The sequence below is a fragment of the Pituophis catenifer genome, unplaced genomic scaffold (genome assembly GCF_029215685.1).
Source record: "Pituophis catenifer annectens isolate HBS135680 unplaced genomic scaffold, rPitCat1.0.hap2 SCAF_4, whole genome shotgun sequence".
NCBI lineage: Eukaryota > Metazoa > Chordata > Lepidosauria > Squamata > Colubridae > Pituophis > Pituophis catenifer.
In genome coordinates, this window is record NW_027256884.1 from 74,107,416 (window position 1) to 74,236,780 (window position 129,365).

Consider the following 129,365-nt stretch of genomic DNA (forward strand, 5'->3'; position numbering starts at 1 on the left):
TTTCCAGCACGACTGAATCCAAAAAGATGAAGCTGAAGAGGCAACACCGATGTTCTTAAAACGTACATCTTTGGATAAGTATGTCAATGGCAAAACATTCAAAATAGCACCCAATTATTAAACTATTTCAGCAACAAGGTATTAGCTCAGTAACTTGGTTTGGATTGATTCTGCTAACAGACTGGAGCAATGTGCCATTCACAAGGTGTCTTTTAAAAGAAACTAACCATGAAGTAGCCAATTATTATATTAATCTTTCACAGCAGTGTTTAAAAATGGGAATTGTGAGCAGCATACTTGCTCACTTGTCAAAGGTTTAAGTGAGGAGACACTTTTTCTGTATTTATAAAGTTCTGCATCTTTATAAAAATAGGGCTCCAATGTTCTTTTTGTGATACACATGATGCTGGCTTCCATAGTGGTAGCTAAAAAAATCATTTGCCATACATTGTTAATATGGGATAACCAGGAGTTTTGTCTTTTGACAGCGAAATGCCGATGTGACGTTGATCCCCACAAACGATCCAACTGTGGACCTCCTGGGATCACTCCCCAGAAATGCGAAAATTCAGGATGTTGCTTCAATTCAACAGTCCCAGGAGTCCCTTGGTGCTTCAAACCAACTCCTCCAAAATGTAATCTATCTCTGTGATAAAAAAAAGACTTTTCCAGTTCTTAAATGATATCCAAATTAATGGAATAGATAAGGCCTCTCATCAGGAAGAACTAGGTAACAGATATCTTGCTGGCGGTAGTAGTGAGACAATATCACAGGTTCTTTTTTTTAATTGTACCCAATTAGAGTAACCCAGACTCAAGAGAAACAGAGAAGTACTGGACTCTGGAGAGATGGTTTCTTTATATCTTATAACCATTTTATAACTATAAGAGTTGGAGACATGTTTCATTTTTATCAAAACAAACATAGAAAGTTTCTCTCAATGTGGCCCAAACCCCCAAATTCATGTTTTATATCTATAGAAAGGTATTATCTCAAAATAATATCTATTTTCAATGATAGTAGAGGCAAATTTGAAAGTTAGTTGGAGTACTGAAAGGTTATCCAAATTATACAGTATATAAATCAATATTCCAATCTACTCTTAATTGGTAGTTTATCAAGAAGTGAGGTCACAAATAGAGACAGCTGAAGTTCAGAAAGGTAAATAGATCTAAATAGATCTATATAAAGTATCTAAGCAAATTTGTGATAATTAAAGATGGCTGCTTGAACAAAAACTCTTAAGCAAAAAATGTGATCTGTGTAGTACTTTTGATTTAACTCCAGGAGTTTCAGTGGAAGACTACAAATGTAACACCTGGTTATAACTTTTTAATGTAGCCATATCTTTTCTTGGATGGTACAGTTGTGGCTGCCACATATCTGCTTTAAAGAGTTACAGACAGGTGTTACATTCCCACACTTTCATTTTCAAAGCTCTCATTTGGAATAAATCTCAACCACTGTTCAGGACAATAAAATTTAGTTAAAATTGAATTGTTACAATCAAGATCCATCAAGAGAACTCTTAAAAGCTATACATTACATTTTGAATGCTACTGAAACATGCACAGCTGGTTTTACCTTTTGAAAGAGAAATGAAGCAGGAGGCCATGGGCAGTTCTACTACTTAAATCTGAGTCAGCATCTTAAAAGTGTTGTAATGCATTTTGAACTATTGGCATTCTTTATTATGTCAGGCCACTGTAATTTTCATTACAATTTTCATTATTAGAACACATTGATTACTAGGTTTTGTCTGAATATAGTATTTGTTCTTACCCTATTATTTCATGTACGTTAGAGGTTATAGTCTGCTAAATAAATAATTTTCTTGGCTGTTAGTAATTTCTGGATAAGAGGTATTTTTTTGGAACATTGCTTAAAAGTAACACAGCTATATGATAAAGTTTTTTTTTTGGGAAGTAACAGAACCCAACTGCTTTTGACAATCATTACAATACAAGCCCAGTTAGATGAGTTATTAATCAGTGGTTCCTTAAGGTGGGACATTTAAATACTTCAACACATTTCTGAAATGATCTCCTAAACAACACAGCATAGTTTGCAACACATGTTATGAAGAATATAAAGTTTTGTTTTGAATTTCTCAGTGATTTGTTACATATTTCATTAAACTTATTACTTCTAACTGCCACAATATTTTTAGTTCTTATTCCTTCTGCTCAGATGAGTTGAGAATTACTGTGATGGAACATAATAAAATATAAGTTTCATGATGCTCTCTTTAATGGATTTTGAATGCAGCAGACAAAAATTCCATCCAGGCAATAGTCCATTATATCTGAATAATCTAAACAAGGTATTCACATTTATAAACATTTTGTTAAATTTTTACATCATTTCTGTTAATCTGCATCATTTTATTTTTTTATTATTATTATTTTATTTTGATTAAAAGACAAAACAAAAACAACATACACAAATACGACAATACAACATACACAACAAATAAACATATATTAAGTCTTACGACTTGTATTTTAGATATTCACATCAGTAAACTATATTCCTCTCTATATATCTCTACACCTTTACCTATATAATGATATCTTAATTTCCCTTTCTGATTTATTGTTTTCTTATTTGGTACTTAATTCCTTTCTATCTTTTTCCTTTCTTGCTTGCTTTTTTTTTTTTTATGTTCTTGGTTCTATTTTATTTTCCTTTTCTCCAGCCAGTCGTACCATCTTTGCCATACTAGGTAATATTCAGTATCTTCTTTCTCCTGCATTCCTTTCGTAAGTTTATCCATCTCTGCGCACTCCATCACTTTTAAAATTATTTTATCTTCTGAGCAAAAACGATTCTTGCTGCTGTTAAAATATGAGTAATTAAATATTGCATTTCTTTTTCATATTGGGTTGTAAATATTGCTAATAAATAGGTTTCTGGTTTCATTGGTACTCTCCGACTTGTGATTTCTTCTATTTGGTTTTTAACCATTTTCCAGAACTGTTTCGCTTTGTGGCAGGACCACCACATGTGGTAATATGTTCCTTTTTCTATTTTACATTTCCAGCAGTCTGGGGAGGTGTTGGGAAATATTCTTGCTAGGCGCGCTGGAGGGAGGTGCCACCTGTAAAACATTTTGTAAATGTTTTCTTTATAGGGTACAGACATTGTTAGTTTACTATTTACTTTCCATAATTTTTCCCATTTATCCAATTCGATATTATAACCAAAAAAATTTGCCCATGTAATCATATTTTTCTTGACTACCTCCTCTTCTAATTTATAATTTAATAAATAATTATAAATTTTGGTTATTAATTTGTCATTTGTTCCCAATAGAATTTTATCTAAATCATTCGGTTCTTTTTGAAATCCAAATTGTGTCAAGTCCATTTTATATCTAGATTTTATTTGTAAATACGGCCATCAATCAATGCCTGTAACCTGTTCTTTCAATTCTTCTTACGATCTTAGTTCTCCTTTATTGTTCAATAATTCTTTATAGGTTCTCATTTTATTTATGTCCATTGCATTGGGGTATATTTGCGCTTCCATCGTTCAGAGCGATTCTGGAATTTTGTCGTAATGTTTTTTTCTTATCTCTGACCAAGTCTTTAAGAGCGCTTCTCTAATGATGTGTCTCCAAAAGTATTCATGCTGTTTATCTCTCTCCTCCCATAAAAATGTGTGCCACCCTTTCAGTAAGTCAAACCCTTCTATTGTCAATATCCGTCTGTTTTTAAGTTCTATCCAGTCTTTTATCAGATGAGTGACGTTGCTTTATGGTATAATTGCCAGTCTGGTAATCCTAGTCCGCCTTTTTCTCGTGTGTCCTGGAGAATTTAATTCTTGCCCTTTTCCCTTGCCAAATATAGTCCACGATCATTTTATTAAAATCCTTGAAAAAGGCTCTCCCTGGGTTTATCGGTATTACTTGAAATAAGTATAATATTCTTGGTAATATATTCATCTTGATGGATGCGATCCTTCCTAAAAGTGATAATTGCAGTTTACTCCATATTTCTAGGTCTTTTTTTTTATCTGTTTTGCCAGTTTGTTGTAATTGTCTTCCTTAACTGTTGATCCTTTGTTGGTGAGCCAGATTTCTAAATATTTTACTTTTTTGACTATTTGTATTCCCAATTTCTCCTCTAATTCTTTTCCTTGTGTATTTGTGAGATTCTTCGTTAGTATTTTTGTTTGTTGATTTTAAGTCCGGCTATTTTCCCATATTGTTCTATTTTTGCCAAAAATTTCATTCCTGGATGTTCTAAAATAAATACAATATCGTCGGCAAATGCTTGTAGTTTGTATTCCTCATTCTTGATTTTTAGTCCTTTTATTTCTTTATCTTTCCTAACTTCATTTAATAATATTTCTAATGACAATATAAACAGTAGAGGGGATAGGGGGCATCCCTGTCTCACTCCTTTGGATATTTCAAATTGGTTTGTCATCTCTCCATTCATCCATACTTTCGCCGTTTGGGTAGAATAAATCCTCTTAACCATGTTTAAAAATTTGTCACCAAATCCCATTGCTTCTAAATGTAATATAAAAAATTGCCAATTTAGATTGTCGAATGCTTTTTGCCCATCTAGAAAGATCAGTGCCAGTTGTCTGTCTGATTTTTGTTCATAATATTCGAGGACATCAATTATTAATCTCGTGTTGTTTTTGATTTGTCTTCTTGGAATAAAACCATTCTGATCCGGGTGAATGTATTCTTTGATAATTTTTTTTAATCTCTGTGTAATGATTAGTGTGAATAATTTATAATCTACGTTTAGGAGTGATATTGGCCTGTAGTTTTTGATTTGTGAGGGATCTGATTCTTCCTTGGGTATATGTGTGATGGTTGCTTCGGTCCATGATTGGGGAATTTTGGCTTCTAAAAGTGCATCATTGAACACCTGTAATAAAATTTCATCCATTGACTGTTGGCATATTTTATAAAATTCTGATGGTATACCATCTGGTCCCAGGGTTTTATTGTTTTTCTGTTTTTTTCTTGCTTCTGTCAATTCAAACATAGTAATTGGACTATTCAATAATTCTCTCTGTGTCTCTTTTAATTCTTGGATGTTAATTTTACTTAAATATCTTTTAATATCTTCTTCTCGTATTTCTTCTTGTTTATATAGACTCTGAAAAAAGTTTTTTGCTATTTGCCTTTTGTCTTTGTTCCTATGGTATATTTGCCCTTCCTCATCTTGTAACTGATGTATTGTTCTCTTCTCCTTTTCTTTTTTCAGTTTGTAAGCCAGCCAACGCCTGTTTTGTTTGCATGTTCAAATTGATTTTGTTTTGCCAGTTTGATCTTCCTTGCTATTTCTGTTGTTGTAGTTAGATTTATTTTATGTTTTGTAAGCTTTATTCCTTCTTTAATCGTTTTACTATGGGGCTCTTTTTGTAGGTCCAATTCATATTTTTTGAGTTGTGATAATAGATTGTCCTTCCTTTGTTGTTTATCTTTATTTTTCTTTGCTTTATAGGCAATTGTTAGGCCTCTTATATATGCTTTAGTTGTATCCCATAAATTTTGAAGTGAAGTTTGTTCTTTCATATTAATTTGGAAAAATATATTCATTTCTTTCTCAATCATATCTACATAATCCTTATCTTTTATGATTTCTTTGTCCATCATCCACCTCTTTTGTCTCCTGTGTCCCTTCCATGTTACTATTATTGGGTTATGATCTGCCCATGTATTTGCTGCTATTTCAATTTCTTTTATATCTTTCCTGAGTTCTGTGGTCATCCAGGCCATATCTATTCTAGACCACAAAAGATGCGGGTTAGAATAGAATGTATATTGTTTTTTGTTTTTGTTCATTTCCCTCCATACATTTTGTAGTTGCAGTTCCTGGGCCATATCTTTGAATGTGTCTGGGAGTGTTTTTTTTCTAGTTTTATTCTTTTTACTGCTCTTGTAGTCCTTTTCCGTATCTGTGATTGCATTGTAGTCTCCTATAATACATATATTTTTGTACTCTAGATCTTTGATTGTATTATGTATTCTTTTAAAGTATTCATTTTGATTTCCATTTGGTGCGTATATCGATATTAGTAGTATATTTTTTGTTTCCGTCTTAATTTCTATCATCAAGATCCTTCCACCTTGGTCCGTGTATATTTGTTTAGCTTGTAAGTGTTTTTAATGTATATTGCGATCCCTCTCCTTTTTTGTTCTGCTAATGCAGTGTATAATGTTCCTAATCTTTTGTTTTCTAATAATTTTTGATGTTGCTTTTTAATGTGGACTTCTTGCAGGTTTATAATATCTATATCTAATTTTTGTAATTTTTTGAATGTATGTGTTCTTTTAGTTGGTATGTTTAGTCCATTGTTTCAAATATCCCAGTATCCAAGAGTCAAAATATCCACAGGTAGGAAAAATAATTTTTTTATAGTTAAACCAAAGGTTTTGTCTGTGAGTCTCTCATTTTAACTCCCACTTCCCAATCACCGATGTTAATTAGTCCTCCGTTTCCTGTCTCCGATGTTCTTGACTATCGTCGATCACGCCGATTCCTTTTCCTAGATTCTGTCCTCCTTCTCAGTCACTTTAAAGTTTATTTAAGATTTTACGGTTTGGCTCTCTTTCAAATCCGAATTCTAGTTGTAAAAAAATCAAATACACTAATTGCAAATACCGCTTCCGCTACCGCTGCCTGTTCGTCTTCTTCACCCCTTCTCGGCACTCAGCGATCTCCTGTTCTCCGGTTTCACTCTCGTTGCTCACCCCTCTGGAACCCATCGTTTCTTCTATATAGTCCATTTATTTTTTATTTTATGATTCTTTTGCCGGTATGTCTTCTGAAATCTCTCCTTTTCCACTGCCTTCTTTTTCTGCACTGTCACTGTGTATTCGAGTTACTTCCTGCTCCTCACACTGATCGCTCGGCGCTCGTCTGGCTGTCATTTGCCACTTGTTTGGAGTCACACTTTCTCCGCTCACTGTTTCCACACTATAGCTGTACCTCTTTCAGATCTTTTGTTCTCTCGTTCAATCCTTTACCAATGTGTTCTCATATTTCAATTTTTGCTTCCCACTCTTCGGTGTATCAGTGTTTCAGGCCAGCCAAAATGGCTGGTTTTTTCCTGATCAGAATTAAGAGGTTCTCCTGAATCTTCGGAGAGATTGCTTTGCTCTCCAAGGTCCTTGAAGACTCCTCTTTTTTCTATTGATCTCTTCAGGATCAATAGTGCCTTAATCGGCTTCCAGATCAGGACTTTTAGAACTTCAAGAATGGAGTTCCATTTTCATCATTCCAAGCACAATGACATCACTGCCAGAAGTCAATCTATGTCATTTTAGTTATGTCATAATAGGTAAATAATATACATTGACACAAAAGATATAATTTTCATTTGCAAAATGATTCTAATACACAAATAATGTAAATTATTTATTTTTCAGATTTAATGGTCATTCAGAACAAATGAAGATTTCCTCTTCTGAATGGTACATTAAATTGAGTTTTTAAATCAGTCTCTTTATAGTCAGAGAAATCCATGGTAAATATGTTCATGGAATCCGAATTTTAATAAAATAGGGGGCAACATTTATCTGTCTATGGAAAACACAGCACCTCCAGATGGTTTCACCCAACACTCTGATGGCTTCATCCCAATTGTTGTTAACAAGATAGACAGTATGTACAGCTATAGCATGTAGTATCTACTATATATAGCATATTCAGAACCAATTTACAGCTAGCCTTGTCCTACTAATCCTGACTTAATTTACTTTCAAAACAGATAGAAAGATGTGTCCTGCAGATGTGGAATTCCAGAAGGATTGTGGCTACCCAGAAATCTCTGCCAATGAATGTGCAATGAGAAAGTGCTGTTTTAAGAGCAAACCACCTGGTGTCCCATGGTGCTTTTTTCGTATCAGTGTGGAAGAGGGTAAGAACAAGTATTGGTTTTGTCCTTTTGATGAATGCAACAATTCATCAAAAGGAGACACATGCTAAGACACTTTCTGGCATAGAGTAGCTTTCCATTGTGAGTAGAATTCCTCATTTAATTGCATTTGCTTACAGTAGCTTAGAATTAAAATGATGCATGTACATTTATTTTTTAGATCAATGCTTTTCCCTTTTTTCCTAGTTTATGATTTGTTAGGAATTTTTTTGGGGGGGTGTTTTGTCTTACTATTGGGGGAAGGAAATTATTTTTATTATTTATTATCATTTTTATACTATCTTAAGTCTGTTTTAGAGCTTATGCTACAGTTTGGATAGAGATTCCCATCTCAAAACGACAGGACACAATGTCACCAATTTTAATCATTATAGCCTGGGAATTGCACATAACAAAACAACAAAACAAAATAAAAACAGAGTCTACATGGGATTCCCAGGCATTTTATCGTCTCAAAACACAGGTTTCAGATTATTCTAGAAGGAAAAAAAAGAGGAAAAATATTTTCTTTCATTTTCATTTTATTCAAAAACTGCTATGTAGTCCGCAATATATGATCCATTTCCTTAAAACATGGTAGACCAGGAATCTCCAAACTTGACAACTTCGAGATTTGTAGACTTCAACTCCCAGAATTCCTCAGCCAGCTGGCTGGGGAATTCTAGGAACTGAAGTCTAGAAGTCTTAAAGTTGCCAAGTTTGGAGACCCCTGACATACCACAGGTTGCTTTCATTAAAAAGCAATGGTTGATGATTCTGAATGCAGCTAGATTCACTTAAGAGCATCAATTTTATGCCTACATTTGAGAACAGCCGCAGAATTGCAGGCAGTGATATATGTCTTACTACAGTGGAATTATGGGTGGGATTGAATGGGGAAACTGATCCTGGGCTAGGAATCGTAGGGGTAAAATATCAATGAGACCACTATCTCTGATTATACTTTTGGTGTTCCAAATGCTGCGGGTCATTACAAATGAGTGGCATGTGTGTCTGGGACAAATTTTGATGACAAAATGTAATTCAAGGTGTACTGCAATGGTAGGTTCTGAACCCCAAACATTTGTATTTGCATCTTAACTTTGTAGGCTACTATGTACAGGTTGTCCTCAATTTACAACCACAATTAAGTCCAAAATTTCCATTCAAGTTCCAAGGCACGTTAAGTGATTTCCCCCATTTTATGACTTTTTTGCCACAGTTGTTAAGTGAATCATGTGATCCTTAAGTGAATGTGGCTTCCCCCATTGATTTTGTTGGTCGGAAGCAAATGGTGATCACAGGATCCTGAGAAAGTGCAACTCTCTGGGGTCATGTAATCACCATTTTCTAAATACATGTGATCACCATGTGCTAAATAGATGCTGCAATGATTGCAAGTGTGAAAAGTCACTTTTTTCACTGCCATTGTGTTGCGTAATTTTAAGGATCAGACTCAATAATGGATTCAAGAATGAAATATTCAAACATTAACACTATTTATTTACAGTAGGCATTCTATATTCTCTGAGTGATAGTAGATAGAAGCAAGGAGGAGGTGCATACAACTCCTTTTATATTAACAAGGCGGAGTAAAGGATGGGAGTGGTTACATATGAATAAATTAGGAGAGGAAGAATAAATTAACCCCTAATACCCCATGTATATACAATTCCCCTATTAGAGAATAAGGCATTTACTTGTGACAAATCCCCCTCTAAATGCCGATTCGATATACAACAATAATTACATTCAGATTCAGAACAATACAGAACTTGCAATTTAGAAGTCAAATATTTGTGTTGCTTAGATGGTAAAGGCTTAGTTAAAATGTCAGCTATTTGTTCTGATGTTTCGCAGTGAACTGCTTTAATAAATCCATCTTGAGATAATTGTCTCACGTGCTTGAATTTTATATCTATATGTCTGGATCTTTGTCCAATAGCATCAGATCTAGATATCTCAATAGCAGCTTTATTATCTTCATGTATGACAAATGGTAATGAAGGATTTTTCCAAATATTTGATAACAAATCATTAAACCATACAAGATTGTTGGAGGCTTTAGATAAACAAACATATTCTGCCTCGGTTGTTGATGTAGCTACTAAATCCTGTTTTCCAGTATACCAGTAAACTGGACAGTCGTTAAGAAAAAATATATAACCTGATGTGCTTTTTCTACATATGGTATCACCTGCCCAATCCGCATCAGCGTAACAAGTGAGGACGGGCTCTTTAACATTATTAGGTTCCAGTAGTAAACAGAAGTCTAAGCTGTGCTTTAAGTATCTTAATATTCTTTTAACAGCTTCCCAATGATACATCAAGGGTTTGCTAACGTACCTAGATAATAGATTAAGGGGCAAAGCAATATCAGGTCTGGTCCAATTAGAAATATACAAAAGGGAGCCAATAACTGATCTGTAAAGTGTATTATCCTTAAATTCAGGGGATGACTCATCTATTTTCCTTAAGAAATCTGTTTGCATAGGGGTGTCACAAGACTTAGCATCATGCAAATTACACTTTTTTAGGAGTTCTATAATTTTGTCTTTCTGAGAAAGTTTGAATCCTTTTTTAGTTTTACTGATTTGAACTCCAAGATATTTATTTACCTTCCCCAATGATTTTAAAGAAAAATGTTCATTTAGTTTTGTTACAAATGTATCTCTTTTTTCTTTATGTTTACAGATATACAAAATATCATCCACATAAATTAACACAAATTCTAAGGAATCACCCTCCTTTTTGACAAAGAAACAGTTGTCTGCAGTGGTGGCATCGAAATTCATAGTTTTGAGTACTTTGACTAAACATTCATACCAACGTTTGCCAGATTGTTTCAATCCGTACAAACTTTTATTCAATAACCAAGTTTCATTTTTGTTTGTGTATTGACTATGAGGTGCCCTTACATATATCTCTTTATCAAGTTTTGCATGTAGATACGCAGTCTGTATGTCATATTGAAATACATCAAGGTTAAGTGCAGATGCTATAACTAAAGCTGTCTTGACACTCTCAGTTCTCACTGTGGGAGAATACGTGTCTGTGTAATCCTCAGGATATTTTTGAGCATAACCTTGTGCAACTAATCTAGCTTTGTATAATGTGTTGCCTTCTTCCAGATTTTTAATTTTGTATATCCACCTGGTGCCTATAATAGTTTTATCCTTAGGTGCAGGTGTAGGTGTGAATACATTTAATTCTCGTAAGCTGTCCATCTCCTTGGTCATGGCTAATTCCCATTTTCTTCTTTCTTCATTGGGAAGCTTTAATACTTCCTCGTATGTGTTTGGCGTTGATGTTTCACTATCCATGTACATTACGTAATCTTTGTATTTGCTTGGTACTTGATTTCTGTTACATCTGATCGTTTTTTCTGGTTTACTATCGTTATCATGTAAGTATCTTGCCTCCTTTTTTGTTAATGAATCTGTCTTTATTCTGTATTGACTGTTTGTCCATGTTTTATTTTTGTTTCTATGTGTGTTGTGATTGCATTCTTCTCTATCTATTTTATCTTGATGCTCAGTGTCTGAATTTGTGATTGGGAATATTTCATTAAGATGTATTTTAGACCAATTGGCCTGTTCATGAAATACAGCTGTTCTAGAAATTATAAATTTGTTATTATTATCAATAAATCTGTACCCTTTTGTGCCTGTTTCGTATCCCATGAATCTAAGTCTTCTGGACACGTTCTCTCCTTTACGCCTCAATTGTTTTGGTATGTGTACATCCGCTGTGACTCCAAATATGTGCATGTGTGCTATTTTGGGTTTTCTACTGTACATTAATTCATATGGTGTCTTGTTTATAATGCTGGACCAAGTTCTATTTTGTGTATAATTGGAATATTGTAATGCTTCTGACCAGAATTGTTTTCCTAAGCCAGCATCTTCTAATGTGCATCTAATCATGGTTTGCAATGTCGAGTTCTTTCTCTCTACTACTCCATTTTGAAATGCAGAGAAAGGGCTAGACGTGAAATGTAGCATCCCTTTGTTTTTTAGCCATTGGGAGAATTCTTTTGACATGAATTCAGATCCCCTATCTGTCATGATTTGTTTTATCTTAATATTATGTTGTGTTTCTACACGTTTGTAAAACTCTTTAAATTTCTGAAAGGTTTCATCTTTGTGTTTTAAAGTGTAGACAAATCCGTAGCGACTATAGTCATCTACAATAGTCAGAAAATATCGTTTCCTATATGTGATTGATGGTGTTAATGGACCAACCAAATCCATATGTACCAAATCAAAAATTTGATTGGTTGATCTTGTTGCCTTTCTTGGTTTGGGACTAGTTTTGAGTTTAGTGGACTTACATACTGAGCATTCCAAATAGTTCTTACAATTTTTTATTTTAACACCTTCAGCATGTTCTATCATTTTTTGTACTACAGGAAAACTAGCATGCCCTAGTTTCCTATGTAAAACATGCACACATTCATCGTGAATTGGTTTTTCAATTGTGGGTTTTTTGTTATTAGATGTGTCTTTGTGGCTATGAATTGTTTCATGTTCCTCATTATCACTATTGCTATTGTTTTCATTTTCTAAGTTATTGTCATCTTCCATGTTTAAATCAGTGTTGTGTAACCATTTTTCTTCTGTGATTAAATATGGTAGGCCTTTTTTGATAACTACATTACCCATATTTGTTTTGTTTTTCTCTAGATTTGCTTTTCCTTTAGAGAACACTATATTTATGTTAGAATCTCTGCTCAGTTTTATTACACTAAGGATGTTATGAGGTACTTCGGGTACTAATAAAACCCCCTCTATTTTCCCTAGACTGGGTAAACTTACATTTCCCTTACCAATAACTTGGACTTCTTTTTGATTGGCTAGCTTAATTACAAATTTATCTTCTATGAAGGAAGATAATATATTCTTATCATGTGTTGAGTGATCAGTTGCCCCAGAATCAATGAGCCAGGCATTATCCTTTGACTTTTGTATGTTAGTTACATTATGTTTATCTATTCCATTTAATGATCCAGACTTTCTATCTCTCGAATTATCTCTGCCCCCTCTATGTTCTCTATAATTAGGTGAGCTTCTATATCTAAGTCTATCAATGGATGATTGTCTGTTATGGTATCTACTTCTATAATCATGTTTTTGCCTATCTCTAAGGAATTTAGGACAATCTCTTCTACAATGTTCTTTGGATCCATAGTTGTGACATTCAATTGATTCTCGATATTTTTCTTGGAATGCTACTCTCTTATTTTGTCTATGTTCTATGTGATTGTTATAGCGACTCCTTCTTGAATTATCTTCAGCTATTAGCTTATTTGATAAATTCTGTATGGATAAATATCCTAAATTAATTGTGTCTAAATGTGATATATAGTTATCCCACGATGGGTCTAAAGAATTAATGATAACACTTTTCATTGTTTGATCTGAAATTATCTCTCCCCTTAAATGCAGCTCTGCTCTGATTTTGTTTAGAGAAATCAAATGTTCACTTATAGTAACCCCTGGCTTTATCCTAGCAGAGAAGAAATCTTTAGACATTCTTGTAGTAGTTGCTACACTTTCACTATGAAACAATTTAAACATGCATTGAATAATTTCTGAGACAGTCAAATTATGCTTAATACTATGGTACATAGCAGGAGATATACTAGATATTAATAAGTAGAATGCTCTGTGGTGCAGGCAGTCCAATTTTAGAGTCCAAGGTCTTTTGGGGGGGGGTTAGTTATAAAGAATAATAAGTTCTCTTTTAGAAAAACAACCTGAAGTTGTTGACACCATTCCTGCAAATTAGTACCATCTATTCTCAGTTTTGGGAAATCATTGGGCAAGTTCCCAATATTATTTGTTCCATTACTTACAACTGGAGGTAGTCCGTGATCTTGCAAGTGTTGATAGTTGCAGAATGGTGTGGGTATGCTTGCAATGAGTCTGAATGGCTCTCGCTGCTCTTCATGTCTTCCATAGTTGTCTGCGTGTGTTTGCGCATGTGCGTTGCTCATTTCGCTTCTGAAGCTGTCGGAAGAGGTTCTCACTGCTGCAGCTCCCTCGTAGTGTTCCTCCTCTGATGATTCAGTCTCTGGTTCGATCTTGGGTGTCCAGGTGACGGCAGGCGCTTGTTTCTTTTCATTGAAGTAGTTCTTGTTGAGATCTCTGGTTCCTGGAGTCGTCTGTGGTGTGGGGGAGTATTTGCAGGGTTCTCTGGGTTCAGGCGTAGGTGTTCTCGTCATCTGGATAGAAGCGGGTAGATTCTGAGATGTTTGCTTGCTTGCTTGTCTTTTCTTTATTTCTCGATTGCTAGCTTTTGTTGATTCTTTTGTAATTCTTAATTTTGGACCGAATGTTGCAAAAAGAGTTTTCATTGCTGATTCTATTTGCGTTTCGATTGAAGTTTCTTCGATGTCTGTGTCAGATTCTTCTGAAGAGTAGATTTTTTTCTTTTTTGCCTTTTGCATTATGTAGGGCTTTTCGCGCCAGACATTTTGAATTCTGTTTTCTGATTGGCTCTGCTTCGCTCATCTTAGTGGTCTGTTGAAACCAAGATGGCTGCCATTCAAAATTTTGTGTGGGACCGTTAGTCTTCTTTTTCGTTATATTCTTATCTACGGGTAATTCGCTCACCATTTTTGATTCTTTAGATTCATCTGTTACGATGTGTTTTTCTCTCGCTGCTCCGCTGTTTTTTATGATGTCTCGGAGGTTCGCAATGAGATTTTCGTCATCCTTTTGGCTTTTCAAAAGTCTCAGTATCTCTGACCTGAGTTCGTTGTTTTCTATCTCGTTCTCTTCTTGGTCATCAGTTTCATCAATTATTTCCTCGTTGTCTGTAGTGCAGTCTTCAGATTCTTTTGATATTATAGTTGTGGATTCATCGATCATTTCTTGATCTGTTTCCATTTCTTTACTGTGTGCCCTGGTGTTGGGTCTTTCTCTTTTGCTTGTGGAGTTTTCTCTCTTAGGCATATTTGATTTTTATTGAGTCAATTCAACCATCCTCTGCTACCAGATTGTTGCGTAATTTTAAGGATCAGACTCAATAAATGATTCAAGAATGAAATATTCAAACATTAACACTATTTATTTACAGTAGGCATTCTATATTCTCTGAGTGATAGTAGATAGAAGCAAGGAGGAGGTGCATACAACTCCTTTTATATTAACAAGGCGGAGTAAAGGATGGGAGTGGTTACATATGAATAAATTAGGAGAGGAAGAATAAATTAACCCCTAATACCCCGTGTATATACAATTCCCCTATTAGAGAATAAGGCATTTACTTGTGACACATTGCCATTTTGAACAGTCACTACACAAATGGTTGTATGTTGAGGACTATCAGTAAATCATGGGGTTTGTGTTATGATGTCAGGATTCATATTTGACTTTTGAACATATATACATGACTTCCAGTGGTGGGTTTCAAATTTTTTTACTACTGGTTCTGTGGGTGTGGCTTGGGCGTGGCATGGCTTGGTGGGCGTGGCAGGGAAAGGATACTGTAAAATCTCCTTTCCCTCCCCACTCCAGGGGAAGGTTACTGCAAAATCCCCATTTCCTCCCAATCAGCTGGGACTTGGGAGGCAGAGAATAGATGGGGGAGGGGTCAGACAGAATTTTTACTACTGGTTCTCCGAACTACTGAAAATTTCCACTACCAGTTCTCCAGACCTGGTCAGAATCTGCTGAAACTCACCTCTGATGACTTTCCATGTAAGTGCCTGACACAATACTGGAAAACACTGAGTAATGTAAAGCCAATTGGAAGGCACCATCATTAAGTTGTGATGTTAATAAATTTGATATAAGCCAATTCTGAATATTGCAGACAAAAGAGGGTCTAACTTACTAAGGCTGAAACCAGCATCAGAGTAAGAAGGAAATTAGTGTGATAAATAATTCAGACAAAAACTTGCAATAGTTGTTATTTTGGGGGAAGTTGATAAAAATAGAAAAAAGAGAAAAGCTGATTTTTTAAAAACTTTTTTCTTTTTCTTTCTTTTCAGAGTGTTAAAATGATGCGTCAAGAAGGAACTTTCACAAAGAGCATGCTTTTGACAGAACTATTCAAGCACAATGTTATCCCATGTGGTGTAGTAATTTCGGCTTCCATGATACATTAATGCATCTTTATAGTAAACAGTTAATTACATATTTTGACACTTCTTTACATCTGCTAAAGGCAATTGTGATGATAAAAAAGCAATGTATTTATGTTTATGAATGCATTATAAATTTGCCTCTTGTACTGATATCCAGATATAGTCTACACATGAGATATTAGCTTTTTGTAACTGAAAATTTCATTTGTGAGGTGAAATATACCATCTGAAAAATATGCTATTAAATCATGCAAAATAAATTGAACATAACTGCTTGTGCTAATAGAACATCTAGTTTGCTTTATAAGCTTTAGTATAAATCCTTGTCAATGATAAAAGGCTTCTGACATCTTTTTTAAAATTTATGTTCATCAAGCATATATTAGATAACAGATATAAGTATAAACATAATTATGAATACATGAAATGGATACGAATAAAAGAGAACATTAGGACAGGGATGGTAGGCACACTGGTTATATCTTACATAACAGAATGAATGAATGAATGAATGAATGAATGAATGAATGAATGAATGAATGAATGAATGAATGGATTTCAGAACTCTCTCTGCTCTGGGGTGGCAGTTCCACACAATCTGGAAATCAAGAGGCAAGGAGGAAGTTTCTCCTGTACTTCTTCAATTACCCAACCTGCAACTTCTTTTCCACCTGCCAAGTTCCTCTTTTTCTCAGTGTTTTCAGTTACCATCTGCAGAAGACTTATTGGGCAACCATATAAGCAGTGTGGGTTTGTGCGGATGCTGAAAGGAGAAATGGGAAAGAAGTCATCTGAATATATCAGGCACTGAGTAGCAGACCCATACTTATATACAGACAACCATTCACAAGCAACAAAAAAGAACATGACCATGATGCCAAGATATGTGATATCTGTCATCAGCTGCCAGCAATGCCATTCTGTATTCTACACAGAACAAAAGAGTAACATTTGCACAAAATAATTAATGAAAATAAGTTTGACATCAGGACTCAAATATAAACAAAATAATTTCAGAGGTCTCTAATCTCCCAGAATATTCTATAGCAAACCTCCAAGTTACTGCTTTAGAAAGCAGGGCTTTAAGCACAGACTGTGAAATTGTTGAACTCACATGCATCACTACAGTTCAGACAATCTCAGAAGGTCCCAACATGATTTTTTAAACATGCTATGAATGTTAATTGATGCATACTAACAACCTGTCTCACAGGTAAATGGCATTTACAAAATCAACTTATCTTCCCATTTCTTCTCCTCCATCCCACCCAATTTAAATCCCACAGCAGTCCAGCCCCTTTATGAAGTAGGTTGCCTCTAATAAAAGCATCCATATTTTAATAAAAGTTATTAGAAAAGGTACTACCAGGCTCCTGAGTTTTTTGCCTGGAATCTTTGGTGTGTGAATAGCTTTTCCAAAGAAGAAATTCTCAAGCTAATTCCTCCAGGACTGAGAGTCCAAATGCGAGTTCATAAAACCTGAGGAGATGATTAAGGACCGAATAATTTTAAGAATGAAGGACCTAAGCTTTCAGAAAAAATTGCTACTCAAAGATGTAGTCGAAGAAGCCTGGGCTGCAGAATCATCCGATAACTCTGCAGCCAACATCCGAAAGTCAGGCAGCATCCCTCACACCCAAGGGACAACCGAGAAGCAACTGGAGGACCCAGAATCAGAGAGAGAGTCTGATGGAGAAGACGAAGTGCACCGCATCCAGACTGAGAAAAGGGTAAGCTACAAAGAGGCTGACCCTAAGCAGTCCAGGTGTGCTGAGTGTATGGGTTTCCATGCCAGAGCAGTCTGTAGCTTAAAGGAGCCATTTGTCATTAATGCCAGTGGAAGGAACATGTAGCAGAGGCTTGCAGGGCTACACAACCGATTCCCTACTAACTCAGGCATCTGGCTACTCAAGGGAAGCAAAGCAACCAAAGACCAGGATTTCAAAGAAATAAACGGCAGGAATAGCAATAACCAGAAGCGAGAGAAATAAATCAAATGACAGTGGAACACTCAGATGTGTCTGAGGTACTTGTCTGCACCCTCAACATCGAGAGATCACCATGCAGCATGGAGTTGGACATGGGATCATTCTTCAGCATCGTGTCCTGGCAAACTCTACAAGAGTTCATCCCCACAATGGAGAAAAAACAACTCCAACCACAGAGGATCACTTTGAATGACTTTCAGGGACAAAACATCCCAGTGCTGGGAAGAGCAGCAGTGCAAGTTGCATTCAACAACTTTTGTGGACAATTGCCATTGACCGTAGTCAAAAACAACAGACCTAGTCTACTGGGTATCGAATGGTTTAAACTCCTGGGCTTAGGGGTAACTGGCATCCACAAGGTCCAAGGAAATAAGTTTGAGAGACTGCTCGTAGAATTTGGGGACATCTTTGACGGAAGCCTAGACAAGTATACAGGGAAACCTAAATCTTTTAACCTAGGTCCCAATGTTACCCTCATCAGGCTCAAGCCCTGAAGGGTTCCTTTTGCTCTCCGGCCAAAAATAGATGAGCAATTAGAGAAACTAATTGCCCAAGGTATACTGGAACCAGTTGACCACGCCAAATGGGAGACTCCAATAGTAACCCCAATTAAATCGGACGGGTCAATCCGCATCTGTGCGGACTACAAATGTACCCTGAAAAAAGCATTGCAACAGAGCGCTTACCCAGTACCAGTCGTACAGCATCTGCTGCACTCACTAGGCAATGGAAAGATATTTGCTAAATTAGATTTAGCACAGGCATACCAGCAACTGCCAGTAGATGCCACCATCATGGAAGCACAAACCATTATGATGCACTGTGGGACATTTAAATGCCACTGTCTGCAATTTGGGGTAAACATGGCACCAGGGTTATTCCAGAGCATGATGGAACGCCTCCTACAAAACATTCTGGGGGTGATACTGTATTTTGATGATGTCCTCATGTTTGGAGACAACAAAGAACAACTGATCAGCCAGCTAAAAGAAACTTTGGGATGGTTCCAAAAAAGGGGCCTCAAAGTCAAAAAAAGAGAAATTCAAAATAGGCATGCCACGAGTTGAATTCTTGGGTTATTTAATTGATGGTTCAGGGGCACCCCCCTCCAACAGTAAAGTCAAAGCAATCAAAGAAGCCCCCATCCCCAAGAACAAAACTGAATTCCAGGCATTCCTCGGGCTATTAAACTTTTATAGTATTTCTTAAAAACAGAAGGCCACCATTGCTGAAACTTTACATAGGCTGGTAGGCAAGATGGCCACATGGACTTGGGGACACAAGGAAGCTCATGCGTTTGCAGATGTTAAGGACCTGTTATCACCAGATAGCATCCTCATTCAATATAACAAGACTCTTCCCCTCTTGCTGACATGTGATGCTTCACCTTTTGGAGTTGGGGCTGTCTTCAGCCACTGGCTGCTGAATGGAACTGAGGCCCCCGTTGCATTCTACTCTAATACACTGTCACCCGCAGAGAAGAACTACAGCTATTTGGACAGGGAAGCATTGGCTGCTGTGGCGGGAATAAAGCGTTTCCATGAATATCTATATGGGAGGCCTTTTGAACTCATTACTGATCACAAGCTACTCCTAGGTATCATTGTTGAGGATCAACAAACATCAAACTTTATGTCCCTGAGAATTGCTAGCTAGTCAATTGTCCTGACAGCATATGACTATAGACTCTTGCATCAGCCCGGGAAAAGCATCACCAATGCAGACGCACTCAGCAGGTGTCCACTTTCTGAGTTCGTCAAAGACCCTGCCCCCATCACACACATTCTGCTCATAGATATCAGTGCAGCCAGCCCAGTCACCACAAACGAGATAGCAGAATATACGACGAAAGACAAAACATTGTCCCAAGTTTTGAACTGGGTGTTGAGAGGGTGCCACAAGGAAAAATGGGGGGATAGGGTGATTGTACCTCACTGCTTAAGGAAACAAATATTGGAAACATTGCATGTGGGGCACCCAGGCATTGTCCGAATGACAATGTCCATTAGCCTGGAGCTATATATGGTGGCCAGATATGGACAAGGATATGGCTACCTGCACACCATGCCAAGACTCCAGGCCAGCACCACCCAGGGCACTCATCAGGGAGTGGAAGAATCCAAAGGGAACATGGTCAAGAATACATATCGATTTCGCAAACCTGATGCGGATGGACAAACTTTAATTGTTGTGGATGCATACTCCAAGTGGCTGGAGGTAGTTACAATGCTCACCTCAACCTCAGAAGCAACCATCAGAGCCCTGTGAAGGATTTTCACCACCCATGGGTTACCATACATCCTGGTCTCAGACAATAGGGCTCAGTTTACAGCAAAACCATTTGAATCATTTCTAGTGGGACAAGGGATCAGGCATGCATTAGTCATAGCATTCAATCCGGCGAGTAATGGTCAAGCAGAACAAATGGTGCGATCAACCAAAGAAGCCCTAACCAAAATGGGCCCCGGGAATTGGCAAGAAAAAATAGACCAATTTCTCTTAGCACAGCACATAACAAATTGAAGTCCAGCAGAGTTACTGATGGGATGGAAACTGAGGTCACAGTTAGATCGATTACACCCTCACTATCACCCAGATACTCCTTTAGAGTCAACCATACAGACCAGAGCATTCGGGGTGGGAGACTTGGTATATGCCCATAACTATGCAGGCTACTCTACTTGGCTTCGGGCAAAGATAGTTACAATTACCAGCACCAAGTCATAGCAAGTTGAACTTGAGGATGGAAGGATATAGAGGAGGCACATAGACCAACTCTGGAGTAGAGTAAAAGAGTCGAGGCTAAGGCAGTTAGATGATCCCTTGTCCCAAATAGACCCCAGCCCAGTCAGAGAACTAAGCGATACTCCACCCCGAGAAGCATACAAAGCAACACCAAACAACAGTCAAAACGAACAACCGGCCCTATCTTCAATCAACACCAAGACTCTATTCTTACCACTGAGGGAGGCGCGCGCACACTTATCTGAGGAAGCAAGAGTCCAGCGATGAGATCTGGGAACTAGAGAAGAATTGGCTGGGGCAGAGTCCACCTTGCCCATGGAGAAGTTCCAGGAGGTTCCTTTTGAGGACTCATGAGAAGCAGCGGACCTGACTGCACAAGCCGCCGCAGCTGGAGCAGGTGAACCACGCAGGTCTGGGCATACCCTCAAGCGCCCCGCCTACCTGCGTGACTAAGTGGCTTAGAGCAACGCTGATTGGGTAAAAAGTTTCTAGGAGGGGAGGGGTGTTACGAAGTACAGTATTTGCATACCCGCCACTGATTGGTCTAACTAGTGGTGGGAAAAATAAACTGCTGTCAGTGACAGGCAAGGCTGATGGAGCTCTTTAAAAAGGGAGCCCCAGCAGCCTGCTGGCGAGTCTGTTCTGATCGCGAGTACCAAATAAAGGTGCTGAAAGACTGTTCACATCCTGCCTCTTCATTGTGCCCCCTATCTAACATGCTCTACCTCAAAAATTTTCCCACCTTGTACCAAGAAGGGAGGATAGGGTAGGGGGACTGGATAATGTTCTTGCAGTAGGAAGGAATGAACTAGTGCCTCTTCAGTATGACCAGAAGTTACAGTTTAAAAGATAAAGGACTGATTTTGCTGTCACGAGAATGGTCCAAAAAATCCCCTTCAATTTCAGTTCTTACAGGGCCATATAAAAGAGAGAAACCTGGTAGAAAGCTAGATATGATCTCCAAAAGTGATTGGGTGGCCTTTCCTTTTTTAAAAAAACCTTTTATTTATACATTTTTTCTTCTTTAAAATACATAAATGCTTAATAAACAGTGTATTGTCTGGATCAATTTGTTTATACAAAGTATTAATAAAGTAGTAGTAAGAGTTACTTATTGTAAATATTCATTTTGTAAATGAAATACTTAGAATATATGTGATTGTGGAAAATAATTACCACAAGAAGAACCTGAAAGGTGAAATGGTGATAGACACATCCAGAGCTACAGAAAGACAATGGATGAATGATAAAATGACAATTTATGCAACATGTTTGAATATTTTGAAGTTATGCAAGAATGAAGTACAGAATTTCTAGAAACCCGCCTCTTGCTGTCAAGACAGAGCATTGCTTTAAAAGATGAGATAAATAAAGACCGGGGTGAAATCTACTTATCTTCCCTACTGGCTCGGAAGTGCACATGCCCCGCGCACGCCTGCACGTCATGTGTGTGAGCGGACCCTCTGCATATGCACAAACCCTTCTGCACATGCACAGAGGGTAAAAAGGTTACTTCCTGGTTAAAACCAGGAAGTAATGATGACTGGACGGATGGGCAGAGCCTCGCCTTGCCATCACTACCAGTTCTCCAAACCTCCCGCCGCCATCGCTACAGGTATAGCCGAACTGGTCCGAACTGGTAGCATTTTAGCAGTCCTTCTCAAGAAGCACTCAAAATATTTGTCATGTAAACTAAAACAAGCAAAGCTAATAAGAGAAAGCAATTCCAAACATATTTCTTCAGCTAGTTCTTCCTCACCTGAGGAACCTGCAAGTGAAGAGCAGTTTTCAGGCATTGTTCAGGGGGAAACAAAATAAGGGGAACAATGGGTTCTTGTGACCACAAACATATTGGAAATTATGTAAGATATCAACAGAAACGTTGCTGCAATAAACTGTTACATATGATTTTCTTTTTGGTAATCTATGTCTCTTTTTTGGGGCCAATTTGTGGAACTAGAACAGGAAGAAGGAGGGCTTTCTGAACCATATAAAGGAGCATGTCTACCTTCCTTCTGGGGTTATGAAGCTCTCCCTGAATTTCTGAATACCCACATCAAGAGAGGTAAGTTATATACAATCCAACAATGAATTAGGTGAGCATTTTATAACACATTTGATTGATTTGCATTGGCAGAATCAAATTAATCCAACTCAATCAGTTTTATATCAAGAAATAAGTTATCATGGGTATCTTAAATAGGCTAGGACATTTGTGAGGACCTGATGTTATTGTTCAAATATTTAATGTATGCGTGTCATAATTTTTCATATATTTGTAACACAAATTGGTTCTTCCTTTCAGATATATTTTTGTCTTGAATTCCTAAAAGACTATATATTTGTGAACTTTATTCTATTTCCAGTTTTTATTCTTGCCATTAAGAAAGCTCAAGTGATAGAAATTGAGATTGGAAAGATTGAGAGAAGATCATGGAGATTAAATGAAAATCTGTTTAGATATGAAAAAAATATAATAGAACTTAAAAAGCAGATGAAAGAATTTTTTGAAATGAATTTGAATAAGGGTACCCCAATTGAAATTGTGTGGGATGCGAGTAAAGCGTATATGAGAGGGGTACAGTATAATCAACTTCAATTGAGATGGAAAGAGGACCAAAAAATTGGTATAATGTTGCATGAGGAAGAATTGGTTAGACATATAAAAGAGAAAGGTCCAATGCATATTAAAAGGCTTTATAATGTTTTGTTAGAAAGGGATTCAGAAACTGAATTGGTTAAAGATTGTATGATTAAGTGGGCACAAAATTTTGCAGAGCCAGTGATGTTGGAAACATGGGAAAAAATTTGGGTTCAGAATGTTAAATTTACACAATCGCAGAATTTGAGGGAAAATTTTTATAAAATGTTTTATAGATGGCATTTAGATCCTAAGAAATTGTCGTGTATGTACCCTAATGTTCAACCAAAATGTTGGAGATGTGACTGCTTAGATGCTACATATTATCATGTTTGGTGGACTTGTAAGAAAGTTAAGGCTTTTTGGATAAAAATTTGGTGGGTTATGCAGAATGTTTTGAAGAAAAAATTGTATATTCTTTGGCCTTGCTGAATACTTTTGTATACTTTTACTTACTAGTATTTTTGTGCTAGTAATTTTCTTGGGTATAATTCAGAAATTGGTTTGTTCTGGTGCTTCTGCAGTCATCCTATGTTCTTCTTGTTCATCGTCTCCCTAATGAATTAGGAGGTCCATTGTTTAACTCTGATCTCTGCACTGACAATCATCTCTTAGTTCTTCCATCAACCATACAGAGAATAACATAACTGAGTTTTTAAATAGAAATCTTACAAGGGTTATAGTTAGGAGAGTATGAAGCACTGCAAAATTAATACTTTATAAAGACAGCTGAACTTAGATCAACATTTACTTTGCAAATTTTTATCTGCAATTACTATGTTTGGTATTTAAATCATAGAAGATGCACCCCTCAACTCTTCCCTCCCTCTCTTTTCCTTCATTGCAATCGCACTACGTACCACAACTTCCACATTATCCCAAAGCCCATTTATATGCACATTTTCATATGGTTTCCTTTGTGTATTTAGAGGACACATAGAGGAATCTTTTAACTCTAAGGTGTTTAAGTGTTGTTGAGAGTAACTACTGTACTTGGGCATTAGACCACTTCTCTCCCTCTGGAGTTCCAGTAGTAGAAAAGTGCTTGAATATTTTGCAACTTTCTTTGCAGGAATCGGATCACACACAGAGAGACCAATACTCTTGAATTCTTCAATAAACTTGATTCTTAGTGAAGACTGACATTCAAAATGAACTGCAAATGGCTCTGGTTCCTGGCCATTGTTCTGATATTCGGATTCAGCTCTCTGACAGATGCTAGAATACCCTTTAGACCTAGACCACCACCAAGTAGACCATCACATACAGGTAAAGGAGTCCTTGCAGATTTTACCCCATTAGTTGTTGCTGACTCTAGGGGTGGGGCTCATCAAGAGCCAATGAGCCAGCACTGTCCGAAGATGTTTCTGCAGTTATGTGGCGAGCATGACATCACAGAGCGCTGCTACCTCCCCACTGAAGTGGTACCTATTTATCTGCTTGCATTTACACGCTTTCAAATGGCTAGATTGGTAGGAGCTAGAGCAAGGTTGGAAACTCACCCCATTGCATGACACTTGGATCTCAAACCAGTATCTTAACCACTGAGCCATTGCACAGTCCTAGACCAGCACATAAGCCAGCCAGCAATTCTAGATGTTTTTATAGCTTTGAGACTATTAAGGTGACCTCAATAGCTCATTCTGCAATTATGTTCCTCTTTCATAACATTTGAAAGCCATATGCCTATATGAATTGTCCAGTGGTGGGATTCAATTTTTTTAACAACCGGTCCTGTGGGCGTTGCTTAGTTGGGGGTGTGGCTTGTGGTCATGTGACTGGGTGAGCGTGGCTAGCTGGTCATGTGACCGGGTGGGCGTGGCTATGTGCATAGGGACTACTCAGAGGGCTGAAAAAAGTCATTTCTGACTGGTCCTCGCACTTATGACCATCCTCACATTTATGCCCGTTGCGGCATTCTTAACAAATGTGTCAATCATTTCACCACTACTTCTCTTCACCACGGTGACAAGATTGGGCATAAAACGTAAAATGTGAGGACAGTCGTAAGTTCAAGGACTGGTCAAAAGTGTGAGGACCAGTCAAAAATAACTTTTTCAGCCTTCTGACTTGTCCATATGCACATAGGGACTATTCAGAGGGCTGAAAAAAGTCATTTCTGACTAGTCCTCACATTTTTGACCGGTCCTCGCACTTATGACTGGTCATTATTTATGCCCATTGTAGCATTCTTAACAACCGTATCACTCATTTCACAACTGCTTCTCTTCACCATGGTGACAAGATAGGGCGAAAAACGTAAAATGTGAGGACAGTCGTAAGTTCGAGGAGTGGTCAAAAGTGCAAGGACCAGTCAAAAATAACTTTTTCAGCCCTCTGAGTAATCCATATGCACAAAAGAATACAGCAATAGAGAGGGATGAAGGAAGGAGAAGAGAGATGGAAGAAAGAAAGAGAGAGGGGGAAGGAAGAGAAGGGAGGAAGGAAGGGAAGGGAAATTAGAGTAGGAGTGAGGGTAAGAGAGGGAGGAAGAGAGGAGGAGAAGGAGAAAGGAAGAGGAAGTAGGGAGGAGAAGAAGCGGGGGGGAGAAAGTAAGAAGGAAAGAAAAGATTGCTGTACAATAAAAAGATGAAATGGAAGAAAGGCAACCCCAAACAAATATAAAGATATTAAGATAAAGAATGAATTGTTAAACTTTGAAGAATAAAAGAGAACAAATATGAATAAATAACAATAATTAGAAACACACATACAAACATACAATGTATTTTCTTTGAACAGATTATTTGGCCGGTTCACAAATTTAAACAGTGTTTAGTCATTTCAATTAAATTTACAATTTCTATATTTCCTTTTTGCCATATTTATTCCTTATCTATTTTTTAAAAAAACCAATATTACTCTTCATCCTCATCTCTAATCTTAATCAAATTCAATTTTTCCCTTCTATTCTATAGTATACCCCTTCCCATTGTCATATATTTTTATATCCATCCTCACATTGGTTAATTATGTAATATTACAGTTGTTTAATACAAATTCAACATTTTAATATAAATCAATTAGTTATATAACTATCTTTTTTGTATATCAATCAATATGAACATGAACATTGCAGCAACAGCAAAGCCAACAGCCTGCTTTACTTTCAGTTTCGCTTTTCAGCATAGCTAGGGGAAAAAAATATTCTCCAGCACTCTTTGCAAGCAAGCAGCAAAGCCCTGAGCAAAACAGCTGAGAGCAAATCAGCTGAGAGTTGGGAGGCCGATCTAATCAATCGGCTAATTAGCTTATGCTGAAGCTCCGCGGCCCAATGAAATTACAAAAAAACACTGAACCGTTTGTTAAATTGCTGGCTTGCCCACCCCTCGCCCACCACTATTTACTGGCAATTAATAGTGGTGTGGAGGGGTGGGGCAAGGGGCAGGCCTAGAACCAGCAGAATCCCACCACTGTAATTGTCTCTATATTGTCTCTTATAGTCAGAGAAAAAATATTTATTTATTTATTTATTTATTTTATTAGATTTCTATACCGCCCTTCTCCCGAAGGACTCAGGGTGGTGAACAGCCAAAAGTTAAAACACAGAAATACAAAATTTAAAATAGATTAAAACAAATTAAACAATTTGGCTAAATTTTAAAAATATCCCATAATTAAACAAATTAAAATTAGTGTTTAAAATTTGAATTTAAAAAATTTTAAAAGGGAGAAGATTTAGGCGAGGCCAGCTTGATGAAATAAAAACATTTTAAGCGCGCGGCGGAAGGTGCGCAGATCCGGGATCCTCCGTATCTCCGGGGGGAGCTTGTTCCAGATCGTAGGTGCCCCCACAGAGAAGGCTCTCCCCCTAGGGGCCGCCAGTCGACATTGTTTGGCCAACGGCACCCGGAGGAGCCCCTCTCTATGGGAGTGTACTGGCCGGTGGGAGGCTATTGGTGGTAGCAGGCGGTCCCGTAGATAACCAGGTCCTAAGCCATGGAACGCTTTAAAGGTGGTAACCAGAACCTTGAAGCGTACTTGGAAGACCACCGGGAGCCAGTGCAGCTCGCGCAGGAGAGGTGTTACATGGGAGCTCCACATTGCTCCCATAACCACCCGCGCGGCCGCACTCTGCGCCAGTTGGAGCCTCCGAGTGCACCTCAAGGGGAGCCCCATGTAGAGAGCGTTACAATAGTCCAGACGAGAGGTGACGAGGGCATGAGTGACCGTGTGTAGGGAGTCCCGATCTAGAAAGGGACGCAACTGGCGGATCAGGCGAACCTGATGAAAAATCCTCCCGGTCACGGCTGTCAAGTGCTCTTCTAGAGACAGCCGTGAATCCAGGAGGATGCCCAAGTTGCGAGCCCTTTCCGTGGGGGCCAATGATTCACCCCCAATAGTCAGCGATGGCACCAGCTGACTCTATCGGGATGTCGGAAACCACAGCCACTCAGTCTTGGATGGGTTGAGCCTGAGCCTGTTCCTCCCCATCCTGATCCGTACGGCCTTCAGGCACTGGGACATCACTTCAAGGGCATCGTTGGGGTGGTCCGGGGTGGAGATGTACAGCTGGGTGTCGTCAGCGTACTGGTGGTACTTCACCCCGAAACCACGGATGATCTCGCCCAGCGGCTTTACATAAATGTTGAACAAAAGGGGCGAGAGGACCGATCCCTGCGGCACCCCACATATGAGGGGCCTCAGGGTCGACCTCTGCCCCCCTGTCAACACAGACTGTGACCGGTCGGAGAGAAAGGAGGAGAACCACCGTAATACGGTGCCTCCCACCCCCAACTCTTCCAACCGGTGCAGCATGATACCATGGTCGATGGTATCAAAAGCCGCTGAGAGCTCTAACAGGACCAAGACAGAGGAGCAACCCCTGTCCCGAGCCCTCCAGAGATCATCAATCAACGCGACCAATGCCATTTCCGTGCTGTACCCAGGCCTGAAACCCGACTGGAACGGATCTAGATACGACGTTTCATCCAGGTACTGGGGAAGCTGTCGTGCAACCACACTCTCAACAACCTTCACAACGACGTGAAGGTTGGAGACTGGACGATAATTAGCCAATACTGCTGGGTCCAGGGAAAGCTTCTTGAGGAGAGGCCTCACCACCGCCTCCTTCAAGGCGGCGGGGAAGGCACCCTCACCCAATGAAGCATTTATAATCCCCTGGAGCCAGCTTCGCGTCACCTCCCGGGAAGCCAGTACTAACCAGGAGGGACACGGGTCCAACAAACATGTGGTCGCATTCAGTCTACCCAGAATCCTGTCCACATCATCTGGGGTCACAGGATCAAACTCGTCCCAGATAACATTCTCAAGACCTGCCCCCCGTCACCCTTGCTGGACCTACCCAGTCGGAATCCAGACCTTCCCGAATCTGAGTGATTTTGTCATGCAGATATTGAACAAAGTCCTCAGCTCTTCCCTCCAAGGGGTCCTCCCGCGCTTCCTGGTGGAGCAGGGAGCGGGTCACCCTAAACAGGGCGGCCAGGCGATTATCTGATCACGCAATAAGAGCAGCACAATGAGTACATTTTGCTGCTTTTATCACCACTAGGTAATTCTTAATATGAGATCTTACCAGTGTCCAGTCCAATTCAGAAAGACTAGCCCTCCAACTACTCTCTAGGCATCTTTTCCGGCGCTTCATCTCCCTCAGCTCCTCAGTGAACCAAGGAGCCAGGTGAGAACGGCGCCGGGTCAGAGGCCGCAAAGGCACGACTCGATCCAGAGCTCCAGCGGCCGCTCTATCCCAAGCGGCCACTAGGTCTCCAGTCGAGGCGTGTGCAAGATCCTCGGGGATTGGCCCAAGCTCCCTTTGGAACCTATCAGGTTCCATCAGGCGCCTGGGGCGGTACCATCTTACCGGTTCCGCCTCCCTGCGGCGGGGTACCACGGTTCGAAGGTCAAGGTGAAGGAGAGAGTGATCCGACCATGACAAGGGCTCAATGACTATGTCCCCTATCTCAAGATCACTCAACCACTGTCCAGAGACAAAAACCAGGTCCAGTGTGTTTCCCCCCCTGTGCGTAGGGCCAAGAATTAACTGGGTCAGGTCCATGGCCGTCATGGAAGCCATGAACTCCCGAGCCACCTCAGATGCCGCGCCCGCGGACGGCAGGTTGAAATCCCCCATGACCATAAGTCTGGGGGTATCAACCGCCACCGCGGCGATAACATTGAGTAGCTCGGGCAGGGCTGCAGCCACGTGGCAGGGAGCCAGGTACGTGATCAACAAGCCCATCTGAACCCCATGACCCCAATTCACAAGGAGGGACTTACAACCGGCTGTCTGAGGAACAGTGGTCTCCCTCAGCCTAAGGCCTTCTCTAATAATAACCGCTACTCCCCGCCCCTCCCCTGAGGCCTCAGCTGATGGAATGCGTGGAAGCCTGGTGGGCACATTTCTACCAGAGGGACCCCTCCCTCCGGGCCCAACCAGGTCTCCGTAATACCCGCCAGGTCCGCTCCCCCCTCCTGAATAAGATCACAAATGAGGGGGGCTTTATTTACTACAGACCTGGCGTTGCACAACATCAGTCGAAGGCCCGGGCCCTGAGGGTCTGTGCAACCTGGAGAACGAGTGGAGCTATGGGGGCCGGAGCGCCCTACCGCTTGAAGACAGCGGGTGCGTGCTCCCTTAACATGATATGGCCCCCTACTCACGCCATAACTACCCCTCCCACTTACAGTACCAATGATGGAAACACAGTCTGGACAAGCTTGACCCCCCCTATTACCCCCGGATCCTTCCCACCCCCCGCCGCACATCCTAGCCCGGTCCGACCCTCCCCTAAGTGGGTTATTCCCCAAACCCACAACCCTAGTCCCTGTCCAACCCCCCTCCCCCCTCCCCGAACCCCTTAAAAGTTTGGACAAAGACAGTTTTAAAAAATCCCGCAGCCCCCTCTTTGTGGCATGCCACCTCTCGGGGTTCCAAAGCCCGTCATCGAGGTAGGCCCTCGATAGAGTGGAGGGCCAAGCCTGCGAGAGGGGGGAGTCTCGCAGACCAAGAAGTTCCGCCGCTGAGTACATCTTAGCCAAACGGGTAGCACGACCATATCCTAAGGGTCTATAAAAGGACCGGGGGAGAAGACAAAGAAATGGGGGATCTAGGAACATATTTACAGGACCAAGTCCACTGTCCCCTCACAACAGGGGACAAAGTCCAGAACCAAGATGACCACAATCCAAGGGGGGCAATAGATCCTACCACCCTCTCACGGTGGTTAGGTCAGCTGGTCGGCCCCCTCTTGTGGTGAGATGGCAGCAATGGACCAATAAAACAGACAGCGTCCGGGGGTCAGGTCCAAAAACCGCCCTCTCACGGCGGTTGGTCCGGTGATCAAGTCCCCTCCGCTGACAGAGTACATATATGTAAAATCATCCCGGTTCAGCCCCCAGGGGCCCCGACATCCAGGCCACCCTCTCACTGTGGTCAACTGATGTCCAGCCCCCTCAGCCGACGGGATGCTGCAATGTACCGTCCTTCCATTTCAGATGGAATAGCCCTCTCATAGACAGGGGGGTTTAGATGGTATGAGCAAAGCCAGGTGAGTCCTACGGGCTAACAGCTGGTGTAATTGGGCCCGGTCGTTAAAGGGGACGCTGGAAGAGAGGAGAGAGAAATGGGGCAAGAAGTGGGGCAGTTGTTTCAAGCCCCCAGCCCTCGTGCAATCACAGTTTAAGGCCTCCTAGGCCTGGGAAAAGATCTCCCACCAGGTCCTGGCCCCAGCCCTGGTTGCAAGTCTCCCACTCTTGATGTTTCATTTCGTTTTGTTACGTTGTCCCCCCCACTCCAGTTCCAAAAGGGGGGGTCGCCAGCATCCTCCTGTAATTCCATTGCCACCCCCGTCTCCAACTCCGGGGGGGGTTGCCAGCGCCCTTGATGTTTCGTTTTCTGCCCCCCGCTCCAACTCCGGGGGGGTTGCCAGCGCCCTTGATGTTTTGTTTCCGTTTTCTCCACCCCCCCACTCCAAGGGGGCGGGTGCCAGCACCCTCCGCAACATCGTTGCCGGCGCCGAACAAGCCTGGGGCGTCTCAAAGATCTTCGGGGGTGCCGTAACGCTCTTCAGGCAACCCCCGTCGCCGTTCAAACATCCAGGCGGCCTCCAGCTGCGGAAAACGCCACCGCCGCCCAGCTGAGCTGCCCGCCGCTCCCGACATTGCTCTCCCTTGCTGCTGAGTCATGGAGAGGGAAAAAACCCTCTCCGTGCTGCCAGGGAGCTCCCCTAACCGGTCCTGGGGTCTCAGATCTCCGAAACGACCCCCAAAGGACCCAAAAGATAGGTCAGCGCCCCGTCCTCAGATCGCGATCTCAGCGGGCGCTGCCATCTTGGACATGCGTATAGAGTTTGCCTAGAAAGCAGCAGTGACAGGATTGAATGTCATTCTTTATAGAGCACCAATCATTATCCAAAAGACTAAAAAACCTTTCTATTGAAGCTACACAGCAAGTACAAACCTCTTTACAAAAGGACCCAATTTTTTTTTCTTTTCTTCACCCAAACACCGAAAGAACAGAACCACGCTTACAACAACCTTGCTTCGATCTCAATTCTACTCCACCTCATGACTATCATCAAGGACTTCAACCTTCAGAATCTCTTATATGTTCCAAACCTATAACTTCAGACCAATTTTTATTTTCTCAAGCTTCTCCAAAACAGCATTTATATCAGGTTTTACATGCGACAGGACTGCTTAATGCAGGCTGGACTCCTCAAAGAACTCTTGAACTGTTAAATACCCTTTCAACCTCACCAGACCTGGTAAGTGACAATTTTTTGCTTCAACCCATAGATTCCCAGACTGACATTTTAAACACTCATTTTATTAAAAATCCTCCCTCCCCACCTATTGACTTTATTGCTTCCAAAATGGCTTCCACCTTCCCCGAAAGCATGGCTTCAAAATGGCCAACAAAATGGCCACCCACATACCCCACCATGCAGTCCACAAAATGGCCGACAATTTATATGACGTCTACCACTTCAGACCACAAGGTCCCAACCAACCCCCTTACCCCCATACATCCTACTGCCCACCCCACAACTGGAGATATTCAGACTGATTCCCTACCTTCTTCATCCAGAGCACCGAGTTCGAATCCTCCCAATTTTTTTTCAATTTTCAGAACTTTTCTATTTTTGCTGCCGCTGCAGACCTCCCCATCTATACTGCTGCAGCTGCAGCAGCTGCTAATATTCCTACTGATACCAATATTGTTTCCAATGTAAAAAGATCCTTTTCAGTCTTTGCAGCCGCCGCCTCGCTCCCCCCACTTATCACCAAAGATGCCGCCACTGCCGCTGCTGCTGCCGCCTCCAACACTACAGATGCCCCGTCCAAACAACAAATTCACACAATTTTTGCAGCCTTTGCATCAAAAGCCAATCTACCTTCTGCTGCAGCCGACGCCATCGCAGTAGCTCTTCAGAATCAAACTACAACCACCACCTCCATTATTCCTCCTATCGTTGAATCACCTACGACATCTTCTCTCACACCAAATGACTCCAATCAACAATCCGACGTTCAATTACCTATCTCTGCTAACAGTAACTCATTTCAGCCTTCTATTACTGTAAACTGTAATGATTTAAATATTAAAACTAATAATTCCTTGTCTTTATCTACTAATGTAAATTTATCTTTAGAAATTGAAACTGTTTTGCAACATTTTAAACAACATGGCCCATTACCTTTATCACCAAACTTCAAAAAATTACAAACCTCAGGTAATAATTTCCCTACTTGGGAACAAGAAACTCATTTACATCTTTTAAGAGAAGGCACGTTTCTTATAATTGAATCTCCCCCTAACAAACCTTGGTCATCTGACTTAAATTTTCTTCACAATAGTGTTTATGCCACTCTTATATCAACTTTAGAAAGTGATATTGTTCATTCTGTACCTACAGGTTTTACTGCACAAGAAGTATGGCAATACTTACAAAAACATTACAACAAACCCTCGCATACAACTATCGCTACTCTTGCTGGTGACTTTTATAGCACCATATATAAACCTGGCACATCTATGGCCAAACATCTTTTCCAACTCAAATCCATGCGAAAACAACTGATTCAACGCAATCATCCTGTACCTGAAACTGCCATGATTGGTATCATTTTTAATTCTATTAAACACATCCCTGGTTGGTCAGGATTCATTAATAATCTCCACTCCTTACTCCCCCCCCCACATGTACACTGTCCTGAAATCAAATCCAAATTAATAGATGAAGATAGAAGAGGATCTAATACTTATAAACATACATCTGAACCTCTCTATGATAGAAGACTCTATCATACTGATAGATACCCTACTTCTTTTGACCACCCCTTTTACCCTAAACATGATTCCCATCCTTCACATTCTTCACACAAACCCTTCTACCAAAACTGGCAGAAACACCCCTCTCAATATCAAAATAATTTTAATTATTGTAACTATAGAGGACATTATCATACCTACAACTCCAATCCTCCACACAGTGACAACACCACCCACGCTCATGATACAAGGGGATACACCCCTACAGACAAGACTAACAAAAGAAATCATACTATCAAAGAACATACTGAACCTAAAAGATCCATGCACACTGAATTTTACATTAGAAAGGGTCCCACACACAAAGATTATAAAGACAGAAGGGGACAGAAGGGGAATCTATATATTCTAACTCCGAATCCCAAACATTTGGCATCTTTCCCAACACCCAACAATACCTGCGTGACACCACGCACCTATGGGTCATCGATTCTGGAAGCATACACCATACCACCAATGACAAATCCATATTATATGATATTCACCCAACCAATATTTCTATTACAGCAGCTAATGGTACTTCCAATACTGTTGAATATGAAGGATCTATCTTTATGCCCGGTATAGGGGAAATTAGACAAGTGCTCTATACACCTAACTTTGGCCACAATATTTTGAGTACTTCAAAATTAGGTAAAATCGGTTTTAAAATATCTCTTGATGATCAACATGGTTTTATAAAATCCAAACATGATAACACTATTATTGCCAATATTTCTGTCATTAATGATTTACCTTTTCTTATTCCAGATTCCTTTACATCATCCTCACCCACAACTCAACTACCTCAATCCTCATCGAGACCTGACCCTGACAATCATTCCGACCGTACCCCTGACACCCACCACGAAGGTAACACACCTCACCATACCAATACACATGACACTTCCGACTCACATAACGACCAACACACCACACCTCTCTCCAACTTCACCCACATCACAAAACCAACGAACCTCAAAAACAAAAATTCAAACTCATATCGGTTAACCTTTACACGATAATTGTGCCCATTTATTACACAGACATTTAGCACATGCCAATACTGTTGCTGTAGACAATACTCAAAACTTTTCCCAAGGAATATGCACTAAGGATTGCCCTGTCCAACTTGACTGTGAGATTTGTAAAGCTGCAAAATCAAAGGCAGCCCCAATTCCCCACACCAGCACCAGACGAGCACAACACATATACGAATTGGTACACGTTGACATTGTAGGCCCTTTTCCACTTTCTTTGGGCAAATGCAAACAGTGACATTGGTACTTCTGGAACTCAGAGGACTCGGGGTTTGGCCCATTGAATATCCTAACTGCTGACTAGTTATTTCAACATTCATGACGGTACAACCTAAAGCCAACTTGGGAATTAGTTCCTTTGAGTTTAAAAGGTAGAACAGCATAACTTCATTTGACCGAGAGCTGTTTCAGAGAGTAGATGTCGAGGACCACACTCCAAAAATGTGTAGAATCGGGACTGGGTGTGTGATTCTTTTTGAGTGTTTTTGTGTGGAATTTGTGCTTTAAGCTTCTTATAGCAGTGAAAAAACTAAATTTTTTACTTCGCCCACTCTGGAGGCAGCAAACCAGATCTATTTTGCATTTAACATTGAGGTTTCAAGAAGAAAAGTCAAACCAGTCACTTAGATGTCTTAGGTTTAGGGTTTTTTTTTTTTGTTTTTTGTTTTGCTTAATTTGGTAAAAACTAAGAGTGATAAGATTGAACATTAGAATTTGGTAGCATTAGCTGTATTATTGTTTAATTTGAAATTTAAGTCTAAATATTCCTAAATATTCCTTCTCCAGCCTGATGCCCTTGAGGCGTGTCAATTCAGATGAGGCATTAGGTTCGAGGAGACTGCTCTAGGCTTGGGATGCACAAGTTCTAGAATACGCCTATAAAGTATTTTCACCTGGAAGATTTTAGTGGTATGACTGCCTGCCCATGCTTTTTTTAACTCATAGTTCCACATCGGTTTGTACTAAATACAAATTAAACCATCTCTATATACTTGAATTCTATACTTTTCTTAGGTGGGAATTGCAATGTACCTCCAAGAAGTAGAATGAATTGTGGATATCCTGGAATAAACAAAGAAGTATGTTTAAGGAGAGGATGTTGTTTCAAAACCAGTCCCCAGAATGCAATATGGTGTTTTTTTCCCAGGTGAGTAATACTTTTCTATGGGACATTTATAGCCTTCTTGCAAAAAAAAAAAAAAAGTATTTGCAAAAAGAGGAGACCAAGAAGGATGAAAATGGGTGCAATTAAAGACTTCGTTAGAGGGATCTCTTGCTACTGCCACCTGGTTTTCACGAGGCTGAGTGAGCTGATGCAGCTCACTAGACATGGATCCTCTTTGTCTGTCTTGAAATGTTTAAGCAGATGGAAGTAGCTTCATTCTTTTTTCAAAGAAACAGCATAAGCTGTAAGCCACCCAGAGCCATTCTGAAATGAGATAGACAACAGATTAGATAGACAGACAGACGAATAGATGATAGATAGATAGATGATTGATAGATAGATAGATAGATAGATAGATAGATAGATAGATAGATAGATGATAGATAAATATGCAACAGCTTAACAGATTTCTTGCTTGTTCCTCTCCTTCAGAGAATTATAACAAAATGGAAACTGGAATCAAAAATAATTTGAATGGAATAGAAATGGAACCAAGATGGACATGTCAACGGCGTGACATATTATCTGCTGTTTATCTAATGTCTTGTAGCTTTTCTTGCAGGAGGTGAGATATAATAGGCATCTCCTATTCAATAAATCATGTATCAGGAAATTCAGTTATCCTGCCAAAATATTTGGATGGGGACATATTGAAGAAGTATGGATACTTTCATATGGCTTCAATAATTTTCCATATTTAAAGTATTTTGAAGACCTATTTGTTTACTGCAGCCTGGCTAAGCATTTCTGATAATCTCAGCTCCACGCCCTTATTGTTAAGCTTTGCTATCACTGTAAAATCTAGAAAAATGTCATACACAGCTCATCTTTTCAGCAATATATGCATGAAACATATATGTGAAAGGTATTAAAACATGATTTTAAAAAGTCATAAGTTGCATTTTTCCATCTTTTTTAGCATACTACTAATTGTTCTTAATTTTCCTCTGGTTTTGCCCCCATTTAGCTTAAAAATTATAAATAACTTTCAAAATGTAATTTAGCTAGCAGGAGATTCATTCAGATCCTGGCCTGTGGGGTAGCAGAATTCCTATGGTCTTGTCCTTCTACTTCCCAATACAGCTCTAGCTGTTATAATAGATATAAGTGGGCAACCTGAGGCTGCGTATCCCCCCAGCACTTCTTTGCTCATTTTCACATTTGGAGTATTTACATTCAATGACAAATGACAAATTTGGCTACTTTGGGATTAAAACCTGAGAGTGTGAATTTGGACTATCTTATAGGGTTTAAGGGAGGGTAATAGTCATAATGGAGGGGCCTCCCACTCCCATCTTGAAGATCCCTCTCAAATATCCCCTCCCTAGCTGCATCCAGGACTGTCACCTGATAGTATGTTGTGGCCCTTTAATAAGATTGAACATTAGAATTTGGTGGCATTAGCTGTATTATTGTTTAATTTGGAAATTTTAGTCTAAATATTCCTTCTCCAGCCTGATGCCCTTGAGGTGTGTCAATTCAGATGTGCCATTAGGTTCGAGGAGAGTGCTCTAGGCTTGGGAAGCACAAGTTCTAGAATACGCCTATAAAGAATTTTCACCCGGAAGTCAAAGAAATATTTTAGCATTTGTTTATTAAATTTGTTTGCCACCATCCCACCACAAGGCAACTCTGAGCAGTTTATAACACTAAAAGCAATAAAACTATGACAATAGGAATACAAAATTATAATGAAAAGAATACATGTTTATACCGATATTTTGATTATTTTGAAATTATATTGCATTGTTAAATTAGTTATACTTTTTCTTCTGTTATGTTTTGGATCAGCTGGAAATTCCCAGATTCTGGGACAATAGAATACATTCTAAGATCACCAACAGTATTTTCCATATGATTGGGACATGATCATTTCTCACAAGTTACCTTGTAGTTTCTGTTTCCTATCTTCACAGTTAAGCTTTGCTATAATTGGTTGCATTTCTCTCTTGTTGATATTCCTAATGCTTGTTCTACTCTTGGTTCTTACTGCCATTTAGGCATCATCCTATATGTTGTTTTAAACATGCAGCTAGCAGGAACTAGCTATATATATTTCATGTATCTGAGTCATAGAATCATAGGCCTGGAAGAGACCTTGGAGGTCTTCTAGTCCAAATCCTGCCATGACATGAGTACTTTTTCAAGGGCCTTTGATTTTTTTCAGGCTTCAAGATCTTTGTAATCAGTACAACTATAAATTGAAGAACTAACTTAAATCAAAACAATTTCTGATTCAGAAATTTACTCACATTCACCTTACCAAAAGATGAAGAAAAGATCAGTTGTGATTGAAGTACTAGTAAATAATATTGTGCAAAAATTGAGTTCAGATTTGAAGAAGATTGAATGAAATCTAAATCAAATGGACTTTCACAATTGGCTCACTATCTTAAATAATGTAATTTAGATCAGAAAATTTGGTGGTGGTGTAGACTTGTACAGATAGCCTATAATCAAATTAAATCAATGATTCAAATTAAATTGATTAGAATAAAGACACAATTCAAATACTAAAGAAGATATTTTGAAACAAATATTAAAATATCACAGAAATTATTCTGGGAAATGAAAGACAGAATTTTGGGCTCTTCCTGAATGACCACTATTGGATATAACATCTGGTTTTGCTGAATTTGATTTGGTTTTAGAAGCTGGAAGTTTGCTATATCTCAAAAATATTGTTGTAACCTGAAACAGACACAAAAGATTCACCAATATTAGTTCATTTAGGATTTGGTTTTTTTATTTAGCATGATTAAATCAAAAGTAAAGTTTTTAAAAAATAAAATATAAAAAAACCAAGAGCCTTTCTAGTAGGGTAAGCTTGAATAAAGGCCGTAATAAACTTGATTTAATTTTTTCTCCTGATTCTTCCTTCTGTTTTTCCATTTATGGCCCTCTATTTGAGAAGCTAATATAGTCCTTCCAAACTACTCCACAATCTCCACATTGTTTTCCATCTGCAATTAGCACTTTTTTGTTGTTATTTTCAGTATGTTTCCTGTTATAATGAAGAATAATAACTTTTTATCTCAGTAATGAAAGATGACTTACATTGGGGGGAGCCCAAAAAGGTATACAGTCCAGATGAGATGCCAATAACTAAATTCAAGACATTGACAAGATCAAAGGAAATAGATAGGGTCAAAAGAAAATAGGTGGGCTATGCAATATTTTGAATGACTAAGTGAAATGTTTAGCCTTTGGCAAAGGTTACCCAGGTCCTTTCAAAAGATCCGAAAAGAGCACAAGCTCAGCTGATGATGATGATGATGATGATGATGATGATGATGATGATGATTAGTTAATCTTTAGTGAGATTCACAGCCTTTTGACCTGCTTGTTTTTTAGCTGACCTTGCCTTAGGTTCTTCAAGTTGCTCAAATCTCCGCGTACTTTTTTGATCTTCAATTCTAACCGAAGTTTCCACTTAGGCTTCCCCTTCTTGCCTCTTTGGTTCTTTTGTATTTTCAACCCCAGTTCTTTGGTGGTTATGACGGCTGCTGCATACATCAGTTGGTTTGTTTCGGCTAATATAGTGGTTCGAATAGTTTGCACAGCCTCATTGGCCTTTTTTAGTACATTTCTCAATTCTTTCCGGTTCACTTGGTTCAGCTTTGGCAAACATGTTCTTTTAGCATCTTCCATTTGGTGCTTTATTTTTCCAGCTAATTGAGCACTATCTGTTGGTGTTTGTTCTTTAGTGCTTCCCTGTTCTTTATCTTCATCCATTTCAGTATCCTCTTCTTCCCTTTCTTCCTCAATTTGCTTTTGAGTCTGGAAATCATTCTTGATGTTACTCTTCTTTGTTGATGTACTCAGACCATTAATTGCTTTCTCTTCTATTGCTGTTAATTCTTCTGTAGTGAAAATTTTTATTTATTATTATTATTATTATTATTATTATTATTATTATTATTATTATTATTTGAATTTATATACCGCCCTACTCCCTAAGGACTCAGGGCGGTGAACAGCCGAATAAAATACATATAATATAAATGTTAAAAAACCATTAAAATACAATTAAATAATTGGCCCGGAAAATGAAATTTAAAACACCCCAAATTCATAAGACAAGTTTAAAATTTAAAAATTTAAAATTTTTTTAAAAACAATTTAAAAGAGAGGTTAGGCCAGGCCGGCCTGCTGAAATAGAAATGTTTTGATGGCACAGCGGAAAGCGCATAGGTCCGGGATCCTCCGTATCTCCGGGGTGAGCTCATTCCAGATGACGGGTGCCTCCACAGAGAAGGCTCTCCCCCTAGGGGCTGCCAGTTGACACTGTTTGGCTGATGGCACCCTGAGGAGCCCCTCTCTATGGGAGCGTACTGGTCAGTGAGAGGCTACTGGTGGCAGAAGGTGGTCTCGTAAATACCCCAGTCCTAAACCGGGATATTTCTTAAGATAAGAAAGAATAGTATTATTTATGCATTTGCCACCAGAAGGGAGGCTGATATCTCTTGCTACATAATCTTCCTACTAATAGTAAATCCATCATTACCACATTTTGATACTATATCTGGGTATACATAGAAACCTTTGTATCAAAACAAAAGTGGAGTTATGAGGACATAAAAAGCCCTCCAAAGACAAACATTACCTAAAAAGATTGAACAAACAAGCTAGTATAAAAATTATTTTCAGCAAATCTTTTGCTTAGACCTTGCATAGTTAATTTCTTGCGGAACACTAAAACTTCCTGACAGCTGTGTATTATAAATATCTACAACTGGAGATGGTTGTACCTCTTAAAGAATTATTTAATAGAATTCAGCTGGGTGAAGGGGTACCACCTTCATGGAAAACAGCTTTTATTTCGTTAATTCCAAAAGAAGATCAAGATTTGACACATCCCAAAAATTATAGACCCATATCCTTATTGAATACAGATTATAAAATATTTGCTAAGATATTGGCAAATAGGTTAATGCTAGTAATGCAAAAAATGATTCATGCTGACCAAACTGGTTTTATACAAGGTAGACAAATGAAAAATAATGTAAGACAAATTGTTGACATATTGGAATATTTGGAAAGGAATAACCAAATCCCTGCGGTGCTTATATTTTTGGATGCGGAAAAAGCTTTTGATCGATTAGATTGGCAATTTTTATTGAGAGTGGTTAATAGGATACAATTTGGGAATTGCTTTATGCAGTCCATAAAAGCAATATATCAGGAACAGACAGCTCAGATAATTACTAATGGCAGTTTGACAGAAACTTTTAAAATTGAAAAGGGTACGAGGCAGGGATGTCCCTTATCGCCATTATTATTTATATTAACTTTGGAATTGTTGTTAAACAAAATACGTAATATAGATGAGATAAAGGGAATCAAAGTTAGAGACTATGAATATAAGATACGGGCATTTGCAGATGATTTGGTTATGACCTTAACTCATCCAGTGGAATCAGCAAAGGTTTTGATTGATATAATAAAACAGTATGGTCAAGTATCTGGGTTTAAGATAAACATTGGAAAAACAAAGATGATAGTTAAAAATATGACAGCTAATCAAAAAGAGGAGTTACAAAGGGTAACGGGATGTGAAATAGTTAAAAAAGTTAAGTACTTAGGAGTTTATATTGCATCTTCTAATGGTAAATTGTATAAGTATAATTATGAACTGATATGGCATAAAATACAAGCTGAAATGGATAAATGGAAAAAATTACAACTGTCCTTGTTGGGTAGAATAGCAGTTATAAAAATGAATGTTTTACCTAGGTTTTTATTCCTCTTTCAAATGATACCAATACTAAAAAAGGATGCCAACCTGGAAGAATGGCAGAAAGGTATTAATAAGTTCGTATGGCAAGGTAAGAAACCAAGGATAAAACTGAAAATAATGCAGGACATATGAGAAAGAGGAGGATTGAAAATGCCAAATTTAAAATTGTACTATGAAGCAGCTGTTTTATCAGCAATTAGTGATTGGATTAATTTAACAAATGGAAGGATATTGAATATTGAAGGGCATGACCTGGTCTATGGTTGGCATGCTTATTTAGTGTATGAAAAAAGGGTGGATAGAGCATTTAAGAGTCATATACTGAGAAATGCTTTATTGCGTGTCTGGAAGAAATATCAATATAAGTTAAATGAAAACATACCTATATGGACAGCACCCAGGCACGCAATAGAGAATACGAGTATAGAAAGTAGACAGGATGTAATTACGTATAAAGATATTCTTATTATGGAGGGAGGTATATTAAAATTAAAACCTGTGAATGTGTTGAAAGAGGAGAAAATAACTCAAACATGGTTTCAATATGTACAATTACAAGCCAGATGGAGAAAAGACCAGAAAACTGGTGTTATACAAAGTGATGAAAATTTAATTAAACAAATTAGAGATCAAAGCCCAATGCACATAAAAAGATTGTATAATATATTGATAGAGATGGACTCGGAAACAGAGTTAGTTAAGGAGTGTATGATAAAATGGGCGCAGAATTTTGAACAGCCAATAATGATGGAAACGTGGGAGAAAATATGGGTGACAAATGTGAAATTTACCAAAGCGCAAAATTTAAGGGAGAACTTTTATAAAATGTTTTATAGATGGCATCTAGACCCAAAAAAATTATCTCTTATGTATCCGAATGTACCAAAATGTTGGAGATGTAATTGTGAGGATGCCACTTATTTTCACATTTGGTGGACATGTAAAAAGGTTAAAGCGTTTTGGATTAAAATCTGGTGGATTTTACAAAATATTCTTAAAAAGAGGTTGAAATTTACACCACAGCTGTTTCTTCTGGGTATAGTTACGGATTGTACAGTTATAGAGACTAAATTGATTTTGAACTTAATAACTGCAGCAAGACTGTTGGTGGCAAAATATTGGAAGAAGCAAGATTTACCTACAATCCAAGAGTGGACAATGAAAGTTACAAATCTAGCGGAAATGGCAAAAATCTCAGTGTACTTGAAGGATCATTCAAATGAAAGATATTTAAGAGACTGGAGAAGATGGATAGATTATATTCAAAATAAATATCAGAATAAGAAATTGCAGAAAGGTTATGAATGATTATATAGATATTTAGTGTGTCTTTAAGTAATAAAGCTAGGCGGGTAATTAGGGAATTGAAGGAACAAGAGATGTGGAATGTCATAATTGTTTAGACTAGGATTGATTATGATTGTTGAAGTTTATACCCTGTAATTTGTTCTGGGAAGAGGAGGGGGAAGGGGAGAGGTTGAGGTAGGGAAGGGGGGGGGGAATATGTAAACTTTTTGTAAAAGTTTTCAATTAAATAAAAACTTCCTGACAGAGGAAAGCAAGCTGCCATGGAACAGAAGAAGTTCTGTTTACTGGTGATGGTCCTTTTTTTAGGATTCAGCAGCCTGGCTAATGGGTTTTTCCTGAAATTACGTAAGTGGGACTTTTAAAAAATGTTTACTGGGAATTATTGATTCAGTTTATATAAAAGCTGCCTATTCTACACTTTCTGCAGCAGCCTTTTGCCATCAATATTAATTTTGTCAGCATTTGATAACATGTGAAGGGGAGACAGAATCTTCCTGGGATTCCTAGTACATAATCTTTGTTACAATATTTTTACAGATGTTCGTCCTCAGGTGGCCAAACTTCTTGACTTATAGTATCTTGAATCTGAGGGAAGGGGTGGCATTTGCTATCCTGTCTAAAGCATCAACATATCTAAGGACAATTCTAGATTTGATCAATCTGTTTTTAACCCAAAAGTGCTTTTTCAGGAGGCTTGTTTTGAAGACGTTTTGCTTCTCATCCAAGAAGCTGCTTCAGCTTTGACAGGATAGTGGGGAATGGAAGGATTTATTATCGTTGCCTGTTTTTAAGAATATTTAGCATTCAGACTTGAACATAGAATCTTTTTTACAAATCAAATATATACCCTAATGGCTTTACCTTTCTGAAATACATTAATCTACTGGATTAATTTAGAGTGTATTTAACAGTTCCAGAACAATGCCAAGTGCAACCAAATGCCAGAGTGAATTGTGGATACCCCTACATCAGTGCCAAGGAATGCTACAATAGAGGATGCTGTTTTGATTCAAGTGTTGTTGAAGTCATATGGTGTTTCTTTCCACAACATAATCCAGGTACTGATTCAGTGATTGATGCTACTGGTTAAGGAAAAGTCTTTACAAAGTGATTGTCATAATCAATATAAATGCAACTCGTATACCAACACTAAAATACCACCTCTGGCCACAGAGTGGGGTAGGAATATAGATTTTGCAGTATCCTTCCTCCAGGAGTGGGGAGGGAATGGGGATTTTGCAGTATCCTTCCCCTGCCACGCCCACCAAGCCACACCCACAGAACCAGTAGGGAAAAAAAATGGATTTCACCACTGATCTAAATGTGTCATTTGACATAGTTATGAAGTAATATAAATTAACATGAATGATGTTGAATCAAGGACTTATTCTGCATCAACTCACCCCCACACACTTTATAGAAAGAGCTACAGATTTCAGTTCTATCCTTCTATAGCAATAACAATATCAGCAGCAGCAGAGGCAGAGGCAGCAACAACAAAACACATCTGCCAGCTCATTTACTTTGGAGATAGATAGCATCATACAGTGTGCAGAAAAGGATGAAGAAATAAGAAACCAAAGAAATTTCAGACAGGAGAATTTTTAAAAAGGAGGGTAGAAAAAAAGATAGCAAAAGTACTTTTCACCAACACCATCTACTATACAAACCATCTTTGTTTCTGTCACAATCATGAACTATTTTATACATTGCCATTTGTTTTTCAAACTTTTACCGTTTTCAGAATTTCAGCTCCACTTAATCACGACTCTCTTGGTCTTCCCCTGTATTTCAAACTTATTCAATATTCCTTTAAATATCTCTATGGCAATTAACTTTTCTTTATATGACCAAACTATCTCAAAGTATTTATTTTGTAGCGTCACTCAGTTCTGTATTTGTTTACCTTCACTTAGTACCTCTTCATTCTTTTATTCCTTTTTTTTTTGCCCCATGCAATGTACATTAAAAAAATGTAAAGCCCACTTACCGCCACCATTTTGATGTTTTTGACCCCCTTTGAGGATGCCCCTGCTTTGGCCGGGTTTTATACATAGCTATTTGTGCTTGTTTTGACAAACATTCATTCTTTGCAATAGACAGCATACTACCTACAACCTTTCTGTGATGATTTGCATATTAGTATTTCTCTTAACTGTTTTCCCCATCTTTAGGAGTAGTTTAGTATTTAGTAGTTTAGTAAATATTTTACTTTATCATTAAACTCCTTGGATGGGAGGTCTAGAAACATGAAATATAAATAAATAAACAAATAAACAAATAAATAGAAACCTACTTTCCTCATTTCAGATATCTAGTTGAGGTCAATAGGCCTATACTATAATGGGAATATTTGGCACTGCAATTTGATGAAAGTACTAATTGTTTTTAATTGTATTTTGTTTCCAGGATGCTCCATCTAAAATAAATGGGATCCCAGAATCTGTCTCCTCCTTCTAGAGCTCCTGAGGAATTAAAAGAAAATTATTTTTGAATCTGTAGACTTACATATGCTCTCTTCTGTTAAAATAAATATTGGTCTTTGAAAACATGTCAGCCTTATCTTAAAAATTAAATAGACTATTTAAACACAAATGTGTTTTCCAGTCTATTGTTCTGTCAAATACAAGTCTTGAACTTTCATAACTTTTAAATCTATGTCATTTTTCATATTACTTTGTGCTGTTTTGTTCTTCAAATCCTTAATAAATGTATATTAATACTTCAAATCAGAGTCCATAGTTAACATAGCAGTGTTGTATTAACTACAAATATTCTAAATTAATTATATTTGTTCTTCAAGCCTAGTGCATTATTTGGTGGGCATTATACTCTGTTGGCCCAAACTCTGAGCTTTGGCAGAGTAGCATGTTGAAGAAGTTATAGGAAGACATTCTTTTCCAACCTCTTTCCTTTTCCAGAAATAGTTAGAGCAACCCATTAGTCTGGCAGCAATCATGTCAAGAAATCTTGGCAACTTTTAGTTATATAGATTTCAATTCCCAGAATTCCCCAGCTAGTATAAACATTGTTGCAAATTTGGGGAAATGAATTTCACACATCTGGAACTTGTCAAGTTTGGGGGATACAGTGAATAAGACTAATGGAATTAACATGAACTATTATTTTCTCTCTGAAATCCTAGTAATTATAGTTTTATGAAGAGGTAGGAATCGCTAGTCAATAGCCTTAAAAAGTTGGCACAGTATATAATATGGTTAAGAAAAAGGGCCTATGGTACTGGTAACCCCTAGAGCTCTTACACCAAAGTTATTATTTAAGTTCACCCCTGGTTAGATTCCAAACCTACACAAGGTTTTTCATGTGCTAACCCCATACATATACATATACATATACATATACATATACATATACATATACATATACAGATACAGATACAGATACAGATACAGATACAGATACAGATATACAGATATACAGATATACAGATATACAGATATATAGATATACAGAAACAGATACAGATACAGGACCCAGTGGTTTGAATGCAGTTGTTGTTGTTAGTTGCAAAGTCGTGTCCGACCCATCACAACTGATGGACAATGTTCCTCCAGGCCTTCTTGTCCTCTACCATCCTCTGGAGTCCATTTAAGCTCATGCCTACTGCTTCAGTGACTCCATCCAGCCACCTCATTCTCTGTCATCCCCTTCTTTTGCCCTCAATCTTTCCCAGCATTAGGTTCTTCTCTAGTGAGTCCTTCCTGGCCAAAATATTTGAGTTTGAATGCAGTACTGCAGGCTAACTCACTGCTGACTCCAGGAGTTCAATCCTAACCCGCTCAAGGTTGACTCAGCCTTCCATCCTTCTGAGGATGGTAATTTGAGGACCCAGATTGTTGGGAGCAATATGCTGACTCTGTAAATCGCTTAGAGAGGGCTGTAAAACACTGTGAAGCTGTATAGAAGTCTCAGTGCTATATATATATATATATATATATATATATATGATTTTGCGTATGTATGTATGTATGTATGTACTCTACCCAAGGGTTAGCATTGCCCAAGTTCTACCCACTGCCATATCAGTAACACGAGGAGGATCTAAGAAAACTTTTTTGAGGCTTTTGTAACAGAAGCCTGTTGCATATTCCCAATTTTTTATTGCCAATCACTTTAGCTACAACATTTTCATTTAAAAAGCTCCCCTTGAAGTTTTACTAAATAGAGTGTAAATTTTTATATATTTTATTTTTTTTAAAAAAATTAAAAAATAAAAAGTATACAGTTCTAATCTCTTTCTCCCCTGAAAATACAGAATAAGCTATAGAGAAACTTTATGAGAGAAATTTAATTTGAGCAAGACTTAATTTCATTGTTTATTGACGAATGCAGCACCCTCTAGTGTACAAACTTGGCTATATTCTAAAAAACATCATAAAGAGAAAACTTCTTTTTGCCTACTGGCCAACTTACATTTATTGGATGGTTTAGAACTCACATTTTGTTTTCATTAGTTTATATGCCTCATGAATTCTAAAGGAAGGAAGAAATAAGAAAAAAGGAAGAAATAAGAGGCAAAAACAGGAAACAAAGGAAAAGACAAAGAAGAGATAAAAGAAAATTCTAAAAGGGATCCGTATTTAATACTGGGATAAAGAAAGCTTCAAAAGCTGAAAACTGAAGTTTCACTGAAACAGGACAAAGACAGCAGTTTGAAAATATCAATGCTTTTATTTAATTATTCCTTTGTTGCATTATCATAAGGGTTCCCCATTTTCAGAAAATGAGCTCTAACCTGAAAAATAATGCACATACAAATATGCTACAGGAAATCAACTATACAGTCAGAAATATACAAAGCATTTTGTTAGTTTATGCAAAATACAGAATTAGAATGCCCAACATCCTAAATCTTCTAATACATGAATCAAAGTACTCATAGTTCAGTTAGTTATTATCATCCAGAACTATAAAAGATAAACAAGCCACCTGGAAAAAAGACAATGTTTACATGTATCTACAACAGTGCAAATGTATCACAGCGTGCAAGCAGCAGCAGTCTCTAGAATAGCAAAACCAAGAGGAATTCAAAGTAATGCAGTGTGCATTACACAACCAAGACAGAAGAACTGTTATTATACAGTAAATGCACTCTAGCACGCTGAGGTTTTGAAATTACTTGCATTGACTTTTGCTTTTCTTAAAAAAAAGAAAGAAAAGAAAAGAAAGGAAAACCACACATATGCATATATGACTTAAATAAGTAAGTAGGTTTTTAGGGCAACAACTCATCACAACTAGGAATCTACATTGCACAGAAGGTATAATTTAAAAACAAAAGATGTCAAAAATACTGTCACATTGATACTCACATACAGGTGATACCGTAATTCCTCTCTCACCATTAAAAATGCCTCAGATAATAATAATAATAATAATAATCCATTATTGGTTTTAAAACTACAAATAAGAAATTTTGTTGGGCTGTTTTTGGAGTAGGGGTTTAGCAAAATTTCAGCATACTTAGGCATGAAGCTCAGTAGAATATACTTCCTGAAAGAAAAGCAGGATATGTATAGCATGAAACTTAGAACATGCACATTAACTGAAAAGTTTCATGATCTCTATACATCATTGTTCTGATATTTCTGAAAATAGCAAGTTTCACGTAAAAATGAAATAAACCAAATGGCTATATTGTTTATTAGAATAGTCATTTACCCCATTGATTCAATTTTCTGGATTCGTATAACACAGTGAATCATAAACTAGCTGCACAGACTGGAATTTCATGATGCATTAACCTAAATTGTGATTTGCTAATTTGTAGTTTAGTGTGTTCTATGAACCAGTGGTGGGTTGCTACCAGTTTGCCCCGGATTGGGCGAACCAGTAGCAGTGGCGGGAGGCTCCACCCACCCACCCGGACATCTCTGCACATGCGCAGAAGCTTCTGCACATGTGCAGAAGTGTTGCGTGCGCGCATGAGCGCATGAGCGCACATCCACAAGCGCACGAGCGCACGTCCACAAGCAAACTGGTAGCAACAGGATTTGAAACCCACTACTAGTATGAACTCATCCAGGGGGTTGGGTTAGTTGGGTTCTAAGCCAAGTTCAGATATATGCAAATATATATGCAATTAATAAATTTTATTGAGGTGGGAGAGAGACAAGATTCCTGCTTGTCTGTCACAATACCATGAGTGTCTTTTGTCTTCAGATTAAAACATATTGTAAAAGCCAGAAATACCGTAGGGAGCAATCCTGAATCCTTCCCTCCTGCAATGCACTCCCAGAATGTGTGAAACAGACTTGCCCACTACTCTAACTGAAAAGCAAGGGAGGTCCTGAACAACCTCAGTTGTAATAGCTGTATGTGACTTCCTAATAAGGCTTGTCTGTTGTAGATTCTCACCGTATAATATATTTAAGGTATTTTCAGGGATGTCAACAAGAAAAAAAAAGTTTATTTTTTATATTACATTTGCTATATGTGAAATCATTTTTGCTTACTAATTTCTCACAGTAATTTCTTCCAGTTTCCACTGATGAAAATAATTCATGTAGATTTACAATTTGTAACAGAATTTTCTTCATTGTGGAAATATCATGCCAATTATAATTTTGGTTTAAGAATGGAACTGCAGTATCTAGGACAGCTATATTTTTAAACTTGATATATTAGACAATTCTGGCATGTTAACAAATTTTCTAATAATCTTTTAGAAACAACATGATTAAGTTAAACTGGCCAAGCTTAACTAACATAACAGAACCTAACGGGGCTTAATGTGGATTGTGTTCTTTCTTTTTCAAAAGAATTAGGAATTTATTAGTGACTTGATCCAATATAGTATCAGAATATGGAAATGATTACATTATCCAAAACGGATACATCACACTGGACATAAAAATGATTATTAAGGATGTAATATATAGTCCCAACATAAACCAGTTTCCTTCCACCTGTTTTATAACATGATGGAAGAATGTGGAGATGGCCAACTCAAAGGTTTATAACCATTGCAAATTGATTACAGGGTTTTAGATTACTCACCACAGGGTGGATCTTATTTGAAAAACCCACCACTTGGCCTCTTCCCCCCTTTCCTTAATCTAGTGGCCTTCAGAGAATGTATTGCAAACTTATCAAACCCCATATTTTCTGTGGCCCATGTTTCCTGTAACAAAATAATGTTATATTTAGAGATATAACCCATAAATGATTTATCTCTACACTTGCAGTACCAACCTACAGTATTCCATGAAAGGATGTTCAGTTCCTGTGAATGCCTTACTTGTCAATTAGCAGATACATCAGAGGAGTTTCTTGGAAAGCACTTCTTGTGTGACTCTTCCAAATCTGGTGGTAATCCATCACAAGCCATCTACTGATTTTGAGACCAATTATCCTCCAAAGTGTATAAGAAAAGTTTTCTTGTTGAAGGTACATAATTACATTCTTGGAGGTTATCTGTGCTAATCACAAATGTTGTTACATATCTGTTGTTAATTTACAAAGTTCTTAATGGTTTCTGGATACAAACCTACAAGTACCTAATTAGCAGTGCAGATTTGAATCCTGTGATACGTCTGGACTAAATTGCATGCTAATTTAAAGAACAGTGTCTGTTTTGATTTTTAACTCTGAAGTTAAGATTAAAAGACTAGGATTATGGAGAGAGAATGACTTTGGCTTTGCCAATGAATACAATCCTAATTATTTGATTATTTTCCAGCAATATAAACTATGCACTTCAGGAACATGTTCTAGTCTAGAAGAACTGTGGAAGAGGCAAATCTTACAATATGGATAAAACAAATTTATCTTCAAATTTATAACCTTGTTTTTGTTTCAATTTCTATTTGTTTTGCTTTGATGCGCTAGTTAACTCTGGAGATCTGGCTTGGGTGATTTAGTATCCATTCAACAACAGCCCCTGGTGGAAACAGCCATTTGATTTGGTTTCTGAACATACAACTTGAAATCTGTTTTGGATTGAAAACAGCTTAATCGGTTTCTTTAATAAACCAACCTGAATCCATTGCACTGAGGTAGATAAGACTGGCCCAGAGTGCTAGTCTTTTTTCCTATAATGTTAATTTTATCAAATAATGTTCTGAGACAAAGTGCTATGTACAGCTAGTATTTGAAATCAGGATGTAGGCACTTCTAGTAATCGGCATCAGTTTACACATCTCCGTTGTCAAATTAGATGTCAAACTGGCAACAAACTGTTTAGATAAATTGGGTTGGAATACAGCAAAAAGTGAGTGAGGGAAAAATAAACTGTCTAGGAATGGGTTTGGAATCAACTAGCTTTGCTGGAATGTGAAAATAGCATGGTTTGAATTTCTTTTTGAGAAAGTCATAATTGGTGAAAACAAAAATAATAGGTTTTGTACACAGTATTATGTATACTGCTGGGTAGGGCACAAACATTTCACTGAGACCTTTTTAACTAAGTCCTTAAGCATTCATCATACCAAACACTAAACTATGGGCAGTCCTTTCTCTTTTTAGAATATGTGTTATTAAAAACATGCTAGAGTATTCAAATAGGCTTTGAGATTGGTTTCCATTTTGCTCTGTTTCGGGTTTTGCATTCACAAAAAATAGATAAAACAGACAATGAGTATTTGAAATTCCAAAGAAACTAAAACCGAAAAGACACTACAAAAACAGAATGCTAGGAGAAAGGAGCTAGGTATGCATCTTGATTTTCAAATTCTTCTACATCATTCACTGTAATATGATACAATATTAAAAATTTGGTACATGAGACCAGCTCATGTGATTAAAGCTCCAAAGCTGGGTATTAAGGAGAACCAATATCAGATTTCTCACTTCTTTATTTTTAAACATTCGGTTGAAAGAGCACCTTTTCATACAACTGGAAAAATGTGTGGACTAATGTGGAATTTCTTGTGGGAAAAACACTTGTAAGATGTAGCAAGAAGTGATGACACATTTCATATTTTTCCCTTATAATAAAAGATAGACACTCTCATTCTAGTTCCAGATCTACAGCTACCTTAGAAGAAATACATTTTCCAGGAGAGGAAACTCTTGGGATCAGCAGTGGCATTTTTCAAAACTGAAACAAGTTTCCATTTTAGTTCTTCTAGGGGTCAGAAGACAACATGATTTGCAACCGAGCTTTGAAAACTCATCAGCCACAACCAAAGAGCAACAGTCTAGAACTTCATGTTATCACATTTGTTCTCTATCTCTCTGCTCGGATTTTGTATCTGAGAACAAAATAGGCAATGAGACGTAAGGAGATGAAGAAAATTCCAAGCACAATGAAGTCCAAATAAAGTTTAGCATTTTCTACATCCAATTCTTTGAGGATAGCCTCTGACTTCTGAAAATGGCAAGTGTCATCTTTGTCACAATGAAGATCTTCTCGATCCAAACCATAGATGGAAAGAATGACACCTTCAAATCCATACCTATAGGGAGGAATCATTTGCGAAGTCAAACTCAAAGCAAGCATAGTTCAGCACTATGCTAGCAAAGAAATGCTAGAAATGTATAGCAACAGAATTACTTTTTGATTAGTATTTTATATTTGGTTATCCTGAGCACTCAAGGCAGTTAATAATAAATGAAATAAAGACTATAAACAGATATTGAAAACATACAGTTCAATTAATGCAAAAAAATAGTTATTTTTTTTTAAAAAAACTCTCCAATTGAAAATACAGGTGTTGTCTCAACAAAAATTTGTTTACCCCTCATGGTTAGCAGAGTTGCATTTGATTATTAGTCTGAAAACAAATAACTTGACCCCAAACAATTCAGAGACTTTGTGCTGGTCCAGGCTTTGAACTCAGGCTGTACAACTCAGGTACAATTTCAGATATCCAGCAGATCAAACTGGCTTACTCACATCTAGACTCCGTAAAGTGAAATTATATACAACTTTCCTGCACATTCATCTTTTTTAGAAGCACAAGAATGCATGTTTGCACAGCACGTGTATCTGTGTATATATACAAATACACATACCAAGAATAGTTAAAGATGAAAATAGCTAGCTCTGTGAAAATAAAGTTCCAAGAGAATTATCTAAAAAGATATAGATTTTGCAGAGTTAGCTTGAAAAAACAGGAAGCACCCTTCAAATGTACCTGACATAAGAGATGTAGGATATCCACTGAAGATAAGCAGGAATGGTATCAAAACTGACAAAGAAGCCTGAGAAGAGAAGAACTGGGATTGCTGTAACAGGACCAACAAATGTTGCCACCTTAAAAAACAAAAGAAATATTTTTTTAAATTAACAAATCAAATTGTGGATCAAACTTTTATCAGAATCATATTGGCTAAAAAAACCTGTTTTAGTGACATATGGTATGGACTACAAAAGCATAATGAGTACAGTTCAGTTCCAGCTACCAATACATCATTCCCCAACCTTTGGCTATGCTGGCTGGAAACAATGGAATTGGAAATCCCAAGCCCCTTGGAGGACATCAGGTTGAGTCAGGCTCACCAAAGAAAGAGATACAGAAGATCACATAAAGCAGAACAGACCTGAAGTGAGGTGGATGCTGCTCCAATCAGAAGTCCAAGGGACTGAGCCACAAGTGATGTCATGGTCCCCAATGCTGCAAACAGGACAAATCGCAGAGCATCAGAGGGCTGTGCTGTCATCCAGTACACAATGCTGCAGTAAGCCACAGGAAACATAATCTGTAGTAGAGAAATAACAGAATATGGTGCTCTGTTAAGTCAAAGTAAAGGAAGGAGTTATATCCCTATTTAACATCAAGAAAATAAAGTGAAAGCAAGAGGTGGGTCTTTGTCTTTATGAGCTGAATGATAATTTTAGTTCCTGTATCTATCAATTCACATGAAAAGTCAGATACTATAATACGTTTCCTACTTATCAGATGAGTCATGTCCTGTCACAGTGACGGTGAATCTTTTCGACACTGAGTGCCCAAAGCAGAATGTGCATGCATGTGTGTGCACATGCATGCTGGAGTGCTAGAAACCTGAAGACCAATTGGCCATTGCACATGCTTGTTTTTTGGCTGCTTTTGGTCATTTTCTGGGTTGTTTTCGGCCATTTTTCGGGCCATTTTCAGACTGTTTTCAGGGCTGTTTTCAGGCCATTTTTGGCCCAGAAAATGGCCTGAAAACAGTCTGAAAACAGCCTGGAAAACGGTCTGGAAAACGGTCTGGAAAATGCCCCCAAAACAGCCTGGTTTTTGGCCATTTTCAGGCCATTTTCTGGCGATCTGGTGCCCGCGAAGACCAGCTGGCCGACATGCATGTGCATGACGGAAACCAGAAGAGAAGCTGGCAATGGAGCGGGTTCCCACAGAGAGGGCTCTGTGTGCCACCTCTGGTACGTGTGCCATAGGTTCACCATCACGGTCCTATGAGGATTTTTCCAGAGTTAGAGCTCTAGTTTACGAAATGGTTGGCACATTTATTTATTTATTTATTTATTTAATTAAATTTTTATACCGCCCTTCTCCAAAATAGGACTCAGGGCGGTGCACAGCCAAGGTAAAAACAAGACATATATACAAACATGGTGAATCTAAAAAACTATTTAAAATAATTAAATGTTTTGGCCGAATTAAAACCATTTCCAATTTAAAATCAATTTAAAAATTAAAAAAAATTTGGTCAAGCCAGCCCAGCTTGTTGGAATAAATAGGTTTTTAGGGCCCGACGAAAAATCCGGAGGTCTGTTATTATGCGTAATTCTGGGGGGAGGGTGTTCCAGAGGGTAGGCGCCACCACAGAGAAGGCTCTCCCCCTGGGGGTCGCCAGCCGACATTGCCTGGCGGACGGCACCCTGAGGAGGCCCACTCTGTGTGAGCGTACTGGCCGGTGGGAGGCTATTGGTGGCAGAAGGCGGTCTCGTAAGTACCCCGGCCCTAAGCCATGGAGCGCTTTAAAGGTGGTCACCAACACCTTGAAGCGCACCCGGAAGACCACCGGGAGCCAGTGCAGCTCGCGCAGGAGAGGTGTCACGTGGGAGCGCCTCGTCGCCCCCATGATCCCCCGCGCGGCCGCGTTCTGGACCAGCTGGAGCCTCCGGGTGCACCCCAGGGGGAGCCCCATGTAGAGAGCGTTGCAGTAGTCCAGGCGGGAGGTGACGAGGGCCTGAGTGACTGTGCGTAAGGAGTCCCGATCTAGAAAGGGACGCAACTGGCGTATCAGGCGAACCTGATAAAAAGCCCCCCTGGCCACGGCCGTCAAATGATCTTCCAAGGACAGCCGTGCATCCAGGAGGACGCCCAAGTTGCGAGCCCTCTCCGTGGGGGCGAGTGATTCACCCCCAATAGTCAGCGATGGCGTCAGCTGGCTATATCGGGACGCCGGAAGCCACAGCCACTCGGTCTTGGAGGGGTTGAGTTGGAGCCTGTTTCTCCCCATCCAGGCCCGCACGGCCTCCAGGCACTGGGACAACACTTCAAGGGCATCATTGGGGTGGCCTGGGGTGGAGATATACAGCTGGGTGTCATCAGCGTATTGATGGAACTCCACCCCGAAGCCACGGATGATCTCACCCAGCGGCTTTACATAAATGTTGAACAGAAGGGGCGAGAGTACCGACCCTTGTGGCACCCCACAAGCAAGGTGCCTCGGGGTCGACCGCTGCCCCCCTGTCAACACAGATTGCGACCGGTCAGAGAGGTAGGAGGAGAACCACCGCAAAACGGTGCCTCCCACCCCCAACCCCGCCAACCGGTGCAACATGATACCATGGTCGATGGTATCAAAAGCCGCTGAGAGGTCTAACAGGACCAGGATAGAGGAATGACCCCTATCCCGGGCCCTCCAGAGATCATCCACCAATGCGACCAATGCCGTTTCCGTGCTGTGTCCAGGCCGGAAGCCGGACTGGAGCGGGTCTAGATAGACAGCTTCATCCAGGTACCGGGGAAGCTGTTGCGCCACCACACTCTCAACAACCTTCGCAACGAAGCGAAGGTTGGAGACTGGACGATAGTTAGCCAAAACAGCCGGATCCAGAGAGGGCTTCTTGAGGAGGGGCCTCACCACCGCTTCTTTCAAAGCGGCCGGCAGGACCCCCTCACCCAAAGAAGCGTTAACAATCATCTGGAGCCAGCCTCGCGTCACCTCCCGGGAGGCCAGTACCAACCAGGAGGGACACGGGTCCAATAAACATGTGGTCGCGTTCAGCCGTCCCAGGATCCTGTCCATGTCCTCGGGAGTCACAGGATCGAACTCCCCCCAGATAACACTCTCAAGACCTGCCTCAGTCATCCCGTCCGGACATACCCAGTCAGAGGCCAGCCCTTCTCGAATCTGAGCGATTTTGTCATACAGATATTGCACAAAATCCTCAGCTCGACCCTGCAAGGGGTCATCCCGCACTTCCAGATGGAGGAGGGAGCGGGTCACCCTAAACAGGGCGGCTGGGCGATTATCTGATGACGCGATAAGAGCGGCAAAATAGCTAGTTTTCGCCGCTTTTATCGCCACTAGGTAGGTCTTAATATGAGACCTCACCCGTGTTCGGTCAGATTCGGAGCGGCTGGTCCTCCAGCTACTCTCCAGGCGTCTTTTCCGGCGCTTCATCTCTCTAAGCTCCTCGGAGAACCAAGGAGCTAGGTGAGTTCGGTGCCGGGTCAGAGGCCGCAAAGGCACGACTCGGTCCAAGGCCCCGGCAGCCGCACTGTCCCAGGCGGCCACCAGGTCTTCCGCCGAGTCATGAGCCAGAATCTCAGGAAATGGCCCAAGCTCCATCTGGAACCTATCAGGGTCCATCAGGCGCCTGGGGCGGAACCACCTTGTCGGTCCCGCCTCCCTGCGGCAGGGTGCAGCGGTTAGAAAGTCCAGTCGAAGGAGCGAGTGGTCAGACCATGACAAGGGTTCGATGACTATATCCCCTATATCAAGGCCACTCAACCACTGACCAGAGACAAAAACTAAGTCCAGAGTGTGTCCCCCTGTGTGAGTGGGGTCATGAATTAACTGAGTAAGGTCCATGGCCGTCATGGAAGCCATGAACTCTCGAGCCACCTCAGACGTTTCACCGATGGATGGCAGGTTAAAGTCCCCCATGATGGCAAGTCTGGGGGTAGCCACCGCCACCTCGGCTATAACGTTAAGGAGCTCGGGCAGGGCCGTTGCCACGTGGCAGGGAGCCAGGTACGTGACCAACAAGCCCATCTGTACTCCATGACCCCACTTCACAAAGAGGGACTCACATCCGGCTATCTGTGGAACAGTGGTCTCCCTTGGATCTAGACCTTCCTTTATAATAACCGCCACCCCCCCGCCCCTGCCCTGAGCCCTCGGTTGATGAAATGCACGGAAGCCTGGTGGGCATATATCCACGAGGGGGGCTCCCCCCTCATGGCCCAACCAGGTCTCCGTAATGCCCGCCAGGTCCGCCTCCCCCTCCTGAATAAGATCGTGAATGAGGGGGGCTTTATTAACAACGGACCTGGCATTGCACAGCATCAGCCGGAGGCTCTGGCCCTGAGAATCTGGACAGCCTGGGGAACAAGAAAAGCATTGGGGGCCGGAGTGCGCAATCGCTCTAAGATAGCGAGTGCGCATTCCCCGCACATGATATGGTCCCCAGCTTCCGCCATATCTGCCCCTCCCACTCACTATGCTGATGGAACAGCCCTCTTCAAATCGAACTCCAACCCCCTCCCCGACCTCCGGTTCTGCGTCCCTGGTGTCGCAGCCCTTCGCTAAGGCTGGTCTTGAACCCAGTGGATTTCCCCCAGAACCCACCCTAATCCCCCCCGAACCCCTTAAAATTTTTGTTAAAAACCCACTAAAAAACCCACTTAAAAAACCCCTCAAACTCTTCTTAGCCGCATGCCACCTCTCGGGGCTCCAACGCCCGTCATCAAGATAGGCCCTCGATAACGAAGAGGGCCAAGCCTGCGAGAGGGGGGAGTCTCGCAGGGCACGAAGGTCATTCCCCGAATACATCAACGTCAAGGGAGGTGATAATTCATGGCCAATAGCCAGGGGCCAATTTGATGTTAACACAGTCAGAAGGAGTGGAATGCCAGATTTCAATAGAGTTCCATTGGAGCATGTGAGACCTCAGTGCCCTCTCACGGCAATGGCGGGAGTAAAATGCTGTTTCGATCCGGCAGGGGTGACCCAGCCCCCCTCTCACGGCGGCTGGTCAACCACGATCGTCCAGAAGGCCGGAATTGAGACAGTAGTTATAGACCCACTCCACCACGACTTGAATCCCCAGATGTAAACCTCCATTCAATGGAGGGAAAGAATGGGATCAGGTCAGTCCACAAAGTCCAAGCAGGCTCAAATAGCGGAGATCATAACCGTCATTACCTCCGGGGAGGTCAAGATGGCACCTAGACCTGGAGATGAATTGTTCAGCAGGCATATCCAGCATGACATCACCACATACAGGGGGGGGGGGAGAGCGAAAAGGAGAGCAGAGGCAACAAACTCCATAGGGGGAAAACCCCTCAGTCATAGTCCAGCTCTCCCCTGGCCCCTCCCAGATCTTCTTTGCAGCCATGCTGCTTGCCTCGCCCAACCTCGCCCAGCCTCCATAAGTCCACATGGAGGCCTCTGGGATGACCGAGGGGCCAAAACAACGCCCCACGGTCGCCCAGGAGATCCAAAACGGCCAGTGAGCGGCTGCCAACCTCTCCGACGCTCCCACGCACCAAACTATGGCGGCTTCTTTCTTGTCCCGGCGGCCGCCATTTCCACGCCGCCAGCATCGCCGTCGCCGCCGCTGCCAGCCTCCCCGTCCCTACCTCGCCCCCCTCTCCGCCCCTAGCACATGTCCAGGGCGGATTGGGTTGGCGAGGATCCCAGCGAGGGTGCTGCATCGCCGCCGCCGCGGCGCCGGCGCCGTCATCCTGGCTCTGCCGCCTTCGCAAGAAAAATCCGCCGCCGCCCTCCTCCTTCAGGCCGCTCTCGCCGTCCTACGGTCTCCGCAAGCCTCAAGGACACTCTAAGAGGCCGGAGACCCCTCAACAGAGAGCCCCAACACTCCTCCAGCTGGGCCAGGGCTGCAGCGGTCGAAATTCAGCCCTCCAGAGGCCCCCTGGAGCCATAATCACCCCCCCGAGGATCACCCGGATCACAGGGAAGCTGCCATCTTGCGCATGCGCATTAGGTCTCTATATGTAGATGGGGATTACTGGAGCAACTTCAGAAGCAGACACAGTCTTGTGAAAAAATACAACTACTGTGATAATTTGAAGTGTGTGTTTTCTTTGCCCAGGCCCATAGAATGAAACATATTATTTTAAATGCTCAGCACATGCCTAAAGTTTTGTTTATTTATTTAATTTATATGTAGCTCATTTCCCTGATAAGGCAACTCTAGGCAGCTTACAGTTTTAAGCTAATCGCAACTGAAATATAGCTAGTTTATATTTCTCCTCAAAATTTGGCAGTGGAATAATGGAAACTGATTCATGAGACCATCTGTGACTTAAATTTTATTTCTTGATATAATTCTAGAATGCGATTTGGGCATCTCATTTTCCATTGTATAATAAAAAGAAAACATTTACAACTCGTTGTATACCATATAGCATATATTTATGTACTATAAATGGATTTTTAGCAGTATTCATATTCCTGATAAAATGACATATTGCATTTTGCAAACCGCGTAAGAAAATTTCATGTGATTACTATTGTTATCTATCTTCCTGTCCTAAAATAATGATGAGGTACAGAGAGAGATTTACCTGAAAAGGGACATCCGCCATAGTTTTAGCCAAGTAATAAGCCTTCAAACTGTACCAATAATTCAGATGTTCTCTAAGAAATACTCCCATCTCAAGAGGAACTATATAGAAAAATAAAAATAGCACTTGAAATAAATAAAATCAAAAGCAATTCTAGAAATTAATGCCATAAATGATAGTTTCCTACTCCACAGCAAGTAAGAGAAAAAGCTACTTAGATGCTCTCCCGAGTCTCTTATATTTTGTCTTGTCATACTTAGCCTCTCCTTCATTTGAAAATGTATGATTTAAATGTGCTTATTCATTAATATATTTTATAGAAAAGCCATGAATCAGTTTTATTTTTATGAATATGTAATTCTGAAAAATGCAGATCTTCACAATTTGTTTTTTCAAAAGTGAATTGCACTGTTTTAGATATTTCAGGAAATTCTTTCCCTAATATATTATGCAGGAAAATTCAGTTTTGGGATATATTTTTTCCAGGTTTTTTTAACTGCCATATACTGAACCAATAGCAACCTCTATTGAATTAACCACAAAATCTAAGTGTAAGCAGTAGGTTTCAAGCTTGGCTCTTGGAATAACTCCTGAGGAGGACATGATTCCTCCAGAGATATATAAGATCAACAATTCCTGGTGGGAATCCATCCTGACTAGATTCTTTCAAGAAATGGGTAAAAGATACTGTATGTTATACTTCCCCATTGGAAACAAATTATAATATACCTAATCTTTAAGAAGGGCAACTGACAGGAATTTGCCAATTATCGTCCATTTAGTCTGCTATATATTTCTTCTAAGCTGTATACTAAACATCTTCTGAATAAATTAGATATTTGGGGAGCAGGGTTTCAAAAAGGACATAGCATGCTAGATTACTGTACCACTTTGAAGGTGATTGTTCAGAAATAAACAGTGGGTATACAAAACAACTCTATGTTGCTTTTACTGATCCCTCTGCCTTTGATTCCATTGACAGGTATTGATTATAGGAGAAACTAGCTAGAGCAGATATCAATAATCATCTTCTTAAACTATTGATTGGATTACAGCTAGAATAAGAACAGGCCCACAAGGGTTCTTGCTAGACTATGTTATTGGAAAGAGGAGTTAAACAGAGCTATTTACTTGCTCACCTCTTGTCCCAAAGGTGTTTTTTTCAGGAGGCAACTGGACTTTCTTGTTTTTTTCTTTTGAGTGAAATGTCTTCAAAAGAAAAAAACAAGAAAAGTCCAGTTGCCTCCTGAAAAAAAGCATCTTTGGGACAACAATGACCTGGATGACTGAGGATCTTTATAGACTTCTCCCTTCCTATTTAACTTCTATATTAATGATATTACAATGGTCATGAAGTCACAAAGTATTTTCTCCCTTTTATTTAATGGATAGAAAATGCCACTATTAATGTATGCTGATGACATGGCTCTTATTTTCTGTATTGAAACTGGCTTTAGCAGATTAATGACCAGCCTTGTTGTGAAAATGGAAGATAATGGAGAAAATGGAAGATAAATAATAAAACAAAGATAGTAAGGAGAAAAGTAAAAGTGAATACACATGGACAATTGATACTAGACATGAATCAGCAGCCTTAAAAGTTCCACAACCCACTTGACTCCTGGAAGATTCTTTTCTTTTAAATAATAAGTCTTTAATAACATGATTGTACATTGTTGGTTGATCAAAGGGATTGTTTGATAAGCAAGCACAACTGCAGGTCTCCCATCCTCCACTTTGGAGCAGCTGTTGGGACTTTAAATAATCAAACTCTAAAGTGAAAAGACAATTTCCCTCTTAGTTGCACAGATTTAGCAATGAAGGACAAGGATTAGGTTGGAAGACTAGATCTCTTTCAGCTGCTGAATTCACTTACCTTGCAGTAAAGAAAAAGGATTAGGATGAAAGGCTGCTAAAACCAAATTAGCTGATTAACCAGAGGGAAGGGGATAAATAACCCCAATAAATGGTCAGAGAGAGGGAAGAGTTTTAACTGGTAAACAAGCTTCCTTTTATTGTTCTCATGTTTGTTGGTGAAAGAGTGCTAGCCAAAGTGGTAGATTTAAGATATTTCTCCTGAATCTTGATTGGGAAACATCACTTGCTACTGATTATAAAGGTAGTCTTTAACATTCTACACCAGGGGTGTCAAACTCACGTCGTCACATTGTCATCATGTGACGTATCATGACTTTTCCCCCTTCACTAAACAGGGGTGGGCGTGGCCAGCTCGTGATGTATCCGGCCCGCAGGCTGCGAGTTTGACATCCCTGCTCTACACTCTAATCTGTCCCCATCCAAGTTCTTGGGTGTTTGTGTAAATAGAGCTATCTACATTATCTTTCATTAACTAAGCCAAGCAAGAGTAGCTGGGTTGTGTGAAAATGGGGAGTTATCTGACAATACCCTCCAGTGGAAGAACTAGGAAACACATATGGGAAATAGGAAGGAATATTTGAATGATCAATTGATAATCTCAGATTCAGAAATATTTAAACACATGCATGTTTCAGGTACCAATCACTTTTCCGAACTTACACCATGTTGCAAAGGCTGCAAACACTGCCCAGCCTCACTGCTCACTGAGGTAAAATTCAGTTTGGGAACCACTGCAGTTTACACACATTTTTTCCTGCCAACTTATAGATTGGAGGAAAGTGGATGTATGGATGAACTATATGCTGTTTCCTGGGATCATCTGCCACATACTCCACAGAAAAGATACATTGGCTTGGGCAAATGCAGGCAAGTGCTGACCTTAATTCAAGAAAGCTGACTGGGAGACATTAGGACAGTCATTCTTTCTCAAACCAACTCACCTCACAGGGTTATTGTTGTGGGGAAAATAGATGGCAGGAGTATTAGGCATCTTCACTGTCTTGAGACATATATAAGGCAGAAAATGATGATAATGGTGATGATAATATATGCACCTCTGTAAACTCTGTACAGCCTTTTTTCTATGAACCCAAAGTGCTGCTCAGTCCTTGTGTGTGTATGCATGTATGCATAAAACAACTACATGGAGTTTTATTAGTATTACTGAAACCATCTAATAGATGGCTTATCAAACTATTAGCATATTAGTAACCTTCCACCACTGGTGCCATATAAACAGTTCGAGCTTCTCTTGTGTTTCCTTGCCAAAGAAACCAAAGACTAGGTTTTTTGGGAATTGAAGTTCAGGATATTTGGGAAGCAACTGATTAAAGAAGCCTAGTTGGCTGTGTGATACTGGTTACTCACATGTAAGCACCGTTGGCATGAGAGCAGCAAACATAAGAAACAACATGGAAAAAAAGAGGAAGCCAGAATTGCTCAGGACTTTCTTAGCTTCATTTCCAATCCCCAAATACAGCAAGCCTATCAGAAGTCCAATTCCAATGTGAGATGTTACCCGCAGATGTGTCAGGACCTGTCAGGAAGGAAAATTATCTTTGAACTAAGAATATTTTTGACTTAGCAACTCCTATACAGCATGCTAATGTCTACACATATGTATACACACTTCATGACAAACAGGATGATGTCTCTGTATAGCATAGAAGCGGGAATGCAAATAATTTTATAAAACAATGTGATTTTTATTCTAATCTCACCTAAGAGGCTTTTTATATGTAATGCTTCCAGTTAATGGTTCCAAGTTAGTGAAAAATTAAAGTATCTTCCTAAATTTTTCAGTGTGAAAAAAAGGAATAAGTTTGCAGTAACAATCAGATATGAGACAAAAGTGAGGGACTGGTGGGACGACAAAAAAGGTAGAAAATATACTTGGGAAGAGAATACAGGACCTGGCAGAGATTTTTGCTAGAGTTCACTTTATAATTTTAATTCCATACATTTCCAGTATTTTGTACTCATTAAGGTTGATAGGGATGCCCTAGAAGGGAGAAAAACTGAAGAACTCTGCTAAGAGCATGGATGAAGCTACAGAGATGGTAGGTCAAAACAGATAAAGAAAAAACCTCAGAGGCTTAAATACTAATAAGGTGTTTAGTATTATTTAAAGCACGTTATACATCCATATAAAGTTTTATATTGATAGTTCCCTTTACATCTCCTGACTTTGAAACGTAATGATTAAATTATGCAACACTAAAAGAATCAACCTATCTTTCTTTTATTTTATGCACTTAATATCAGTAATATGGCTTCATAGATCAAAATGATACTGGTAGTTTACAAGGCACTTTTCTTTCTTATACATAAAATCTGAACCTTACCGAATCCCTCATTATGGTGAGAAAAGTTCTTTTAAACAGAATGCAAAACTGAGTAAGACAGCTGGCTGAGAAGCTATGACAGCCTTCCATAGATGAAGAATCCTGGTGCAAAACACAAGTGGAAAAGAAATGTTTGGTTTGTATTGTTTCTCGGGTTTCAACACCAATATCAATGAACATAACTTTGATTCTACAAATTTGCTGTCTAGCATTTAAGTAAGTGTTATATTGAATCAAAATTTGGTTTGTTGCAGTTGGTTTCTATTGAAGGACAAAATATTAAAAAAAAAATGCTGGCTGGGTTACTTTTGGGACAGCTGAAATCATCCACTGATTTTAAGATATTTTAGCAGATAGATAATGTTGTAAAATAACAAAATATATAGGCAAAATGCCAAAATAAGCCAGGAAAACAACCAAGTGCAGCCAGATCAGAGAAACATCCACAATGCTGGCACAAAATCAGGTCAGACTGGGCTAGACCTACATTTGTATCAGCTGACTTCTCAGAAGGCAAAAAAAAAAAAAATGTAAACATACTGAATCTAACAAAAGCTCCCCCACTTCTGGGCTGCAGCAGTGATGTCTGACCTGGATTCAGCACACAGTCAAATAATTTAGCTCAGTGAAGCGTTGGCCATTAGAATATATTGCTTAATATCAGACATGATTTTAATGGAACCTAAATTGAAATAATGTATGACAGGTCTGACTCAAATTTACAGTTTTAAGATAGAAAAATATTTGTTGAATCAGATTTAAGATCTAGTCAACTAATCTTTAACTTTCTAAACAGAACTCAACCATTTGATTTGAATTTAAAACAGTTCTTTTTTGAGGTATAGCTCCTTCTCAACAACACTAAAGAAGAACACTAAACATAGCCTTTACCACTAACAACTAGTGATATATTTATCCATGCATGAGAAGTTCTTTCTTAGACTTGATTTCTCTTCTGTTCCAGGTGAGAAAGGTGTTTCAAAGAAACACTGTAAATACTTTGAATAAAATACTTCGCATGATATCAAGTTTCAGCATATTATAATTTCACACTTAAAAATAACTCAGACATTTATATCAACTATAATCTTAATCTGTCACTTCCTTTGTGTTTTACCAGACTTGAATGGACAAAAAAAACCCGAAATTAAACTCAGTGTTACTACAGGGATTGAATTTCAGACATAAACCTATTCTGGATGGACTGGAATTCCCACTTGAAGAACAGGTTGGCAGTCTATGAGGTGCTTCTGGATCTAGCTTTCATGCTGAACAGCCACATGACATCTATGGCATGGGATTCTTTTTACCATATTGACTATTAAATCAATTTCACTTCTCTCTGGAGAAGAAAGACTTCAAATTAATAACACATATCCTAGTTGTTGCAAAATTGGACTATTACAAATCATTGTGAGGTCATCCTTGAAGATAGTCTTAAATTGCAGATGGGCCAGAATTTGGCACTATAATGTGGGGAGTTTATTTCTACAAAGAAAAAGTAACACTGGTTGCTGGTTGTTTTCTGAGCCCAGTTCAAAATGCTCACGTTGGCATATAAAACATTTGGGACAAAATTACCTGAGAAGCACCCTTGCATACTGGGGGTTTTATTATGGAACTAACTGCTGAGTCAGGTTCACTTTTTATTACAGTTTAGAAATAATTCAATACTAATGATAATACTCAATAAGTGGATAAAAATACCAAATCCAGTCTAAACATCTGCCTTGCTATGTGATGAACCAAAATAATAATAAATTTATTAAACATATATGTCACCCAACTCCCAGCCAAAGGAAGCGCTTAAAACTAAAGAACTCAAAGAGCTACAGTGACCGACGTGATCTCCTTTACTTTGAATTACCTCTTCTGATGGTTTGTGCCATAAAAAAGGGTTAAGTTCATTTTCTCCTCCAGAGTTTCTCTTGTAATCTGCATCACACATTCCCTCTTGCACAGCTCTTACAAGCCTGCTATTCTGATCTCCATATTCACCAGAGGCGACCTCCATCACTAAAGAAGTAGAAAAAACTATTTAATCCTACTACATAGTAAAATAAAAGTGAGATATATGAAGCATTATTCCTAGCTGTCAGGTATGCATAAAATTGTGGAGTTTGCCAGCCATCAAGATAAAGTGCAACAGCATGTACAGAACCTGCCATTTTCATCAGTAGGCAAATAACATATTGCAAAGTTGTGCCACAAACCTCAACTGTTTGGGCCATACATGGGACAGATTGCATTGTGAAGCTGTGACATGGGTGACATCAGAAAACAGTCAGGGCTTGCATCATTATGCCCTGACTAACTCCCCTACATCAAAATGACTATTGCCACTTTAAAGCATTTGACCTGCATTTGTAAACAATGCTGTAACCACAAATTTTTATGACATACAGTTCATAATTTTAATTAAGACTAATATCCATTGGAATTTTAAAGATAGGAAACTGAGTTCCAGTTTATGTGATAAAACTGTACTGTTTCAACATCTAAGGCAGCCACTTAAGCACAAACAGTATCTTGGAATTAGAAGCAATAGCTCGGATACATGGCAGCCATTGAAAATTAAGAAAAAAACAGTAATAATTACAAAAGATCTAAGAATCAGATAAGGAATTAGGGTTAGGCCGTATCAGTGGTGGGTTGCTACCAGTTCACCCTGGATTGGGAGAACTGGTAGCAGCGGCAGCGGGAGGCTCTGCCCACCCATCTGGATGCTTCTGTGCATGCGCAAAAGGGTCGCACGCGCACATGAGCGCACACGCACAAGCAAACCGGTAGCAAATTAAATTGAAACCCACTACTGTGCCATATTCTCTGGAATGTATGCTTATTTCCAATATGAATATGAAATTATCTCCCAAATAAAGCCTGTCTTGAGCTTCTGTATTTTTAATCATAAAAGAGAAGGAAAACATTGATCAAATACAGCTCTGTTGTGTTTTACTTTCTCTTAGTTTTACTTCAAAGGGTTTTTTTCAACGAACTAGCTCTGGCAATTCTATCTACCACTAGAGGGTATAAGATATCAATAAATAGATACCATATAATTACCATGCATAGGTATAGACACAAAAACAGACACACAGCACACATAGAAATTCAGTATCTTGTGAAAGCTTGTGAAAGAAAGTTAGAACCTCCATCATTTTGCTCACCAAAATCTGCTGGATTGTGATATGTTGGACAATTTAAACCCAAATCTCTCAAATAAGGGACTAAATTTAATACTTTCCCACGGTAAATGCATTGCCCTTGGCTCAAGACATAGAGCTGAAATAAAGAAAAACAAGAAATGATGAAGAATATTCCTGTCTAGCTTCAGAATTATGATATGCAATCTTATTACAAAAATATTATCTAAGTTAAAGGAGAGACACTGACATAGTTAAATCTCCAGGATGTTAATATACTTACTAAGAAGAACCAATAGGATTTTACAGTATATGATATCTCTTTCCAGGTTTAACTACTGGAAGATATTGCTTGCATTTTAATTTATTAATCTCTCTGCTCATATACATTAAAAACATCTATTTTTCTCATGCCTAGCCTTGCTGTACAACATTTTTATATCAATATTTTTCTCAGGTGTAGTTTTAAATTAGCCCTAAACTTTAATAAACAAAATTACTTATTACATATGTTAGCATACATGCACACTAGGGCTAATTCAGATCTAATTTCTAATCCCATTTTTCTCATCATAAATTTCCTAAATACACAACCTCAATATTTTCAATTTCTCAACAATTTCCTAATTCCACTATATTATATTTTAATGGCTGACAAATTTCAGTATGTTAAATAGTTTTTTCTTATTACAAATGGATTAGTAATTTTGATATGAATTGTTAAACTATACAAATTATTGGAAATCTACTCCGAAGACTTATTTCACCTCACAGATATGTTTTCCTATCTTCACAGAACTACATTCAGTCACCTTAATGAACAGTTATGATATGGCTGATCTATCTCAATGAACAGATTTACTGAACAGCAGCTATTTTCATCAAGCAAAGCAGTCATTCTGCTCATTTGCAGAAAAACAGGATACCCTTCACAGAGGCAGTTTGAAGAGGTATTTCCTTAGACATCCAGCAAAATAAAGCATTATTAATTACATCTGCATAAACCTATTACATATCATATGTGGAACATAATAAAGTCCAAAGTCTGAGAAAGATTGAGTGAGAGTTAAAAAGCTGCATGAGTGGAAATATGTGTGAACTTAGCAACGTCTCGTGTTTTATTCCTGTGCTAAACATTAGGGCTGGTAGATCTTCAAGGCAGCACTTGCTATCTGACCAAAGCAACCCTTTCAAACCTCTTCTCCCTTATGAAATTAAACATCCTCACTTATATTCATCAAAATGATATGGTTACTTTCACTCAGCTGCTATGGTTTTGAGATCTGATGAGCAAAGCAGATTGACCCTGCCTAGATTTTTGCAAAGGCAGAATATTACCACATCAAAGTGCTGCAGTGGAATTCTGTGGGGAAAACCACCTTATTAAAGATAATTACTTTAATATTTAGGAACAATCTGTATACTCCCAATAAATGCATTTACTACAATGTAAGCATTTCGAAGGAACAGCTGGCAAAGGACAACTTCTCTATAACACTCTGTTCTAACTGATTCCCAAACAAATTTAACTACATTGATTCATCATTTTCTGCAGGTGATGTATTACAGCTTTTCTCTGTGAATGATGGTTAAATATGATGCTAACAAAAGATCTTTTAATAATGAGGAAAGGCCTTTTCAAGACCAGCATCCAAGTGGCTATGACACAGTGTGCACATATACATGTCTTTCAGCCCTATGATTCTACCTGATCGAAAAGTTCGAAGAGTTTGGCACTGGGCTGATGGATAGTGCAGATGATGGACCGGCCACCCTGGGCTAAAGCCTTCATCAGAGAGACAACTTGAAAGCAAGATGCACTGTCCAGGCCACTATGGAAAAAATGAAGAAAACACAGTTTGTCCACTTTGTTCTTTTAATATCCAAAACTGATCTTGGAATAAAGAGTTTGAATGAAAGTTCAGCAAGAGAATCCTACAAGTAATCTGTCAGTTTTGGAAGGCAATTTTCCTTTTTGCTTCTTAACTGCAAACTTATTTTTTACCCACATTTTAGCTTGTCTTTTACAAGGTTGCTAATATCATATTCTGTGCACCAAAATGTAGCCTTGACTCCCTCATCTATCAGTTATGTTTATGCTTATTATATATTATTATGCTTATCACATATTATATATTATTCATATATAATAATAATATTATATGTGATACATTTTCACATATCACAGCACATTCAATGTTGGAGTGTCATGAACCCTGAGCAAATTAACCTCTCATTTTGGGAGCTTTTGAGAGGGCTGGCATATATTCAATTAATCAATTATTTGATAGGAAAGTAGTTTTGTCAAATAATACTTTCTGAATGCAAATGAGATATTGGAAAAACAGAAAAAACACATGATTCATTTTGTAAAGCAAAAATTCTTAAATATAAACAATTGCAAAGCATGTAATTATTACAATGCTACTAGAAACCTCTAGATCATACTATATGTATGTATATTATACTGCTGTATGTATACTATACTGCTGTATACTATATAAAGATACTGTCTTTGCTTATGCTAGTCCTTTTTTTAGAGGAGAAACGAAGTCTGGACTATAGCTACCCGACATTTTTATTTCCTTTTTTTTATATTTATTGGGTGCCCTGAGAGCTTCTTGAAAATGTAGGAGGCTGCCCCTTTTGTTGCATAGTCATTTTTTCTATTTGAAAATAGAGAGATTGGCAAGTAACAAGAATATGTCCATGAACCTCCTGATATTCTCAATGCCAAATAGTTTGTTGTTGTTGTTGTTGTTGTTGTTGTTGTTGTTGTGGCTGTTGTTATTATTCAAGTTATTTAAAAAAAACAACCATATTATGTGGAATACAAATATAATGTCACTCGGGGGGGTTTTATACAAAGAGGTTCTTTTTACAGAGGCGGGCAGATGGCAGTTGAAGACATTACAGACACTGTTGGCTGAAGGGATTAACTTAACTTGGCTACAATATAATCAACTACAATTGAGATGGAAAGAGGACCAAAAAACTGGTATTATGTTGCATGAGGAAGAATTGGTTAGACATATAAAAGAGAAAGGTCCAATGCATATTAAAAGGCTTTATAATGTTTTGTTAGAAAGGGATTCAGAAACTGAATTAGTTAAAGATTGTATGATTAAGTGGGCACAAAATTTTGAAGAACCAGTGATGTTGGAAACATGGGAAAAAATTTGGGTTCAGAATGTTAAATTTACACAGTCGCAGAATTTGAGGGAAAACTTTTACAAAATGTTTTATAGATGGCATTTAGATCCTAAGAAATTGTCGTGTATGTACCCTAATGTTAAGCCAAAATGTTGGAGGTGTGATTGTACAGATGCTACATATTATCATATTTGGTGGACCTGTAAGAAAGTTAAGGCTTTTTGGATAAAAATCTGGTGGGTTATGCAGAATGTTTTAAAGAAAAAAATCCAATTTTCTCCACAATTGTTCTTATTGGGTATAGTTAAGGGTTTTACAGTGGATGAAACAAAGTTGATTTTGTATATGATTACAGCAGCGAGATTGTTGATAGGCAAATATTGGAAAAATGAAGCTTTGCCCACTGTAGAAGAATGGACTTTGAAGATGGCCAGTTTCGCTGAGATGGCGAAGATTTCAGCATACTTAAAAGATCGCTCACAAGAGACTTATGAATGTGAATGGAAAAAGTGGATAGATTATGTGCAGAACAAATATCAAACTAGGAAGTATCAAATAGCTTTTTATTGATAGTATTATATTATATTAAGATAGAAATATTTGAACTATGTGAAGATGAAAAATGATATGGGGGTTGGGGGGGTTCAAGGTTTTTATATAAAGGGGATAATGATGGGGCATATTCTATGGAAGTCCGGGGGGGAGGGGAGGGTTAGGGGGGGTTAGGGAGGGTGGGTTGGGGAGTTTGGGATGGGTTAGGGGGGTGAAAATGGGGTGAAAATGTAATTGTAAAACTTTTACAATAAAAAAAAAAAACAACAACCTTGAAACCAACTCATGAAGTCATGGTGATGGTGATCAATGAATATAGGCATATGCTTTATATTTTGTTTTTCTTATGGAATTCAAAGTAGTATACATAGCAGTAGGCAACTCTGGTTAAATGCAGGATTTCACAACTCACATACACTGCACTTAATGAAGAGATTTTTATTTTTATTTTATTTTACTTCAAATTTATATACCGCCCTTCTCCCTAGGGACTCAGGGCGGTGTACAGCCAAATAAAAACACATAATAAATACATTAAGAACAGATTAAAAGGAAATATCTCAATTTGGCCCAAAATTTAAAAAGATAAACAAATTTAAAATCATTTAAAAAATTTGTTAGGCCAGCCCGGCTTGATGGAAAAGGTAAGTTTTAAGGGCACGGCGGAAGGCACGGAGGTCTTGGATTCTCCTTATCTCTGGGGGCAGCTGATTCCAGAGGGTGGGAGCCCCCACAGAGAAGGCCCTCCCCCTGGGGGTCACCAGCCTGCATTGCTTGGCTGATGGCACCCCGAGAAGGCCCTCTCTGTGGGAGCGCACAGGTCGATGGGAGGTCATCAGTGGCAGAAGGCGGTCTCGAAGATAAAGGATATATTAACACAGTAATTTATACTGTGTATTTATTTACCTGAAAGGAAGGCAAGATTCCCCCCACTCCCAAATAATCATTATAAGTGGATAGAGATGCAAAAAATTGCAGAGTGTACTTTGAAATATATGGGTGCTTCTAAAAATTAGCCTAAGGACTAGCTGTTGCTTGGCAGGACCAGCTACCCTGTAAATTTAATCTTTTAAGAATGAAATCTAGTTTTTTTTTTTTTCCTTTAACCATCCAACTACCTCTTCTCCTTACTTTCTCATTCTTTCTACTTTTTTCCCTTTCTTTCCTTTTTTTTTTTGAAAAAAGTTTTTTGTTTTATTTCTTATAAATATATTGTAAATGTACATTCTCTTATTCATAATTAATCCCACATATACATATATTTTCTAAAGAAAAACAAATTCTTTTTAATTATATTCGGGGTTCCTCTTTTTTCCCCTTTTCTTTCCTGCTGTAGCTACTCTACTTTGTCCCATCTTCATCCTGTTTTCCCATTTTGTTTTTAACACCTATGAGGAAGTGTCTTTTCCTCTGTATGAGAGTTATTTGTGTTTGTTTGTTTGTTTGATTGAATGAATTCTAATATATAGAAATCCATGAATTTTATAACTCAAGTATCTTGTTTTACAGATAATTGAACAATATTAATGATTAATTAAATTTATAGGATTTTTTTTGTCTTAAGTATGTCAATTTGGTGTTTGATTTTAGCATCAAAATATTTTTTTATTTGATTCTGGTTTACATGCAGACATTTATTGGATTTATTTAGCCAAGTTTTTAATATTGGTTTCATCTGGAGTTAACAATCCTAGGTTGACAAGGTGAGGAAGCTGAGCATTACACTAAATTTTTATCTGTGTTTTAGTATATTTTTCTTATCCTCCCTTTGGAGGGAAAGAATATCTTAAATTCAGGATTATATTCATCTTGATATAATACATAAATGCACAAAGTGAATTTCCACAGTCAAAGGTCACTTTTTTCTTTAAAAAGATCTATTTAAAATTAAAACATCAAGATGATACTTTTAACTTTTTAATACTTTAGATACTAAAAATAATAAATGTTTAAAGCTTATTTGTAATAATTGTTAGCCTTTTACTCCAGAACACAAATTACCTGGTAGGTTCATCAAAAAACATAACTGGTGGGTTGTTCACCAATTCCAAAGCAATTGCAAGACGCTTTCTCTGCCCTCCTGAAAGGCTTCCAGTGCGAGTACTGGCACACGACAGCAAACCCAAAGCTGTCAGGATCTCATTCACCTGTGAAGAGGAACAACATAAGGGAAACTTTGGTAATAATTTCTGTAATTGTATTATATCACAATAGTGATCTCTGAAACATAAATATCTGAAACTAGGGAAGTGTATAAGTAAATATTTTATAAAATTTCTAATATGCCAACTCTGAAGTATTAGGAAGCACATTGTTTAATATTTATTTTAACATAGTTCAACTGTTTGGAAGTTGCTAGTTCTAATTATTGTTAAGGTTGTAAGGAAGCAAGACTAAGTAGTCATTCTGGATGAAAACTATGATCCTATTCAGTTCGGCAGTTCGAATCCCTAACATAGGTCTCCTGCGTGAGCAGGGGGTTGGACTAGATGACCTCCAAGGTACCTTCCAGCTCTGTTATTGTTACCTATTATTTTTATTTATTTATTTATTTATTAAATTTTTATACCGCCCCCTCTCCCGAAGGACTCGGGGCAGTGAACAGCCAAAATTAAAAACACACAATACAAATATTAAAATACATTAAAACAAAATTAAATTATCTTAGGCTTCTCCAATTTAAAACCCCGTTACCCATAAAATTCACCCAATTAAAAAAAATTTTTTTTTATTATTTTTTTTTTTAACCCAGCCCGGATTGCTGAATTATTGTATTATACACTCGGCTAAGGATCCATTTTATCATTTATTAGCGGTCCCTTTCTCATTTCTTATTTAAAAATCAAATGAAACATTGGGGCTACCAAATTTGGACTGCAAAAATGGACATCAGAATTGCCGCAAAACGCCTTTGTATCTCTTTACTTCCATCTTTATCGGCTCAAATATAGTAGACCTATGAAAGAGGAATCCCTTGCACCCCAATTAGAATGTTCTAAATCACTGGCACTTAAATTTTAGGTAGATACCAGCCTTTCTCAGGAAGTCATATTCTATCTATCTATCTATTGTATTTTTAGTCCATGCACATTTTCCACAAATATCCATTTGATTTCTTTCTAAGTAAATATGTCTGGGTCTTCAGCTTTCACTGAAAAGATTCTAGACGTACTAAATGTTCCATGCTATATCCCATTTTTTTCCTGCCTCTATGCTTCAAGGAAGCATACAGGGAGATCTCTCCTAATTTTATCACATAACAACCACCCTATTAAAATAGTAAGTTGGGCTGAAAGACAGCAATAGCCTAAAGTTGCCCACTGAGTTTGATAAATGAATAGACTTGGAATCTCCTGATCTAATATCACTATACCAGATGGGCTCTCAGGTCAAAAGCATCTTTTACCACCAGCTCAAACCCTAAGTTACTGATCCAGCTAAGAACTCAAATTTCATGTTCAACGAAGCGTTCCTATCATTGCACAAATTCTTCTATATCTACATTTCTCATATTTCTTCCATTCAGTCTTTTCAATCTACTGATTTTAATTACATAAGTTATATGCAAACTGGATATTCTTTGCATTCAACATTTCATACATCTGGTCAAAAAAGGGAGAAAATATTCTATAAAACCTTCTAAATATACTACTTTTACATATAAAAATAATACTTTCAGATATAAAAAGTATACTGTGTTTTCTTCTAAAAGAAAATAAGTACCACATTTTAAGTCAGAATAAAGTAATATACATACCATTTCTCTCCTGCCTTCATCTTTTTCTTGAAGTTTCAGGTGGGCAGACACCTGAAATAGTAGAATATTATACTTATTAAGTCAATTTATTTGGGGGGAGGATGTCAGCCATGCAAAATACTTACCCAGTTCCGATAATACAGTATAGGTCTTTTGAAACTAATGTGGCTGCTTATTTAAAGTACATATCAGTAGCTATTATTGTATAGAAGCCAGGAAATAAATCCTTAAGAGGTGAAATTTTATCAATAATTTCAATTAGGATAAATATTTGTTAGAGTAATGTGAGAAGCTTGCAGGTTGTCAGATCTGCCATTGCATCGCTTCAGCCCTGCTTTGCTTCAGTGGCATCCTGCCATAAAAGGGGGAAGGGAGTAGTAAGCGGATATGGGGAGGGGGAATGACAGGATGACAGGAACCAGAGATGCCGGCCTGGAACAGAGCCTGGCAGATCCAAGGACACAAGCATGAGAGCAGAATGTGAACACCCACCAAAGAGGTGCCAAACTTTAGGACTGTTTACCAAAACACCCAGTTTGAATGCCATTGGACACTGACGAAAGGACCAAGGGGAGAGGACCCAGGAGACGGGGAAAGCACCAGGTTTACATGGGAATATTCAGATCTGGTTTTGCTTATACTACAACACCTTTTGGCTTTATTAAAAGTATACATTTCTCTACAAATGGAGTTGAGGGTCTTTCTTTCTTAAATGCCCAAGCTGGCCTGACACAGGTATTCATGAAGAAAAAAAAATCCACCTTTAATTGAACCATCTCTTCAAGAAACTACCTGGAAACATTTGATTGGAAAATTAAACTTTTATTATAATAATTTTGCTTAGAAAAATAATATTTTCCAAAGCTATGAATGCATTTATCCATACTACCACACGTTATCAAGAGTTCTGAAACAGGTATCTAGCTCTGGTATTCCTTTAAATTGGCAGCAGTATGATCATAGGCAGATCCGAAATTGGATTGCACAGATATTTAAGGACATAAGTGCACAATCGGATATTGCACAGGTGACAGCAGTAAAAGTTTGCCCTTAGTTATTGGCCAATAAACAAATTTTTAAAATAGAAAAATATTTAACTGTGCCTTTGTTTCCCGTCATAAGGAGATTTTTTATCAAATTGAGATTAGACCAACTTCAAACAAACATGCTTTGGGGTAGGTATAAGGGTATCCCTGTAAGTGAAAGAGTCTGTTTATGTGGGAACGGGGAAGTTGAAATAATGTCCCATGTAATTTTTTACTGCCCCCTGTACTCAGATTTGAGGGAACATCAGCTGGGCAGGATCTTTTACGCCAGCACCCCTAAGTCTAAAGAGCGTTTCTTGCAACATTGTTTGTTAGGTTCTAACTTGCAGCTAGTGAAATGGATTGCCAAATTTGCTGTAAAATTGATGGAAAAAAGGACAAAGTTGGTGCAGCAGAATGTGGTAGATTGCAGGAAAGATCACTTGATTTAATAACGTAATTCTAATAGTAGTTTTAAGACTGATTGGGTAGCTGCAGGGGTGACATTGTAATATAAATTTAATCATATTTAAATTTGTATCTCAAATTATTGTATTCTATTCTGATTTCATTCTAGATCGTATTTTACTCTAATTGCATTTTAAATTGTGTTTTATTCCTATTCCAATTTCATTTTAAATTGCTTCTACCAAACTTTTGTAATAATTGTTTCTGGAGCTCTGCACTTTGATATGGCCCAAGGGCTAATCAATAAATAAAGATTGATACTACCACACCCCCCAAAAAATATTTGATTTGATTCTGTTGCAGTTCAAGAGAGCTCAAAAAGACCAGATTTTAATTTCAAATTGAATGCTTGCTTAGAAAGGACATTCTTGATCAACAATAGAGTCAAGTAATTTTGATTATATCTAAGACTCCCAGCATGATAGAAAAAATGATAAAGAATTGGAAATACACATTGAATAGAATATCATGAAAATTGGCTGGCTGAAAAATAATCCAAGGTCATCCCCCCCCCCCAGCTTTTAATGAATCCATTGACAAGCAGTATCTATTCTGTAGTTCCTGCAAAATTGAAACACCACAATAATTTACTGAACAGTCTGGCTGGAATATCCTGGGATGCTGATGCTAATACTCTACAAACAACAGCTTGGTTTATTTCACAGGTGAATATTGTGCCGGTGTGTGGCTTAACAGCACTCAATGGTTGATGTCCAAATCTGCCAGACAATGTGTATCATCTCTGGCACATTGCATTCCACTCCTGTGCACAGGTTACCAATACTTAGCAATATCATACCGCCCAAATTAGGAGACAATAAGCTCTCAATCGGCTATGGTCAAGGATACTGAACAACAAGGCCCTCCCTATTCACCAGGACAATACATAGCCCATCATGAGATTGAAATCCCGCAGGCCAGTGGTGGGATTCAATTTTTTTTACTACTGGTTCTGTGGGCGTGGCTTGGTGGGCGTGGCATGGTGGGCGCGGCAGGGGAAGGATACTGTAAAATCTCCATTCCCACCCTACTCCAGGGGAAGGTTACTGCAAAATCCCCATTTCCTCCCCACTCCAGGGGAAGGTTACTACAAAATCCCCATTTCCTCCTGATCAGCTGGGACTCGGGAGGCAGAGTATAGATGGGGGCAGGGCCAGTCAGAGGTGGTATTTACCTGTTCTCCAAACTACTCAAAATTTTCGCTACCAGTTCTCCAGAACTGGTCAGAACCTGCTGAATACCACCTCTGCCGCAGGCCAGCTATTCACTTAACATCAACCCAGTTTAACCAAGAGAAAGAAATGATCCAAGGTACCTTCTTGTGTGGCCTGACCATTAGTGATCCCTCTACCAAACCATCTAGTTTTGACCTGACTTGTTTTGTTCGGTCAAAATTGTACAGAATTAGGTATGAAACTGGAAGAAGTGCCTCTGCCCTGTATCAGAGGGGATGGAAAGATTCCCCTTGTCACGATTGTGGTGCTGATATGCAAACTATTAAACATATTTTGCAAGATTGCCCATGACGTGTGTTGTCTGGTTCCCTAGAAGAGTTGCATGAGGCAATGCCAGAGACGATTGCACGCCAAAAACTGGAGACTCAGCGCATGCGCGCCAGGAACTGCTCTTCCAGTTTCCAGCATTCTCCTGCGTGTGCACTGGGGAGCTGCTCTTCCAGTTTCTGGCGCTCCCACATGCGCACGCTCCTGTTTCAGCACTTGGTGCCGAAAAGGTTCACCAACAATGATATATAGTTTACAATTTTCTCTCTTTTGCCCTTCCCCCCCTCTCCCCCCTCTCTTTTTCTTTGGAAATTTACCCAATTGCTGGGCAAAGGATACAATCTGTCCATTAGTTCTTCAGCAAGGCAGATTTAATGCAAGATTTTCCTTCCTGTGAATTGGGACAGGAATTATATTGTCCATAATTCCTCTTAATCCTGTTCACGAATGCATCTTATTTCTTTTCATTTTCTTTGATGCACAATAATTACTGCATAACCCAGGAAGAAGTTAATTCAGAAAAAAGAGAACTGTATGTTGTATAGATGTGGTTGCTATTATTAATAACCATACCATCATAGCTTCCTGGACAGTAAGATGTGGAAGCAGCATATCATCTTGCATAATGTAACAAGACACTTTGCGGAAAGAACGCAAGTCACGATGTTGCCCGTTGATGAGAATTTCTCCTTTCATCCCAGTCTCCCTGAAAGCAAGAGAAGAAACAGCCTATTTTTTTTTCATGCCTTTAAATCAGATTAAACAGGCAAGCCTACACATTCAGGTTTTTCACAGTACAGGAGTCAGTTCTTTTTTAGCACAAGCAAGTAAGTACCGTGTTTTTAAGACATTGGTCATAAAAAGATGAAGGTGTTTGTACACTTACTGACCTGTATCCTGCCAGAAGATTCATAAGTGTCGACTTCCCAGCTCCAGAAGGACCCATAATTGCCACCAGCTCCCCACTACTAAACTTTCCAGAATTTCCTTTCAGCAAAGTCTTGAAACCTATAAAAATGGAAGGGAGAGAGAGAGATAAAATTTAGAAAACATATTTTTTCTAAAATAGGTAGGCATCTTGTTACAGCCATTGACCAGCTCAAAACCAAACCAAACAAACAAACAAATAAAAAACAGAGTAAGAAAGCAAGTAAAAGACCACAGTGAAACCCACTAATTACAAAGGTGGTGTGGTCAAGATGTCATCCATTTTTACAAAACTTAGCTACTTTAATAGAATTAAAATCTTAACCATGTTAAGATAAATAAAATGACATTGATCAGACATTAGCAACTGTAAATAATATTGGTTATATTTTTTCTTGGCTAATATAGATATAGAGATAGACAGAGATATATACGGCATTTTTATTGTTCTTGTGCTTGGTTTTAATTTGGTTTTATGATTATTTGCCACCCAGAGCCGCTTATGTGAGAGAGAGGCTATAGAATTTGAGTGAGTGAGTGAGTGAGTGAGTGAGTGAGTGAGTGAATGAATGAATGAATGAATGAATGAATCTAATCAAGGTATCCTGGAAATCTGACTACCTGGATGTCATTAACTGCAACCAGGCATTTTTGTAGTGGCTTTGGAACTCCTTTACCACCGTGATAAGTCTTTGTGCATATTTTAAAAAATATTTTTCTATGATTTTATAATATGTTTGTATCAGCTCTAGACCTGGTTAAAACAATCTTTCAGTTCTTACAGAAAAAGCTTTTCATTATAGCCTAAATATTATGATGGTCTGGATTGATAGGAAAGTTGTTGTTATAAAACCACACTGAAGATAACTCCATCTGTTATTTGTTTTCTAATTCCAGTGTAGTCCCACGCCCGACAACTGAACAACTGAGCTCATGTAGATCCAGCTCAGCTCCATTTCAGCAAAATATCCAGCAGCTCTCTCTTATAGCAAATGCTAAGGTTTTCTCAAAACAAAACCCAATCCAACTCAACTCAGCAAAGCAAAACAAATCCACCCCATAAGATTCTGGGATAAGGATAGAGAGTTGATCACTGATTCGAACAGCATTTTTGCATTCTTGTATTGACTAGCTGGAAAAGCTCATGAGTTTTTTCCACGGTTTCAAATCAGTGACAGTAAGGACACTGTCACAATGTAAATTCTTTACATTTTCCTGGTTTCTCTAGAAGAAAAAGTCCTATTAACCTAGATTCCCTTAAATATTTTCCTCTCCCAATACCAACTATACGCATTCAATTCATTTCAGATTTGCCCTGGAGCATTCATCAAGATACACAACTTGAACACATTTGGGAGATGTATCAGATGGTGGGAGGGGAAGGCTGGAGCCAGCAATGTCCATATTGCTCGGGAAGGATATAATTGCATGCAGCTAGTAATTTTTGTGGATAAAAAATTACTATTTTATTAGCTAGTATTTTTTCTTTTAGAGCTCTCTTAATATTTATGCCCCTTTGTCTATCTGCCTTTTAGTAATTAAAAATAATATAAAATAATATTTCTTTGTAGTGTAGGAAGTTAGCACCCACCCCTTTCCTAAAAGAATGAAATATTTTAGGAAATATTAAAAAGGCAGAATATTATGTTTCCCTAGATGAGAAATGGAGAAGCATGTTTTAAAGACGAAGCAGCTCCCACCTTCCTGCCCCTCCACCCTTTGTCAATGGGTCAGAGGCAGAAACTCAATTCCCTCCCATCTTTGTCAATGGACCATCATCTGCAACACAATAGGACCCATCTAGCAACAGAAACTCACCACATGGCACCTGGGAAGATTACATCAGCCAGCAAGGCTAGCTAAGACCCCCACTCCCTGGGAGTCTGACAACCAATCAGGATACTCTTTCGAGGCCCAAGGAAGTTCAAAGCCAGAGAGGGCATAAAACCTGGGGACTCGCTGCATCTTGCCCTTTCTGTTCAGGAACTCAAACCATGTGATCCTGTCCACCATTAAACCATCTTTCCAAGCAGTCTCCATGTTTCCAGTGTCTTTTTCCCCATTTGGAGCTGAACCCAGAAGGATATTTCTTCTAACAGTAGTAACCATTGTAATTTATTCAGGACATCTAGGTGTTCCATTTTATACACATCAACTGCTTTGTTACTACCCATAACTCAAAACTTATATTTTGGTTCTATTTTCATGGATCTCTTACAATTCAGGGCTAATTGCACAGGCATCCAAGCAGTGGGGACAATAAACCCTATGGCCTATATACTTACATCTGATGTCAGGGCACAAATAAAGGTCAGATTTGTATTGGGACATTACTATGTACAGGCTGTCATTAATGAGGATTAGAACGCTTATTCAGAAGACCCTACCAATCTTTCTATGACTTAATAGCACACTGAAATGTCTCATGGTCAGTCAACCACAGTTCCATGGTGAGTTTAAAGTTTATAAACAACTGCTGTTCTCCCAAAATAAAAACAGACGAATTCCTACATTGGAATTTCAGCTTACAGATCATTTTTTGTTGAATTCTTTTAAAACTGAATTCTCTATTGTAGCAAAATACACTGCTCAAAAAAATAAAGGGAACATAAGCAGAAGACATCCGAGATCTGAATGAATGAAATAGCCTTATTAAATACTTTGTTCGTTACATACAGTAGTTTTGTGTTCCCTTTAGTTGTTTGAGCAGTGTATAAACTACTGTATGTAACGAACAAAGTATTTAATAAGGCTATTTCATTCATTCAGATCTCAGATGTCTTCTGCTTGTGTTCCCTTTATTTTTTTGAGCAGTATAAAAGCAGAAACAAGGAATGATTTCAATATAGCTTCCAAACCTCAAATACAGATAGTCCTTGATTTACAACAGTTTGTTTGATGACTATTCAAAATTACAACAGCAGTGGAAAAAGTCAGTTATGAATATTTTTCACACTTACAATTGTTGCAGCACCCCCATGGTCATATGACAAGAAAGTCAATGGGAAGCCAGATTCACTTAATAACCTTGTTTTAATTTAATAACTGCAGTGATTCACTTAACAACTATGACCAAAAAAATTGTAAAATGGGGCAAAGTTCACTTAACAAATGTCTCACTTAACAACAGAAATTTTGGGCTGAATTGAGATCATAAGTCGAGGACTACTTATAAAAGAGAAAAAACTAAGCCTGCCCTTTGGCTTCACAACCCTATCCAAGGCAACCCTCCAAAGTTTGTTCCCCTTTATTTTGCCTACTTTGTGAGTAGGATTATCTTTGAATTAGTCCAAATCACATTTTAAAGAATCTGCTCTCAGTTCCACAAACTATCCCCAGCGTCTATTGATGATTTGAAGCATATACGTGTACAGGCAGAGCTCCGATATGAATTCTGAGTTAGAATATTTGGACAAGATTTTATCACTGCAGTACCAACAGCGTGATCTCTTAGGGCTCCTTTTCTCAGCCAGTGACCGGACAAACCTTCAGCAAAATTTATTCTTTGGGTTTCTCTATCTTCATTATTCATTAGCATTATAATGGATAAACTGCAAACATTTTACACCAATCTCATGAGCTATACTTAATGCCTTACTTATAGCAGATCCATTCATAAGGGATTCTTAAAAGATTCCTAAAACAGAACGGATCTGTTCTGGATTAAGTAGACATAAAAAAAAAACAAAAAAACATGCCTTTTGCTTCTCTTTCTTTATCTCTCTTCGCTTCTTATATTTGATATAAAGATTTGGAAAAATTCTTTATCTGCCTGTTGTTTTTCATATGTTTGCCTTTTTTCATGAAGACTGTCTAGTTCTCAGTCACTTTTTAATTACAAAGAGTCAACAAATATGCTACCCTTTACATTGCTAAGTATCTAAGGCGGGTGGGGGGGCTATTCATTTCAGAATGAAAACAGTTCTCCTAGTACTTGTTCAACTCAAGTTATGTTTGGATTGCTCTTCAACAAGGCTATGTTAAGCTTGTGGATACAGGCCAAGAGCCTTTCCCCCAAAGGACTGGAGCAACTACAACCTCCAGGAAATACCATGTGGCTGCTCCAAGGCTTTCCCAGGATCTTACTACACACACCCACATGCACTGTGGCTTGGTTTGGCCTCAGTACAAGTCTTGGCTCTGCAAATGCAACCAGGGAAAACCTCAGCACATTTTAATTTTTATAGAGATTCTTTGTGTACTTCCAAATAATTTTCAAAATGTAGCTGAAATGATTTTAGGAGCCCTTATAGTATATGAACAAGAAGCCCCTATTTGTCCTTATAAATACATTATTTCATTTGGTGGGATTGCAGAGCTGGTTTAACAGTATGAAGCATCTTATACCATGCTCCTGTATTAAGCTTTCGAATCATTCCTTGTAATGTACCATACAAGTATATTTGCATTTCCGTTTTAAAAGGAGAGGGTATAAAAAACTTATCAAATTGGATTTTCTTAAGTAGTACTGCAGGCCAAGGGATTTAAAACCCTACGACATAGGTTATCCCTCTAGAAATGGGTGAAATTAAGATCTTATGAAAGTCTACCATGCAAGTTGACTAGTTAATACCAATGCTGCTCTTTGTAATCTAAAATACTCAGACACAAATAGCAATAGTATTTAGACTTATATACCACTTCATAATGCTTTATAGCATTCTCTAAGCAGTTTACAGAGTCAGTATATTGTCCCCAATAATCTGGATCCTTAATTTACTGACTACAGAAGGATGGACATCTGAGTCAGCATTGAGCTGGTCAGGATCTAACTCCTGGCAGCGGGCAGAATTAGCCTATAATGCTGCATCCTAAGCACTGTGCCACCATGGCACGTGTGCTGTCATCCTCTGCAGCACTTATTAGTAAACATATATTTCAAATAACTGGACTCTTTGCTATAACAAGCTGAATATTCATTGGAATGCATTGACTCATACATTTTATATTGGCATCACAAGTATATTTGGCAATATCTGATCCTTTCAGATCTTTGTTGCTTGCCGTGGATTTATCAAGAATCAAAGAGTTTAGAAATGGCTGAGGATTCCACTAAAGAGCCATTGCCTGAGAAAATAACCTACATTAGTACAGGAAAAAACTCACATAAGGGCTATATGATACCTGAAAAAAAATACGAAAGTCTTTTTTCCATGGTACCATCAGTACCATCAGTAAGACCTTTACCTAATTTGCTGGCTGGGAATTCTGGTAGCTAGACTCCAACCATATCTAGAAGACATCAGATTAGAGTAAATTGCAATAGCAACATCATTCTGTATATTGCAGAATTAATTGCAATTAATAAGTGGAACAACTTGCCTGCAGAAGTTGTGAATGCCCCAACACTGGAAATTTTTAAGAAGATGTTGGGTAACCATTTGTCTGAAGTGGTGTAGGGTTTCCTGCCTGGGCAGGGGGTTGAACTAGAAGACCTCCAAGGTCCCTTCCAACTCTGTTATTCTATTCTATTCTATTGAACGGATAAGAGAAAAAAATGCGATTTTGATTATTTGCTATCTACTTGCACAGCTGACAAAGACAAAAAGCTATATATAACATATCTACCATTAATCTGTGTACAAAGTACCAGATGCTTCCCAAATACTTCTTAAACGTATGATTGTCTCTTGTGCTAAGTTGCCAACACAGGTAATAAGTGATATGTCATCATATCTCTGAGAAAAGAAAATATACAGCCATTTCAAAACAGAAGTTAAAGTTCAGTCACTATAAATAAAGTTTATGGCAAAGCACCATTATTTCACAACAAAGATTTGTATTGTGCCAAGCCAGTTATTCAGTGCTAAATGTTAGTCATGGGTGCAGTCATACAAGACAAATTGGAAGACATAGCAATATCTTCAATACCTGCTAAGCTAAGAAATTGATGGAAACTATATGGCTGAAGGAGGTAGATCTCATATAAAAAGAATGAAGGACTTCCTTCATAAGTCTTATACTGATCTAACCAACCAGTTTCAACCTCTGTGAGCCAATTTACAATTGATTAGCTAAACTCACAACTAAAAAAATACTGTCATCCTCTGCAGCATTTATTAGTGAACATATATTTCAAATTCTCACTTTTCATGCTGTCAAAAATGGCATTTTTAAGCACACCTTGTATGTCAACCAGCCTTTGAAGACATGGACCCCAAAAATCAAAGAATTAAATGTTTCCAGGAAAAAAAAATCCCACAAACACATCAAAATTAGTTTAGGTATAAAATAAAATCTTAATTTAATTTAATTTAATTATCTAACTTAGACTACAACTGCTACAAGATTGTAGTGATAAGACAGAAAATTAGAGTAAGATTGTAAACACTGGTTCCTAAAGTCTTTATTCCACATTATGACAAAATGGAATTTTCGAGAGTAAGACAGAAGTTATAGACAGAAAGTTGAAACAGAACTAGATAATCTGGCTCCACTGGAATTGAGAGAGAAGGAATTTTGTTTAAAGACCTAGAGCAATCCCAGAAGGATGAAGATATTAGAAAAAGGATTATTAAAGTCTTGGCAATTATTTGGATGGGGAAGAGGATGATATAGAGCAGAAACTGCAAGAAACACCCCAAGGGAAGTTTTGGTGTACTTTGTCAGAAATAAAACAAGCTTTTGAATTTTGTAGCAGCATTTTAATACAAGATTGAATAGTGATAATACATATATAACTGTCCCTAAAAATACCATACCTATCAGAATTTTATGTAAGAGAAAAGAGGGATTTTTTTAATTGAAATATTAAAGCAGAAGATCCCATTTCAATTGGACAAACAGTTTTTGACTGTCAAACTCATTATCCATTGCAAGGCTCTGCTTATTTTCTACCATCAGTACCACCAGTACCACCTCTACCTAATTTGCTGGTTGAGAATTCTGGTAACTAGACTCCAAACATACTCAGAAGGCATCAGGTTAAAGTAAAATGCAATATCAATATCATTCTGTATAGTGAACGGATAAGAGAAAAACTACCATTTTGATTAGTTGTTCCAAGAGACAGGAACACCCACAGAGAATGCCCATTTCCATATCTTCAGCAGGAGTTTTCTGGTCAGACAGTTGGTCAGATAGAATCTATCTACGAAAGATAGCCTCACAAATACTGTATATACCGGTAAGTCAAGCTTGACTTTGTTTCCTTTTTTAGCTATAAATCATGTTGTTATACTGCTATCTGATATACCATTTAATCCATGTGTCAGAAACATGAAAATAATCTTCTAAATCGCGTGGAATGCAACTAAGATGATTAAAGGCCTGGAGACTAAAACATATGAAGAATTGTAGGATTTGGGTTTGGCTAGTCTGGAGAAAAGAAGGACTAGGGGTGACATGATATCAGTATTCCAGTATTTGTGGGGCTGCCACAAAGAAGGGGTCAACTTATTTTTCAAAGCACCACAGGAAGAAACAATGGATGGAAACTAATCAAGGAGAGAAGCAACCTGAAATTAAGGAGAAACTTCCTAACACTGAGATCAATTAACCAGTGAAATGGCTTTCCTTCAGAAGTTGTGGGTGTTTCATCATTGGAGTTTTTAAGAAGAGACTAGACAGCCATTTGTCTGAAATGGTATAGGCTCTCCTGCTTGAGCAGGAGATGGACTAGAAGACCACCAAGGTACATTCTATTCTATTCTATTCTATTCTATTCTATTCTATTCTATTCTATTCTATTCTATTCTATTCTAATTCTATTCTATTCTATTCTATTCTATTCTAATTTTCTAGTCCCATGGACTCTCACAGTATTTAAAACAACTTGTTAAGCATCATTCCTGGATCTTGATCATGAGGCTTTGTTCTCAGTTACTCACAACCTCATGACCTCTCATATGGATTACTGCAATGTGCTTTGGATGGGGCTGCTCTTGAAGAGCATTTGGAAGATTCAACTGCTGCAGAATGCAGCTGCATGGGTAGTAATAAATGTCAGATATTCAATTGGTTGCCAGTGTTAATTGCTAGATGCAATTCAAGGTGGGGCCAGGTTCCCTTAAAGACCATTTTCTTCCAGTTGTTTCTACCCATCCAACTCATGCAGGCAGGTTGGAATTTGGGTCCCTTTAGCCATGGAATGTCAGCTTGCAGGAATCAGGAGACATATTCTCCCTTTAGTTATCAGGATGACCCTGAAACTGTTGGCATTTCTCAGGACTTTGAATCTTGGTTATATGCCTGGGCCTAGAGCTCCAACTGTGTTAAGAACTCCATTTCCTGGCTGTATTAAGATCCATATTATCATTTTTACTTAGTGTCATAAATATTTATTTTGTACTGTTTTGTTTTTATGGTTTAAAAAGAGTCATTTGAGATGGGCAGCTATAAAAATTAAACAAACAAACAAACAAACAAACAAACAAATAAATAAATAAATAAATAAATAAATAAATAAAATGTCTCTTCATAATTCAAAATCTATTCAGTTCCAAGAGAAACTAAGAATGAAAAAAAATTCTCTCTAATGCAGCCAATTTTCTATCCCTAAAGCTTAATCTTTTGATCAGAGGTTTTGGAAAACATTTTGTTGCTATTTTTAATTTATAGATTCTATGGCCTGAAAAAGTTTGAAAGCCCCTTCTCTAATACATCTAACTGAATATAGCATAATTTTATTTGTTTGTTTGTTTGTTTATATCCTGTCTTTCTTATTTTTACAAATAACTCAAGGTGGCAAACATATCCAAAATAATAACTATTGGCAGCAGTAATTGTCAAGAGTTTCATTCCTAAACCTTTTCTGACTCATTTTCTCCATGGCAATCTGTCCATAACTTGTCCTTCAGGTATTCCAGCGGTGCGGACACAGAGTATCAGAACAGATTGTCAAGCACTATGTTTGTAAGCATATAGGAAAAATGCTGCCATTTCCAGAAGTTAGTTTGAATTCATAAAAAACAATCAGGTCATAGTAATCTTATTTTTTCACAGCAGATAAATGATGAGGTAACATAGGAGGCTGAGAAAATGAAGTGGCTATAATGTTTCTTGATGTCAAGAAAGCATCTGTCAAAGTCTTCAGTGCTAGCCTACTTGAAAAGTTGGATAAAGTTCAATCTGGTAGACTTGCAAATGGTCAAACATGTTAGAACCTGCTTCTCAATAGTAGGCACTAGGATTGTGTGAGAAAGATTAAGGTAAATGCAACTAGGTATATAGCACTGTTGCAGCTCAGAACAGAGTGAGTCTTTTAAATAGGTCAATGAATGATAATAACCCTGTAGACACCAGACTACATGCAAGTGTTTCTGGGATGTCTTCCATGAGGAAATCTTTCTGCCATCCACCTGAAGAAGTTATCCTTTGCTCAGAAATCACTATTTGCCCATTTGCTTTTTTACCAGATAAAGGGAGAAACAATAAGAGAATGCTTGCATGATTCATGATTTTAATATTTTGAGTGACTGACAATTTATACAAATATTATGGACTCCCCCCCCCCAAATTCAATTGAGTAGAATCTAGAAGAAAAAAGATAAAGGGTTGTTGTTTTTTTCAGAGTGTCATAAGTATTTTCTTATGGATTGTCAAATACATAAACATATACTTAAGAAGGAAGCAATATGGAAATACATGTGCAGAAAATAAACATGGGGTGAGAGAGAAGCACATTTACATCATGTTTACATATAAAGCCTTATATTAAGATAAAATATCAAATTAAAAACTATTTCAACTTTAAAATTGAACAACTGTACAGGTAATCCCCGATTTACAACTGTTCACTTAGTGACCATTCAAAGATACAACGGCACTGAAAAAAGTGAGTTATGACCAATTTTAACATTTATGACCGTTGCAACATCCCATGGTTATGTGATTTACATTTGGATGCTTGACAACTGACTCACATGTATGATGGTTGCAGGGTCCCAGATCACCTTTTGCAACCTTCTGACAAGCAAAGTCAATGGAGAAACCAGATTCACTTAACAACTGTTAAAATAATCCTGAAGCACCTTCTGTTTCAAAAGACCTAACTGACCTACATTCAGCATTTCAGATCAGTTTACATAATAGCATAATATATAGACAACCTTCGAACATACAATTTGTATGTATTTTAGGTAATGATTCTTAAACCGTCTCTAAAATGAATACTGCATACTCTATGTAGTTTTTAAAATTCTCTGTCACATTCCATACATATTTCTCTTTAAGGACTAGAAACTTAAATACTGAAGAGAATAAGCAGAGGAAAGTACTGTTTTAAAGTATTTTAATATCATAAATAATATGTTCTAGTCTACAGAAAAGAATGTGTATGCAGCATCACAGACCCAATCTAAGACTTTGACTGTGATAAGAAACTTAGACTTAAGGGAGCCTTAAGTCTTAAGGCCATATCCATATTGCTAAGTTGCCCTATTGCAAGTACAAGCTACCAACCATTTCTGCAAAACTGGACACTGAACACTGTCATCCATTATTTGTCCTCAGTCCACTGTGAAGGTCCTTGTGCTTAATGTTAAGTTGAAAGTGACCTTTTAGGAAACAGTGCCACATACAGTAGCTGGAGGTGAGCAGTGGGTGAGCGAAACTACACATGCATGGGATGTAGATTGTGCGCTCCTCCCACTGGTCCGTGAAAAAATTGTCTTACAGGAAACTGGTCCCTGGTGTCAAAAAGGTTGGGGATCACTGCTTTACAGCTTATGCCAGCATAAGCTTTGCTATCCAGTTAGCTATGCATTTTACTTTCTTTTATTTTCTTTACTTTCTTCCATTTCGATTGGCTACACCCTCTCATATGGGTCATTACTTACCACCCACCACTATTGAAAGACCCCCCTCATAACAAAAGCTGTAGCAGACTTTACTCAGCCAAACCTAGGATAATGCAAAAAAGTTATTTTGAGGTTAAATGTTATTGTTGTGTCTGTTTGTATATACAAGCTATACAATAGAAGCATATATAATACATACATACAATATATATATATATAACACATAATAGATATACAATGCATACATATATAACTTTGAATATATTATTTTAACTCTGTGTACACATATTATGTACACATACACACAATATGTCAACCCTTTTAAGGACTGCTGCTATAAAGGAAATGAATTGGCCATTGGAAGGGCACAGCCAGAGGCAATTGTTCCATGGAGACTATGGTAGTTGGCCAGAATAAACACTTGCAGGTTCATATTGAAGCATCCCAATCTGAACAAAATTTAGGATTGGATGGCTCCCAGGATTGCGAAAGGTATGATCTGTCCTAGATGGAACTGCCCTTCCTTGAGGCATCAGGATGAAAGCTGGGGTGCTTATTGAGCCTTACTGACAATAGAAATCCAGGTAGCCAAAGATTATCTTTGAGTGGTAAAATAGCTACTGCCAATTCCAAGCACACATATTTTTAACACTTGTGCTGATTCTTTAGAAGCCTCAATAAAACAAAGTGCTGTATGTGAAATTTAAGACACATCCATAAAGATACACAGGTAGACACAAACATAGTCAGGGAGCAAGGATTTATTAGGTTTGGGATTTGAATTTGATTCTGTAAACCACATCGAGTCACCATGAGTGAGTTGGATAGCCATATTACTTTAATATATGAATATATATAAATAAATAGTTATCTTTAAAGTAAATTCACTGAAATAAGAGATTAAAAATAGTTACAATTTGCTTGTGTTTATTTAATAGAGCCACAATGATCAAGTCCAGAGCCATTTAGCCCTGAATTTATTAACCAATTATTAAACTGAAATTATTAATCTCCTCCTCATCTGAGAAAAACCGTGAGGTTTTGCGCCAGGCAGCTGGCCCTGCAGTGGTGGCTTGAATGGACTGACTAAAGTTGTGCTTGCCGGTGAATGTTGGCGTGGGAGACCTCGGCTGCAGTGCTACTCCAACCAGCCAGTCCAAGCCCAAACTGGGCTGGCTGCTCCATCCCCACCGGTGGCTGGGTGATGCTGCACATAGGGCATTGAGTGGCTGTTGGTCGTGTGTCTCTTTGCCGGTGGCCAGCCTGGAGAGGAAGCGCACGGCCTCGGCTGTGCGCTCAGGGAAGTAGCATGACAGCAGTTTCCCTGCTCAACCCCAACAAGTGATGCATGGTGCCCGCACCAGCGTCCTGAGAGAAGTAGGGAAGATCACTGCTTGCAAGCAGACAAGCAGAGGTAGCAAGTGTAAGCTGCGCCGTGGGAAAAATGAGAGGCCTTGTTGTCCTGCAGAGCCTGCCGCTGCTTAGGGGAGGGGGGGTGAGGAGAACGGCGAGACTCAAGGGAATAGGTCAGGTGGAGCTGGCTGATTTAGGGCTGCTCAGAAGCAGAAGGCCCCGCCGCTGCCAGAAGTTTGAGTGCCTCAGCTTCAGATCACTCCCTCCCTCCCTCCCTCCCTCTCTCTCTCTCACACAAATACAAACAGAGGTTGGAGAACTCTCTTGCTCTCTCTCTCTCTCCAAGTGTCCATGCACAGCCCATTTAAAGAAAGGGCATACACGGCTGGGCGCGCTTGGCTGCAGGAGGAGGTGTGGTGCAATGGGGTTGTTTTGTTCTCTGCGGTGGTGCTTCGGGAGGGCAGGTGGACGTCTGCAGCTGACAACTATAATGAATACATCAACCTGCCCTCCCAAAGCACCACCAGCTCTGTTTGCTTTCATTTCACGGTGGGAGAAGGAAGAAAGTGAACAGCGATGCCACAGCAGTGCTCCGGGAGGACAGGTGGATGTCTGCAGCCACATGGGAAGGGAGGGTGGCAAGAGCGGTGGCGGCCCCTTCCAAGTGCAGCGCATGGAGAGGGCGGGCAAGGTGGCCCCGGTGTGCTTGAGCGGGCGACCAGGCGGGCGGGGGTGGGGCCATCAAGGATGATTGCTACCGGTTCGGCGAACTGATGCCAATCATTACTGCTGGTTTGCCCGAACCGGTCTGAACCGGTAAGATTTCACCCCTGAACTAGATTCAATTCACCAGACAATGGGAAGCATCACATAGCTATTGGTATTGTAGGGATGCACTGCAATCAATTAAAATTATTTAAAGCAGCCTATTTAAGATCAGGCTATTTATAAAAATAACATTTTTAAAAGTTTTTTTCTGCCACCTTCAGTTGATATGAAAAAGGAAAAGGCATTTGCTAATTTCTGCTTTCCCAACATCAGATAACTCACTGGATCAAAGATTCCGGTCTATGAAGTCCAGTAGTAAAATGTGCAGCTGTTGCAACAGCAAAAAGTTTCATTATATTTGTTGGATTAGAATAAAGACAATTAAATTGATCAAGCAGAGTTTAGAATTTTTTTTTAAAGATTCTTTTAACACTGTCTTTGCAGTGAGTTGCTACATCCTGAATTTCATTCAGTCTAACTGGGTATTTCCTTTTTTTTTTTTTAAGGTGGTTAAATCTTTAGCTAACTAAGATGTGAGCACACCTACTGTCAGAAAATGTAAACAAAATCCTGACTATAATGTTTAGATATTTTGAATGTTAAGAAGAATGTGCATTTTTCTCTGGTGATCCTTCCTTCCTTGCTTGCTTGCTTTCCTCACTCATCTTAGCAACAGACGTAGTGCAACCAATCAACTTCTGCTTCGTCACTGCCCCAGCATCACAGGCTGAGGTTACTGTAGTGCAATGACTGATAGTAACCGAGCAGGAGTGAGAGAGAACTGCTTCATGCAGCACCTCAACTGCAATGCACCTGCTACACAAGAACAGGCTTTTCTTGAATTCTCTGACTAGAAACACCAAAACATATACAATAAATCCCATTTTTCACCATTTGCATTTCAAAAGGTAGGGTGTGGAATCTTGCCAGCACAATACAAGATATATATTTGTTACAAGAATGTGTCAAAGTGGAATTTACAACACCTCAACATTTTTTAAAACAATGGCATATTTATGCCACGCTATTTCATTTGCCAAATGGGTGTACTCTTCAGTAAAATCTACTTCAATAGTGTTTAAATAGTGGTTTGCAGATTAAACATAAATACTTAACAACTGAAGTCTATTACTGGATCAAGTTTATCTTTAATTCTGATATTTGAAAAAACAATCTAAGATATATGCAGCTAATCAAAATACATTAATTTGCATAGCAAGATAAACATATGAAAAAACAGCTGTGTTTCTTAATAACCTGAAAAAGTTGAGAATGTTTCAGACATTTGCTACAAAATGGAAAAGCAAAACATTTAACAGCATGCATGAAATTCACTAATCAATATATATACAGAAAAAAATGAGTTTGTGCAAATATCTTAAAAGGTTTATTTGTAATGATTAGATATTTGTAGTATTTATTATAAACTTATATTTTGTTGGGGGCTGCATAGGAATTAGTCAGTAGATTGTACCAGAAATGTTGTAAGAGTCCTTCACATATTTTAAAGGTGAATATTTAATAGCATAATTGTAACATATGTGTACTAGCATGCAAGTCTCACAATGTTTAAAGGGAATTACTCCCAAGTGTTCATAAAATGGCAACCAAATTAAAGCCAAATTACCAATTCTAAAAATGTAACAGATAAATAAGATAATAACATGAATTTCAAGCAAATACCAAATAGGCATATTTTTCAGAAATCCAGTGTTGATTTACAGTTAAAAATTGACAACCCCTATCATTATTTCATTAAAAATACTAGTTCAATATTTTACAACCTTTATCTTGCTTTGACCAGGTGACAGGGTAGCAATGGATGAAATAAGATAGGCTCAAATGCATTAATTTGCTGAATGTAGATAACTCTATCTTCACTAAAAAACAGAGGAGCTAAAATGGCAGCAGAATAGCTGTGTGAGATGAGAGCTCTATATATTTCCATTTTGTTTTGGTTTTAAGTTTTCTGATGATCTTAGAGTGCTCGTCTTGGGTATCCACAGCTTGCCTTTACTCAAAATACTCCAAGCAGCTTCTTTTATGGGTATATTGTGTAGTGTATAATATAGGGAGCTAACTTTCCACAGGCATGGATGAATATTATTAGCAATCCTATAATTAGTCTTAGGAACCTATATTCAGTACAGGTAGTCCTCAATTTATGACAACAATTAAGCTCAAAATTTCTGTTGTTAAGTGAAACATTTGTTAAGTGAGTTTTGCCTTATTTTACAACTTTTCTTGCTACAGTTGTTAAGTGAATCACTGCAGTTGTTAAGTTAGTAACATGGTTGTTAAGTGAAACTGGCTTCCCCGTTGACTTTGCTTGTGAGAAGGTAGCAAAAGTTGATCACATGACCTTGGAACATAGCAACAGTGATAAATATGAACCCCTTGCCAAGCATCTAAATTTTGATCACATGATCATGGGGATGCTACAACCATTGTAACTGTGAAAAATGGTCCTAAATCACATTTTTCAGTGCCACTGTAACTTTGAACAGCCACTAAACAAACTGTTGTAAGTTGAGGACTACCTATATGAATACAACCATGTTTGGCCTGAAAAAATCTAAGATGATCACTAGATGGCAGCAAAGCTATTCAGGAACCATAACTCTTTGCTGCCATTTAGTGGTCATTAGTATTTTTACAGACCAGCTCTGGTTCCTCTTGTATAAATAACATAACAAATATAGTAGACTATGTTCACAGAAATTAAAGGGAAATTGTACTTATTGTTGAGTATGGGGAAATGGAAAATAGAATTCAAATTAGAAGGAGGAAAAACAGGCAAATCAGTACAGTATACAATATCAGTTATTAAGCCCTCAACAATCTAAGACCTTTAATGGTCTGACATTTAATTTTCTGAATATTATGTATGGATGTTATTGTGCCACCTAATATATTGTCATATGGAAGGATTAATCTATTTCACAGTAAACAGCCAGAACCTGTTAAATGATCCTATGGGCTATAATCAAAACATCTGTTTGAAAACAGTAATCCCGAATACAATCGCTGGTAAAAAAGATTCCCTCAAGTTTAATGCTTGGTAATTACCTTGGCACTTCCATGACTTTTCTTAGCAATACTGCAGAAGCAGATGGTTCTTCTGATCTGTTTTTTCAGTTGTCCATCATCCCATTCCACTGGGATTTTTGATGGTCTCCCATTCAAATATTAACCAAGTCTGACTTTTGGGTTTTTCAATCATAGCTACTTGCTGTCATATGTTGCAAAGGGGATTCCCCTAATCTATTTTATAACCAGAATTGAAGTGGACAAAACTGATCAACATTCTCTTCCTACAATCTACTGATTCTGCAAAGAAGCTTTGATCAAAGAATGAGGCTTCAGGAACTGGGAGTTGTGCTTTCCTTGATGAATCCTTACTCCAGGCTTCCAAGGTAAGTGGACAGCCTGGAACCTGAGCTAGATTTGGCTTTCTATAAGGGCATCTCTCTGCTACAAGGACTGTCAATAACATTCTCTCTCCTGAATAAAATGGAGGATTCATAAAATATAGCTTTTCCATAAAGTTATTATATCCTACTAGCGTAACACTAACCATTTAGATCGCAATTCATTCTTTGTTCACTCAACACTCTGTGCAAAATAGACTTCATTCTCTACATGCTGAGTCTTTGAATTAATCAAGGATGGGGAGAAGGGGAGAAGCATTTTAGTAGACTATGCGAAAAAAAATTATAGAGAATTACCCATCAGAAATAAGCCATGCTAAAATTCTGTGCATCACTATGTTCTGAAAGTGTAAAACAAACAAGTGATATCATATAGCCAAGTCCAAAGACCCAGGTGAAAATCTAATTGCTTCATAATAAATATGGGACATTAGCCTCAAGGGCTTCATTTTTTTTCTCTAGAGTAATTATCTCAATAGATTTATTGACTAATGGAAATATCATGTGTGGCTTCTTCTTTCCTGGCAGAATACACATCATAAAAATTAAAGCATAATGTATAACTTTAGCAGTCCAGAATCATTCCTGCTAAACACTATAATTCTGTCAGCATGTTCCGTTCAGTTTTAACAAATTACCATCAGGCTGATCAATGTTGTTGGAGATTATCAGTACAATATAGATTTGAAATTGGGTACTAAATAGAAAGCACTGCCTTTCACTATCTGAAGTTGAAAAACAGTATGGATGAGTTCCCATTCTTTTTAGCAAACATTTCAGAAATGTCAAATACCACTTTGAAGAGTTTTTGTCACAATACATTTTATAATTCTTAATCATATAGATGATGCTTATAGTTTTTTACAACCATTTTCTGTTGAAACACAAACTGCAAACTGTATTAACAGAAGCCTTAACCTTTTTGTAGTCTTCCATAAATTTGCAATTTTAATTTAAGTTCAATTTGATAAATGGGAGTTGCAAGTTGTTCCAAGAGACAGGAGCTCCCATGGAGAATGCCCACTTCCATATCTTCAGCAGGCGTTTTCTGGTCAGACAGTTGGTCAGGTAGAATCTATCTAAGAAAGGTAGCCTCACAAATATACAGGCCCAACTTTACAGATAATAATCAGCATCTTCAATTGCACTTAGAAATGTATCAGCGGCTGATGCAGTTGTCACATGTAAAGAAAATTACAGTAACTGATGTACAAGATGACGAAGTATAAATGTATAAATGTCTTCAGTATTTCCTGCTCCAATAAAGGCCACAAGTGGTGTACTAGTCAGAGCCGTCTTGGCCATGGCTTCTAGCCACTGTTCTAGCAAGAGCTGTGAGTCCAAGTGGGCTCCTAAGTTACAAGCCTGCTCTTCAAAATGGAGTATTACTACCCTGAGAGCAAAAATTAGTAATAACCCAGAATCAGTGGGGTTCTGAATGAACAGATACTTTATTATGCCTGGGATGGGTATGAATATATATATATCCACCTGGCTGTTGGGAAACATAAGGTCATCTATGTTCCTCACTGGAACTTTGAAATATGGTCCAGATCACTGGAAGCTGCCTGATACTCAGCAGATGAAAAAAAGAGTGGAGAAACAGCTTTATCTTTCCACCCTTATCCTCAAACAGTAGGCTTAAAGTTGAGTTTATGCACATGTCCAATCGTGCTTAATCTTCATCTTCTGCCAACAACAGTCAAGATGATTTGTTACTGGTTTCATTCTCTGGAGAACCCAGGAACCATCCAGAACTGGTATATAGGGAGAGCCATTTTAGAGAATTCTCCCATCACCCTGTGTACTCTATATTTCAAACATTAACAAGGTTCTCAACAGAACTAGCACTGGGATCTCTCAAGCACAATTTGAAAAGTTTTGGATTCATGAGACACTTGAAGCTGATCTCAACTGGAGCCTCCTTTTTGCACAGGCTAACTGCAAAGCCTCTGGTCAATCCCATAATTAAATATCTACTTCTTAGGTTGGGACAACATTTCAATGAATAGATTTCTGAGGGATGTGAAATCTTCTGATTTCCAGTAAAAAAAAACAAAACACTTTTCATAGACCTATAAATACCACCTATATAGGACAACATGTACTCTGACTAAAATGCCCGAGTAAACATCCCAATGGTAATGCTTAGATACAGTCTAATCTCATGTTACTTTGTTCAAAATTATTGTTCTATTTTAAAAGGAATGTAAACATCTTTCCTATTTCTTGTTATTGTTATTTTCTTTCTTTCTTGGTTGCACTTTTAAACATCTGTTAAAATAGTATCAAATTAAATTATTTTTTAAAATGTCAAATCCCAAAGTTCCCAAAATGAAACACTACCAAACTACTTTTTAAATTGCAACAACATAGTTTGTTAATCAAAACTTTTGAAAACATGGCACAACTATTTATACAATATTAAAAGTACCAGATTAACAGATTAACTGAGTTGGAAGGGACCTTGTACATCATCTAGTCCAACACCAACACCCCGCCCAAGCAGGAGACCCTGCACCCATGATGGCGAACCTATGCCACAGTTGCCAGAGGTGGTACACAAAGCCCTCTCTGTGGGTACACGCACCATTGCCAGCTGCTCTTCTAGTTTTCAGCCAGTTGGTCATCACGGGCACTGGAGCACTGGAAAACGGCCTGAAAATGGCCCAAAAACAGCCCAAAACCAGGCCGTTTTCAGGCTGTTTTTTGGGCATTTCTGGGCTGTTTTTCAGGCCAAAAACGGCCTGAAAAATGGCCTGAAAATGGCCTGAAAAACAGCCTGAAAATGAAAACTATTTTTGTTCAGGGTGGGAATGAGGGGTCATTAGTATTTTCTAAGCTTGGTTGCTTTCTTGCAGACATTTCATTACCCAAACCTGGTAACATCAGTGCTCCGCATCAGCCTAGTTTACCTAGTTTGGGTAATTAAACATCTGCAAGAAAACAAGCAAGCTCAAAGAGCCTCAAAAATCTCTCAAAGTCAAAATTAATCTTTTTAAAAAAATTTCTATTAATGTTCCAAACTATATTAGGCTGAATTGCAGACTAAGACTAAGCAAACTAATAAGAAATTGTGGATAGCAATCAAAAGCAAGAGATTATGCCACCAAAGAAGATGAGTACAACTGTGCAATAGAGGTTCTTAAAACATTTGACTATAATTTTTTCACTAAACTACAGAATCAACCACATAAAGAAATCAGCATCATAACAGCAGTGCAAGATCTCAGAGAAACAGAAGCCCTATATCATTAAAGACTTAATTTTCACCTCAAAACATCTAATAAACAGAATTCACACATTAGCCATGACATGTTAACTATGGTCTCACAGCAAGTTATATAACTTAGTTTAATTCATAAATTAGATACACTGAATTCACACCCATACTGAGCAAAATTGTGCTACAATATGCTCTGATGTACAAACCAATAATTCACTGCCCTTGCTACTGTTTGGTATATTACCACGATGTAAATTACATAAATATTCATGCTATCTTACCCTTCTTGTTCCACCATGGTCCTTCTGGTATAGCATAGGAGAGTTCTTTAAATTCAATGTTCACAGCTGGTCTTCGAGGAAGGTAGGAGAAATGATGGGCTTCAGTCAAAACATTATCCATCTTCTTTAAATGGCCATTGAGCAAATGAATCTCTTGTGTGTCTGTACCACCAGAGACCACCTCATCTACTGAAACACATATTGACTTTGGCTCAGGCATAGTAGATGAAGAATTACTGGCATTCTAGAACACAAGAGGAGAAAAAAAATAAAACATAGCTTTCTTGTGTTGTCCTCTCCTTCTCCCTCTCTCTCTCCCTCCCTCCATCCCCCGTCTCTCCCCTCCCCCCCATTGCAAATGCAATTATTGTATATGTGTCTCAGAATAAGTCTCATACTACTACAGAAAAAGAGTTAACTCTATGCTGTTCTGCTAACATTGTTATTTTACAAGAAAATATGGCTTTGGAAATAGGCAAATCAGTCAAAGTGTGGCCCATTTTCTCATTTCCCCATTTTAAATTTGTTCTGCCTTTATGCATCATTCCCCATTCTCTCCCCCCCCCATTTAAATAGCACTCTGCACCACCAAATATTGTTTCATAACTGCATTTCACTTAATGTGTAAATTTGAGAATTCTAGACTATGTTATTTCATAGTAAAACACAAATTAACAAATGTGTTTTTCATGCTGAAAGGACTATTTTTGCCAATCTTAAATGTATTACTTTGGTTTCTTTGTCTGTAAATGAATGCTTACATGTTTCTTTTTCATAAACAACCTGAGATGTTCTTATCTTCCATTTGTATAAATAAACAACAATCCAGTACATTCATAATACTTTAGGTTTTATTTACCCCCTCCTTTTTTGCCTCTGTCAGGTCCACATAGCATTCATACTTTATATTACCCACAGTTTAGTAAGGTATTGTACCAAAATTGTACACTAAGGTTAATTTATCTCTAATTATCAGTTGGATAATCTACCATTAGGGGCATGCTTCCATTAACCATAGTTAAAATCAACTTGCACATTGTCTGACCCAAATATCATAAGTAAAAGCTTCCCATTTTTCTTTGGGGCCATGCTAGGGGAGAAGATGGTAACATGTGAAGCAATGTTTGTTACTGTTTATTGTAATACTGTATGTTGCCTCATAACTGAATGAGTATCCACAGGCACAGTGTAATCCAGGCAACAGCTAGTAACAGTGTCATTAGTATAGTCAATGTGGAAAGCTTACAACAAACACTTTATTGATAAGGCTAGGCTAAACACCAAGAATAAATTTAAACAATGCAGTTAAAGGTTTAGAGAACCTTCCAGAGTCATCCAATTAATGTTGTGCCAACATGATAGTAATGATGTTACTTAACTTATTTGTATATTCAGGAAATACAATGAAGATGCAATAAATTGATAATGTGTAAAACATCTGACAAAATCAAATATAAAAGTACTCAATAATCTATGGAGCTGCACTATATCAGGCCATTCTGGGAATCATCATATTTCTACAACACCATCAATGGAAGAGTCAAAGGTGGATTCCAGAATGAAAGAACACAGCATAAATTCCTTGGCTGTATCAGTGTCTTAGAGATAACAGAAAGCCCTTTTATACTTAAGCTAAATAGGGCACCAGATTTCTGCTATTTCCTCAGTCTATAAAATATGTTTCTGTGCAATTCATATTCTTCCAAACTCTCATGAGCAACTTTTCAGAAGGCATGTTAGGGCAAGAAAATTGACAAAACATGCACTTATATCATGCGCAGAATGACACTGAACTTGCTTCTTCACCTTTCTACCAGTTGGTAGAACAGTAGGAAATGTCTAAATAGCTATTAAATAAGTAACCTCTCCAGACAACCAGGCAGAAACAGGTTGTTTATTGTTTGCCATTTTTATGGCATCTTTTATAATGTAGTGAAGTAATTAAGGAGCCAAGGGAAATGTCTTGACATGAATTTTGTGGGACTTTTGAGATGGGCCAGATCAGGAAACACATCCCATAGAACTATATTTTCCTGAGATAGCTTATAAAAACAGAATTTTGCAAACCTGATCATGCCTCCCCTCCCTTTTTAAAAAAGTTTTTTTTATTTTTCTACAAACATATCATTGTGTGAACAGTGTGGAGCCAGAGTTACATTTTAGTACAAATAAAACTAAAAGTCTATAAGATTGTTAATTGTAAATATGAAGAGTATTGTTTTATTTGTACTAAAATGTAACTCTGGCTCCTCCCCTCCCACTTATACCCCATTAAATCAGTGAGGAGTCAGCCTGAGTCTCTTGTTAACTTTACATAACTGTTTCTGAATATTTGCTGCAAGGTTCTCTCCCAGTTCTCTACAATTTGGGATGGTAGTGTATGAGACAGCTTATAACTTGGACTCCAAGCATACACGTTGCTGCCAGATACTAATGGCTTACAGGCTTGTAGTTATTCTTGGTATGTGTAATACTTGTGCCATTGATATATACACTTTATGCCAATTTCAAATATGAGAACATCTGTATTTGTTAATGTGCATCAAGTTGGTGTCCATTTTTAACGATCACATAGTTTTTCTTGAGAACTATCTTTCCCCCCAAGGAAGTTTGGGTCTTCTAATGGCGTACCCACTGACTCCGTCCACCTTGCTGCTGGTCACTTCTGCAGACTTCTCAAGAGAGCTAGGTGTCAGGGTTCCCAGTGTCTGACACTAGGTCTTCACATAATGTGCCCAAATATGACCCTGATCATTTGTGCCCTAAATGAGTGAATTGATTCAATCCGATCTATGATCCATTTGTTTTCTTGGTTATTCATAGTATTCTCAGCATTAACCCCAAGTTAAAGTCATATTTAAGACCATAAACACAGATTTCACATAGCAGGAACTAAGGATCAATTTATCTGCTTCAGACATACCTTCACGCTATTGGATTATTTAGACTACTTCCACTCCACCACAACTTCCACTCTCTAGTCCAGCGGTTCTCAACCTGGGGGTCGCGACCCCTTTGGGGGTCGAACGGCCATTTCACAGGGGTCGCCAAAGCCCTCTCTCGCCCCCCCCACACCTTCACTCACCCTCACTCTCTGCTCTGTTGGATCACCGGCCGTTCGCTTACCCTGCCGACTCCCAATCTATTGCTGCCTCCTGAGTCCCAGCTGATGGCTAGAGGAAAAAAAAACTGTTTAAATTCTTGCCGCGGGGCTTCAAAGGGCCGCCCTATAGCCAGTGGTGGGATTCTGCCGGTTCTAGGGGGTTCGGCCGAACCGTCTGTTAAATTTCTGGCTTGCCCCGCCCCTCCACACCACTATTTATTGCCAATAAATAGTGGTGGGTGAGGGGCGGGTGAGCCAGCAATTTAACAAATGGTTCGGTGTTTTTTTGTAATTTTATTGGCCCGCGGAGCTTCAGCATAGGCTAATTAACCCTTGATTAGATCGGCTCCCAACTCTCAGCTGATTTGCTCTCAGCTGTTTTGGTCAGGGCTCTGCTGCTTGCTGGAGCAGATTTTTTTCCCCCTAGCTATGCTGAAAAACGAAACTGAAAGTAAAGCAGGCTGTTGGCTTTGCTGTTGTTGCAAAGTTGGAAAATTAGGCAGGCAGATTTCTTTTCTTTTTCCTCACCAAAAAAGGTAGGTGCAAACAATGGGAAATTTAGGGAAAAAGAGGAGAGTTCAAGATTTTAAAACACAAAAGAAAAAAAGCTCTATTTAACTAGGGAATTGTAATAATTGAGATACTATTAATTGTATATTGTGTTGAAAGCAGAAATGGTTAAGTTGTGGTTTGGAGGAATATATGGGGGAAATTATTTGGTTTATTATTATTGGTAAATATAATTAATTGATTTGTAAGAAATTGGATTGTATGGAAATAATTGGAATATTCATGTTCATATTGATTATGTAGCCACGCCCACAGAACTGGTAGTAAAAAAAATTTAGAACCCACCCCTGGTTGGGGGTCACCACAACATGAGGAACTATATTAAAGGGTCGCGGCATTAGGAAGGTTGAGAATCACTGCTCTAGTCCCTCAAAAGAAATGTGAAGATAAGCTGTTACTTTCTTTTCTGCTGATCTTGTAGCATTGAGAACAAAGAGAAAAGAATTATCATCCTGTCTTCAGCTGCTACAGGTCTTGCAGTACAAAAATCCTCTCATTCGACTCCCAAAAAGGGGGGAAATATTAAATTGCCTGCATGCACACACATCCTCTACTTCATGTTCTATGCCTTTTCCTGAAATAAAGTATTCTGATGGTATGAGACCACAAAATTGGAAAACTGCTTTGTAACTGTATGTAGAATTCTCTTGCAGAAGCACTTCTAATTCCAATAAGGTACTTGGGTTTAGCTCAAAGTACATCATTTTGATGTTTGTTTCTGTTGTCTTGTTTATTTATTTTACAGTGCAGAGGGAAAGAGAAACATGCAATTTGGACAAGAATTCAGAAACTTAATTTTAAACCTCAGATGATAAAATGAGCATTTCAGAAATAATTAATTCTAGTTTGCTTCTGGCTGTGATTCAAGATGCTGGTCGCCACATAAAAAGCCCTGCTTGACATATGGTCTGGTTATTTGAGGGACCACCTGTCTCCCATTGTATTTGACTGGCTGGTTTAATCCTACAGAGTTGCCACACTCCAGATTTTACTGATTAAATAATGCCATCTCTCTGGACCCCAGAAGCACGCCTTCTCTATAGCAGCACCTGGTTTCTGAAATGAGGTTCCCGTCAAATTTGAATAGCTTCTACCCTACTTGTATTTCAAAGAGTCCTAAAGACATGGTTTTCATCCAGGCCTTTGGTGAGGACAACTGATGCCCCTTTCTTCTTTTTTGTTTCCCGCTTTTATTTGCCATGATTGTTCTTCTGTCTTGTGCTGTTTTTGTGAGATTTTTGTTTTGTTCTTAAATGTTTTTAACAATTATAAACCACTGGGAGTCAGGCAGCATACAAATTTAATAAATTATTTCCTTTTAAAATCTTCATCCCTAGCTACCATATGTAAGAATTTTATTGAGTATGAGGCAGGGAATTTCTTTTAGTAATAGTAAATTCAGAGATCATAATAATGTTAAGGTGCTTATTTTGGGAAATGAGAATTCATAGAAAAACCTGACATATTCTGGTAGAGAAGTTCTCTGAGGATGGGCTCCGGCAAAGGTCAGAAGACTAAACCCCTGATTCCCTAGACGGACCCAGATTATATCCTGCAAAAACAGTTCAGTCTTGGATAATGTAGAAAGAGCCCATCATTCCAAACTGTAATGAAGAGACTTAATAGTATGCATGTCAAACTTATAATTATATATGTCTAACTTCATGCATTACATGACGTAACAGATATGCTCTCCATCTCAATTTAGGTAACCTAGCTCTGCTTTAATGCTCATTCCACTTTCCTGTGGCTCTTTAAATCCAGATTTCATCACTTAGGGGGGATTTTAAATCCTGTTACACAACAGTAACTATAAATCCATTCCTTAGCCAGCAGATGTATTTGATTACCAAAAAAAAAAAAAAGAGTTTATCTTCCAATTAAGAACAATTTTAAGAAAATCGACTTTCTGGTTCCTTTTACATCAAATTCATTATATAAAGAGCAGCAAAGGTATTTGTGCTTTAGTAGAAGTGTTTTCGAATCACAGGATGCACCCGTGAAAGTCTGAGCATGCTCAGAAAACCATCCTCTTCTCTCCCCCTCCATTTTTTTAATGAGCGCAACACTGAGGTAACTTTCGGTCAAACCCAAGCTATATGCAGCTGACTTCAAATACAGGATGATGTAAATGACGCCCTCCCTCCCCAACCCCCAATCCCAACCCGCGCCGAGGAAAATAAACATAAACCTTTCGAATTTAATCAGTCTATTTTGATACAATAAATTAGAACTTAAATAACTTTGGAGGCTTTCGGTTTGGGCATCTGCCGCCCAGCCAATGGGCAATACATTCATATAAATTACATTAGGGGATTTGCATTGTGAAAATCCTTTCCTAACATTACCAGCCATTTCCGTGTCAAGGATACCTTCAAAAAGCAAACGAGAAAAATCAGAAAACATCCGGTCAAAAAAAAAAAAAAAAAGGAGAAACAATTGCTTACCACAGCAATTTGCGTGCTGGGAAACAACGCAAGAGAAAAGGCGAAGGATCCTTCTTCTGTCCCTCCAATAAGAGCAAGGACTGGCAAGGGAAGTCAGATCCAGGAAGCCACCGCTAACCCACCTCCGAGCAGGCTCTCCAGGTCCCTTCTGGAGAGGAGAGAGCGGCGTCCTTCCCCTTGGTCTACACATGAAGGAACTCCGCGCTTTGAACTCGGCCTCCTCTCTCGGGGGCTTCTAAGCGCTGGGCTTAAAAATAGAGACCCAGGTAACAGCCCAGCTTCCCTTTCGGAAAAGAGGAACAAGCCAGAGGGGCGAACAAGATCAAAGGCTGCAGACGCGGAAAGGGAGGGCGGGGGGGGAGGGTGGCAGGCAGCAGGAGTTCTCCGCGCCTTCAAACTCGAGCAGCGCTTTCTGCCAGGTGCCCAAATTGCACCTTTTTGCTTGCTCCCACGACTTTCCAGCTCCCGGCTTCCTCCGGGGGTATCCAAAATGCCTACGGCAAAGGTAGGCAAGGTAAGACCCTGCTACAATTTGCGGAGGGACCGTGCCAGCTGCGAGGCGCTCCGACGTTGCACCTTACCGAGGAAGGGAGTGGAAAAGAGAGAGACTCCCAAAGCATCTACTTACCAGAACGGCGCCCAAGGAGAAAGCAGCCATCAGACATGCCATATGCCCCCCAGGCGGCAATCACGGGAGCAGGAGAGGAGACAAAGGATTGGGCGGGCGGGAGGGAGAGGAACCCGCAGCAACGCCCGCAGTCAGCCGAGATTGATCGGCTGCTGGAAGCGGCGCCGGGAAAGCAAAGGGAAAACGGGGCCGGTCGAGATCCCGGCCGCTTCTTCGCCAGGGCGGCTCTATCTCGGCATCCTACCGGCTCTTGCGCCCTATTGGCTGAGAAGCCGAAGTGGGGCGGAGCATGCTCTCTGAGGGTAAACGTGCTCTTGTTTTCCTTCATGTTTCTCCAGGGCTGAGCGTCGCTTCGCTTCGCGGCGGTTTAGATCACCTTGGAAGGTTTTCCCCCGCCCCGCCCCGCCCCGCCCCGGCAAAGGGGGACCGTACACGACTGTACACTGTCTGAAACCGATATTTCCCGACCCAAGAGGGAGAGAGCGGGGATAGGGTTTCCAAAGTAAAAAGTGGCTGAGGAGGGCGGGAGGTCAGAATTGATTTGAGGCTCCTGATCTGCATCTTCCCTCAGCACAGCACTGAGGTAAATGTAGGTCATGCTGCAGCTTATTCGGTGGTGCCGGCGATAGCGCTCTATACATTTCCAGAAGGACAAGAAGTTTCAAGGTTTAGACTGAGTTTTGTGTTTTAGCCCAGAATAGTAAATAGTGATATGGAATGAAATCGGTTTGATTAATCCCACCTGTTGATTGTTTATATTGAAGGAGCAGGAAATTCATTCATTGGCAAAACTGTTTCCCCAATGTTTATAAGGCATGGTGCATGGGGGGAGAGGGTATCCTTGTTGCTTGTGAGTTTGGAAGATTTAGGTATGAAACACTAGTGTCCTTCCTAAGTGGTGGCACTCAGGCATCTAAAATATATTGCAGGTCTTATCCTTAAGGTAGATTTCTTGCTTATGATTGACAAGTTGCCATATAAATTGATATCTGGATGTTAACTGTTAATCAGAAGTAGCCACAATGAATTGTATGCAACTGTGCAGTACTAATGTAAAGTAAAAAAATCAGCTGAAGGAAGATTACAGAACTGTAATGTTTGTTTCCATACTACTATATCTATTTATCTTCATGTGGGCTATGATATCTCTATTCCTTGAAAGTCTAAAAAAGTGACAAGAAGAGTCATGAAATACTACATCTAACTTCCTCAGTGGTTTCCTGTTCTGAAGTGATGCAACATTTTAATATCTCACACTTTATTTGAGATGTCCAGAGATAGATGTAGTAAGGTGTTCAGCAGTGTTATTTCAGAATTTTTACAAACACATGCTATATAAGCAACTAAAACAAATTGTTTTCTAAGTACAGTGGATATTCCTTAACATAAGAAAGTCACCTTAGGGTGCAAAACAACACTCCTTACTCTTTAAAAGGAGATTCCCTAAATTATGGATCTTTCATTGCTTGGGGGACTGAAGATGTGACTCCCACTGCAAATATATATATGAACACTGTGGAAAACATTTCACCACTAAGTGGCTTCACCAAAAGAGTTCCACTGATGGATATTTCAAAATGGAAGAGAGTTGTTGGTGAGATAAGGACAAAGCCATTTTCATGGAGTACAGTATATTATGGCTGCAAAGAAGGCCAACAGCATCCAGAAGAGTATCAAGAGTGTCATAAAGTTCAGATTGTGGGAAGTAATTATCAGTTCTATTCTGCCTTAGTCAGACCTCACCTGGAGTATTATGTTCAGTTGTGTATGCTCCAGTGTAAAAAGAACATTGTTAAACTGGAGCAAATTAAAAAAAGGGTTACCAAGATGAAGAAGGGCCTGGAAATGAAGTCCTTTGAGAAGTAATAAAAAAATCCTAGGTAAATTCAGCCTGCAGAAGAGAAGGTTGAGGAGAGTCAACCTTCCCAAGTAGACCAGACAGGAAACACAACCAGGTGAAATAATTCTAGTTTACTGTAAGGCTACATTAACAGAATCTTGTAAGTCTGAAAGCACATACTGCCACTGTTTCCTTTACAACCCAAGAAGCTACATATGATCCCTTCTGAGTTCTTGCTTCACCACTAGCCAGCTATGGGCTATGCCATCTCATATTTGTCTATCCCTTAGACAGCATCTCTTTGTCTCATCTTCCAAGATTTTTCCACATACATTACAATAGGGTATATGGTAGCTGTTTTCAAATACCCGAAGGACTGTCACATAGTAGAGAGATTGGATTTATTTTCACTTGCTTCAGAGAACAATATTAAAACTAATGAGATGAAACTCCATAAATGTAGATACAGATTCTGTATTTGGAAGAACTTGACAGTAAGAGCTGTCAAGCAGTAAAATATGTTACTGCATGGAATGATTTCTTCCCCTTCACTGAAGGTTTTCAAATAGAAATTAGATAGATAATGATCAGGAATTATGTACTGAATCCTGCAGCATACAGGGGGTTGGAACTGATGATATCTTAGGTCCCAGTTCACAGTTGGTGAATGACTGTATCCAACTAGGGCTTAATAATGATGCCCCTTCAGCTTGGAGGAAAGTACTGTTAGTAGTAGAATACCATTGGTCTAGGTCCCCAGCTCTGTGTTGTTCAACATATTTTATCAATGATTGGATGAAAGAGTTGAGGAGACACTTATAAAGTTTGCAGATTATACAAAACTGGAAGAGGTAACCAAATAAAATGAAAAAGAAGATTCAAAAGAACTAATCAGGCATGAGCAGTGGGTAGAATTCAAGGAAAAACAAGTTCTGCATCTGGGTAGGAAAAATGTATGGCACGAGTATAGGACTGGGAAGACCTGTCTTGGCAGTAGTAGGTGTGAAAGGTATCTGGGTATCCTTGCTGACTACAAATTAAACATGACTCAATAGTGTAGTACAGTTGTTAAAAATTCAGGTGGCAACTTGGGGTATAATAACAGAAACAGAATCAAGATGACATGAAATACTTCGTTGCAGTCAGATCTCATTTAGATCATGTGACAACCTGAAGCAAGTTCAGAAGAAGACTACCAAAATTATGAAGGGTCTGGAAATCAAGCTGTGTAAGGAATGATTAAAGAATCTGGATATGTTTAGTCTACAGAACAGCAGTGGCAGTGTTCAGCTGTCTGAAAAACTATTACACAGAAAGTATGGAGTTTTTTGTGTGTTTTTGTTTTTTGTTTTTGCCCCAGAAGACGGCTAGAACCAGCAGATTCTTAAACTATAAGAAAATAGGTTCAGGTTAGGGTTCAGGAAGAACTTTCTGCATACTAGCTGCCAGCTAGTGCAACAGGTTGCTGCATAACATGATTCTCCTTCCCTATGGATCTTCAAACTGAAGCTAAAGATATTAGTGGATCCCACATTGAGGAATTTGACTATATGACCTCTACGTCCCCTTTCAACTCTATGGTTCCTAGTCCCTCATGTCCTATTTGGTGGCCTATTTCCATCAAACAAAACAGCAAGTTTGAAATAGCTTGCATTAAGTCTTCAGCATTTTGGAATCATAAATATTGGGTTGTGAGTGTCTTGACTATATATTTTGTACACCGGAAATTACCTTACATTGTTACAAATAGCTGGCTTATCTTCTACACACTTTGCATGCATTGGACATTAATGCTACATATATTTTACTCTTATATTCAGTGACCATACTGGGGTGTATCCAAGCAGAATATACTGTACATCTAGACACCAAGAAAGCAATCAATTTTATGAAAAATGATTTTTATCTTATTGAATAGTTTGATGTATCTATCACATACCAAGAATTAGTTTGGTGTAGTTAAGCCATCTAGCTAGTCCTACCTTAGGTATGATTCCAACTGGGTGACTTTGGGCCATTCATTCTCGCTCATCCCTAAGAAGCAGACATGGTAAATCATTCTGAAATCTTGCCAAGAAAACTGCAGAAACTTTGCATGGTGTCACCGGTAATCAAGATTAACTAGCCTACACAGATACAAACATACATATACACATAAAAATAAATAGCAGGATCAGATTAATGTTCAGAAAACATAATTTTCACTTTTCCCAGAACACTCTGAAATTCTTCCCTTTTTCTTTCCCCCGTCCCTCTAGAAATCCTCAAAATGTATTCTATATTTCAAAACTGATTTTTTTAAAGGAGCTTGGGTTTCTCACTGATTTACTTATCTATAGAATCTCTGAAAAATCAATATATGATTCATCTTCATGTGGGCTACTGTGTAATATAAAATATGTTCGCTGCTACCAAAATGCACTTAGGGATATTGCAAAGCAATGAAATTACGTCATGGACTATTATGTAAAAATAGCAAACATGTTTATATGTTCCAATTTTTTCAATACCTTTTCAAATAACTTCCATAGTACCATAGTAAAATTATTATATATTCACACACACACACACACACACACACACACACACACACACACCAGTGGTAGGTTGCTCCCAGTTCGGTCCGGTTCTTGCAAACCGGTAGTAATGGTGGCAGGAGGCTCCGCCCACCCACCCTGACATCATCACTGACGATCTGCGCATGCGCAGAAGCACACACGCTCCCATTGCAAACCGGTACTAAAGGTAAGTGGAACCCACCACACACACACACACACACACACACACACACACACACACACCTCAACCACTACATGTTGCTTTGGAATTTGAGACTAGCAGTGAATATAGTGCAAGTTTGATCACTCCTGTGATGTCCTCTCAAAGTTGTACTGCTGGGTAAAGTAATTTCACTGGTGCTACAAGGCAGGAGTGAAATCAGGGGTGAAATGCTCCCAGTTAGGACCGGATCGCCCGATCTGGTAGTGATGGCGGTAGGTGGTTTGGAGAACCGGTAGCAGAAATCCCTGCCCCCCCCCTTTACCCAGCTGAGCCGCATGATCATCAGAGGCTTTTTTTTTTTACTTTTAAAAACATTTTTTCTACAAATGCTTTTAAAAGTATAAAAAAAAACTTTCTGATGATCGCACGAGTCAGCTGGGATGTCAGAGCCTTTTAAAAGCATTTTTTCTACAACCTCTTCGGCCGAAGAGCTTGTAGAAAAAATGCTTTTAAAAGGCTCTGATGATCCCAGCTGAGTTGCCTGATCGTCAGATGCTTTTTCTTTTAAAAGCAAAAAAAAAAAAAATGCTTTTAGCGGAAATTTTGAGTAGTTCAGAGAACCGGCAAATACCATCTCTGGCTGGCCCCAGAGTGGGATAGGAATGGAGATTTTGCAGTAACCTTCCCTTGGAGTGGGGTGGGAATGGAGATTTTGCAATATCCTTCCCCTGCCACACCCTCTAAGCCACGCCTAGAGAACCAGTAGAGAAAAATTTTGGATTTCATCCCTGCTGCAAGGAGCATTTCAGCTGTGATATTGCATCCTCGTGTACCTGCCAATCCCTGCCTGGGATTGCTAGGAAAATCTTGGAATTGGATCCAGTGACTGCTTTGTGCTTTGAAGTCTGTGGGAAGAGGTATTGCTCCACAAAACAACCCCAAAGGGATGCTTTGCTCAAAACACTGAAACAGAGACTCATTGCAGCTTCCCAAGACCATAAAACATGTATCTACTCACATAATCCACCTTCCAGGATTATAGTAATCACACATTCAAGTGTTTGTTTTGAGAATTTGCTCATGAGTTTTGATTGTTTAAAAGATTATGAAACGCAATAAAGCAATATAGCTCAGTTTAGTACAACAATGTTCAATAAATCTCTCTAGCCAGGTAAATCTCAACCATACAGGTGGCTAGAGAGGTTTGTTGAAGATTGTTGTACTGAGCTGGGCTATATTGCTTTTCATAATCTTTTAAACAATGAAACTTAATGATAGGCAAAAAGATCAGATATCACTATTGGCTTTCACTCCATGATGGGTATAGCCAGATTTACCAGAATCTGGTCAAAAGCACCTTGCAGTTAGATGTACCAATAGGCTGATTATATTAAAAGTGACACAGACAATTAGCCTGATCTTCTTTCTGCCTTTGTTCCCAAGATAAACACACAGAGCAGCAAAAGTGATGAATATCTGTAGCTCTGGTGTAGGATGAAAGTGAAGGTTCATTCTCTGAGCTTGTGGGTTGGTTTCTGAACTTTTCATTACCAAGCTAGATAACATCTTCAACAGAGTTTAGGGGATGTCATTGTCAGTGTTTTCTGTCTATAAGGGCTTTGTGTGGTCAGTAGCCTGGTAACGAAACATGTAGAAACCAACCCACAAGCTCGGAGAATGAACTTTCACTCGCAGAGAGAGCTTTTTACTCAGTGACTCTGCTGATAGCTTAGTCTATCCCCTCCATTTTTGTGTATGTTCAAGTCAGTTTTTGACTGCTTATGCTTGAAAAAGTCCCTGAACTTTTCTTGGCAAGATTTCAGAAATGGTTTGCTCTTGCCTCTTTCCTAGGACTGATAGAGAGTGACTCTCTCAAGGTCATCTAGTAGGTTTTGTATCTAAGGTGAGGTCAGAACTCAGTCTTCTGATTTCTAATCTTAACCACTATCTAGAAGCATTCTAATGTTTTTACCTATCCAAGTTGTTTCCAAACATTTAGTGGTCCAACTATGTAGCAATGAATTAAACACCTTTTTATAATAAATCAAGATCATGTGTAATTTTTTTTTTGCAATTCTCTAAAATGATTTTATCAGTCAAAAGTTGACCTTTTCTATTTCTGCTTTTCCTTTTGTTTCTGTTTTACTAGAATAATGCTATGTTGCTATTGTTATTATTTATATATTTAAAAAGAATATTGATTTCTTTGGAGTTCTAAATGCTTTTACAATTAGCCTTTATAGAAATAGTAATACTATCAAGAAAATTTAACATTTAGAAACTAAAGTGCACCATTGGACACTGAAACAATAATTTAAAATCTACTGAAAACAAGCTTTATAATGTATTTTATATTGCCATGAGTTCAAAAGGGGCAATACTGGGGAAAACATATCAATAAATTGAATATCATGGCAAGAAAATTGAAGAATGGGGAGAAAAGAAGGACATTGTTAAACTGAAGCAAATTAAGAAAAGTTACCATTACCATTGCCAAATTGAGTTAAGTCCAGAAACATTTCTCCTGGAAATATTAAAAACTAAATATGATTTTAAAAAAAATAAGACATCTGATCCTACATATACTAACAGCAGCAAGAATTGCTTTCGCACAATATTGGAAAGAACATAACTTACCACCAGAGGGATTGATTATTCAAAAAATATTTGAATGTGCCCAAATGAATAAACTAACTTTAGAATTAAAAGAAAAAGAGGATTCGGAATATTATGCGGTTTGGGAAAAATGGTATAGATGGATAGACGACAGAAACAAAAATAGGTAATATTCATAAGGAAGTTGAGGATGTATATATACGTATATAAAGTAGATTTTATGTGAACTGTTAATCCAAAGTATATAAAAATGACACTGTCTGTTTCAATATGTATTAGAGTTTTGGAAAAGAAAAACTACAATAAAAATTATTTATATATAAAAAAAGAAAAGTTACCAAGATGAAGAAGGGACTGGAAATGAAGTCCTATGAGTAGTAGTAAAAGTTTTTAGATTTTTTACTACTGGAAGGCCTCAGGTAATTAAAGAGCCCATTGATGCACAGAAATCTGTAATGGCTGGGAAACTCAGATGTGCTTCCCATCCCACCATATCCAGGAGGCCTGGGCCTGCTTCTTGCTTCATCAAGCTGAGGAGGCCCAGACCTCCTCCCCACCCCATCAGGCCTATGGGGTCTCAGCTGATTATAGGGCTGACCAGTAAATACAAATTTTCCCACTTACGTTTGCAATATTGTGCAGTTATTGATAGGCATGCCCAGCCTGTTGTGAGATGCAGCCTTCCTATTGAGGCATCTGGAAGCCGGTGCCATTCTTGTGATTGTTAGGAAAGCTCCTTCTCCAAAGTGCATCAGCCTTGGAAGAAGGCTTCCAAAGCACTACAAGAGTGGGCATTATTCTTGTAATCATTATGAAGGCTAGAAAGAGCCTAAAAAGAGCCTTCTGAACAATCACAAGAATGCACTACTTGCAGAACAGTCTAAAGTGGTTTTAGTAGGAAGGCTTTACCTTGCAATATGCTGGGCACACCTGTCAACAGCTGCACAAAAAACCCACAGAGGTAACAATTTGCATATGCTGGTGCATTCTACAATCAGCTGAGGCCTCCTGAGCCTGGTGGGACAGGGAGCAAGGAGCAGGCAGGCCTTCTGGATGTAGTGAGACGGGAAGCAGGCTGAGGCCTCCAGGACCACGGCAGTTTTGCATGTGTTGATGGGCCAGATGGGTGGCTGAGATGCAGGGAGAGATAGGCATGTGACTGAGTTACAGTACACTTGTAGTTGTAAATGGGGGTGGATGCCAAGTCCCCACATTTTCATCACATGATTGTAGAGGTGTTGTAATGGCCGTAACTTCAAGTGCTGGTCATAACTCCCTTTGTTCAGCACCATCGCAATTTTAAATGGTTGCTGAATGAACGGTTGTAAGTCAAGAACTAACTGCAGGGTCATGATGTATATCCCTAATTTTAATGAGAAAAAAAATAAATTTACTTAATTTACTATATCAAGGATGGGTACTCGTGGCTCTCTGATCACAACCAACTCTCTGTAGCTCTGACCAAGCGTGCTTAGTCTTAGTGCTCAATGGTGAGCAGCATAGGCTGCATTCCTGAATCCACTTATCTAAAAAAGAAACCCCCTGAACTCAGTGGGACTTTACAGATCAATTTTTGTATCAATTTGCAACTGTTTATCTAGATTAAACCCTTAGGACTCAGACTGTGCTATTTATTCATGCATCCTCAAAAGTGTGTTGCAATATAGGTTGTTGCTAGTAAGTGCTTAGTTTTAAGATTGTTTTAATGGCATGTTTATATACAAATTCACTGGCAGGTTATATAGATTCACAATCCCTTTCTTCTCACCAGTGTTTTTCATATGACCTAATTTGGCATTGTTCAACTATCATGCATCACTCCCTTAGGTTATACTAAGAATATTGGATGAAATTGAGTCACACTGTACAAAAGGCCTACAAAAATCAGTGATGGTGATTTCTGTGTTTATTGCAAATTGCCAATACTTTTATACTATACAATATTTTCTATACTTTCTATCACATTCTTTTCATAGTTTTTTAAATTGTAATTCTTTTCTTTTGTAAGAGTTTGTAACAATAAAAAATCTAAGCAACTAAAATGGGAACCTATTATCACAGTTTAGCTGAAGAAGACAGTACTAAATAAAATGAAATTAACTTAAGAATATAATATAAAGTTTACCCCATCAAAAATAGCATTCCAATTAATGCAATAATTTAACTTACATGCGAGATGTTCTCATCTGGAGAGCACATGTTGCATTGGTTTGTATATTTAACTAGGGTAGCTTTCTCCCTGTCTTGGATTCTCTATGCCTTGGTCTACAATTTCTTGGAGGCCCACATTTAAATCCTCGGTCAACATGAAGCTGTTTGATAATTTGGGCCTGGTAACTGCCTACCTAGCAAGGTTGTTATGACTGAAACAAAACAAGGAAAACCTGCATATATGCCTTCTAGCACTCCAAAAGAAAAAAACACTTTATGTGCATATGATTCTGCATATATAATATATAAATACATTCTCAAGAATAGAGCAAGTTTCTTGCCTGCATAGTTGAACATGTTGAAGGGAAGATGAATCTCTTTTTCAGATTTCCATGATCAATATGAGGATGATTGGATTTGAAGAGATGAATGGACAGACTGTATACATAATAAAAAGGAGGCCACCAGCTTTCATAGCCTCACTTCTGACTGCCTGAAAGAAACTAAATGGAACATGGCTGGGCTATCAGTCACAGTCAGATTTTAAGAGCTACATAAATTATTTTGCTTCCATTGAATAAGCTCTTCAGACTTTTCCAAAGCATTTCTGAAAATTAATAACCTTCCTGACAGTATTTAAGCCACTTAGAATCTATATTAAGCATCACAATTCTTCTCTTAAAAATAATTGTAATTGAACTTAATGAAAGACAACTAGATGTTTTTATATGACACTAAAGAATGGATCTAACTTTTCCATTAGTAATGTTGCGAATAATTGAAATAATTGAAGAGTCTGATTCTCATTTACTTGATTGTATTTTGTATTATTTTATTCTATCCTATCATTATTGTACTTTTATCCTTGTATTATTATATTCTATATTTCATTCTTATTTGTTGTTATATCTTTATACGTATAGTTGTGTTTATACATACTGCTTATAAATCAACATATGTGTATATTCATATTCCCTTATATTTTATATTGCTGTTTTCTGATCTTATGACTGTAATCAAGTTATTAGAAGTAACGCAGCAAAAAGACAACAGAAGCTGAAGCATTCAGATTAAAGCTTTCTCAGTAGAAATAATATTAAGTGGAAATAAAGCAAAATATTCAGGTTTCTGGACAATACCAGGAAAGACAAAAATCAAACATCTTAAGGATTAAAGAACATGGTTTAATTATTTTGTATAATTTACTTAGAGCCAGTGGCATCTGCCACTATTATTAGCTGCTGGTTCAGGAAAGGGGGGGGGGGGAACCTTACTGCCAGTTCCTGTGATAACAATCAAGAAATCAAACAGTTTGGTAAAGCCTTTTAGAAAATAAAATGAAGCTACTATTCAAAGCAGGTTCAGGATATTTACAAGTTATTACTAATACTTGTTTCTGTACCAGTAATCTATTATATATGCAGTTGTGTTGATCATTGGATGAATAGATCAATACTTTCTTTGGGGTCAAAGAACAGATTTCCATTAGGCAATGGAGAGACGATTCTGTTTTGGGAAGCATTACCTTGATTTTTGTTATGAGAAAGAAAGAAGCAAAGTGCCTTAGGGAACAACTATATACAGGCTTGGACTACATTTCACCAGCAGTGTTATTTTCAACACTGCAGCTTTATCAAGAAAATAATTGCTAAAGAAAACTGCAAAGGAAATATTCCTATTAAAACTGTCACAAGTAAATGCCTTATTCTCCAATAGAGGAACTGTATATACTCGGGGTATTAGGGGTTAATTTATTTTTCCTCTCTTAATATATTCATATGTAACCACTCCCATCCTTTACTCCGCCTTGTGAATATAAAAGGAGCTGTATGCACCTCCTCCTTGCTTCTATCTGCGATTACTCAGTGAATATAGAATGCCTACTGTAAATAAACAGTGTTATGTTTGAATACTTTATTCTTAAATCATTTATTGAGTCTGATCCTTAAAATTACGCAACAATCTGGTAGCAGAGGATGGTTGAACTGACTCAATAAAAATAAACATGCCTAAGAAGGAAAACTTCAAGAACGAAAAAGAAAGACCCAATACCAGGGCACACGACAAAGAAATGGAAACAGATCAAGAGATGGCCGATGAATCAACAAATATAATGATTAAAGAATCTGAAGATCGCATTACAGACAACGAAGAAATAGAAGGCAACGATCTCAGATCGGAGGTACTGAGGATACTAAAAAAACAAAAAGATGACTACGATCTCATCGCGGACCTCCGAAACATCTTGAAAGAAAGCGGAGCAGCGAGAGAGAATGACATCGAGACAGCTGAATTCAAGGATCCAAAAACGGTGAGCGAGCCATCAATAAAAGAAAAAATGACAAGAAGAAAGACCAGAGGTCCCGCTCAAAATTTTGAATGGCAGCCATCTTGTTTTCAACCGACCACTGAGACGAGCGAAGCAGAGCCAATCATGATACACCATTCAAAATCTCTGGCGCGAAAAACACTACACAATACAAAAAATAGTAAAGAAAATCTTTATTCTTCAGAAGAATCAGATACGGACACAGAAGAAACATCTATTAAACTGAAAGTCGAAACAGCCATGAGAAAACTATTTAAAACATTTGGCCCAAATTTAAAAATTACAAAAAAATCAACGGAAGCTGATAATCCAAAAACAAAAAAAGGACAAGCAAGCAAGCAGACGCCTCAGAACCTGTCCAACTCAATCCGTACAGAAAGGATGACGACACCCGAACCCAGAGGACCCTGCAAGTTCTCTCCCACGCCGCAGACGGTCCCAAAAGTAAAGAACTTCAAACGGAACGACTCTAACGAGGGAAGGCGAACACCAGCTATCGGCAGAATGCCCAAGATCGAGACAGAGACCGAGTCGTCGGAGGAAGAACACTGCGAGGGAGCTGCGGTGACGACAACCTCTCCTGGCGGCTTCGGCAGAGAAATGATCAACGTGCATGTGCAGATGAACACAGAGGACTACAGAGGACATTATGAAGAGGAAGAACCACTCAGGCTCGTTACCAGAATACCCACACCATTCTGCGACTTTCAACACTTACGGGACCATGGACTACCCCCGGTTGTAAGTAGTGGGAATAACAATATTGGGAACTTACCTAGCGATTTCCCAAAACTTAGAATTGATGGCATTAATTTACAAGAATGGTATCAGCATCTTCAGGTTGCTTTTCTAAAAGAGAACTTATTATTCTTTATAACTAACCCCCCCAAAAGACCTTGGACTCTAAAATTGGACTGCATGCATCATAAAGCATTCTACTTATTAATATCTAGTATATCTCCTGCTGTGTATCATAGTATTAAGCATAATTTGACTGTCTCAGAAATTATCCAATGCATGTTTAAATTGTTTCATAGTGAAAGTGTAGCAACCACTACAAGAATGTCTAAAGATTTCTTCTCTGCTAGGATAAAGCCAGGGGTTACTATAAGTGAACATTTAATATCTCTAAACAAGATCAGAGCAGAGCTACATTTAAGGGGAGAGATAATTTCAGATCAAACAATGAAGAGTGTTATCATTAATTCATTAGACCCATCATGGGATAACTATATATCACATTTAGACACAATTAATTTAGGATACTTATCCATAGAGAATTTATCAAATAAGCTAATAGATGAAGATAATTCAAGAAGGAGTCGCTATAACAATCACATAGAACATAGACAAAATAAGAGAGTAGCATTCCAAGAAAAATATCGAGAATCAATTGAATGTCACAACTATGGATCCAAAGAACATTGTAGAAGAGATTGTCCTAAATTCCTTAGAGATAGGCAAAAACATGATTATAGAAGTAGATACCATAACAGACAATCATCCATTGATAGACTTAGATATAGAAGCTCACCTAATTATAGAGAACATAGAGGGGGCAGAGATAATTTGAGAGATAGAAAGTCTGGATCATTAAATGGAATAGATAAACATAATGTAACTAACATACAAAAGTCAAAGGATAATGCCTGGCTCATTGATTCTGGGGCAACTGATCACTCAACACATGATAAGAATATATTATCTTCCTTCATAGAAGATAAATTTGTAATTAAGCTAGCCAATCAAAAAGAAGTCCAAGTTATTGGTAAGGGAAATGTAAATTTACCCAGTCTAGGGAAAATAGAGGGGGTTTTATTAGTACCCGAAGTACCTCATAACATCCTTAGTGTAATAAAACTGAGCAGAGATTCTAACATAAATATAGTGTTCTCTAAAGGAAAAGCAAATCTAGAGAAAAACAAAACAAATATGGGTAATGTAGTTATCAAAAAAGGCCTACCATATTTAATCACAGAAGAAAAATGGTTACACAACACTGATTTAAACATGGAAGATGACAATAACTTAGAAAATGAAAACAATAGCAATAGTGATAATGAGGAACATGAAACAATTCATAGCCACAAAGACACATCTAATAACAAAAAACCCACAATTGGAAAACCAATTCACGATTAATGTGTGCATGTTTTACATAGGAAACTAGGGCATGCTAGTTTTCCTGTAGTACAAAAAATGATAGAACATGCTGAAGGTGTTAAAATAAAAAATTGTAAGAACTATTTGGAATGCTCAGTATGTAAGTCCACTAAACTCAAAACTAGTCCCAAACCAAGAAAGGCAACAAGATCAACCAATCAAATTTTTGATTTGGTACATATGGATTTGGTTGGTCCATTAACACCATCAATCACATATAGGAAACGATATTTTCTGACTATTGTAGATGACTATAGTCGCTACGGATTTGTCTACACTTTAAAACACAAAGATGAAACCTTTCAGAAATTTAAAGAGTTTTACAAACGTGTAGAAACACAACATAATATTAAGATAAAACAAATCATGACAGATAGGGGATCTGAATTCATGTCAAAAGAATTCTCCCAATGGCTAAAAAACAAAGGGATGCTACATTTCACGTCTAGCCCGTTCTCTGCATTTCAAAATGGAGTAGCAGAGAGAAAGAACTCGACATTGCAAACCATGATTAGATGCACATTAGAAGATGCTGGCTTAGGAAAACAATTCTGGTCAGAAGCATTACAATATTCCAATTATACACAAAATAGAACTTGGTCCAGCATTATAAACAAGACACCATATGAATTAATGTACAGTAGAAAACCCAAAATAGCACACATGCACATATTTGGAGTCACAGCGGATGTACACATACCAAAACAATTGAGGCGTAAAGGAGAGAACGTGTCCAGAAGACTTAGATTCATGGGATACGAAACAGGCACAAAAGGGTACAGATTTATTGATAATAATAACAAATTTATAATTTCTAGAACAGCTGTATTTCATGAACAGGCCAATTGGTCTAAAATACATCTTAATGAAATATTCCCAATCACAAATTCAGACACTGAGCATCAAGATAAAATAGATAGAGAAGAATGCAATCACAACACACATAGAAACAAAAATAAAACATGGACAAACAGTCAATACAGAATAAAGACAGATTCATTAACAAAAAAGGAGGCAAGATACTTACATGATAACGATAGTAAACCAGAAAAAACAATCAGATGTAACAGAAATCAAGTACCAAGCAAATACAAAGATTACGTAATGTACATGGATAGTGAAACATCAACGCCAAACACATACGAGGAAGTATTAAAGCTTCCCAATGAAGAAAGAAGAAAATGGGAATTAGCCATGACCAAGGAGATGGACAGCTTACGAGAATTAAATGTATTCACACCTACACCTGCACCTAAGGATAAAACTATTATAGGCACCAGGTGGATATACAAAATTAAAAATCTGGAAGAAGGCAACACATTATACAAAGCTAGATTAGTTGCACAAGGTTATGCTCAAAAATATCCTGAGGATTACACAGACACATACTCTCCCACAGTAAGAACTGAGAGTGTCAAAACAGCTTTAGTTATAGCATCTGCACTTAACCTTGATGTATTCCAATATGACATACAGACTGCGTATCTACACGCAAAACTTGATAAAGAGATATATGTAAGAGCACCTCATAGTCAATACACAAACAAAAATGAAACGTGGTTATTAAATAAAAGTTTGTACGGGTTAAAACAATCTGGCAAACGCTGGTATGAATGTTTAGTCAAAGTACTCAAAACTATGAATTTCCATGCCACTACTGCTGACAACTGTTTCTTTGTCAAAAAAGAGGGTGACTCCTTAGAATTTGTGTTAATTTATGTGGATGATATTTTGTATATAGGAAAACATAAAGAAAAAAGAGATACATTTGTAACAAAACTAAATGAACATTTTTCTTTAAAATCATTAGGGAAGGTAAATAAATATCTTGGAGTTCAAATCAGTAAGACCAAAAAAGGATTCAAACTTTCTCAGAAAGATAAGATTATAGAACTCCTAAACAAGTGCAATTTAAATGATGCTAACCCTTGTGACACTCCTATGCAAACTGACTTCTTAAGGAACATAGATGAATCATCCCCTGAATTTAAGGATAATACACTCTACAGATCAGTTATTGGTTCCCTTTTATATATTTCTAATTGGACTAGACCTGATATTGTTTTGCCTCTCAATTTGTTATCCAGGTACGTTAGCAAACCCTTAATGTATCATTGGGAAGCCGTTAAAAGAATATTAAGGTATTTAAAACACAGCTTAGACTTCTGTTTATTACTGGAACCTAATAATGTCAAAGAGCCCATCCTCACCTGTTACGCTGATGCGGATTGGGCAGGTGATACCATATGTAGAAAAAGCACATCTGGTTATGTATTTTTTCTTAACGATTGTCCAGTTTACTGGTATACTGGAAAACAGGATTTAGTAGCCACATCAACAACTGAGGCAGAATATGTTTGTTTGTCTAAAGCCTCCAACAATCTTGTATGGTTTAATGATTTATTGTCAAATACTTGGAAGAAACCTTCATTACCATTTGTCATACACAAAGATAACAAAGCTGCTATTGAGATATCTAGATCTGATGCTATTGGTCAAAGATCCAGACATATAGATATAAAATTCAAGCACGTGAGACAATTATCTCAAGATGGATTTATTAAAGCAGTTCACTGCGAAACATCAGAACAAATAGCTGACATATTGACTAAGCCTTTGCCATCTAAACAACACAAATATTTAACTTCCAAACTGCAAGTTTTGTATTGTTCTGAATCTAAATGTAATTATTGTTGTATATCGAATCGGCATTTAGAGGGGGATTTGTCACAAGTAAATGCCTTATTCTCCAATAGAGGAACTGTATATACTCGGGGTATTAGGGGTTAATTTATTTTTCCTCTCTTAATATATTCATATGTAACCACTCCCATCCTTTACTCCGCCTTGTGAATATAAAAGGAGCTGTATGCACCTCCTCCTTGCTTCTATCTGCGATTACTCAGTGAATATAGAATGCCTACTGTAAATAAACAGTGTTATGTTTGAATACTTTATTCTTAAATCATTTATTGAGTCTGATCCTTAAAATTACGCAACAAAAACGTTCTTTGTTTTAAAGTGCTTGATCTTACACACATAATCTACTTTAAGCAAATTGTTTGGGAAAAGAAATGCAGAGTCTGCTTGGGCCAAAGGACAAGATTTGTCAAATTGTACTGTGTTGGGAGAGAACCATTCTTCCTTATCTCTTGCCAGGCATTAAATAAAGCTAAGCCTTTAATTATAGTATTTACTTAAGAGCCAGACCTCTTGAATTTCTGATATTTTTATCTTAGTATTGGTAGACTGGACTGCTACCTGAAAATTTATTATCTCTATATAATGCTCATAGATGCTTTCGTTTATTTTCACTTTGGTGTTTATTCACAGCATTCTGGACATTGGTAAAGTTACAATAAGGCTAGCAGTACATAATTTTGCTCCGTTGTTATACAACTGTACTTTCTTAACATATTAAATATTAGTATTGGTATTATAAAACTCACAGCACTTTTTTGTGCAGCTGTTGATAAAAATAGGATACCAAAATGATCGCCAACGTCCGATGACAGATATGGCACAAGAAGAAGAAGAATTGGTATTATCTTGTTATTTTCTCTTTCTGTGTTTTTAGTCATGTTTTGAGTTATCTAGCATTATGTAGCTATTGGCCATATTTTAAATGTCTTATTAGAAAGACAATGTAATGGAAGGTAGGAGTGACTTTGGGAGACAGGAGGAAGAGCTACAGTCTAGACAATGATCTAGTAAATCAAATTTTAGTCTATGCAAGCTGTAGAGTGAGGACTTCATGTGACTGCCACTTTCAACTTCCTGCTGGCTTCTGCATTGATTTGCTTGTAGAAACCCAGCAGGGAACATTGGAAATCATAATTATGTAACTTCAGTTATTTATGACATTGTGACAATGAGTGCCCAGCTCATTGTCACAATGTCAATCTATCAATTCTTTATCAATATTATTATATTATATTATATTATATTATGTTATATTATATTATATTATATTATATTATATTTATTATACTATACTATACTATACTATACTATACTATACTATACTATACTATACTATACTAATATAATATAATATAATATAATATATCAATATAATAAAATAATAAGAAGTGTCCAGCTCACAATCACATAAACATAGGGATGCTGGAACATTTAAGACTGGTCATAACTGCCAGTTGTTTAGCACCATTGTAAGTTTGAATGGTCGCTGAATGAGTAATTATTAAAAGAGGGCCAGCTGGACTTTCAGATTTCCAGGATTCTTTTAAAGTAACCTGTTAGGTGTTTTGTGCCAGCCATGGCAGTCTCTTCAAAGGCCACCAGATGGGGGCAAAGAGGCACCTTTGATCCCACTGGTGGGTCAAGGGGCTCCAGCCCCTGCATCCCCATTGGGGAGAGTTAATGGCCCCCTCACACACCTTGTAAGGGAGGGGCCAGGGGCCCCTATAAGAACCCCTGCACAGGGGCTGCTCCCCCCTTTTTGCCCTTTTTGCTTTTCCCTTTTTCCCTGCTCTTGTCCTAGTCTCCTATGGGACTGAGCCATGGGCTCAATCCAGGCATGGATTTTACTCTACTTTTACTTCTAAATAAAGACTTAATTTGATTGCATCCTTGCGTGCTGACCTTTTCTTGGAAGCGTCCTCAACGAACCATCGTTCTTCGTGAGATCCCTCACATAACCTGACATAAATTTAGAGCTAATTCTTCTGATGGGCTTCTTATCTGGACTATTTTGCATGGGCAACATCCTTACATCTGGGGAAAATGCATTCTAACCTTTTCCTCATGCAAGAAAAAATAGAAACACAAATATAAGAACTATAAAAAAAATATATCATAGACTACTGTATTCCCCATTTCTAATTCCTTTTCATCCCAGCAACAGAAAATGTTATTTATTCTGCAGAAAAATTGGTGGAAAAGATAGATTTCTGAAGAGCTTTAATATATCCTGGTTAACTGGCACTGGTAACTGGGAAACAAAAAACATTTAACCTTGATTATATTAAGAGATTAACAGAGTTGGAAGGGACCTTAAAGGTCATCAAGTCCAACCCCCATCCAAGCAGGAGACCCTACACCATTTCTGACAGATTGCAGTCCAGTCTCTTCTTGAAAGCCTCCAGTGATGAAGCTCCAAATATTCTGAAGGCAAGCTGTTCCATTGGTTGATTGTTCTCACGATCAGAAAATTCCTCCTTGTTTCTAGGTTGAATTATTCCATTATTCCTTGTCTGGCCTTCAGGTGCTTTGGAAAATAGCTTGACTTGCTGCTGTTATCATATACAATATCAATTTTGTTTCACCCAATGTAAAACCCTTAACTATACCCAATAAAAACAGTTGTGGAGAAAATTGAATTTTTTTCTTCAAAACATTCTGCATGACCCACCAAATTTTTATCCAAAAAGCCTTAACTTTCCTACAAGTCCACCAAACATGATAATATGTAGCATCTAAACAATCACATCTCCAACATTTTGGCTGAACATTAGGGTACATACACGACAACTTTTTGGGGTCTAAATGCCATCTATAAAACATTTTATAGAAATTTTCCCTCAAATTCTGTGACTGTGTAAATTTAACGTTCTGAACCCAAATTTTTTCCCATGTTTCCAACATCACTGGTTCTTCAAAATTTTGTGCCCACTTAATCATACAATCTTTAACTAATTCAGTTTCTGAATCCCTTTCTAACAAAACATTATAAAGCCTTTTAATATGCATTGGACCTTTCTCTTTTATGTGTCTAACCAATTCTTCCTCATGCAACATAATACCAGTTTTTTTGGTCCTCTTTCCATCTCAATTGTAGTTGATTATATTGTAACCAAGTTAAGTTAATCCCTTCATCCAACAGTGTCTGTAATGTCTTCAACTGCCATCTGCCCGCATCTGTAAAAAGAACCTCTTTGTATAAAACCCCCCGGAGTGACATTATATTTGTATTCCACATAATATGACCAAGATCCAACCATAGCGGTATTTTATAATCCCATTTGAATCGGTGCTTCTTCCAAACTCTCATCAAAGAGTCTCTAAGTATATGGCTTTTAAATACTTTATCCACTTTGCTGTCATAAAATAAGTAAGCATGCCATCCAAATTCAAGATCAAAACTTTCTATATTCAGTATTCCAGTCTTTTTCCTTCCAAACCAATCACTTGCTAAGGTCAAAGCTGCTGCTTCATAATATAACTGTAGGTTTGGAAGTTTAAGACCTCCCCTTTCTGGAACATCTTGCATAATTTTCAATTTCACTCTCGGTTTTTTCTCGTTCCAGACAAACTTATTCACTCCAGTTTGCCAGACTTTCAGTTGTTTATCACTTTTAAGCACTGGAATCATTTGAAACAGAAAAAGAAATCTTGGCAAAATGTTCATTTTAACTGCTGCTATTCTTCCAAGTAGAGACAGCTGCAGTTTTTTCCAAGCCTCCATATCTTTCTGCACCTCTCGCCACAACACCTCATAATTATTTTGAAACAATTTCATATTTGATTCTGCAACCTGAACTCCTAGATATTTTACCTTTGGTACAATCTCAAAACCTGCCCTCCTTTCAAGCTCGTATTTACAATCTTGTGTCATATTTTTAACTATCATCTTAGTTTTTTTCTGATTCAGTCTAAAACCTGAAACTTTACCATAGTCTTGTATAATGTCCTTCATCTGGATTATTGATTCCATTGGCTGTGTTAGGGTAACGACCAGATCATCTGCAAATGCCTTTATTCTGTAATCCTCTTGCCTTATCATTATACCTTTCAAGATATTAGAGTCCCGTATTGTATTTAACAAGACTTCTAGTGTTAAAATAAATAACAATGGGGACAGCGGACATCCCTGTCTTGTTCCTTTTTCAATTTTAAACTCTGTTGTCAAACTTCCATTAATAATAATCTGTGCCTTTTGCTCTTGGTAAATTGCTGAGACCGCCTGTATAAATCGATCCCCAAAGTCCATCTTTTTTAAAGTCTTTAGTAGAAAATTCCAGTCCACTCTATCAAAGGCCTTCTCTGCATCCAGGAAGACCAGCACTGCAGGGATCTGTTTATTCTTCTCAAGATATTCCAATAAGTCTATTACTTGCCTTACATTATCCTTCATGTATCTACCCTCGATAAATCCCGCTTGATCATCATGAATCACCTTTTGAATTACTGGCATCAACCTGTTGGCTAGTACTTTTGCATAAATTTTATAATCAGTATTCAGAAGAGATATTGGTCTATAATTCTCCGGTTTTTTTGGACCTACTTGCTCTTTTGGTATCAGAGAAATATAGGCTGTTGTCCATGAGGGGGGTATTTTACCCCCTTGTTGAATATTACAAAATAGATCTCTAAGTTGTTCCACCATTTCTGCTTGCAAAGTTTTATAATACACTGCAGACAAACCATCCGTTCCAGGAGCTTTAGCTGTTTTTAATTGTTTAATTGCTACTATTTATCTCCTCCTCTGTTATAGGATAATTCATTCTTTCCTTTTGTTGGTCAGTAATTTTTGTAACTCTTTTATTATCTAAGTATTTTTCTATAAGTCCATTCTGCACATCATCTTTAGCATATAGTTTAGTATAATAGTCCACAAAAGCTTCTTTAATTAAGTTTTGTTGAAAGATTTCTTTCCCTCCAATATCAATACTATCAATAGTCCGTGTACTCTGCTTTTTCCTTAATATGTAGGCCAACCATCTGCCCGGTTTATTGGCATTACAAAATGTATTATGTTTTGCATATTGTAAGTTTGTTGCAACTTGTTCCGCCATAAGCATTTGAAATTGGTCTTTCAAAGTGATATGCGTTTCTTGTAAACAAATTATATCATTATTAAATTGTCTCAAGTATGCAAATAACTTCTTCCTTTTCTGTACTGAATTCAACCCATTCACATTCCAGGATAAACACTTAATTGTCATCTTTTTTCTGAAGCAACGAGCATAATAACCGAATATCTTCCGGAATCTTCGGTCTTGCTCCCCCCATGGCCTCAGTCTCTTGTGTAGTACTCTTAGCTCCCTTTTTATATTGTCTTTCCTGTTGTTGCTTTTCTTTAAGTTGCTTAGATTTTGCACGAGTTATGCGCTGATCCTTAACTTCAATCATCCGAACCGGGTCCAAGATTGGAGAAGATTCCAGTAGAGGCTCCTTCAGCACCCTGCGTTTCCTCTAACTCCACCTGCTTAGACTGTTCTTGCGATTCTTGCTGGAGTTGCTTCTTATCACTCTCCTTAATCTCCAGGACTGTAGATGTACGTGGAGATGGTGTTCTTTCTTTAAAAATAGTAGTGTAGAAATGCTCCGCCTTCTCCACAGTATTCAAACGATGTCTTTCTCCCTTGTACTTCAAAATTATACCAGTTGGGGCATCCCACCGAAATGGTATCTCTTGTTTTTGCAGTTCTTTTACTAGAAAGCCAAAATCTTTTCTGGCTTTCAGCATTTTAGGTGGTAGTTCTTTGTAAACTCCAATTTGTGCACCCCCCACTTGCACAGAAGTAAGAAAGGATTTTTGCAGGATATCATTTCTTATTGCTCTATCCGTAAAATATATAACCACATCTCTAGGCAATTGTCTTTGTCTGGCCACCCAGGAATTCACTCTGTAAATTTTGTCTATTTTGTAAAAAACCACATCAGGATTAATTTTTAATATCACTGCCAAAGCCTCAGCACAAGTCTGTCTCAAATCCTGTCTGTCATCCTCTCTGATTCCTCGAAGCCTTATAGCAAATTCCATTGCCCTGAATTGCATCATAACAATTTCGTTTTCAACTCTCTGCATTTTATCATCAACATCAGAAATTTTATAGTCATTATCTTTCATCTTAACATTGACTTCTGATTTAAATTCTTCCACTTTGGAGTCCACTTTAATAATAAATTCTGCAAGGCCAGACGCCACATCTGATATTTTTTTAGTCACCTTGCCATAATCCTGTTTCACCATATCTTTGATTTCATTAATTTCCTGCATAATTTCCTGTTGAGATTTTTGAAGTTTATCATCTATTTCCTGTTGAGATTTTTGAAATTTATCATCCAAAGCCTGGGATATAAATTCTTTTAAATTTTCAAAATCAAAATCTTTTTTCTGAGTCTGTATCTGTTGAGCAGGGGGAAGCTGCGTTTCATGTTTGTGTGTGGGGGATCCCCCCCCTGCTGCCTTTCCTTCCTGCTTCTTTGAGGCCATCCTGCCACGTAAGCTAGATTTTCTGAAAAGGGAAATCCCTTTTCCTTTTCCACCTCCACAGAGACTTCTAAAAAAATCCCCCAGGTTTAATCAAATAGAAACTGGAGTAAAGCAAATTCAGATTTTAAAAAAAGAGTTTTTTCCCCCTCTTCTCTTGTTTCTCTTTATTACAAGTGAAGCAACTTTGTAGCAACTTTGTAGCAAAGCGAGATAACTTCACAAATCCACTCTCGCTGGCTCGTTAACTCTAGTGCTGGGCGCCATATTTTTTCAAATCACTTTCACTCGCTCGTATTTTCTCTTAAATTAAAAAGTCAACAAAGCGCTAATACTTGCGATTTCCGAGTTTCAGGATTCAAATTAATATTTCCACTGCTTGTTGAGGTTGGTTTCATTCACTTTAAACGTTTGCTGCTGCCGGCTTGTTCTGCTGAAGGCAGAATCGTCCCACGCCATCCGGAGTCTCAGCAGGTTGGGAGGGAGCCGCGCCTGTTTCCTCCCCAGAAGCAATTCCCTGGGGCTTACAGGGGCTCAACCTGTGCCCTGCTATCTCTCCTCCTTCAATCCTCTGGATTTCGGAGTTTTCGAGCCGCTTCTCGATCGCGAGGTGGCTCTACAGGCGGCGGGGCTGGCGGTCCTTAAAAAGGCACCGTCATCGCCGAAGGCAAGCAAACCGGAAGTCAGTACCTCACTTGATCTTGATTGAATCCCTCTGTTAATGCAATTTAGGATTGCATTAGTTTTTTTGGCTGCCCCTGCACACTATTGGCTCATATTTAATTAGTTGTCCACCATCTGGATCTTGAGCCTATCATCTAGTGTTGGCTATTCCTGCCAGCTTAGTCTCATCCACAAATTAGATAAGTTTCCCTTCTACTCCCTCATCTAAGTTGTTTATGAAGATATTGAAGAGTACTGGGCCTAAGAATGAACCTTGTGGTACCCCACTGCTTCCTTCCCTCCATGTAGACGTAGTACCATTAAGGATACTCATTGAGTATGGTTTGTCAGCCAGTTACAAATCCATTTGATGGTGTGCTATCTATCTCACTTTTTTCTATCTTACCAAGAAGTAGTTTGTGGTCTAGTTTGGCCAATGCCTTGCTGAAATCTAAGTATACTATGCCCATATATTTCCCTGCATGTGGTAAATGAAACTGAAAATAAGGAATGCCTACTTCTCCTAGCCTCTCATCTTGCATGCTGGTTCAGCCCTTCAAATTCCTACACTTGCTATTAGTTAAATAGAATATAGACATTGCCATTCTAGATATCGTCTCTGTCTGTCTGTCTGTCTGTCTGTCTGTCTGTCTGTCTGTCTGTCTTTCTGTCTGTCTGTCTGTCTATCTATCATAACCAAAGCATGAACTTGCTCCAGCAAGCTTTTTTTCCTTCCATGTCTACATATTATACTTAGCTTTTCTAATGTTAAAGTCATGTTGTCCACTTTAAGCAGGTAGCAAGCATTTTGCTATAGGTGAAAATTGATGTGCTTCAGCAATCATTTGCACTAAG

General features: G+C 38.4%; 1 protein-coding gene and 1 long non-coding RNA gene across 2 annotated transcripts in view; one reads left to right on the top strand and one right to left on the bottom strand.

The window, feature by feature from the left end:
- Positions 1–7,762, top strand: part of LOC139317252 (uncharacterized) — an 11,652-nt gene extending 3,890 nt beyond the window's left edge. The window contains exons 3-4 of the long non-coding RNA XR_011600422.1: positions 489–635; positions 7,742–7,762. This is a non-coding gene — a long non-coding RNA (uncharacterized lncRNA). The remainder of the gene's footprint in view (positions 1–488; positions 636–7,741) is intronic.
- Positions 7,763–52,073: 44,311 nt separating this feature from the next.
- On the bottom strand, positions 52,074–104,891 carry ABCG1 (ATP binding cassette subfamily G member 1). The gene is made up of 15 exons (XM_070943491.1): positions 104,850–104,891; positions 98,102–98,345; positions 78,267–78,384; positions 77,950–78,082; positions 74,382–74,432; positions 72,626–72,771; positions 68,628–68,751; positions 66,944–67,058; positions 65,644–65,792; positions 63,777–63,878; positions 62,800–62,968; positions 59,554–59,654; positions 53,390–53,548; positions 52,984–53,102; positions 52,074–52,302 (listed from the first exon to the last, which is right to left on the bottom strand). The coding sequence occupies exons 1-15, from the start codon at positions 104,889–104,891 to the stop codon at positions 52,074–52,076; spliced, it is 2,001 nt and encodes a 666-aa protein (XP_070799592.1).
- Between the last annotated feature and the right edge of the window lie 24,474 nt (positions 104,892–129,365).

What these genes read in the sequence shown, in the direction of transcription:
- ABCG1 (XM_070943491.1), bottom strand. Translation starts at nt 104,891, where the DNA reads ATGGCATGTCTGATGGCTGCTTTCTCCTTGGGCGCCGTTCTG. An exon ending in TCTCCTTGGGCGCCGTTCTG is followed by an intron (nt 98,346 to 104,849) that starts GTAAGTAGATGC and finishes CTTGTGTTCTAG; the next exon opens with AATGCCAGTAATTCTTCATC. An exon ending in ACCATGGTGGAACAAGAAGG is followed by an intron (nt 78,385 to 98,101) that starts GTAAGATAGCAT and finishes CCATTTTTATAG; the next exon opens with GTTTCAAGACTTTGCTGAAA.